Source organism: Eucalyptus grandis, chromosome 3 (assembly GCF_016545825.1).
Source record: "Eucalyptus grandis isolate ANBG69807.140 chromosome 3, ASM1654582v1, whole genome shotgun sequence".
NCBI classification, from domain to species: Eukaryota; Viridiplantae; Streptophyta; class Magnoliopsida; order Myrtales; family Myrtaceae; genus Eucalyptus; species Eucalyptus grandis.
This window is the reverse complement of record NC_052614.1, coordinates 39630300-39771343: the sequence shown is the minus strand read 5'-3', so window position 1 is coordinate 39771343 and position 141044 is coordinate 39630300. Positions and strand designations below refer to the sequence as shown.

The 141044-nt window shown below is 40.6% G+C and overlaps 13 protein-coding genes and 1 pseudogene across 18 annotated transcripts; 7 read left to right on the top strand and 7 right to left on the bottom strand.

The window, feature by feature from the left end:
- The first annotated feature begins 1548 nt into the window (after positions 1-1548).
- LOC104415293 (probable sugar phosphate/phosphate translocator At3g17430) lies at positions 1549-6290 on the top strand. Of its 2 annotated transcripts, none has more exons than XM_010026567.3 (10): positions 1549-1845; positions 2221-2535; positions 2920-3027; positions 3165-3196; positions 3304-3354; positions 3765-3826; positions 3917-4178; positions 4538-4803; positions 4891-4985; positions 5727-6290. In XM_010026567.3, the coding sequence occupies exons 2-10, from the start codon at positions 2443-2445 to the stop codon at positions 5907-5909; spliced, it is 1152 nt and encodes a 383-aa protein (XP_010024869.1). In that variant the 5' UTR covers positions 1549-1845; positions 2221-2442; the 3' UTR covers positions 5910-6290. The 2 variants fall into 2 exon arrangements, with proteins under 2 accessions (XP_010024869.1, XP_010024868.1); XM_010026566.3 differs by having other exon boundaries at positions 2216-2535.
- A 276-nt stretch (positions 6291-6566) lies between these two features.
- On the bottom strand, positions 6567-11466 carry LOC104415294 (novel plant SNARE 13). The gene is made up of 10 exons (XM_010026568.3): positions 11041-11466; positions 9351-9443; positions 8872-8965; positions 8663-8700; positions 8351-8448; positions 7623-7702; positions 7489-7545; positions 7297-7389; positions 7131-7205; positions 6567-7032 (listed from the first exon to the last, which is right to left on the bottom strand). Exons 1-10 carry the CDS (start codon positions 11115-11117, stop codon positions 6928-6930), a joined length of 810 nt encoding a protein of 269 aa, XP_010024870.1. The 5' UTR covers positions 11118-11466; the 3' UTR covers positions 6567-6927.
- A 27441-nt stretch (positions 11467-38907) lies between these two features.
- Positions 38908-44212, top strand: LOC104415295 (pyruvate dehydrogenase (acetyl-transferring) kinase, mitochondrial). 5 transcript variants are annotated; one of them, XR_005549844.1, is made up of 7 exons: positions 39199-39447; positions 40073-40331; positions 40529-40709; positions 40975-41122; positions 41309-41522; positions 42298-42417; positions 43622-44212. XR_005549844.1 is itself a non-coding variant. In XM_010026569.3 (6 exons), exons 1-6 carry the CDS (start codon positions 39199-39201, stop codon positions 42354-42356), a joined length of 1110 nt encoding a protein of 369 aa, XP_010024871.1. In that variant the 5' UTR covers positions 38908-39198; the 3' UTR covers positions 42357-42642. The 5 variants fall into 5 exon arrangements, 2 of the variants coding, with proteins under 2 accessions (XP_010024871.1, XP_039166093.1); XR_005549843.1 differs by having other exon boundaries at positions 43595-44212; XR_005549842.1 differs by having other exon boundaries at positions 42298-42469; positions 43595-44096.
- A 1057-nt stretch (positions 44213-45269) lies between these two features.
- LOC104417569 (pectinesterase-like) lies at positions 45270-47049 on the top strand. Its single transcript, XM_018860781.2, has 2 exons — positions 45270-46266; positions 46349-47049. The coding sequence occupies exons 1-2, from the start codon at positions 45270-45272 to the stop codon at positions 47047-47049; spliced, it is 1698 nt and encodes a 565-aa protein (XP_018716326.2).
- Positions 47050-47759: 710 nt separating this feature from the next.
- Positions 47760-51668, bottom strand: LOC104415296 (50S ribosomal protein L3-2, mitochondrial). The gene is made up of 5 exons (XM_010026570.3): positions 51212-51668; positions 50255-50464; positions 49662-49766; positions 48509-48622; positions 47760-48399 (listed from the first exon to the last, which is right to left on the bottom strand). Exons 1-5 carry the CDS (start codon positions 51542-51544, stop codon positions 48226-48228), a joined length of 936 nt encoding a protein of 311 aa, XP_010024872.1. The 5' UTR covers positions 51545-51668; the 3' UTR covers positions 47760-48225.
- On the top strand, positions 51580-55704 carry LOC104415297 (probable GTP diphosphokinase CRSH, chloroplastic). The gene is made up of 5 exons (XM_039309599.1): positions 51580-51599; positions 52276-52873; positions 53668-54600; positions 54707-54991; positions 55412-55704. The coding sequence occupies exons 1-5, from the start codon at positions 51580-51582 to the stop codon at positions 55532-55534; spliced, it is 1959 nt and encodes a 652-aa protein (XP_039165533.1). The 3' UTR covers positions 55535-55704.
- A 139-nt stretch (positions 55705-55843) lies between these two features.
- Positions 55844-57610, bottom strand: LOC104415298 (late embryogenesis abundant protein D-29). Its single transcript, XM_010026572.3, has 2 exons — positions 56788-57610; positions 55844-56690 (listed from the first exon to the last, which is right to left on the bottom strand). Exons 1-2 carry the CDS (start codon positions 57371-57373, stop codon positions 55996-55998), a joined length of 1281 nt encoding a protein of 426 aa, XP_010024874.2. The 5' UTR covers positions 57374-57610; the 3' UTR covers positions 55844-55995.
- Positions 57611-58154: 544 nt separating this feature from the next.
- On the bottom strand, positions 58155-61559 carry LOC104415299. Its single transcript, XM_010026573.3, has 3 exons — positions 60955-61559; positions 58818-60733; positions 58155-58700 (listed from the first exon to the last, which is right to left on the bottom strand). Exons 1-2 carry the CDS (start codon positions 61299-61301, stop codon positions 58837-58839), a joined length of 2244 nt encoding a protein of 747 aa, XP_010024875.2. The 5' UTR covers positions 61302-61559; the 3' UTR covers positions 58155-58700; positions 58818-58836.
- A 7276-nt stretch (positions 61560-68835) lies between these two features.
- LOC104415300 (cytosolic purine 5'-nucleotidase) lies at positions 68836-75438 on the bottom strand. Its single transcript, XM_010026574.3, has 17 exons — positions 74800-75438; positions 74504-74601; positions 73573-73692; positions 73185-73274; positions 72984-73099; positions 72528-72627; positions 72064-72135; positions 71938-71985; positions 71742-71819; positions 71544-71663; positions 71139-71244; positions 70339-70502; positions 69905-70039; positions 69573-69703; positions 69372-69434; positions 69187-69265; positions 68836-69095 (listed from the first exon to the last, which is right to left on the bottom strand). Exons 1-17 carry the CDS (start codon positions 75428-75430, stop codon positions 69030-69032), a joined length of 2217 nt encoding a protein of 738 aa, XP_010024876.2. The 5' UTR covers positions 75431-75438; the 3' UTR covers positions 68836-69029.
- Positions 75439-76283: 845 nt separating this feature from the next.
- LOC104417571 lies at positions 76284-79399 on the top strand (annotated as a pseudogene).
- Positions 79400-81094: 1695 nt separating this feature from the next.
- Positions 81095-89539, top strand: LOC104415301 (protein CHUP1, chloroplastic). Its single transcript, XM_010026575.2, has 9 exons — positions 81095-81187; positions 81302-81359; positions 85633-86288; positions 86665-87081; positions 87183-87314; positions 88038-88219; positions 88321-88432; positions 88762-88905; positions 89084-89539. Exons 3-9 carry the CDS (start codon positions 85668-85670, stop codon positions 89195-89197), a joined length of 1722 nt encoding a protein of 573 aa, XP_010024877.2. The 5' UTR covers positions 81095-81187; positions 81302-81359; positions 85633-85667; the 3' UTR covers positions 89198-89539.
- Positions 89540-90452: 913 nt separating this feature from the next.
- Positions 90453-92252, top strand: LOC104415303 (diacylglycerol O-acyltransferase 3). Its single transcript, XM_010026576.3, has 2 exons — positions 90453-90924; positions 91327-92252. Exons 1-2 carry the CDS (start codon positions 90538-90540, stop codon positions 91963-91965), a joined length of 1026 nt encoding a protein of 341 aa, XP_010024878.2. The 5' UTR covers positions 90453-90537; the 3' UTR covers positions 91966-92252.
- Positions 92253-92595: 343 nt separating this feature from the next.
- On the bottom strand, positions 92596-102959 carry LOC120291844 (SWI/SNF-related matrix-associated actin-dependent regulator of chromatin subfamily A-like protein 1). The gene is given in 27 exon segments (XM_039309598.1): positions 92596-93590; positions 93817-94073; positions 94281-94317; positions 94464-94522; positions 94865-94990; positions 95141-95245; positions 95310-95378; positions 96170-96235; positions 96417-96437; positions 96439-96507; positions 97908-97964; positions 98487-98615; positions 98701-98738; positions 98741-98765; positions 98863-98931; positions 99623-99700; positions 100029-100184; positions 100428-100469; positions 100557-100640; positions 101115-101181; positions 101312-101378; positions 101659-101725; positions 102021-102096; positions 102220-102275; positions 102384-102475; positions 102615-102728; positions 102791-102959. Coding segments are annotated over 26 exon segments (2175 nt in total). The 3' UTR covers positions 92596-93590; positions 93817-93836.
- A 16942-nt stretch (positions 102960-119901) lies between these two features.
- On the bottom strand, positions 119902-121847 carry LOC104437377 (AAA-ATPase At5g57480). Its single transcript, XM_010050317.3, is given in 2 exon segments — positions 119902-121092; positions 121095-121847. Coding segments are annotated over 2 exon segments (1524 nt in total). The 5' UTR covers positions 121657-121847; the 3' UTR covers positions 119902-120130.
- Positions 121848-141044: the final 19197 nt, after the last annotated feature.

The window sequence follows — 141044 nt, the reverse complement described above, 5'->3', positions numbered from 1 at the left end:
GATAGTAGTGTGATATATCTTACGAAAGGATCAGTGTTTGTGGTTGTAACTTATCTTGGTGAATACCAGTGCAATCCTAACCCAACTTGTGGCCGCTAATTTGGACAATGGATGCAGCCTTGGTGATTAAGCCAAACCACTATATATTACTTTGTGTTATCTTAACTTCCGCTCTTATCAGATTATTTTCACATTAACATCACCTAATATTCTCAATATCGACTTTTCTTGATTTCCAAGTATGGGCTGCTAATTACCGCAAAATCTTCAAAACAACCTATTCACCCTCTCTAGGTTGCATAGTTAATTTCAACACATTCACAAAAAAAAATGAATCATACAATAGAAATATGGACACCGACCCAGTCTGAAGATTAATTTAGGAGTTGATTTGGCAAAATCTGATCTACCATGGAACGCTCTTTCTCCGTCAAGCCTCGTGAATTGATATCTGAAAAGACATTCAGATAGACACCACAAAAGGCAACCGAAACATCAGAACAAAAAGAAAAGAAATGGGCTTTGCTTTGGACTAGGGTGATGGTGATGAAGATGATGGTGACGGGAGGATCTTGAGTATTTGACAACTTTTATCGTTTGCAGTTAGAACGTCGCTATACGCATAATGTGAACTAGCAAAATCCACGTAAATGCCGGGGATTTTGTCAATCCACGATTGCATCACTTGACTCCTTGAAGGGGTGACCAGCTTTGTGCCACTCAATCCTTCAAGAAGACAGCTAAAACAGCATTATCACATTGAAACATCATATCCATCGATAGCCAAAGAACTTTGTGTAAAATAGCATCTACATAGATTAAATGCATTTAAATGTCAGAGGGTCCCAGTCTGGGGCAACTCAAGAGCATGTGTGGTTTCTGTCTATGTTATTATGGCAGTTGATGATCTGAGATGGTGTTTTGAGCGTATTCTCGCTTATGGTATTAGATCCACATTTACGATCCAGAGAAAAACAAACTATCATGTATGATCTTGCGACTTTACAATTCGTTTCTCATAAAAGAGATTGATTTCCGGTGGTTCTTGGTCTAGTCCCACCTCAAAACCGGGAACCGGAGCCAAACCAAAGGCCCTTGAAATAGGACCGATCTAATCCAATTTCTAAGCGATCTAGTGAAACACATCGGTTCAAACAAAAGAATGTCTCAAATTCCATGAAAAGTGAAGGAGACTTTAAAAAAAAGAAAAGACTGAAAGATGAGAGTAAGTGTAAGAATCATGAGATAAAAAAGAAAAATCGAGAGAGGAGAAAAGACATACATAAAATAAATAAATAAATAAATAAATAACAATCAATTTGGATGGTCCGGTTTTTGATTCCAATGATGGAACTATGAATCCGATTGTTTGAATACTGATTTCATTTTTAGAAATTAGACCAATACTCTCATGAATCGGATCGGATCGATCAATTTGGTCCGACCGAGTTCAATCGGCAGGCTTACTCAGCCTTAGGATCTCTGTCCACTTGAACTCGATAGGATTTATTTTTTGCTGTTCCTGCCAGCGCAGCAGCAAGCACGTGGTACGGTCAGCCAGGTTAATGGTTCTTGCTTGGTCTGCGCTTTCTCTTGCAGCTTTGGGTAACCCAACCTCTTGATCCATCGACTCCCACCACCAAAACCTCCTCTGATCTATCGGCCCAACCCACCCTCTGATCTGACCAATCTCAAGAGCCTTCGCTTCCTACTCCCAGCTCAAAGACCCCCTTCCCAAACAAAAGGCTCTTCCTTTCCTGCTCACTTCGGATTGGATCTCTTCGCTACTAATACAAATCTGGCGGTCAATCTTGGCCAGCAACGAAAGGATCGATTTTGATTGAGGTAATGCGTCTGTTCGTGCATGTCTGAACGTGGGTCGATCTTGTCCTGCTGGGTTTTTGGCTGCTCTGCTTTGCAGATCTAGTTAGTGTTGTTTATGTCTCTTTCTTGTTAGGTGGGCGTGGCTTTTCTTTGCCTTTGAGGTTTGATTTTATTTAGTTAAAATGTGGGGTTGTCGGTGTCGTTGTTTGGGTATGGTGAATGATTCCCCTCTTTCTGCTCCTCCTTGTTGTGTGCTAACGTTCAATGGTGCTTGTTTCGGATCGGACTTGTGGGCGCCCCATTTCGTGGAAGTGGTTTTTTTGGGTACTTTGTTTTAAGTTGAATGTCCTGACAATACGACGTTGAATTTTTCATGCCATTTCTTTGGCAGCTCAGAGATTTTGGGAACTTCAAGCATAGCTCCATTTGACCGAAATCCGATTTCATTTGGGTTTTCCAGTTCCAAGTGGTTGGGGAGATCAATTTCCATCTGGGTTTTTATATCTGCTGCTGGAATATTGTTTTCCTTTTCTCTGGGGTCGTGATCGGTTTATGAGTGGGACAGTCATATTCTAGAAGATGTTGTAGAAGCTGGATTAGCTGGGCTGAAAGATAAGAATGGGAAAGATGATCAACAAACCGCTGGTCCTGACGTACCTTTACCTATTTATCTACATTTTACTTTCATCTGGAGTTATACTTTACAACAAGGTAATGCGCGTTCACTGCTTAAGTTCCTTGCATTTGTATCACATTGCAACTGGTTATGTCCATTTTCAAAAGCCGAGACTGGATCTTCAGATACTGTTATGTCCAAATTTTCATTAAGCTGTCTTTGGAGGTTGCTCTGTCAATCTCATTTATTGTGCCATTTGCCTTGAGACTGTCTTATGATCTAGGTCATATCTTTGCCTGCCACTCCTTATGATCTCATGGAATATTGCATAGCTCTGTGAAATGTTGCAAGGTCAAACCATCAGCAGCCTGGATCAGCTGTTCTTTGTCATTGATTTAACTTGTACCTCTATTGGGACGTAAGACTAATGTAGATTGACAAAACTTCTTTAGTGACTCTAACTTTGAAAATTTTTGCAGTGGGTACTCTCTCCTAAGTACTTCAATTTCCCATTTCCAATTACACTGACCATGATTCATATGGGATTTTCTGGAGCAGTAGCCTTTCTTCTTATTCGTGTTTTCAAGGTAAGCATTCTTGTACAACACTTCAACCTTTACTTTCGACCTTATCTTTGGAGTCTTTTGAATTAACACACCTCTTTCTTGTAGTTTGCTTCTTAGTCTGTCTATGCTAATGTGCGTGTAAACAATCTAAATTGCAGGTTGTAGCTCCAGTTAAGATGACCTTTGAAATGTAAGTGGTTCATATGATCATCTTTTTCTTGTCTCTGGAGTTTCAACGGTGAAGACCATTGCACTTTCCTAACTCCTATATCCTTAATAACACTTCTATTTGTGCAGATATGCAACATGTGTCGTACCAATCAGTGCATTCTTTGCTTCTAGTCTCTGGTGAGCACTCATTTAATATTTCAAGGGCAGTAATATTAGATCCCATTGTGGATAACTTGATCCTCTCATGTAAATATATCTACCTGGCTCATCATTTTTGTGTAGATCTGTTTATTTCATAGATCTAGCTATCCGCATTGATTGGATAATGTCGGGTACACGGTTTCCTGGGTTCTGATACATCACTCATGAGTTCCACAATATCAGTACCAACTGTCTTTTCCTTATGACATTTTCTACAACATTACATACACCTCCGTGGTCAATTGCCATAACTATGCAGAGAAGGGATTTTATTGTTATGGGTAGATCATTTCAATGTCAAAAGAGTTGTCACGTGTCATGCCCAAATTAGGTTCGTTGACATTTAAACCAATCCTTACATGGTCCATACAATATATGTTCTACAGGTTTGGCAACACTGCTTATTTGCACATTTCTGTGGCCTTCATCCAGATGCTGAAAGCTCTAAGTATGTTGAAGAAATCCTTGTTCTTTTGTGTATCTTCAACTGCTCATTGTATTGAATCATCTCTTAATCGTTAAATGTTGGATATTGCAGTGCCAGTGGCAACCTTTATCACGGCAGTTATGTGTGGCACTGATAAATTAAGGTGTGATGTATTCTCGAACATGCTCGTGGTGAGCATCGGGGTTGTGATTTCCTCGTATGGGGAAATCCATTTTAATATTGTTGGTACAGCTTACCAGGTCACAGGAATATTTGCTGAGGCTCTTAGGCTGGTTTTGACCCAAGTCCTGCTGCAAAAGAAGGGGTTAACTCTAAATCCCATCACTAGCCTGTATTATATTGCTCCATGCAGGTACTGGTTACTTTGAATGCGTTTATAATTAAGCCTCTAGGTTGGATTTTAATTTAGTGAAAGAAAAGGCGAAAGATGGATAATTCTTTTAGTAGTTGCTGTCCCTTGTAAAGCGAATGCCAAATGTTTGAGAAGAACGTGCTTTACTAGATTGTAGAATCTTGTCATTGAGAGTTCTGTTTCCTGAATTTGCAGCATCAGTATTATGACTTGACAGCATAGATCCCGTGATATGTGAAGCAATAGAGCATGCTTGATAATGTCATCTTATTTCGGTGCATTTAGAGTATCGTTGACGAAAGAGTCCTGTTTTCATCAGTTCATACCAAGAGTGCTAACTTTTTCCCTATTTTATGCAGTTTTGTGTTTCTGTTTGTGCCTTGGTATTTACTCGAGATGCAAGAGATGGAAGTTTCACAGATCCAGTTCAACTTTTGGATCTTTTTCTCTAACGCCATCTGTGCTTTGGCTCTCAACTTTTCCATTTTCCTGGTTATCGGTCGAACTGGTGCGGTTACCATGCGCGTAGCTGGCGTATTGAAAGACTGGATACTGATAGCACTTTCCTCTGTTATATTTCCTGAGTCGACAATAACTGGGCTCAATATAATAGGCTATGCAATAGGTGATCTGTCTTTCTAACTTGAATTTTCTAATGCTTCTTTTATGTCATATTCTACAATTAATGGAAGTGTTCCCTTTTCCTTTGCAGCTCTTTGTGGTGTTGTTATGTATAATTACATTAAGATTAAAGATGTTCGTGCATCTCAAACTCAACCAGATAGTATTCCAGAAAGAATTACAAAGGTCAGTTTCTTGCACAGGGATATTATCTGATGTATCTCTTGGAAGAATATGCCGGAAGCACTGTATATATTTGGTTCAAAGTAAAAGATTGAAATGAAAATTGTTGATCTTGAAACCACAAGGAGTAGGAAGATGCACTATTATCATTAGGCTCTCTGTTTCATGGCTTTTGAACTTATGTGCTCAAATCTTCGCACTTTGTACTTAAGCACTCTGAAGTTCTTTTTCACCCTTCTTCACCCCCGGCCCCACTGCCCATCTTGGTATGGAGAAATATAAGTTCCTAATATGCCACTATAGCAACATTGGAATCGATATGTTTGTTGGTGGGTGTCTTTCGATATACTCGGCGAATGGCAGCAATCTGTTATTTCGATACACTACTTTGAGGTTTACACAATGGATGTTCAGTAGAAACTTCTTATGATCCTGATAAATCTATGATAGCCAGCTCTACAATCATCTGATCAGTGGGCAAGTACTCCACTCTAGCCTTTAGATGCCAAGGAACTAGCATGCTACACTGGCAAACACTCATCCAATTCCAGACTATAGTTGTGAATTTGTGAGCGCTGTGCTTTTCTAAATGCACTCTGAGGTCCTCGTTCGTTGTACAATCCACAAAGTTCAGGGATGATTGATATATTCTTTTTAGCATTAAGCTTTTTGTATTGCAAGACCGTTTATTTCTGGCCATTATTGTTCTCACTTGTACGGGTCTAATTCATTTTATCGATTCAGGAGTGGAAGCTCGAGAAGAAGTCATCTGACCCTTTTCTGCCTAGCAAGGGGAGTGACAACAATGGTGGAAGGAACGGAGGCAATAGTCCCACAGCTGACCCTACCGTTGATGAAGAAGCGCCTCTTGTCCCAACGTCAAGATTTTATTACGCAGGACGGACACAATTTAAACAGCCATTCTAACTGAGTTGGCATCCTCATAATTAAGAAGCTTTATATTCATCCTAAGAAACGAGAAGATCAAGATGGTGCGGCCAGATGCATCCCACATCGGGCTTCCTACGGACAGGCTTTCAGAAACCACTGTGGAAGGCTGGCGCATCAATTCAAATTGCAGATCGGACACCTCCTCGAGGCACAATGCATAGGAGCAAAGGAACTGCAGTTGTACGCCAATGATAGGCTGACCATATTGTCCCTGCCCTTGAATCAATTGGCTCATATCCCTTTGCTAAAGGTGATTACGTACTGTAGTTTTGATTCCAGATTATATTGAACCGGTGGTTCTTCGGCAATGTCAAGTTATTTCAATGCGATAACCAAATGCAGGAATGGTTTCTCATCCTTTTTATGGTACTCACATGCCACTCACAGTATGATTCATGCAGAGAGGGAGGGAAGGAGGGCTTTGTTACAATTTCATCTAGAGGTTTAGACCACTCCACCCTGGAAGATTAGTATCATTTAGTTAGCCAACAGAACCTTGGATAAAAGCAACAGTTGCGCTAAATTGGAATATAGCTCGGTGGAGCTGTTTAATTATCCGGGCGTCAAACAGGAAATCCGTAAATTGTATGCTATTTTTACACTGGTCGACCAGGGTCCGACCAAATCCAGAAGGAAAAGGAAATTTTAAACACACATGCATTATATTCTCAAAAGGGCATTTAGCCGAATACATGTACATGGCAATGATGGTGTAATGTGTAATTTCCGCCGGTCTACAATGGTCTCAGGACATAAGCAAAAGAACCATGCCATACAAACTCTGCAAAGAAAACCGAAAAAAAAAGCGGCAACGATAGAGAAAGGCCTCGCAAATGATTTACACATACAAAGAGAATCGCAGGCAAAATAACGCATGTTAGGCAAGAATGGAAATTTAGAAGGAAAAACAATATACATGCCCACAAACAGCTTCGGCAGATTCCTTTCACCGTGACGGGATTTGCAGCAACTTTTACCCTCCAATATGAGGAATTTACTGAGCATCTCCGAAATCCCCGAGAGACAACAACCTTCTTGCCGGAGCAGGTGGTGCCAGTCCAGGAATGTCCCTGATGTTCTTGTTGCTTGGGTTCACAACCTATATATTGAAAATTACCGAAACAAAGTTAAACCTCCACAGACTTCATTAAGATGTTAATCTGATCAAGTGATGAATGGATTAACTGAACAATATACCTTCACCACAATAATTGCTATCACGCCGATGACAATAAGTAAAAGGAAAAGCATAATACATTTGTCTGTCGCCACCTGTAGAAAAGAAGATAGAACTCAACAAAAGTCCCAACAGAAAGGAGACAAGTAACTTACAAGCAAATAAAGGAAAGAAAAACAAACGAACCTGTCTGCCGATTTCCTTCACAAGTTGGGAAGCCTTTTTAATAGAAAACTGGATTGTGTCAAGCTCATTTACAATTCTGCCCATTTGCTCGGTCTGGAGAAAGTTAGATCATCATGTAAATGACCCAAAATATGATAACAAAATAATTCAGACGCTTTTCTTCCCAATTATAAGTTCGAAAAGAAGACCTACTTGGCCCTTTAGGGTGACAGCAGTCTGTGTTCCCACTTCGACAGTTTGCTCAACAACCTAGGAATCAATTCTTTATGAGAATAATGATATTTATATAAGAAAAGGAACAAAAACTCATCAAGATAATTACTCACCTTTTTTGAGCGCTCAATGACCTGATCAGTCTCATCCATTTGCTTCGTTCCAGCATCCATAAGTTGTTGGTTTGACATGGCTGCATGGCATAAAAAGTTGATCAGGAAAAAAATAATAATAAGACAAAGTTACACATAATAAATCCAAGAAAGAATTATCAAGAGAACATATTGATTCAAATAAGTGTTCCATCATCTAACTCCACTGATATCTAAACAAAAACGCCAACAGGAAAAATTCGTAAATGCCATTTTCTGACAACTGTGAAACAATCTTCCAGTTCAAAAAACTGAGTAGAAGTGTTGCAACCTACTAGTTTTAAGTGTCTATGTCTGACAAGGAGAAAGCAGACGTCAACACTGAACTTTGCTTATATAAGGTTAGATGCTGTGATGTCTAACTCTATTGATGGTCATTATACTGTTGGACTGCTAGATGATATAAAGTCACCTATCTGACAGGTTTGTCGCATCCCTGAGGTGACAGGAAACTAACAGGAACCATTATCAGCTCGTAAGAAAACAATACTGAAAACAAAGAAAATGGACATTGATATAACATAAAACATCAAGGCCCAAACCTTTCATTGAGACTTAATTTTACAAGAAAGTGGATAAAAGAACTGCATGAAATAAAATTTTATTGCTCGCTGAAAGATGGCATATGGAAATATTGCCCAGAGCTACTACCAACAGCAGTAATCATTTGGAAAGAAGTCCAAACTGACCTGATGCCACTTGGACATTTTCATCAGCAGTTGGTTCACTTACTCCAGCTCCCATATCGAAAAGTTCAAGTTTCTTATTACCAAGAGTACTCATATACCTGAAATTACACGACAGAGATTCAATTCACCAAGAAGAACAACATAAAGTAAGAACCCATATATAAATTTATAACGCCGAAAAATGCTCAACAAACAAGTTGTGCATTTTATCAATTGACTGGGGCCGTCGAAGTTACAAAAGAATAGCTATTCACCTAATGGCACCAAATATATAAATCACAAGCCAAAAGAATAAGAAAACAGAAAACTTACGTTTTTCTCAATGCTACATATGAGTTTAGCTCTTTGATCTGTAAAAGGGGGAAAAGCACAGTGAAAAAAAGTTCGACAGAATTAAGAAAATAGGAAGAAGAATATATGACACAAATATTACCATGGAGAAATGCCGATGTGCATGAACATCTAGATGGTACAGCTTAAAATTTCACTTGTAAGTTTTAGAAAAGGAATTGGGAACTGACCAAAGATTGCTTCTCATCATTGAGTTGCCTATTTACTTCTGGTGGATTTCTGCCCTCCTCATCCTTAATTTCTCGATCGAACTCTTTGATTAATCTGTATAAATATCCAAGATGTTAAACTTTACGATCTGCAATACTGGATATTGATGGATATAATGCATGGCAGATCCAAAAAAAAAAAATAGAGATTGAAGACTCTCGTCTCTCTCTTTTTTCCCCCTTTCCTGAATGATTCTTTTACACACTCCTCTCCCTCGAAAATATGACACATGAGATAGGAAACCGTATCTATAGCATAGATTCAAAACGCGTGCTAATCTCGTGTAATTAATATGGATTTAATTAATTCGCCTTATTTATTTTAGAGCCAATTGTGAAAACAAAACTCTTTAATGAAGCAAATGGTCTAAAGCTTACACTTCTTTTGATGGCTACACTGTACATGATAACCAAACAAAGGTATTGAAGCAGTCTCATACCTTTTACACTCCCTCATCTTCCCAGTGAGTTCCTCCAATTGTTTGCTTTGTCGGTTGGAATCTTTGACCTTATCAATCTTCTGGAAGCCATTTCTGCATACACCCAAAAAAAAAAAAAAAAACAGAAAAAAAAGAAAAGAGAATTGATGTATTTATCAAGTGTTTGCAATAATCACAAATCTCATCTTCGAAAGACAGAGTTAAAAAGGCAACTGACTCTCCAAATTATGATTACCCAGAAACCACAACTGCGCTAGATAGATAACAAAATAGCAGTTATGAAAGAAGAGCCCTCAATAATGGTTATGAAACACATGTATTGCAAGATAACCAATAGGTTCAAGGCAGAAAACTGCAGTAGCTCCATTAATATCCATTTTGACCTTTTTCTTTGGCCCAAAGGCCCATTTTAACTTGAAAAAGACGAACTTATATCAATGAGACTGCTGAATGCATCAATGCAATTTACATCATGCAGTCATTTTCTTCATCATCTAATCGAGAGAAGTACATGGTCATTGTTTTGTTCCTCGTGTTTGACAAGAAAATGGCTATATCAGCCGCCCACATTCCTCTTCCCTCCATTCACCCCTCCATTCATGTGCATTGCCAAAAGCAAAGAATCATTCTTTAAATTGTGGTATATATTTCTCTTGTAAGAAAAAACAATTCATAACTTCAGACTTGTTGAGGTACTTTTATCAAATCCTTCACTAAAAAGAGAAAATGTTACCCCCTCTATTTCCTATACAATAAATTTTCTCCTTTTTCTCCACCAACCAAATCAACAAGTATTGAATGACACTGCTTCCCTAAAAACTGATTTTTCCCTTGATGATTGATAAATTTGAAACGTCACATATATTTCCTCAACTTAGAAAAAGATCTCGAGTCCTGACACCATATCATATGCACCAAAGAGAAATTATGACCAAATGATACTGCTTTTTGTCTCTCTTTATCCTCCATATTGCCAACATCCTAATTGAAGAAATCCATCACTTTTCCCTGAAGCACCTCCTAGCATTCTTCCACACTCCAAATCTTTATTTGCCTAACAGATATTTAAAATGCGGATTGACATTCATTTACAACCACTAAACTGATCACCATCTCCACTGCTCCAAAGGCAGTAACAATCATACAACATCGCCCTTCATTGTCGCATAACACACCGTCCATGCCTCTAGTAATATGAAAGATAAGCACAGTTGGCATCCACTGTTCCTTTTGTATCAGTGATGGGCAATAACCTACTAAAGGATAATTCATCACTCGTAGTCACACCGAAGAATGCGCAATAGTCCAATGCAGCTCCAGATACATTTCATCACCGCATTACCAAGGCCCCATCTACAAGCTCAATTCCTGATCCTTTACTTCCCCAGAGCGACGATAGAAATTTTCACCAGCCCACACGAATTCCGCCCCTTATAAAATCCACCCACACGCATGCAACTCGTCTCCATTCATTCGCGCGCCTACACCACCGCACTCCGCACCCATCGATGGAAAAAAAAAAGACGCCTAATCCCACTCCCAAAAATCCACAGATCCGCCCAGTCAGGCACCAACACACGCCTGACCAACAGGCACGAATCAATTCCCCGATTCCACGCCACCGCGCGAGCAAAAAATGCAGCTGGGAAAAGCGGGGGGAGGAGGAAAGAGAAAAAGAGAAGACACTCACGCGAGGGCCCGGAAGTTGTCCTTGATCTCGCCATGGATCTGCTCCATCTGAGGGCTCATCTGCAACTCGCCCGCCATCTCCGTCGCCGACGAAGCCCCGAGAAAACCCTAGGTTCCCGAATCCGCCGCGCAATAGCCTCACCGCATCCAAACGAAAAATCCGGCCGCCCCGCCGCCGCCGCGCACCAACTGGAACGGGAAAAGCACCGACGGGAAACCCTAAATGCGCGGCGCCCCGCAGCTCTCGCGGATTTGAATTCGCGCGAGGGGGAGAGGAGAAAAATCGAGTCTTTGAGGAGAGGAAGATTGGGAGGAAGGCGTTGGAAATGGCGGAATTCGATTTGGGATTTTTTTTTTTTTTTTTACAGGTCAGGAAGAAGGAGAAAGGGTTGGAGAGAGAGAAAGAGAAAGACAGCAGATGGAATTTCCTTGTTCTTTTTTTTTTTCCTTTTTTTTTGAATTTTATTCGGGGAAGTTCTTGTTGAAATTAAACAAACAATATCGTCGTAACTGAGTAGGCTCCCCCAACAGCTCTTTTGTCTTGGCGTGAGCTGCCTAGGAGGCAACCCAACCAAATTGGGAAAATGTGGATCGTGCTTTCCCGTGGCTAGCCAGCCTAGCCGGCCCGGGCCGGGCCGAACCGAGCCACCCTAGGATCGGGGCCCAACCCGACATCCCCACGAGGCGGCATGACATAGGCACCAACTTGGGCATGGGATGGGCATGACATGGCACCATGCACCACTATTAAAGTTGCGAGCTAACTCAAATCTAGACAATTATCTTAATTTGTCCTCAATGATAACATGCCACGGTAGTCACCTCGTCCTCAAGCAAAATAATCAATTGAGTAGGGCCCTAAAAAGTAAAGCTCTCATGTAATATTTTATGCAATGACTATGATGTTAGATCTTAACTAGCTCTGTTAATCAATCGTTGTCTTACGACACTGAACAAAATAATTATTAACACGCATCATCTCGACGCCGCAATAATTCCTTAAGTCAAATTTCCAAACATCAGATTGACGTGAACCTCTACCTTCAATCAAAGTCAGGTCATTAGCATAAGAGATTAGAATACTCACGAGATTTGAATCCAAGCCATTTGAATACAAAATCTATACAACAGTACCAAAAGTAGTAGGTGGAACACAAATGGAAAAATAATTTGTTGGTGGTGAGTGAGAGGAGACGAAGATGGGCTTTGAGTGAGTAAAGCCCATCAATCAAATGGAAATGTATTTATTTTATTTTGATTTTTTTTTTGCCATTTTTCGAACTTATAAAAGAAGGCAAGGAATGAGGTGGCATGCGCTGGCGTGGGGCAGGGGCGGGACATTCCCAAAAAGGCGAGGAGAGAGCGCCAACCAGCGAATTTGTGCGTTTCCGCTGTCGGAATCCCAGGACCCTCCAAGTCAAATGATTATCTTCGTTCGAAGCCCACTCCATTTCCCCCTCGTTTCCGCTCCGAATTCTTTCTTTTGGATGAAATTAGACGTCATCGTGGATTCGATTTCTTACCAGAAAGTTATTGACTTTTAACCAACTTTCTTAACCGGAGGACGTGAATAAACTGGAGAAAGAAACGATGCTATAAATTTCATGGCTTCTTGGACGGCATAATATTATTTTTCTTTTCTACATCGATGAGAAGATGATTACTAAGTGTTTCTGGCAAGGAGTTCTCGTGATTTGTCCCTTGTGACCTTTTATTCTTTCTCTAAATGAAATTTAATTTATACACAATTGATAAATTTATAAAATTAGAGTTATTTTACCTATTTTATATAACAAATAATACAATATTTGTAAGAAAATATTTGGATTTTCTTCTATTTATTCAAGTTTTCCTTATTTATGATGCATGGAGAAAATAATGAAAAAAATGGCAAAAAGAATGAAAAAATTTAATCAAATTTAGAAGTTGGATGCAAATTATGAATTATGTGATTTGTTCCCTAATTTTATGCTAAAGTGTTAGGAGGTGGAAACCAAATCAAGGATTTTATGATTTATTTTCTAATTTTATGCGAAAAATAAGCAATTGCCTTGTGATAGGAGTCTTGGATTTCCTTGTTTATGCTGCATAACAAGACATTGAGAAAATAAGGAAAAATGGCAAAAGGAAGAAAATGAAGAAAAGGAAGAATTCCATGATTTAGGAATCCAAATTAAGAAGCGTTAGAAATTGGATGCAAATTAGGAATTTTGTGATTTATTCCCTAATTTTATGTGAAAGTGTTAGAAGATGGATACCAAATCAAATCATGGATTCTATAATTTATTCCCTAATTTTACACACACACACAAAAAAGCAATTGCCTTTTGATTTATGCAGCATAACGAGACATGGGGAAAATAAGGAAAAATGGAAAAAAATAAGGAAATGAAAGAAGCATTAAATAAGATGTAAATTAGGAATTTTTTGATTTATTCCCTAATTTAATGTGAAAGTATTATATGTGGATACCAAATTAGGGATTTTATAATTTATTCCCTAATTTTATGCAAAAAATAAGCAATTGTCTTGTAACAAAAGTGTTGGATGTATCCTATAAATAGGATAACATTGAGAGCTTGGAGAGACAACTAGGTTCTTATTTTAGATCATTTTTCATTGTTCTAGGAGTTTTTACTAGTATTTTGAAGAGAAAACAAAAAGTGGTGACAGAGTTCTTATTATCTTATTAAAGATGTTTGGTTTCATTTATATTTTTGTTTCTTCTTCTATTATGTTCTAATTTTTTTTGTCTAGGCATAAATTTCTTTTGTTAGGGCTACGATGTAGCTTGATCATGATTATATGAATTTCGTGCTTTTTATGTTTTGTAGGTGATTTCATTTATATGAGTTATATATTATTGTGCTTTATGTTTTTAAGTAACTACCTACCATATGAATGATCTGATGTGCATATTTAAGATTGGGAAGTGACAATATGCAATTGTTCCTTATAATATATAACAATGAATTAAATGTCAAAAAAATAGATAATGTTATTTGTATAGCTTTCGGTGATAAGATGGTCCAAAGTATTTATTATAAACCGGAAATGTTCACAAATTTTAATGTACTTATGTTTATGTAAATTTACATAGAGATTTGGTAGATTGATAAACTGCATAAGTTCGCTATACTTAAAAAAATGATAGTAAATAGATTAGGAGATTCCCTTATCACATATTTGATATCATTTTTGCATACGTAATGATCTAAAATTCATATCTAGTGATTATGGTAAAATAAAATACTTAAACATATCTATTTGATTGATAAATTGCGTTTAGTTCCGAAATTTTGCTTCTAAGATTGTGAATTTTAATATTTCTCAATTCTATTTTGATATGTCAGATAAAGTTTAAAATTAGTCTGCTTTTAATATTTAATTGGTTTATTAATTATCAATCTATGTGGGGTAGTATTTTTTTTCATTATTATATTACTTGTTCAATATGTTCATTTGCATTTAAAATTTTACGAACAAGTTTTTGGCATTGTTGCCAGGGATTATTTATTTAATACAAATTAATATCAATACAAGATAATTCTAATTTTAATCTAGCTTTTATTTTGTTTTCTCAAGAGTGTAAATTGGTGCATGACACATAGCCAACAAGGGAAATTTGCTGAGTTCGATCGAGAAATCCAACTTACATTTAAAAGGCAACTAAAAGAATGGAGAAATCACGCTAAAAAGACAGAGCAAGTTCGTGAGGATAAAAATCCATGTAGACTTGTGAAAGATTATGCCACGCCAACAATTTAGGGCATCACATTTGTTGACACCCGAAATTTTTGTCGATATTTTAAACATTCATTTTGCAAGAAAAATATATAAAAAAAAAAAAAGAAAGAGAAAAAGAATAAAGAGCCAAATTTTTTTTTTAAAAAAATGAATGAACAAAAACATAAAAAAAAAAAATGAATGAAAATGAAAAGAAAACAAAAAAAAAAAAAGAAGAAGAAAAAAAGAAAAAGAAAGAAAATAAAATAAAACAATGTAAAGAAAACAAGAAAAAAAAAAGAAGAAAAATATAAAAGGGGCACTCGTGAAGTAAAGAAGGGGGAGGCCATTTTTTGACCATAGATTCTCTCTTTCCCACTCGCCCGCGGTCTCATTCTCTCTCTCTCTTCCGGGAAATTTTTGCCCGCAAATTCTCTCTTGGGGGGTTCTGTTCCCGCCGCTCTCTCTCTCTCTCCTGGGCCGTAACTACCTCCTCTCTCTCAGCTCTTCCTCCATCGGGACTCCTCCGATCTCTCTAACCTCTCCTCCTTTGCACACAAAAAACCCTAGATCGAACGTCCTCTTTGGGATCGTATACACTTCTTATCATTATTTCATCTCAAGAAAATATAAAATTGACTAGGATTTGTACTTTAATGGTTTATTTTGATTGTACTAATTAGAGTCATTTTCTTTTACAAGAGGTTTTGAAAAACGGCTGAAGAAAGAATTGTTATACGAACTCGCTGCCAAACAAAGATGGAAAACGAAGATACCCGAGCCCGTGTCACTAATTTGGAGAATCAAATGGCGCATATGATGGCGTTGTTGGTTGACCTATCCAACCAAGTCAAGAACTTAACGTCTATAGTTTTTGCTTCTCCTACCATGAATTTTCCTACCGCTCATACATCTGCCATGGAGATAGGGGGTTCTTCTCGAAACTTTGAGCGCAAAAGAAAAGCTCCTCAAAGGCAATTCACTCCATTGCCTAGACCAATGTCCCAACTACTTCAAATGCTGATCGAAAATCATCTTGTGGCAAAAGAGATCCCGAGAGATAATCCGCCAAAGTTTGTCGGGTTCAACCTTAATAAGACGTGTGATTATCATATGGGAGAGAGAGGTCATCATGTGGACAATTGTCTGGTGTTTCGTTCTAAGGTCCAGAATTTGCTAGATAAAAAGATGCTCACCTTTAAAGACTCAGCGCCGAATGTCCAACAAAATCCCCTTCCAAAGCATTCTAAAAAGGTCAACATGATTTATGGGGATGACGACAAAGATATACCCCTGATGGAAATCTAAAAGATGGAGCAAATCACACCATTTGTTGATTGCCAGTTGAAAGACGACATCACTCGTAATAAAGAAGACATTACTTCAATTTTGCCGAAAGATAAAGAGGTCTACTCCTATGACGGGGATGAGGATGAATACAAAACTTCTCATTTGGATAGTGAGTTCATAAAGAAAGCTTACGAAAGAGGTGAATTGGTGGACACCTGGGGACAACCAAGAGGGAAATACGACTTTATGATCAAGTATATTCCTCCTCCAAGTTATTTTCAAAATCCCAAAGACATTGTCCCTAGTGGATGGGGAAATGAATTCGAGGATGAATTCACGGCTATGATTGAGCCTGTTGTGATTGATTTGACCAAAGAGAAAATCCCATGTGGGAGTGATACAACTGATAAAGGCGTCATTGAAATCGGCTCATCGATTGACAATTTTGGAACCATAAAGATCTCAAGCTCGGGTTTTGGACCTGTTGTGATTGAATTGCCACCAGAAGTTGGTGAGTGTTCCAACACTAAGATGATTCCCACTTATGACACTAAGGCGGTCCCTTGGAATTATAATACAAATAAAATCGACGTTATCACCCGATCAGGTCGAATCTACTCACCATGTGAAGATGAGGAAAAGAAGGTCGTAACTGATGGGGAAGCTGAACAACTTCTCAAAACACTCAAGACAAGTGAAGCTGAAGTGATTGACCAATTGCGCAAGATGCCTACGCATATTTCTCTATTGGAGCTTTTCAAGACCTCTGAAAAACATAGAAATGCTTTCCTAAAAATTTTAAATGAAGTTCATGTACATGAGGCCATTGGAGAAGTACAATTGGAGGAGTTTGTGGGTGCAATACTTCTAAGAGATCAAATTACTTTCTCTGAGGGAGACCTCCCTCCTGAGGGCCAAGCACACACTAAAGCGTTATATGTGTCCGCTCAACATTTTGAGACAAAGATTTCAAAGGTCCTGATCGATAATGGCTCTGCCTTGAACATTTGCCCTTTATCCACCCTTCGTAAATTGGGGATAGGAATGGAAAATGTCTCTTCTCCAACAATTCCTGTTCGAGCCTTTGATGGGATGAAGAGAGAAACAATAGGAGAAATCGATTTACCACTGGGGATTGGCCCTATTACCATGACTCAAAAATTTCAAGTATTGGATATCCCAAGCAATTTTAGCTTGCTATTGGGACGACCTTGGATCCATGCTGCAGGGATCATTCCTTCTAGTCTTCATCAGATGATGAAACTGCCCATCGATGGAAAGATTGTGACCATCCGACGTGAAAGAGATGTGTAGACTTTCCATAACACGACCATACCTTTCATTGAGCCTGAGGTCAAGGGAGAATCGAGCTATCACTCATTTGAGATGGTGTCTGTCACTCATGTGCCTGTTGGGTCGATTATTAGGAAGCCTTGATTCTTAGAAACCTCCCTAATGGCAAGTAGAGAATTGCTCAAGAACGGTTTTGCTATGGGGAAAGGTTTGGGTAAGTTCGCCCAAGGCATTATAGATCCTATTAAGGTAGTCAAAATCAATAAGCGTGAAGGCCTGGGTTATAAAGGCGACTGTAAGGGTCAAGGTAATCGCAAATGCCCAAACATCAAAGGTAAAAGCTACCAACGTCTCTTGCCTCCACCTTTGAAAGATTTCTTTCCTGGATCACCAAAGCTCTTGCAAGAAGAAGAGGCCAATATTTATCACATTGCTGATTTGTTTGAAGATGGTCTGATTGGCACTATTAGTAAAGATGAAGAGCCTACAATTCCCACCGTGTAAGGGATGTTTCTAGTTCTTGCATTTAATTTTTAGTTGTATTCCATTCATTTCTCCCATGTGAGGGAATTCTATTCGTTTCTCCCCTGCGAGGGAATTCCATTCATTTCATTCATTTGTGCTTGTAATAATCTAAATCATAAACTTTCTAGATCCAAGATAATATACGTTGTAATGCAATTTTCGCATATCAATAAAACTCATGTTTTGTTAATAGACGTGTGAGGCCTAAATCAGTCCTATGATGATGCTTTGAGGCCTGAGCCTCCACATGATCTATAATTTCAAAATGTTTTAGTAGAACGATGACGTCCAATGACATGAGGGCTAGTTCCCAATAAATTTTTCAAAAAAACAACTTGAATTTGAAAACATTTTTTTCATGTCATTTACATTCATCCATATGTATATATACTAACCATTTTCGATTTCATCCCAAGCATGCATTTCACATCATGATAGTCATTTGCATGGCTCAGATTCACATTCAAAAGACTTTGACGAACCCGATTATTCCGACTCAGAGAATGAAGATGATCCTCGAGTTATTAAAAAGGAATGGCTCAGACATGAAAAGTCTAAGCCTCTTACCACCAAACAGCCAGTCACATTAAATTTATGAGATTCAAATAACCCTAAAGAAACCAAGATTGGGGCAGGTCTCTCTCAAGCGGATGCCAATGGATTAATTGGGCTCCTGAAAGAAATATATGAAGGAGAGTGTGGTCCACATATGAATGGTCATCTCTTGGCTAGAAAAATCATGAGGCTCGGTTACTAGTGGTTGACTATGGAAGTCGATTGTATTCAGCATGTGAGGTGTTGTCATCAATGCCAAGTCTATGGAGACAAAATCAATGCTCCTCCTAATGAGCTACATCAAATGTCTAAGTCTTAGCATTTTTCAATGTGGGGTATCGACATCATCGGACCAATTAATCCTAAAGCATCGAATGGACATCGTTTTATCTTGGTAGCCATTGATTACTTCACCAAACGGATTGAAGCCAATTCTTAAGCCCATGTTACTGCAAAGAGTGTGGCAAAATTCATCCGTTGTGATATTATCGCTCGATATGGAGTTCCTGAAGCGATCATCATAGATAATGGATCAAACTTGAGCAATAGAGTGGTAGATGAATTGCTTGGAGAATTCCACATTCGCCATTTGAATTCTTCACCGTACTGCCCACAAATGAATGGAGTTGTGGAAGCGGTAAATAAGAACATCAAGAAGATTTTAGCCAAAATGGTGGAAAATTATCGTGATTGGCATGATCGGTTGCCATATGCTTTGTTTGCCTATCGAACTTCAATTTGTACTTCGACTGGGGCAACATCGTTCTCATTGGTTTATGGGATAGAAGCTGTATTACCCATGGAAGTGGGAATTCCTTCATTGAGGGTACTTTCTCAAATCAAGCTCTCTGAAGCTGAATGGGTTCAACAAAGATTTGAACAACTTAATATGATTGATGAAAAGAGGGTGAAAGCCTTATGCCATGGACAAAGCTATTAGAAGAGAGTAGCTAGGTTAGACCAAGGCATTTTGAGATTAACGATCTTGTCTTGAGAAAAGTTTTACCTATCATTCTAGATCCTCGTGGGAAGTTTACCTCCAAACTACGAAGGTTCATATATTGTAAAGAAAGTGCTACCTGGTGGATCATTAATCCTTGTAGAAATGGATGGTCAAGAATTGCCAAGCCTTATAAATGCTGATGCTGTCAAGAAGTATTATCCTTGAATAAAGTGAAAGGCCTTTGAGCCATTTTTTGATTGAATCCGAGCCACTTTAGGATGTTTGCATCATGTATTGCATCTGCATATTTGTTCATTTTACAGGATCTTTGATGAAGAATTCTACCTATCCACCAAGAGGCTCATCTCAGAAATACAAAAATTGCCCATTTTCTTTAGAACTTAGAGGTGACCCTGTCCTTTAGAATGCCAAAAGAGTCAATTAAAACTCTAGAAGTACAGTTAGAACTCTAGAAATGAACTCATGTGCTAAGCAAAGCCTGTTCTGTCTACAAATTCTTATCAAACCTTACTTTCAAAAATCTCCCCAGTAGGGTCAAGCAAACATGTCCTTTCAAGCAAAATCTCATTATATTTTCATTCCCTAGAGAGTTGAATTTAACCAAAGTGTGCTTTGGAAAACCTGAAAATGATTGTTAAATATGCCAAGTGGTAGTGCCTAAAATGATGAGAGGCAACCCCTTTACCAAACATGTCCTCATACATTCTTTGAGAGAATTGAGTGGAAAGAACCATGTCTTAGGGCATAGAATTCATTCATGGTGAATACATGATTTGAAATGATAAAGGTATTTCATTTCTCAATCCCAAACACTATTGATATCCCTTGCAAGCCACTTTGAGCCAAATAGGGAGCATTTCCAAAATAACCTTGTCAAGAACAACCCCACATTGGGGCAAAATAAGAGGTCTTGGTTGGAAATTATGGGGCAAAAGGTCAAGAAAGATTTTATTGCTTTCACTTACATCAATCTTCTTGTGTTAGCTTCAGGTGATTTCTTGTTGAAACTCGAAGCATCCCGAAGTGACGAAGAGCATTCCGTTCACTACCACAAACACAATTATCCTTTGCTTAGCCACTTTGAGCCTTATACAATTCTTTCATAACCCCAGGTGATGATTATCTCCCAACACTAGGGCAAGGAACATGATTTACCAACAAAATTGAGAATATTGGTAAATGCCACTCGAGAGTCCTAGATGCTCAAAAGATAATGAAAGCTAGGGGGCATGAAAAAGCAGTGTGCCTAGTAAAAGCAATGCCAATGCCCATGAAAAAAAATGCAAAGAAAAGCAAAAATGCAAAGAAGAGTGAAATCCGTGATCATGCAAAAGATCATTCATTGAAAAAACAAAAGAAATGTCTTGCAAGAAAAAACATATATTGCAAACAATATCATTAGAACAACAAGTGAAGCTCTCATGTCTCAAGGCAAATTACCAAATGGACTCTTGAGATAGGTTAAATTTCAAGAGTTGAATTTTTGAAAAGTCGTGTGATGGTAATGATGCCAAGATAATCACTCACTTTTAACCCTTTGATATTTGAAAGTCTTTCAAGTCTTTCTAAGCCTCACTCGAACCAACACTACAATCCTTATCCGAAGTCTCTTCCGATTGGGATGGTTCGAGTTGAAATGAGAATATCACATAGGAGCTACTGCTAGAAGGAGTGGAAGCAATCATATCTTATCTTATCTTCAAGGTTCTTGACTTATAAGCCTAACGAAGATATTGATTGAATATTCATTTCTTGGCATCAAAGTGCATACCCTTTGTGTAAACCCATGACCAAGCCATCATTACGGTCCCTTTAAAATACCTTTTGATCAATGGATTGTATTCACTGTGAACGTTTCCGAAAACCTTAGACATAGGTTGAGTGAGACTTTTCCAGTGAGATTTAAACAGTTTTCCCATATCAATGGTTGGGAACAAAAGCCATTTTTGAGAGCTAGTGTGAAAGACCTCTTTTGATTAGGATATTTCCACTTGGCATATTTGATTTAACCCTTAGATGGTTAATCAAATCTCATTTTGTTAAAATCTTCTCTGAGAGAATTTGGCAATCAATGTTATTGTGCAAGATTGGTTCTCCAGCAATTTCGAAACTCATACCTGGTCGAAACCCGTTAGTATACGGTGAGACCTATCTTACAGTCGAAACCCGTTAATATACGGTGAGACTATTATACCCAGTCGAAACCCGTTCATATACGGTGATACCTTTCTCTCAGTCGAAACCCGTTAGTATACGGTGAGACTATCATACCCGGTCGAAACCTGTTCGTATACGGTGAGACATTTCTCTTAGTCGAAACCCGTTAGTATACGGTGAGACTATCATACCTGGTCAAAAAGACCTTTCTCTCGGTCGAAGCCCGTTATAATACGATAAGACCCTTTTCTTGGTCAAAGCCCATTATTACACGGTAAGACCATTTTTCCCGGTCGAAGCCCATTATAACACAGTAAGACCATTTTCCCGGTCAAAGCCTGTTATTACACGGTGAGACCATTTTTCTTAGTCAAAGCCCGTTATTACACGGTAAAAAGACCCTTCTCCCAATTTAAACCTTGTTTCCAAGTTCTAGGTCAATTTAAAACCTTGTTTCCAAGTTCTAGGTCAACTTAAAACCTTGTCCCCAAGTTCTAGGTCAAAACCTTTTTCCCAAGTTCTAGGTCAACTTAAAACCTTGTCTTCAAGTTTTAGGTCATCTTAAAACCTTGTCCCCAAGTTCTAGGTTATCTTAAAATCTTGTCTTTAGGTTAGTGGTTATCCTTAAACCATTCCTTTTTCATTTAGTGATTTCATTGTCTTCATTCCATTCCACGAGAGAGAGAAACAGAGACAGAGTGAATAAACCCCAATAAGAGTTCAGATACCCTCATGAGCAAAGGTAAGTATCAGGTATGTCTCTAACCAAGTATCATTGCTCGTTATTTCCCTATTTCCGAAGTTGGGTCGACTAAAAATTGCAGGTATCAATTTTGTCTTTTAGTGGAACCTCTTCGAACTCCCACTCAAAGAGAGGCAGCTGTTAACACCCTAAATTTTTGTCAACGTTTTAAACATTTATTTTGCAAGAAAAATATATAAAAAAAAAGAAAGAGAAAAAGAATAAAGAGCCAAAAAAGATTTAAAAAAATGAATGAACAAAAACATAAAAAAAATGAATGAAAATGAAAAGAAAACAAAAAAATTAGAAGAAGAAAAAAAGAAAAAGAAAGAAAAGAAAAGAAAACAAGAAAAAAAAAAGAATAAAAATATAAAAGGGGCACTCATGAAGTAAAGAAGGGGGGCCATTTTTTGACCATAGATTCTCTCTTTCCCCTTCGCCTGCGGTCTCGCTCTCCCTCTCTTGGGCCATAACTACCTCCTCTCTCTCAGCTCTTCCTCCATTAGGACTCCTCTGATCTCTCTAACCTCTCCTCCTCTGCACACAAAAAACCCTAGATTGAACGTCCTCGTTGCCGCAATCCGGTCGCCGACCGTAGCATCCTCCGTCTCCACCATTGCTTTGGCCTGCCGTCTCCGGCACTGAGATCCAGAGCTAATCTCCGTTTATAATCGGTTTTTCCTATATTCCATCGAGAGTTCCGCCGATCGGAGGTTCTGGTCCTCAATCGGACTTGTTCTTTCAAGGTTCTCTTGGATCTCCGATGAAAACCAAAGAACCGGCCTCTCACTCTCAATCGCTTTATCACGCACCGGATTTGATTCTCTAGAACGGCCGGTCGAATGACCTCGGGGTGCAAGGGTCAGATTTGTTTTGATAGCACCGGCGACGACGGAAGGCTTAGCATGATCCGCTTGGTTTGCAAATTAGATGACTCCCTTGTGACAGCAGGGAAAGCAACGGTGGCAGCAACGGTGGCGTCGACAACGGTTTCCGATCATTTCTTTGTTCCATTTGCCCGATTACTCACCGCGGTTCAGTGATCTCCTCTTCCCGGCGGTACGGACTGGTGAGTGAATTGATCACCCCCTCTAGCTCTACGTGAATCGACGTTCTCAACATGCTTGATCTGTCCCTTTTCGTTTTCGCTGTTAGTTGTCTTTTGTGGTGTATCAAGTTACGTATGTCAAGATATATGCAACTTGTGAAACGATCTGTTGAGAAGTGCTCTGCTGATAAGTGACAAAAAAAAGTCTGGAGGTTCTGTTTTGAGTATAATTTTGCTCTATTGTAGTTTAATTTCTTTTTCTCTCTATTTCTCTCTCTTGGATTGTTCTCTGTGGCTCGATCGCTTTATCTTGTCATGATCTGTCGCATTTTTTTTTCTCTCGGCCCTGTCTTTGGTTCGATTGGATAACATCTTCGCTATTGGCCTATTTGTATCTCCTATACCAACATTTAGAAGAATCATCAGAAATCAGTCAATAGAACAATTCTCTAGGCTGCCTCATATATATGCTCTCTTGAACTGTTTGCTTTGCACATGGTACGACACGTCGCTAATATCGAGTAATAACATTCTGATCATGATGGTGAACTCCACGAGTATATTTTTTTAGTTAGCAATACATAGTTCTCTATGTGACATACATAGGTAAACAGAAAAATGTTGTTGGCCCTTTCGCATCTGACCTTTCCTGATGTAGATACTCTGGCAACAGATTTTAATGGTCATAACTTTTGATTTAGTCTTCCATTTATATCGTGTTTGAATGTTTTTTTAAGCAAATGATGATGTTGGGATTGCCCTCGGCTGTTCTTGGCAATTTTGCAATTGTAGTAGTTATGAGCGTAAATATACCAGATGCTGACCATGTCTTGATATCCCATGATTGGGTGTGCATTTGATTCCAACTTGAGGTTAGTTTGATTATGGATTGATGTCATATTGATCAAGTAAACTCATACGTGTTTGTGAGAATATATGGCTTCAATTTCATGGCAATTTGTCATCAAACAATCATAATTTGCAATCTCGTGTGCTCTGTTACAATTCTGATTACATGCTGAAATCATGGATTAAAGATGTCGCAATGGATAATAGATGATCAAATATGTTGATTGTGATCATTGGCATTCTTTGGAAATTTGGAGCTACAATTTGTAAATGATTAAGTGTTCTGTTTTCATGCTCTATTTTAATGACCTGTGTTGTTTGCCATTTTCACATGATTTTTTGTGATTAGATTCTAAAGTTGATGCCTAAATGAAAATTGTTCATTAGGTTCTAATCTATATCAAATAAAAATTTTGTGATAATTGAAGATCATTTACCCAAGTCGAGTATGTCTAGAATATCTCTGAACTTGTTTGAAATTTTGATGTTCTGATTGATTCTCTATTTCGGATGACCTTTTGTGCAAATGACCTGATACGAGCTGGTTGCTGTGGTTTTCTGTGTTTGATGCCTTCATGAGAGCTGAAGATGATTCGACTAGCTTTCCAATGAGCTATAATACACCCTGATCCGATATCATTGGAAACATGAAATTTTCTTTAAAAGTTAGGAAGTAATTCTGGAAAATTGTTGTGTTCTGCTCTGATGTGGAAATTTGTATGCCTGTTTTGACTGATATGCTTCGATCCTTGGAACGAGCTGGTAGATGATGTTATTAGGACTTAATGCCTTCTAGAGATTTGTAATAGACTTCTCAAGCTTTCCATAGACATATTATATGCACGATTTGACTATCGTTTGCCCTGCCTAATGAATGTTACCATATCAATGTTTGATTCTAGAAATTCAGAGGATAGATTAGATTGATTTTCACTCGTGCTATAATTTCTATGATGATTTTTTGACGAAGTTGTCTGCATGAAACTTGTGCCTCATTGTCTTCTTGACATTTGAAATACATGTTATAAGTTTCGCATTAATGCATGGCATATCATATTTAGATCTCGTTTGATGTAAATATCATGCATCAATTTGGCTAATTGCAATTAAAATTTGTCACGTATGACATTCTTAGTTCTAAGTCACTTTGCAATGTTAATGACTTGTGTGGTTTCTTTGCATTCTGATTTAGGGTTAAATGTTTACCCAAACTTTTTTTCGCATTCAACCTTATGTCATGTGCAAGTTTGACATTTTTGTGCATTGTCTAGGTAGTCTTACGAACCATTAAACATGCATTGTATTTTGTTTTGTTTGTGGTTGACATGCGCGATTTCACAAATATCGATTTTTGACCATCAATTAGATCTTGATTGGACTTGAACCTTATTAGGAAGTCTTAAGATTTATCTTAATCTTTTATATGATGTTAATTTTGCATCATTTACATATAATTTGATTTAGAAATTTGTTTCTTTCATTTATATGCACCTATTCATATGTTTCTTAGATTATGATTAGATTAGACCCTATAGATGGAGAGGATGTAAAGATGGTGGAGGTCGATGTCCATTTCGACCATTGTCATGTACTATTTGTTTTCCCAACATATGTCTCGGGTTCCATGCATTGTATAAAACCCGACGAGTTGCGGGTTTTCTTTCTTTCCCAATTGTTTTTATTTTATTTTTAGAATTGCATAATTAGGTTTAACTGTTTTCCTTGATTGTCTACTTAATGTCTTGCACTTTCAATTTTATTGATTGTTTTCCTTTTTTTTTTTTAGAAATAAAATAGAATGAAAGTAATCCACCACGCATGATCATTTAGTATAGAATTGACGATCCTGAAAATATAAAAAGAAATGCATTGACATATTAGGAAAAAAACACAACATACTGTTTATGTACTAAAAGAGTGCTAATAGCAATATTAGCGTAACTCAAGTCCCCGAACCTAGATATCTGGTTACATAGGAATCGAGGGAACACTCCCGACCCTCGATTGGGTTTCTAGCCGACCCCCAAGATAAGGTTAGTGGCGACTCCTGTATATTTTTTAGGTTGTTAAATACTTAGATCATATAAATAAATCCGCTGTCACGCGGGGTACGAGCTTGGGAGAGCTCGTGATCTCGTGATCAAGTACTCCTAAACCCGACTTTTCCCACCTTGGACATTTCGAAGGGCGGCGAGATCGGGTCACGACAACATCAAACATAGGGAGACCTACAATTCAAGCAGCCAAATTTGAGATAAAATCATCACTCATTCAAGTGTTTTAACAAATCAGTGCAATTAAGTGGGCTTTCAAGCGATGATTTAAATATAATAAAGTTACTAATGATGCTATTAGATTAAATGAATTTCCCTTTTCCCTTAAAGACAATGACAAGGTTTGGCTCTATTATCTTCTTGCATGATTGATTATTATATGGAATGATATGGTTCAAAAATTTATTAGTAAGTTCTTTCAACTTGTAAAGTTTGCAAAAATGTGTAATGATATTACTAATTTTATGCAAATAGATACTATATCATTGTATGAAGCATATGAAATATTCAAGGAGTTTCTTAGGAGATGCTTACATCATAGATTACCCATATGGATGCAAATAAAAAAAATTAGAATGAGTTTAATACAAATCTCCATACTATGATCGATGTAATGCGAGAGGGAACTTTTAATAATAAAACACTAGGAAAATGCTAGAACCTATCAGAGAAAATGATATCCAATAATTATCAGTGGTCTATTGAGAGGCTACTAGCGCAAAAAGCTAGTGAAGTTCATAAAGTAGATGCAATTGTCGCATAAGTGGTGTAGATGTTTTTGTTGCAATTGTCACATAAGTTGGACCACTCAACAAAAAGCTAGATAACATGAGTGTTTGGCCATTAAAATTTAGAATATGACATGCAATTTTTATGGTGGTGGACATGTTAGCACAAAATATCAGGTAGGTAATACTTTTTCACAATCTAGTAAAAATGTTAATTTTGTTGGAAATTTTAATGGACCATAAAATAATCCTTACGCAAACACATATAATCTGAGATAACATAATCATCCAATTTTTTTACATAATAATCAAAATATGACAAAATCACCACTGGGATTCAAATAATCAAAAGAAACAAAATCCCATCTCCTAGATATGGTCATCAAACTTGCTAACACCACTCAGGACTTTATTAAGAGCACAGATGTGAGATTTTAGAGCCAAGAGACTTCAAAAAAAAAAAAAAAAAAAAATCTAAAGATGCAAGTGGGTAAATTAGCAAACATGATATTAGGGAGACAACAAAGTTCTTCGCCTAACAACACAGAGAAAAACCCCATTGAAAAGGTAAAAGTTATAACCTTGAGAAGTGCTAAACAAGTGAGAGAAGAAGATGACAAAAAGGAGATTTCCAAAGATAAATAAGATTAGGTCAATAAACAACCAAATGAGGCAAGCAAGATCAAACTTTTTTCAAATAATCTCAAGTCATATGTGCCACAAATTCCATTCCCTTAGCGACTCTAGTAGCATTAAATAGATAGGCAATTCTCTAAATTTATTAATGTAATTTAAAAAAATTGTACATTAACATTTCTTTTGCAGATGCCTTAGCACAGGTGTCTAGTTATGCAAAAATTTTTAAAGAAATTTTAACAAAGAAAAGGAAGTTGAAGGATTATGAAACTATATAGTTGAATAAGGAGTGCTAAGCCATTGTACAAAACAAATTACCTTCAAAGTTGAAAGATCTAGGGAGTTTACAATTCCTTGCACTATTAGAGATTTTTACTTTGAAAATGCATTGTGTGATTTAGGTGCAAGTATTAATTTGATGTCTTTTTCAATTTTCAAGAAATTAGGAATAGGTGAGATAAAAGCAACCATAATGTTGCTTTAAGTGGCTGATCGATCAATTAAATATCCAAGAGATATTATGGAAAATGTATTGGTAAAGGTTGATGAGTTTATTTTTATTGCATATTTCGTAGTTCTTGACATGGAAGAAGATTTTGAAACACCACTTATTTTATGTCAACCTTTTCTACCAACAAGAAGAGCTCTTATTGATACACAATATTTTTAAAGTAATGAAATATCCCTCTGATGATAATTTTTATTTTAGAGTTGAGACAATTGACAAGTTGGTAAATAAGGTTTTTCAAGAAAATATTTTTAAAGACCCACTTGAAGTATGCTTGATTCGACTAATGGACAAAGAAATTGAGAATGGGGAGATAAATGAGTACGCAAATTTCGTAGAAGCAAATCTACCATTTTCAAGGCAAAATACAACAAAAATATGAGGAGTTGGTATAACACACAACAAAGGCTAAACCATCAATTGAAGAGCCTCTAATTCCTGAATACAAACCCTTACTCTCTCATTTAAAATATGCTTGTTTAGATGGATTTCTTCTTTGCCAATAATTATATCTTCTTTTTGATAGATTTGATGGATGAGAAATTACTCAAGACGTTGAGAGAGCATAAGGACGGAATTGGATGGAAAATAGCTAACATCAAGGAAATTAGCCATTAACTTTACATGTACAAAAATTTGATGGAGGAACAATACAAACTCATTATCCGAAAATGCGAGAAGTAGTGAAAGCTGAGGTAATTAAGCGACTTGATAAATAGATCATCTATCTTATCTCTAATAGTTCCTAAGTAAGTCCTCTCCAAGTTGTGCTAAAGAAATGAGATATGACTACTCAAAAAAATGATAACAATGAATTGATTCCAACTGGGATAGTTATTGGGTGGTGTGTATATATGGATTGCAGAAAATTGAGTGATGCCACTAGAAAAGATTATTTTCCTTTACTATTTCCTTTACCATTTATTGATCAAATATTGGAAAGGCTTGTAAAATATGAGTTTTATTGCTTTCTTAGTTGACATTCAGGGTGTTATCAAATTCCTATTGCACCTAAAGATTAAGAGAAAACTAATTTTGCTTGTTCTCGTGGTATCTTTGCTTTTAGAAAAATGCCTTTTAGTCTTTATAATGCATCATCTACTTTTCAAATATGCATGATGGCCTTCTTCTTCTTCTATTTTTTTTTTTTTTTTTTTGGTTGATTGAGATTTTCATGAATGATTTTTCCATTTTTCTTATTTAAATAATTTGGCTTTGGTTTTACAAACATGTAAGGAGACTAACCTTATTTTAGATTGAGAGAAGTGTCATTTTATGGTGCAAAAATGAATTGTGTTTGGGCATAAAATCTCTAGAAATGGAATAGAATTCGATTGAGCAACAATGGAGGTCATTGCAAAATTGCCTCAATCAACATCTATGAAACTTGCCTGAAGATTTTGGGGCATGTGGGATTCTACAAGCAATTTAGAAAAGATTTTTCAAAAATTGCTAAACCCCTTTCTAATTTTTTTTATAAAAGATGCTCCATTTCATTTTTTTGATGAATGTGTGTTGGCTTTTAACACTTTAAAGAAAAATATAGTGTTAGCACTAGAATGGGACTTACCTTTTAAGCTGGTGTGTGATACTAGTGATTCTATAGTGGGAGTTGTTTTAGGATGAAGGAAGAATGGAGTTTTTCAAATTATTTACTATGTCGGTTGAACATTGTCAAGTGTACAATTAAATTATTCCATAAGAAAAGGAATTTTTGGTGGTAATTTTTGCTTTTGATAAATTTCATTCTTATTTAATTGACTCAAAAGTTAAAGTTTATTCCGATCACTTTACTCTTAAGTATCTCCTTGAAAAAAAAAAGAATCAAAACCCCGTTTAATCAAGTGTATTTTATTGGTGCAAGAGTTTGATTTGGAAATCAAAGATAAAAAGGGGATTGCAAATCTAGTTGTAGATCATTTGTCAAGAAAGGAAGACATAAGACCTATTTTGGAAGAGTTCCTTGGTGAGAAATTTTTTTCCATCAAATCCATAAAAATTTCCTAGTACAACGACTTTGCGAATTTTTTGGTAAGCAATATTCTTCCTCTTGAATTATCATATCAACAAAAGAAGAAAATTCTTTTCTTACAATAAAATTTACTTTTGGGAATAACCTTTTTTATTTAAAGTATGTGCAAAATTAGTCATAAATAGATGTATTCTAGACAAAGATTGTCATTGCTTCTTCTCTTGGAAAAGAAGTTCACGACCCGTGGGCCTTCTACCTCCATGCGGCATTGCTCTGTCAGGCTTTCGCCCATTGCAGAAAATTAGAGGGAAAATATTTTTTATCATTGTCATGACGGAGAGGCAAGTGATCATTTTTGTGTTACCAAAACTGTAGCTAAGATTTTACAATCTGAATTTTATTAACCTGCACTTTTTAAAGATGCATACTCCTATGTAGGTTCATGTGATTGGTATCAAAGAACTAGAAATATTTCTAGGAAAAATGAAATGCATTGAAACAACATTATTGTACATAAATTATTTGATGTTTGGGGTATTAATATCGTGGGACCCTTTACACATTTTTATGAGAATGGTCATAGATTTTTATGCACTTATGTTTATTTAAATTCTCATAGATATGGTGGATGATAAACTAAGTACGTTTGTTATGCTTAGAGATAAGATTGTAAATAGATTAAGAAAATTTGTTATCATATGTTTGATATCGTTCTTGTATGCATAACAATTTAAAATTCAAATCTAGTGGTTATAGTGAAATCGGATACTCTAATATATTTATTTGATTGATAAATTGTGTTTAGTTTCGAAATTTTGCTTCTAAGATTATCAATTTTAATTTATTCTCAATTTTATTTCGATCAGTTAGATAAATTTCACAATTAGTCCATTTTTAATATTTAATCAGTTTATTAATCATCAATTTCTGTGAGATGATATCTTTTCACATCATTATATTACTTGTTCAACATGATCGTTTGCATTTAAATTTCTTTTAATAGCAACTTTCTCGACAAAAATTGAACTTGACAAAAATGATCTCTCTCTCTTTCATTCTTCTTGCTTTATTGAATGAAACGAAAGAGCAAATCAAAAACTTCAAGCTTGTGAAGAATATATAAGCCATGCAAGCACAAACACAAGTTAAGCCCACCCCAAGATGGACTAGCTTGATTTTTAGTCATGCATGTTCATGTGTAGGTACATGAAAGTGAGACTGGGCACAAGTTGCTTGACAAGCTCGTCGAGCCAGGACTCGGTGATCGGAGGGATGGTTGCGAAGAGGGCGGCCTCCTCATGGACCATTTCCTCTACCATGTGTGCCTAGCCCACCGTCTCTTGACCATGGCGAATGGAGTGAGGCCTCTTTCGACCCCTTTCTTCAAAAGCATCGTGGGCAGGTGGAGCGTGCGAGCATGCTCGGGCAAAACGTCATGGTCATTACATTCACCTTCATCTTAGCTTTGTTGATAAGATCTTGAGCCGCTTGTCCTTCTACTAGTCTCCATCACAAATTTCGGCACCTAATTTTGCCCTAATTTCTAGGTTGAAGAACACAACAATTTTAGCCCCAATTCACTTTAATTCATTAATTCGGGGGCAAAAAACATGCATAAATGACATTGTTTATCATTAATATTGTTGGTTTTACTTTGCTAGTGAGTCACATTGAATAATGTTCATTAAAATAATGTTGCATTAAATTTTTTAATCACACAAATTGCCGATGATATTAAAGTGATTGACCTTTTACGAACATAGCTCTCAAAGTAATCAAGAAAAAAAAATACCATTAAAATGAGTGTCATATGAAAATTATGACATTTGCGGTTTCCCTTCATCATAAATAAGCGAATGATGCCACAAACTTAAGTTCACTCATTTTAGTTACAGAGGAAGAAGGTGACGTTGAAGTAGAATGTGTCCATCGAAACGATAGAAATCTTAAATTCAACTTTCGCTTTGTAAATGGTACCCATTGCTTAATAGAGGGAGATGGAGAAATATTAATATTTACTAATTTCTTTTCTCAATATATATATGGAGAAATAACTAATTTTAACTTACATTTTTTTCAATTTTTCAAAATATATATTATTAAGGCTCCTGAAGTCTTTTGTTTAACGCAAAATACCTGAAATAATTCAAAATATATATATAGATATTGATATGTAGATATAGAATTTTTTGATATCCATCTTTTGAAATTTGAACTACATTTTCTTTTCATTCGCAAAAATTTAGGACGAAATAATAAATATGTTATATCCGTAAAAATAGGCTATAAGATGCTATTTCCACTAGTCTTTGAAATTACTACTAATTATTAAGAGAACAAGGGATGTTCGCAATCTTTCTCATAACATCTTGGTTTCACTGTTTGTCTCCTTTCATCCACAATGAGTTTTCATTTCATTGCAATATCACTGTAGATACCGATTCCTTTCTAGAACACATGATTAAAACCCTAGACACTTTGTACAGAATATATTCTATCCTTTTGCATCAACGTGCTCCTTAATTGTAAATATTCAATATCATGTTGGGAAAATATGGATTCGAATTGGGTAGAATAATGAAGTCGGATCTTTAGAGTGATCAAATCGGAATTTGAGGGGTAATAGCACTTTCTTTTAAAGATTTATTTTCCCCACAACATTGGTAATAGTCACCAGCAAATATCCTCAAAGATACAACAAAATCTAAAAAATGAAAATATTATATAGCAATTATAGTATTTCTCTAGAGTCTCTCTAGGAAACAATTGAAAAAATGGCTGTAGTTTTCATAAAAAATGCTCGAAAAGATAAAAAATGTTCCCTCTTGTTCTTCTGAAAACTAACATGTATATATATAAAACACTCTTAAAACATAGGCAACTCTTCGTGAAAAATTGCAAAAATGAACAAACGTGTCCTTTCGAAAATTGCCCAATTGAACAAAGGCGTCAATTCATAAGAAGTTGAAAAAAATTCGAACAAATGCAACCTTCGGGAAAATTTGCAAATTGAAAGATTATATTTTCCAAAGTCTTGAAAAGACACAAACAAAAATTCGGAATAATAATAATAATTTTTTAAAAATTAAATTTCATTTTTAAAATAATTTCTGAAAATTCTCAAAACAAAACGACCTTTGAATTGATTAAAATTAATAACATAACCATAAGAAAAAAAAAATAAATAACAAAGGGGTTAGGGCTAATTAAATAGCGCAATTATTCGCGCACCCGCACACAGGTATGGTGGGGTCTAACCCACGCCCAATTATCTCTTTAGGTACACTAAAGAAACTCCGCACTTATTAATTAGTTTACTTCTTCCCACTTTTCCTATGAGGGATAAGAAAACATGCACTTAGTTTGTTTTATGAACAAACTTCCAACATATCATACTCTGCAAAGTGTCTATTCACATCTCATTGATACTTTATTCTAGAGCAATAATCTTTTTCTAGAGCAGACAGACTTTACACTTCATTCAAACTGCTTTAAACAAACTTAATGCGCCCGACTCATCCTTAATTGAGCAATCTCTTCATTCAAACTGCTTTAAAAAAACTTAATGCGCCCGACTCATCCTTAATCGAGCAATCTTTCTTCTAGAGAAGACAAACTGACTTTACTCTTCGTTCAAACTGCTTTAAACAAACTTAATGCGCCTGGCTCATCCTTAATCAAGCAATCTCTTCATTCAAAATGCTTTAAAAAAACTTAATGCGCCCGACTCATCCTTAATTGAGCAATCTTTCTTCTAGATAAGACAAACTGACTTTACTCTTCATTCAAACTGCTTTAAACAAACTTAATGTGCTCGACTCATCCTTAATCGAGCAATCTTTCTTCTAAAGAAGACCGATCGACTCATCCTTAATCGAGCAACCGCTTTAAACAAATTTAATGCGCCCGACTCATCCTTAATCGAGCAATCTTTCTTCTAAAGAAGAAAGACTTTACTCTTCATTGGATGCAACTGCTTTAAACAAATTTAATGCGCCCGACTCATCCTTAATTGAGCAATCTTTCTTCTAAAGAAGAAAGACTTTACTCTTCATTGGATGCAATCTTGCTTTAAACAAACTTAATGCGCCCGACTCATCCTTAATTGAGCATGGATGCAATCTTTCTGCTTTAAACAAACTTAATGCGCCCGACTCATCCTTAATTGAGCATGGATGCAATCTTTCTGCTTTAAACAAACTTAATGCGCTCGACTCATCCTTAATTGAGCAATCTTTCTTCTAAAGAAGAAAGACTTTACTCTTCATTGGATTGCGCCAAAATCGCGCACCCACATGTGGGTATGGTGGGGTCTAGCCCACACCCAATTATCTCTTTATGTAGACTGAAGAAACCCCACACTTATTAATTAACTCACTTCCTCCCACTTTTCTTATGTGGGACAAGAAAACATGCACTTAGTTTGTTTTACGAACAAACTTCCAACATATCATACTCTGCAAAGTGTCTATTCACATCTCATTGATACTTTATTCCCCTTTTTAATCAATTTCTAACTATAGAAGAGACTTATGTCTACCTAAAAAAGATTGTCTACCTATAAAAAGAAACCTACTTCCACACTTGACATACTCTAGAACGTCGCTTCACGCATTCAAACTACTTCAAACAAACTTATTGCGCCCAACTCATCCTTAATCAAGGGGAGCAATCTTTCTTCTAGAGCACACAGACTTTACTCTTCACTGCATTATGCCATCTCCAAAACCTAAAGAAACATTCTTGTGTCCGCCACACTTCCTCAAGATAACAGCCCTCGAGATCGTTCTTGTGATCTTTTGCTTTTCTTTAAGAAAACGGGATTTTCCAACCAAAAATAAGAATGAGATGGGTCATTCTTTCAAAAGTTTCATTCATTTCACGTCTCATTAGTATCTTTTTCCACCCCTTTTAACCCTTTATCTCTCTATAATAGAAACGTATATGCACCCTTTTACTTGCTCAAGAATATTGCTTCACGCATGGAGTCACTCTAAACAAACTTTTCTTGCCCACCTCATCCTCAATCGAGGCGAGCCATCTTTTTTCTCGTTCGCAAGTAAGCATATTCCTCATTAAAAAAAAAAAAAACTGCAACCATTAACACCTTAAGGCAATATTCGTTTTTCGGTTACGCTTCCTCAAAGATCATTTTCCATGATCTTTTGCTCTTCTTTCAAGAAAACAGGATTATCCGACCAAGAAAAGGAAAGAAAAAGATGGGATTCCGAAATTCGAATGCAAATTCCTCATGGAAACACCCCAACCTGTCGCTAACAGTAAGCACTCCAGCATTGCAATTGGCCCGAGTGTCTTAAGCTTCGTGGGAGAAGAATAAGAGAAGGTGACTGCCGGGAATCAGTGGCCACACAAAAGCTTGGGGAGGAATGTTAGGTGGAGCTTTAGTTGGGAATCCCTCTCGGAATCCTGTGAGTATCTCAGCCACAGAGCAGAAAAGCCATGGGACCACTCGTGGCTCAAGTTGACGCTTGCGTTGGTCACAGGGTGGGGTTCCATCTTAGAATCGGAAATCGCCTAGTAAGAGTTGGTTCAATTAATGGGGACCAGGAGTTGTCCCGTTGATTTTATGGACTCACTCAAAAATTGGACCAATGAGTACCGGACTCACCGGATCCAAGTGCTGAGGGTCCTCCCTTCCATGACCAAAGCATCTCACATCTTAACCCTAGCAAAACCAAAGGGTTTGCCACTTTCTTAGGAAATGGCTGATTCCAAGCCCTTTTAATACCCGTTTGGTGGATGCACGAAAGTGAATGCTCAATGAATCTTTCCCTTTGTCAAGTCAATAAGATAGCCTCCGAATTGGGGCCATGGTCTTATGATTCAAATTTTCAGTTTGACGCAATATTTTTTATCTTGGTAATTTCATTATCTTAGATGATCAGGGAACGATTTTTTGTGATCTTGTCATAGTTTCCGACATGGATGGTTTAATGTACTCGACGACATATGATCAATCAATCATAGCTCTAGATCAAAGAGGTCCAAAGAAAAGGGAGAAATGTGAGCATATAGACTCACTAATGAAAATCAATCTGGGTGAAATGGTTGCCACGGGATATAATGTCTGTACTCTCAGGATCACAAAGGATTGATACTACTTTACGCAATGTGGTTGATTTCATCCGTTCGGGTAACCATGTATTAAGAAAAGATACTTCATTGACTTAGCAGCTCGGAAGACGTCCGCCCAAGGGCTTCCTCATGTGATTCATAACTCCCATGAAGTGTCATGTGATTCACAAACCCCCTGAAAGGAAACGAGAAGCACACGTCCATCTTCAAAACCAAGGAAACACCCTGGAGACCCTCGTCATAAATGGACAAAAGGATGGTGTCTTCATCCTTGACTTTCGTTCCCTTTTTTCTCTTCTCTTGTATGGAATGAACTAGGGAATTGCCGCGATTCGAGCACGCATCGGGAAATATGCATGATGCTCTTGGAGAACTCGGATGTACTCGTGATAAACATTGCCAGGACTCTACTTAGGTTGTCCTCTTCGGCCCCGGAAAAACTGCCAGCCGTTGCTGTCCACGAATTGCGCATAAGAAAGATAAGGTAATCGCTAGCGACAGCACAACCTCGTCGGTCATTGCTAGGACGTCCTAGATTACGCGGCCAAATGGACCCAAAGCTACCTAACGTAATTGGCACCATTAGGGACGGCTCGGTACGTAGGGAAAATTTCCACCTTGGACATGGGTTATTCCATGCGTGAATAGACTGCCTATTGATGGACACTTGAACCAAGAAGATAAGAAGATAATTGTATTAATGTCAACTGGCACGGGAAGATTATTTTATGAGACGGTTATGCAATGCAATGACGACATGTGGTAGAACGATCTTAATCTAATACGAGACGCATGACCTACTTGACAAAAGTAAAATAACATTCATAACAGGGCATGTCAATTAAAGCATTATTATTGGGTAATGTAATCGTGACGTGAAATAACTTTTGCTATTGACACAAGGGGTTGAAAATAGACTTAAGGCCTATGATGAAGCCTCGAGATTACCCCCAAAGAAAATAGGATGTGAAGACAAATTAGACGACTTAACACATTGTCGTATTGATGGAAAAAAATGATGAATATATGGAGGATTAAAAGAGATCCGAAGCAGTGCCTTTTTAAACCTGCTCCACCGACCGGATGGATATCCCAGGGTGTCTCCTCCCCCCCACAAGCCATTTACAGGTAAGTGAGGAGGAGAAACACGGGATAAGATCCCTAAGGAAAACCCTGGCCAACTCGAAAGAGGGGGGACCCCCTCTGATCCCCACATGCCAATTAAAGTCTTATCATCGGGTAATGTAATCATCACGTAAAATAACTTTTCCTATTGACACGAGGGGTTGAAAATAGGCTCAAGGCCTATGATGAAGCCTCGAGATTACCCCCAAAGAAAATAGGATGCGAAGACAAATTAGACGACTTAACACATTGTCGTATTGATGGAAAAAAAATGATGAATATATGGAGGATTGAAAGCGCTGCTCTAAAGTAGGGAAGGGTATTGGGGGATCATAAGGAGACAAAATTTTACCATAGCATGCGAATGGTGGTCGATTTCAGGCTTTTTAACTCGAACAAGTTGCTCTTTACCTAGACATTAAAGAACGAAATGGCATCGTCCAATATAAAAAAGAAAATGGCATGGTCTAATGTAATAGAAGATCCAATCGATCTTCTCGAGCCAAGCATCTTCTAATTATTTGTTTAAGCAAAAATGGGATTCCGACTTTGGATCTTTCCATTCGTTCTGTCCTTTGTTTCCAAATGCGTGGGGCTCTCTCTCTCTCTCTCTCCAGCCAAGGCAAAGCTGTGGGCGGCAGCACGAAAGCACCTTGGTTTTCTTCAGCTTGAAAAGTCTCATTTATCGAATTTTATATTGTTATTGTTCCGATAACATCGCCATAGCAGCTCATTGACCAAAACCCAGTTCATTAAGGCAGATTTACTTGTAAGAAATGAATGATTTTAAATATATCTTTTTAAAAATGATCATTTATACCACACATAAAAATTAATGAACGAAAAATATTTTTATTTATCCATAAAGCTTAAATTGTTCACCGACCTATTACTTTAAGCGATATAAGTGGCCATCTTTGTTGGAAGATATGATGTTGATTCTAGTGAATATGTTTGAGAGATATCGAAAATTTATTTTGATTGTAATTATTTATTTGAATTAATCTAAAATTGGATTCAATACTCATAGATTAGAGAAATATAATCATTCTTTTTTTATTGCTTGTTATCTGTATTATATAGTGATTCCTCTGTATATTAAACAATAGATCAACGAATACAAAAAAATTTCCCATGTCTCCTTTCGTTTCTTATTGCTTCACCTCCAAATTTTGTCCATCTTTAAGAAAATAATTTTCTAAATTATTTATTTTTCTATAAAACAAACGAAATTTAAAAATCGAATTTATTCGTGATTTGAAATGAAAATTAGTAAATCGCCTTAAGTCGAATGGATAAATACATTGAAAATGTTAAAACTTATCATAAAAACGTAATTGAGTTTTAAAATTTTAGAAATGGATAATAAAATCTTAAAATTTATCAAATTGTTCTAATCAAATCTCTTTCTCAATTGTACTTTTTTGAGAATTGACTAACTTTAGAATTTTAAGTAATGCTTATCCAGGAAAAAAGGGCGACGAGGTGCATTTTGGTGTGGAAGGGAGGAGGGAAAGACGAAGTTGCCCCCACACGTGCCGAGCCCTCCCAGCCACATCATCATCAAATCCTCTCTCTCTTCCCCTCCCTTCAAAAAGCCTCAAAAACAGGAAGACGAAAGAAAGACGAAGAAGACGAAGAAGCAAAGAAGAAGAGGAAACCCGCACAACATCGTTAGCTTCTCCGAGACGGAAAAAGCTCGCGCCTTTCCTCTCCATTTCCATCCATTCCTCTGTTCGGCTCCTACCCATTTTTTCCTCCCCCCTATAAATGCCTCGGAAGTGCTATCTTTTTCTCGTGGGGCCTCGTTCTTGATCCCTCTTTCTATGTCAGTTTCGCCCTGCCCGGTTCCCCCCGCCGCTTCTCGCCTCTGCTCGGTCTTGGTGGGGCCATGGCGGCCAAGAAGCTGTGCGAGGCCTACTCCAAGAGCCTGCTCGACGAGGCGCACCGGTGGGGCGGCCTGAAGCAGACCGGGGTCAGCCTCAAGTACATGATGGAGTTCGGGTCCCGGCCCAGCGAGCGCAACCTGCTCATCTCCGCCCAGTTCCTCCACAAGGAGCTCCCCATCAGGATCGCCCGCCGGGCCATAGAGCTCGAGAACCTGCCGTACGGATTGTCTGAGAAACCCGCCGTCTTGAAGGTAAGAAAGAGAGCCGGAGAAGAGAGGGGGGTGGGGTTCGTGTCTTTTTCGGGGGAAATGAGGTCGTGGTTGCGTTTATTGTTTGTTTAGTGGTGATGGGTCGGAGAGTTCTTGGCTCGATTCTTTGTGATTTGACCGTATCCGCTTATATATATATTTTTAGAGATGGGATTTGGTTTTTCTGGTTAAAAAGGGGTGAAGGGTGTTCTAATGATGGATGCGTTTTTTGTTATTATTTTAATGGGGGTTGACTGAAATCTGTGAACTTTCGCTTATTTACCACTTGAAAATATCGAGTGGCGATTCGCTGACACGGGCCTTTGAGGTTTGCTTTATCAGTTTGGCGACGGAATTGGTAATTTGCAGCACAGAATGTGTTCATACTGGATGCTGTATTGGCTTCTGAGGGTGAATCTTGCTTATTTGGGTATCACGGGGACTTCTTGGTTTTGTAGGACAGCTTTCCCTTTCTTCCCTTTTTTACCTTCTTGTGCTGCAATTGTCATTCCATGTCTAAGCTAGACTTTTGAACGAGTATTGCTGGTCTGGTAGTCCAATCGGCTAGGCCTATGAAAGCTATATGGAGTGGTATATCATCTATTCACGCTTCTATTTCACTCTTCAGGTTCGGGATTGGTACTTGGATTCTTTCCGCGACGTCAGGGCCTTCCCTGATATCAAGGATGCGACTGACGAGAGGGATTTCACGCAAATGATAAAGGCAGTAAAGGTTAGACATAATAATGTCGTCCCAATGATGGCATTAGGAGTTCAACAGCTGAAGAAAGACATGAAACAGAAGGTTGTTACTGAGGATCTGGATGAGATCCATCAATTTCTTGACCGTTTTTACATGTCAAGAATTGGCATTCGAATGCTTATTGGTGAGACTTAGTTTTCTTCTATTTTGCGCTTTATCGACTGATGTGATGAAACACTTTGTAGTTCTTATTTTTTATGGCCGTCTTAATGTTTTCTGCAATTGATATTAAATGATGATGCTCTTAGGTGGTGGCCAAAGAACATTTAATTAAAAGGAATGATGATGCACTTATGCACTTAAATTGTGAATGAATTTCAGGTCAGCATGTGGAGTTGCATAATCCCAATCCTCCTCCTCATTGCGTGGGATATATCCACACGAGAATGTCCCCAGTTGAGGTTGCACGTAATGCTATTGAGGATGCTCGTGCTATTTGTTTGCGCGAGTATGGCAGTGCTCCGGATATTAATATATATGGGGATCCCAGCTTTACATTCCCGTAAGTCACAATCTAACCATGTCAATTTCATTTCTCTCTCTCTACGCATGCGCCCGGGCATGTACCTCCCCCTCCCTCCCGAAATCTTTATTTCCCCATGTATGTTATAGTGCAGGTGCTTGTGTGTGCTGAGAGCCTGGTACATTTTTCTATTTTCTTGATCGATGATGTAGTCTCACCATTGATTCTAAGCATCTGAGTGGATGCATCTACATATCTTGCTTCCATGTGCTATTCTTTAGCTATTCTTGTTGCTTTTTTGCAGGTATGTTCCAACACACTTGCATCTAATGGTATTTGAGTTGGTTAAGAACTCTTTGCGTGCTGTCCAAGAACGATTCATGGATTCAGATAAAGTTGCACCTCCTATTCGAATTATTGTTGCTGATGGAGACGAAGACGTTACAATCAAGGTGCAATCCTATTATTTGAATTCGATTCGTACAAGTTTCTCTAGTTCGCGAAATTTCATGTTATGAGTGAAAGTGTGCCCCTCAACACTTATGTCATGAGAAAATGTAGAAGCATAACAAAGCTTTTTCTGCAGACAGGCATTTGATATTGATAGGCCATTGACTTATTTTTGTATATGACTATAGGTCTCAGATGAGGGGGGTGGCATCCCAAGAAGTGGTCTTCCCAAAATCTTCACGTATCTGTATAGCACTGCGAAAAACCCCCTGGATGAGAACTCAGATCTTGGAATAGCTGATAATGTGACTATGGCCGGTTATGGGTATGGGCTTCCAATCAGCCGTCTGTATGCTCGGTACTTCGGTGGTGACCTGCAAATTATTTCTATGGAAGGATATGGTGAGATTATCTTTTTTTATTCTCCACTCCTCTGTCATTTCTATCTTTACACGAATGGTTCCACAAGTTATATGGAAGCATGTAGACCTTCAGGTCTCCAAAGGATGATTTGTGCCTTTTGTCATTACATTCCATTCACTGCACTTGCATTGGTCAATTTTTTGGCCATAATCAGTTGCATTCTTTGGGTGTATTGCTCGGTAATTATTAGCATAGGTAATTATTAGCATAAGTTCGTACATTTGTTGGCACACGAACGTGTTAAGTTCTCACCTGTTTCATTTAAGAGGGGGCAAAAAGAGTATATAGGTGCACATTGCAACTCTGTAGAGATGAAGTCTATTTGCATTCACTTTGCTGAAGATTTTGCAGCAGAATTTTCTAATGAGAATGCATGTTCCGGACTTAAGCTGGTCGAGATCAGCTCTCTAGGCTTGTAACTGTTAAGTAAATTTTATATAAAGTTTCTCCAAATTTGTAAGCCCAGACGCATTATTTGGATGAAGCAATTGAAAGTCAGGGGAATTAACGCTGATGAGCCCTGAGGACGTTGGATTGGATGTCCTTACGAACTAACTAGCTTTATGGGAACTGTAAACTGCCAAAATATTGATTTCACATGGTATGAAACAGTATGCTTTTCATAATATGATCGAATTTGAATGTTTTACGGCTGCTTTTACATGGATAAAATTCCAGCCGTGGTATCATTTTGCACAATCGGCAAAGTTTTACCTACACTTCTCCACTCAACTCTGTAAATTTGTCTCTGCAGGGACTGATGCATACCTCCATTTATCTCGCCTCGCAGATTCGCAAGAACCGCTTCCGTGAGAAAAACTAAAGCATGAACTCCTGGTTCATGAGAACAGACTTCTGGGAAATGCCCACGGAGGTTCGTCTTAAAAAGCAAGAAGCAGCTGCAATTTTCCATTTACAAATAACGGGTAGCTTTCCTGTATATTCTTCCGCATTTCAACGTGTCAATGCCGGCATTAACCTGTAATCCAGTGTTCGCCGTTTTAGGCCATTCCATGCAGATTCTGATTTTACTCTGAATGTTGAGCATTCACATAAACGTGCAGCACAAGGGGAAAAAGTGGAAATTAGTAGTCGATCATGTGGCTCTAACCTGCGTGTTCCATTATTAAAGTCATCTCACTCATGATATTGACTCGAATCTTTCAAGAGAAGTCAACAGTGTTGCACTGTGTCTTGAGTAAGGGCTGGAAAATCACTTGAGTCTAGAGGGATTTCAGGGTTAAAAGAATTTGTGAGATGACGGCGACCTTTTGCTTTATATCTTCAAATGGGCAAAGAATATTTTTATTCGTCGAATTCACTTATACTGGCTAATGCATACTTTTTTTTTTTTTGGTCGTAGCTAATGCTTACATTCAGTCCCCTGTATTTGTCACGAAGGTTGGCATGACCATGACCATGTCAATTATGTCTAGGGGTGTGCTAGGGGTGTGCAAAAGAACCGAATCCGCCCGGACCGTCGGTTCCGGAACCGCCTGGAACCGGTGGTTCTTGAGAGAACCGGTCCGGTTCCCGGTTCCATGGGTGGATTCATTCACCCGCCCACCTGGATTAGACTGATTTATTTTTAATATTAAAAAAATTGAAATTACTAATTAACAAACCCAGCATCAAAAGTGGCAAGCAGTGCACGAACCAAAATTAGTCCCGATCTTTGAGCGCAGAAGAAAGTCCCGACCCGACTCCCATTTTTGGACTGTTCTTGAAACAATTGATGAGGTGACATATCTTATTTAGTGAAATCATTGTCCTCTGCATGGAAGAGATCACAGCAAGCTGAATCTGCACATCGTCGCAGCTCTGCATCACTAGTGCCTGCAAGTTGCTCTTGCTGTTGATATGAACATAATAGAGTGGAAGTAGTTTATCTTAGCCTCTGCCAAATGTGCATTATTGAGGAGTTATCTGAGTATCGAGGAAGTTGTAATTCTACAAAAAGTAAAGATCCTGTCATGTTGTTGGTTATAGACTTGGAAAATCTTATCAATGGTTATTGTGCAGATGTAGTAATTTTGAATGATGTTCTGCAGGAAAAGAACTCATGCTTCGTGTTGCAGAGTTGGTTCCGAGGCATCCTGGACAGACCAAGAAGCAAGAGCCTGTGTTCACCGCGAGTACTGGAGCTTCGAAATCTGGCAAGGGCGGGAAAAAGAAGAGATAGTCGAACATAGTTGCAAATGCATCACCGCAGTTACATTATTATTTTGTGAGACCGGTTCCATGGATCCACCCGGGAACCGGACCGGACGGCGGTGGGTTCCGGGTGGATCTATCGCAACAAATGGGTGGATCCGGTTCCAATTTTTGGAACTGGTTCTTAGCGGGTGGTTCCCGGTTCTAGGTCGGGAACCGCCCGCTTGGACCATGCACACCCCTATGTCAACTTCTGCACACGTGATGCATGCCTGTTTCTTTCCATCCATGACCATGTGCAATCTTTACAAGAGCACTTGCTGGAGCAAAGAGTGGTCGGATTTGGTTTCTGGATTCAGATTCGGTTTCTATTTCCCACGACGATTACGCCATAAAAAACGTTTGAGTCGAACTTAGTTATGCATTGAATAGTCTTCTGCATATTTGGGAATTCTCAGAGATGCGGATGTCTATAATCGGTTTTGGTCTTAAACCTGATGAGATTTTCTTGTGGATTCTGCAAGCCCCAACGAATGCACCAGGCCCTTCAACATCTGGACTGGCGAGTATCTCATCTGCATCTTCCATGCTTGCTTCCATGTTTACGAAAACTGTTGATCAATGGCTGAATGTCATATATACATTGAGCAAGTACACACCCTTCGCTCTCTGCTGTTTCTTTAACAGAGTTCGAGTGATGACGCCGACGCTGTGTGATAAGCTGAGCAATCTTCACAAGTTGATCTCGCGTTTTTAAAGGCATAAATCAAGATCATCCTCGAAAGATCAAAGCATACACATTTAACTAGTTGATTCTCTAATGGATGTCAAGCCTAACAAGTGGCTTATCGGTTTGAGAAATTCTTAATTATGTTTATAGATTCGATGCATCGCATTTTCCAAACCACATATTCCACAACAAAGATATTCAATACCCATTCTTTATAATCGTTGCGATCAACTTAAATCTACGATGTTGATAACATATATAATGTATATGCAATAATCTTCCCGCCCATTTTTTAAACTTTCGATTGAAGATCAGGATGAGTTTGCATGATTTATCATCTCACCCTCAAGACTTTGCAGATGCCCATAATTTTGCAGATGACTTGACGTTCAAAAGAATTTGTAGGGAACTTCATGGTTCTTGAAAACCCCTCACACACAGCAATTTGGTGCGTGGGAATGCCAATTTCTCTTTGAATTCTATAATTAGCCAAGGCAAAAATGTGCTTCGGAAGATATTGGAAAGGAGAGAAAATGACGGAACTCCCTTCTCCCTCCATTGAAACTTGCCTCAGTTTGGACATCTTTTGCCCAAACCGCAAGAAGCAGTATCTAAACTTAAACATTCCAATGTCAACCACTGAAACCAAAAGCCACTCAAATCTCTAGTTTTTCGATGACACCATATATAAAACATCATCAATTATCTCTTAACCTCTTAGTCCCTCTCCTTCTGTTCTATATCCTGAGAAAACAAAGAAAAAGAAAACCAAGAGGACAAAAAATCTTTCACATGCAACATTCCTAATACAAAGAACAGAAACAGATAAAGGAATAGTCAAAATGAAAGCAACCAAGATAGTTGCGACAACAGTCTCTGTCCTGCTCGTCGTGGGCGTGTGCATCGGCGTGCTAGTCAGCGTGAAAGGTAAAGGCGGGTCGGGAAATGGGGACCAGGTTTCGTCGACTTCCAAGTCCGTGGCCGCCATTTGCGCACCAGCGGATTATAAGCAGGCCTGTGTCAATAGCCTCAGTGCGGTGGCCAAGAACGAAAGTGCCTCGCCGAAGGAGCTGATTCAGGCTGCCATTGCAGCCACTCTCGAGGAGGTTAAAGCAGCACTTAATAAGTCGGGATCGATCGGGAAATCGGCCACAAACTCCTCTCAGAAGATGGCTGTCGAAGATTGCCAGGACTTGCTGAAATTCGCTGTCGACGAGCTCCAATCCTCGTTCTCCATGGTGGGAGACAGCGACTTGCACACCGTGAATGATCGGGTCTCGGAGCTTCAAAACTGGTTGAGCGCCGTGATATCGTATCAGCAGACATGTTTGGACGGTGTCACGGAACCGGATTTGCAGAAGCAGATGTCCAATGGAATGCTAAATGCCACAGAGCTAACAAGCAATGCCTTGGCAATTGTTTCGGCGATTTCCGGGATCTTGACCTCCTTCAAAATTCCTTTTAATAACACTGCAAGCTCACGCCGACTTCTAGAGGAGGCCGATGCTGAGGACGCCGACGGACACCCTTCTTGGTGGTCTCGTGAAGATCGGAAGCTAATGGCAAGGCAGGCAAAGGGCCAAGTGACACCCAATGCGGTGGTGGCAAAGGATGGGAGCGGACATTATAGTACTATCGCCGCTGCACTTGCGGCATATCCCAAGAACAACAAAGGCAGATATGTCATATATGTGAAGGCCGGTGTATACAACGAGTATATCACGGTTACTAAGGATCAGGTCAATATTCTCATGTATGGAGACGGGCCGAGGAAGACGATGGTCACCGGGAAGAAATGCAATCGCGACGGCGTGTCCACCTTCAGAAGTGCTTCTTTCTGTAAGTTCCTGACCTCCGTATTGAACATACTTGCTGGAAACAATCGCGACCATGTGTACTGATGAGGACTCCTATCTTGCAGCCGTAATCGGAAACGGGTTCATAGGTAAGTCGATGGGGTTCCAGAACACGGCCGGCCCTGAGGGCCACCAGGCTGTGGCGCTCCGAGTCCAATCGGACATGGCGGCCTTCTTCAACTGCAGAATGGACGGGTACCAAGACACCTTATACGTGCAAGCGCACCGCCAGTTTTACCGCAATTGCGTGGTATCCGGCACTGTGGACTTCATATTTGGAGATGCAGCGGCGGTAATCCAAAACAGCCTGATCGTCGTGAGGAAGCCCATGGACAACCAGCAGAACACGGTGACGGCACACGGAAGGACGGACAAGCACGAGACCACCGGCCTCGTGATCCAGAACTGCCGCATTGTGCCCGAACAGAAGCTCTACCCTGTGAGGTTACAGATTCCGTCTTACTTGGGTAGGCCTTGGAAGCAGTACTCGCGGACGGTCATCATGGAGTCAACAATAGGGGACCTGATCCAGCCAGCGGGGTACATGCCCTGGAGCGGGAACTTCGCGCTCGACACTCTGTACTATGCCGAGTACGCAAACCGGGGCCCTGGTGCGGCGACCGACAAGAGAGTGAAATGGAAGGGCTTCCACGTGATAAAGAACCGGAACGAGGCCTTGCAGTTCACGGCCTCACCGTTCATACAAGGGAACCAGTGGCTCAAGCCGACCGGCATGCCTTATCTGCTCGGATTCAAAGGAAACTAAAGGGCATTTGTCACAGCAAGCGATGCAGCAGAAGCAATTGCACAAGAGATAGATTTAGGAATTGGAGGAGACTCGTATCTATCCAAAACTACAGGGACGAGAGGCTGGTTTCGACTGCCATCCCATCGTTGCCCAGATTTTGTGCATCTCTAAGTTATAAGCCTAGTTCCACTCTGTTTTGTGTCCCTTTTCCTATGAAAGCTGAGTCAAATTGGTGAAGCTGAATATAGTTTTACAGTGGTCTTTTTCATTTTGATCTTAATGATAGCAACAGATAAAACATTGCTTTGTCCCTACCGTTCTCAGTTAAGCTACCTGGCATTTTTATCTAATCAAATATCACCGATTCAACTCTAACTGAAAGAAGACACCAATGGATTCCTTTGGATGGCGAGACATCATAAGACCAGATGGTCACGCATCTAAAGAGATTCAAAATGCACACCCGGAGAAACACCTCCGTCGAGCAGATGAAAATGCATTTCTCAAATTGAACGATTCAGCCTGATGGATTGAGTACTATGAAGCAAACCTCATCTGACATGAAACATTGAGATTGAACTAGCCAGGCGGTTGAATTAACTCCCAGCACAAAATTTGGAAGCCATACTAGACTACCATCAACCCAGGGTAAGAAAATCAAGCAATCATTAATAAGACTCTCAAAGCAGAATTAGATTTCCCAAGAACAGTACAGAAGAAACATCGACTTTAGCCGAGAAGCTGAATTGCACTCATTTGCTACATATTCAACAAGACTTTCGTTCAGCCAGACCGTCTACAAGTACACAATCGATTGCTTTGTTTTCTCCTAACACAAAAAAAGAAGTTAATTTCACCATCTGAATATCCACGTAATAAGTCAGCAGCCGCAAAAAAAAAAAAAAAGACCTGGTGAAAGCCATAATTCCTCATTTTTTCACTCCTTTATTTCGAAATGAGAAGACCAGTGCTAAATATAGACACAATAATCCCAGCAATAAAAAGAAGAAAAACCTCACATTCTCTGAAGCTGCCCTTCCAGGGATGAACGGGATATAATCGATTTGCAAGAACGATTCTATTACCAGAAAGTGATGCCTGGTACCACTGACCTAAACAGCTCAGGTACAAGAGTTGTCTATCCTGACAAAAATGCTGATCCATCCGTTAGAGGATATAAAAATCGCAATTGAATCAATCTGCCACCATGAATGGGTCGACTTCTCCAAGATCGGCAATCAGAGGTTCCAAGCTTGTTGTGTCTTCATCCTCTGGGGTAAAATATGTTGGGAAAGGAAGGGTCGATATGTCTGGTTTCTTGTACACAGCATCCTTTATAAACACAAAATTTCCCTCTGCACCTGGGACCTGTTAAAGGAATGCAAGACAACCTAATTTACCACAAACCTACAAAGGAAAATCCATATGACAATTTTGCCGAACTAAGATTGGGAAAGAGAGATGAAAGGGAACATACTTGGCCTCTCACCCACATCAAGTTCCTTGCGGGATCTACTCTGTAGACAAACACGTTTTTTACAGTTCGTCGCTTTCCACCCATTCGACCAGCCATTTTCTTGCCTTTGAAAACCTGTTAAAGATGCAAAAAAGCTTTACACCAAGCAAAAAATGACCAGCAAATGCTTAAAATAAAGAGATTGATCAACCAAACCACTGGTGAAACAGAACAACAAAATCCTAATACATACCCACAGGCAAGCGAGACAAAGGATTTAGTTGGTTTAATTCTTCAAATAACTAAAGTAGCAAGAAGTCAAGATGTTGAAACAATTCCACTGGTAAAGACCTCATATCCTGTAAAGACTCACAACTTGCTGCATTCCAAAATTTGCATCATCCTTTCATTAAACCCATGTCTTTATCAGTTTCAACCAGCAACAAGCACTAGAAAAGCAACTATATAGCCTTTTAAGTTGATGAATGTATTGTAATTGATTCAAGTTATCGTTATTGCAAGAGTAGATACTACATTCTCCATGCTATTCAGTTCTAACCTCTCCATAGGAAGATTGAAAAGAAAAAAAAAAGGTTGTGGCTACACGGTATATGCCTCTCAAGCCTGAAGTTTCTTGTCCCCACAGAAAAGGTTGGCACACTGGAATTTCTTAGATTTAGAAACCACAAATCTGCAAAACTTTCCACTTAGTTGGCAAATCATTAATTGACTGATGGATCTGGGGCAAATGGTGGGCAAAACCAAGGTCCACCATGGCCTTGATCACGTGAGCCCCCCGTGATCAACAGCTGTGATCATTTTGGGTTGATGGACCAGGGTCCAGGCAAGAAAAAATGTCTTAACATGCAACTTCTAGTTTCCCATTCCCATTCACAGTACAACTGTTCCAGATCATGCATCTGTTCTCTACATGCCATTTTAAGCAACTTATACCAGGACCAATAGAAACCTAAAGGAACTTATAATTCTGCAATTGATAGTGTATAGCCCATTAGTGGATCTTAAAACCCATTAGAAATTAATGCAATAACCAAAGAATAAGCAAGTGAACACTGCTGTAAAGATAGTCCATGCCCAAAGGGGTGAAAGAGGAACGGCAACAAGGCTTCCAGCATAAAACACAATAGAATCTTTAAAATTCTGCTAGAGATACCTTCCCGGGAGCATCTCTCTGACCAGTAGAACCAAGACTTCGATGTGACAGTGATGCACCATGAGAAGCTGGCATTCCTTTAAATCCCCATCTTTTCATCCCACCCTGGATTTACAACATTAGGAACAATAATACGAGAGCTGTTAACAGTGGATCTCATTCCCATGATGGAACTCACAAGAATTTCAAAACAGTTTTGTTAACATATGGCAAGTAGGGGGAAAAACACAATGATATGTTGTACCATGGAGAAAATCATTCTCCTTTTCAACAGTCCTCATCTCATGTCAATAGACAGAAAAATATTGGAATTCATATATGAACTCCAGCCAATCTAAATACACATGTCTCCCTTTTTACAAATTTTAGTCTAACTCTTAACAATATAAAAATAAAGAGGTTCGACAACTACAGACAGAAAATCTAACATTAATGGTTCAGATTTGGTAAATAGAAATGAACAATCGTCAAAACTCTATGGAGAAAAAGAGCTATAAGCCAATGACTAAGTTTTCCTAGGTAGCCTAATAAAGAAACAAGAAATCAATGAAAATCTGAGCTAACGAGATGAAAATGAGAGCCAAAGGCCTTACCTGAAATCCTTTGCCCATCGTAATTCCTTGGATATCCACATGTTGTCCTGGGACAAAATGGCGAACACCAAGTGATGTACCAACAGGTAGGAGTGCATCTTCTGTCACTGGAAACTCTCTCAATTTCCTCTTCATTGGAACTCCTTGAGATCTAAAATGACCCACTTCTGGTTTCGTCAAATGCTTTTCTTTCTTCTGCCCGCAACCAATCTGACTAACACAGGAAGAATACACCACTTTACAATTAGTAAACAAACTATGAAAGCTCTATGGGCAAGCATCAGCTTCAGCCACAATTTTTAGCTGCTAATCACTATTTGAAACAAAGGACAGCAAATATATACACAGTGCCATTTTGGCTACCAGTTTAAACACCAGCAAAACAAGTAAAAGGAAGAGTAGCTGGAAATGCAAGAATAGTTGTTCCCCTCAGTCATCCTCCTTTTTTGCCAGGTCAAAAAATTGTTTCCACTGTCAATAAGACAATCAATTCTACTCTCCAGTAAAACCTACGGCTTTCACCAGCACCAGTTTTAATAAGACACTAATTGATTCAGACATCGCAAATCCACGAGAATACTGTCACTAGGGAGGCCAGGACATTAGGACATGGTATCCATTATGAAATTTCCATCGCTTCACCACCATAATCGAGCTTAAAATGAATATCTCTCCAATTAAAATCATCAGAAGAGCACACTTTTCTGACCAAGTCACGAAATTTTCAACAGAAGCATACAGAAGAACAACACTCACGGATCAACCGAAGTGTTCTCAATGAAGAACTCAACCAATGAGAGACCCACGAAAGCTCTGACCTTTCCAAGAGTATCCCACTACCCACATTTCTTCTCAAGCTCTCCATGTTAATACCGCACACTCACCCCCGTAGCATCACGTCAAATTCACGAAAACCAATCAAATCCCGAATAAGCCTTTTCACGAGAGAACTCGCACCTGTAGAGAAAAGAAGCCTTCTTTCTCGACAGTCTTCACCTGGCAGACGATGTTGTCGTCGACCCAGAGCACGGACAAGGGGACCCTCGCGCCCCATTTGTTCCACTGCGCCGTCATCCCGCACTTCACCGCTATGATCCCCGTCCGCCTCGAGGTGGGACCCATCACGCCCGGGGCCGCCTCGATCACGCGGGCCGAATCCGGGGTGAGCAGGGCCGCCTCCGCGCTGAACCTCCTGACCCAGTGCTCAGCGCAAGACGACGAGGTGGGGTTGAGGATGGAGAGAGCTCGGAAGCGAGAAATGAGGCCTCTCGAGAGGGCCGACATGGCCATGGGAGTTACTCCGACTGCGAAGGCGCCGAGAAGTTATGGGCGTCGACTGCGAGCGGTGAGTGCCGACATGGAAGGGCTTGCGTACACTAGAGAGAGAGAGAGAGTAATGGGGAAGCAGAAGAAGAAGAAGAAGAAGGAGAAGAAGGAAAAGGTGAGATTTTTGCAGTAGGGTTTTAGGTGGGAGAGATGTCTGAGCTGTCTGGGCTGGGCTTTTGGCCTGTTTGGACCCTTTTGGCAAGAACACAACCCAACAACAGCCACGAGTGAGCATGATAATCTTGAATCTGATAAGCACACTGTTGGAAATTTATTGAGTTCATGCAAATTAAATTTCAGAATCCAAAAATTGAGAAACTTACTTTGACATAATAGATTTCAATTTTTAGATTGATAGAGCCTATAAACTAGAATTTGAAATAAGTTTTTGTGTATTTATTGATTTGTGCTTTCATACGATCTTACGATATTTCATAACGTTTAATGGTGAATGTATAATTTAGAATTATTAGTCGAATTTTCATTTTGTTATTGAGGCTTTTACTCTAAATTGAGTAGTTGATAATATACTGTAATCGTTCAATTGATAATACAGTTAGAACCTTATAGGATCCGGAATCGACATTAGAATTAGGGCAGAATATAGATTTCAAGTTGAAAAAATGAAGAGACTATTTCAAAGAATAAATTCTAAATTCCAAATGCAATCTATATGGAATCTGAACTGCTCACAGTCACCGCTCACTCCTAGTTCCTGTTTCGTTCTTAATTCTTGCGCACTCGACATTCATCGAAGATTTAGTGGGAAAAAGATCAGAACTTGATAATAAAAAAGTCACCTTTAAAAAACGAGCAAAGCACAGCCGCAAAAGCCTGCTGCGCCATGGAGATCCACTGCCTTCCTCCCCACGACCTCCGCCTCGCCAAGCTCGCTCCTCCGTCCCCCCGCCCGACACCCATCTCCCCCTCGTCCCCGGAAGGCCCGCCCTCCTCCTCCGCCGCCGCCGTCGTCCTCCCGCCGCCGTGGGCAACGACGCCCCGGCTGCCGCGGGAGGAGCTCGCGCCGTCTCGCCGGCGCCGGCGGAGAACGCGGCGGCCGCCGTGGCGCTGGAGCACGCCGGGGGAAAGATGGTGGTGGAGCTGGTGGGGGCGTTCAACGAGCTGACGGAGCGGATGAGGAGCGGGGTGTCGCTCTCCACGAGGTCCTCCCGCATTCTGTTCAAGGCGCTCAAGCTCGCCATCCCCATGCTGCAGAGCTCCCCGCCCGGCGCCGACGGCCGGCCTCCCCTCTCCAGGGCCCTCAGCGTCGCCGTCATTCTCGCCGATCTTCAGGTTCTTGGGAAATTTCTCCTCGTGGGTTTGTGTTCCGATGGGCGTGATTCAGCCTGGTGTCCTTTACTGTTAGCTTCCGTCGGTGCATTTGTGATAGTTCATTGATTCATAGTTATCGAGATTATGCATTGCGACTGCACGCGCGCAATCTATGCAGCATTGCAGCGGTGGGCGATGCAGAAATTTGATTCGTTTGAGGGGTGGGGGGTTTTGGTTTATAAGTAATGAAGGAGAAATTGTGCAGCAGCCTAGTTCCGGGGAAGCGAAATGTGGAAGTTCTACACGTGATCTTATAAACTCAGTAGACATTCTTTCAAATTGCACCAAAGCTGAGTGGCCGAGGGGGCGACCGGCCATGCAGTGAAGTTGAGTGAGCCTCATTTTCAAGTCGGCGTGTGGGTTTTGCACACTCAATCATGCCGGCGACTTATCTAGTTCTCTTCAGGTGTAGTCTCCTTGTTGGAGGTTTTTCTGGCCTCATAGAGGCCTAGAGAGCTTTTCGGTATCTCAACTTTTGTAGTGTTAGATTGCCCTGTCAGGACTCACGTTTGAGAAAAGATAAGAGTTCTGCTGCAAGCCAGTAAATCTGCGCTGTGACGATACATCAAATGACTACTTCATATCAATACCTTGCTATATTTGAATGCCATCCATTCAAATTTGTATTTTTTTACTTCTTGTCTCAGAATGTTTCGCTTGGCTTTCAACCTTCCTTCTGCATATTCTTTCCGACATGAAATTTTAAAGCAGCTTTGTTTTTTCTACTCCCTATCATGTACGATGTTCAATGATAGATGGATGCGGAGGTAATATCAGCTGGCATCCTCAGAGAAGTTCTCGAGACAGGAGCAGTGTCCATCCATGAAGTGAGAGACCGGATTGGCAGGGGGACGGCTCATCTGCTCCACGAGAGCTTGCGAGTCAAGAGCTTCCCCTCGAAAGTTGATGTGTTGGACGACGAAAGTGCCGCTGCCTTGAGGAAATTCTGCCTCACATTCTACGACACAAGAGCCGTGGTTCTCGACCTGGCTCTGAAACTCGATATGATGAGGCATTTAAATTACCTGCCCAGATATCAACAGCAAATAGTCTCTCTCGAGGTTATGAAAGTGCACGCGCCATTAGCACATGCGTTGAGGACGGAATTCTTATCTCTGGAGTTAGAGGATCTTTCGTTCCGGTATCTGTTCCCTTACTCGTACCTCTATGTCGACAGGTGGTTAAGAAGCCACGAAACTGGAAGCAAGCCCTTGATAGAAATATACAAAGAGGAGCTGCTTCAGTCTTTACAGGATGATTCCGTTCTGGCTGATATGGTGGACGACATTTTGGTTCTAGGTCGATATAAGAGCCGCTACAGCACTATGAAGAAGCTCCTGCGAGATGGGAGGAAGCCAGAGGAAGTGAATGATATTCTGGGTTTGCGAATCATACTGAAGCCAAAGTCAGGACCAGATACGACTGAGATAGGCGAAAAAGCGTGCTATAGAACACGAGAAATTGTCCAGATTTTGTGGAAAGAGATGCCGCACAGATCGAAAGACTACATTTCGAGGCCCAAACTGAATGGCTATCGAAGCTTACATATGGCTGTCGATGTGAGCAAGAATGGCCAAGCTCGACCATTGATGGAGATACAGATACGAACTACGGAGATGGACATGTTGGCAGCTGGTGGAACAGCATCTCACTCTTTGTATAAAAGCGGACTCACCGATCCTGAGGAGGTTGTATTCTACTCTCGTGTGCATTTCTGGTTCTTCATGTTGGTAAACAATGTCATGAGAAGTGCCTCGACTCAAAAATGAGTCTCTCTCTCTCTTTGATGCTCAGGCAAAACGGCTAAAGGCGATAATGTTGGCCGCGGCGGAGCTTGCCGCTCTGCGTCTTCAGGACCTCCCATCCTCAAATCACAAGGAAATGGAGATCGACCGAAGAGATCGCGTCTTCCGCCTTCTTGACAAGAATGGAGATGGTAGGATCAGCATAGAAGAGCTCATGGAAGTGATGGAAGAGCTCGGGGCCCCAGGGGATGATGCGCGAGAGATGATGCAGCTCCTCGATGCCAACAGCGATGGCTCCCTGAGCTCCGACGAGTTTGACTCCTTCCAAAAGCAGGTACCACCATTTTTCTTCTCCTTTCCACGGCTTCACTTGCGCTTTCTACTCTAAGCACACGCCTCAGTAACTAAACAGCAAGCATATCAAGGTGGGATTCTTTGTTTTCTCATTATACGATTCACCAATGACTGATCATATCGACTACACTGCGACTATGCGATTCGCCAAATCTAATGACTATGATCATGTCTCAAAAGATCTTTCAATCCGTTCTCTATACCTGGATACTTCATTCTTGCAGCCAGACGCAACCGGCCCGCTTTCTGACTTCCTTTGACCCCTCTTTCCATTCTTTCATGCATGCTAATCATTCTCGCTTGCGGTGCATTCTCGTCTTAGAATGTCAAGGCTCAGCAGATCAAGACGTTGTAGTTTTACACCCCGGGTCCTTGGTTTGATGTCTCTGTGCGTGGACAGGTTGAACTAATGAGGAATCTGGAGGACAGGGACGACGAATACAAGGCAATGTTGAACGAGAAGCTTCACTTGGACGTCATTGCCGGACTGATCCCAGCCACCACTGAAGAACCCCGGCAATAGTTCAAAGCTGGTAACCACTCCTCTTGTAGATAGATACTAGAATTACGTACTTGTAGTTGTCCACAACCACATACCACAAAAGGGCGTGCTTCTGTATATATGATTGACATCTGCGGATGTAGATTGTCAACCCATTTGTACAACCATTCTAATTCACATTGATTATATAAGCATGTGGCTGATTTACCACCATCTTCATTCCTCGTTTTGTTCAGGCATGATTCATGCATTTTGAGAATTGCACTAAACCAGAAGGTCAAGCATTTTAGGAAGACATTCTGTTCTACCAAAATCATTGCCTTTTGAAGAGGTTCTCGTATTATTGAACATCAGAAAGTATACAAGAAAACAGAGACATCCTTGGTAAACACATCAACCTGCACAAAACTCAAGGAGCCCTTAAAACTCTTAATAGAAAAGAACCCAAAATATCATCACAGAAGCTGCCTGATCCATCTCTCTCAAAGCTCCTCCGCGTCGCGGCCTTTGCCGGCCAAATTGTCCTTGATTTCCTGGGACTTGTGCTTCGCAGCTTCGAGCGTCTCGCCGGCTTTGGCCTTGACTGCTTCATAGCCTTCCTTGGCCTTCTCTTTGCCCCAGCTCAAGTGCTCCTCGGCCTCCTCTTGCTTCCTCTTCCCCTCCTCCGATGCCCTTTTCCCAGTCTCTGCAGCCTTCTCCCTCGCTTGTTCTGCTGTTTCAGACGCCTTCTGCTTCGCTTGCTCTGTTGTCTCGGCTGCCTTCTGCTTTGCCTGCGATGCCTTCTGCTTCGCTTGCTCTGTTGTCTCAGCTGCCTTCTGCGTTGCCTGCTCACTTTTCTGTGCCGCCTTCTGCTTCGACTCTTCTGCCTTGCCTGCCGCCTTCTCCTTCGACTCTTTTGCCTTCTCTGCCGCTGTTTTGGCAGCAGACTCAGCCTTTTCCTTTGCTTCTTGGGCTGTGGTAGTTGCCGTGTTCTTAATGTTCTCAGCCTTTTCCTTGGCCGCATCCTTAACTTGATCAGCCTTCTCGGCAGCTGCGTCCTTGACTTGCTCAGCCTTCTTGGCAGCCGCGTCCTTCAGCTCGCTTGACTTCTCAGCCGTGGCTCTCTTGGCTTCCTCGGCTTTCTCGGATGCTGTGTTCTTCACGTTGCTGGCCTTCTCTGCTGCATAGCGACCAGCTCCTATTCATCATAAAGGCGACATCAACACCGTTAAACAACGATTTGCATGAATTCGGAAAGTAAAGTTCACGAACGCAACAACAATCATCGTACTAACCAGAGGCCATGTCCTGGACCTTGTCTTTGGCGGTCTTAGCAGTATCAGCAGCCTTATCGGAGGTTCTTCTCGCAGTGCTCTCTGTGGCCTCGTCCTGCTTGAACCCTAGTCCTTCTGAGATCTTCTCCTTCGCCCACTCGGCCCACGACTCCGAGGCCTCCTTCGCCTCTTTCCCAGCATCTGCCGCCTTCTCGCCTGCTTGCCCCGTCTTCACCTTGAATTCCTCAAAGTCCTCGCCTTCTTCCTTCTTTGAGGGCATGTGCCCAACCCCGGAGCCACCACACCCGGGGGCGAGAACCGCCAATGCCATCGCAACGGCCATCACAAAGAGCCAAAAGGGTCTCCTTGAAGCCATGAATGTACGCCACAAAACCACCACCGAGTTCACAGGTTTATGCAAGTTTTCTTCTAGTTTTGGAGACGTTTGCCGAGGAAGAGAATTTTGGGTGCAGGGGGATTTTAAAGCGTGCACAAAAGGCGGTAAAATATAGTGGGGACATGGCACGCGACGGGTGTCTAGCCACGTGGCGAGTGGGGGGATGCTGTAGGATGCCACGTGTCGGCAGTTTCCAAGTGTCAGCTCCATGTTCTAGTTTGCTGTCTCGGTTGGTCAAACGAGGGACAGAGTGAAGCAGTTTCTAGTGCTTCCCCGCAGGGTGCATAATCCTAGGCACAAAAAGTTGCTGTATAGACAAGATTATTATTAAGAATTCATCGTTATATTCGCTTTCGGTGCCGACATTACACTTCTTTGATTTCACCTTTTCGCGTCGTTATACGTTCGTCTGTAATTCATTCGTTAAATACTGGGTATTCCCACGTTTGTAGATACGTTTATACAAAGGGAAGTTGAAATCTCTATGGTTATGTTCCTAGTAACCTTGCTAATCGAATTCTATCGCCAGATGGAAAGGTCAAATGGGATGCTTTGGATAGTACACCAAGTTGAGCGATCATCTCATAATAATCGTATTATCACATCGTATTAAGAGATTCGATTATAATTACTTACTTTTAAAAAGGAAAATTATACTAATAATCCTTAAATTTTAGTATGATCAATGGACTTTGGTTCAATGCATGACGTCCTGCCTGAACTTTTAACTTATTTCAATATGTATGTGTTTGATTTAGTCCATGAGATAATTCAGTAACTAAAATTGAATATTTACAAAAAATTTAAATACTATATCAAACAAATTAAAAACTCCAGGACATCATAGCACATAGGCCAATGTCCAGGATCATTTATGTAGTTATTCCCCCTCAAAACTATGCTCAACTTAGCCCATAAGTTCAAAGATCAAGAGAGGCTTCAAGGACTCCAACTCTCTCCCTTAACCAATCTCTAGGTAGTCTCCAAATCAAAATATGAACCGATTTTGATAGGTTCAGTTTCATCAATAACATTACAAACTTGTTGCCTGACCTCAAGATTAAAGTCAAGGGACCCAAACTTATGAACCCAGAAAAAAATAACAATGACCACAGTGAAGAGGCAGCAAAGAGGAGAAACAAGAATGGAATCAGTTGATCCTTCTTTCCGACATGAATCTTAATACCGCCATGGAAAAAAAAGAGATCCTTCAAAGCAAATGCATGTCTTAGACAGGCATGAGCAAGCTTAAGTTATTTCTGAGTGCAGTGAAAACAATGGGTCGAATTCAATAAGATAATAAGCTATTTCTCTGCCTACCTGCAAGAAGAACTGTCAAAAAACCTGTAACCGACAAGAAGCTCCAAGGACTCCTAGATTCGTAAGTGTTGAGCTATCTAATAATCAAAAGCAAAATTCAGATACAGCATTTACATCTTTCTTTCTTGAAATGTGGTTCACCAGCCACCAAGTATCGCGACTTCGTGCTTCCCATCTCCTCATCAATAAGTCCTATGTTCAGTGGATAACCCCGATCCTGTTTCAGACCACATGTAAAGCTCATTTAGCATTAAAAGAATTCTTCACATTGGAGTTGGAAACAGGATTAAAGAGTAACCACAGAGTAACCCTCCAGAGGAAAACATTTTCTTACTTTTTTCTTGCATTATGGACTAGGAAAAGGCCCTGCACGTCTTTTTATTGTGGCCAAGACCTTTGCACTTGCTGCACTGGAGTTGGCGTTTAACCAAGTCTACTGATTCAAACTGCTTCATCTTTGGTCGGCCAGGTGGCCGTTTCGTAGGAGGTGGAGTCACGGTGACAACTGCCTCAGCTGATTCACTCAAACTCGGCTTATCTACATTCGGGACGGGATTAATTGACTCAGCATAGGTAAGGTGGTAAGTTTCGGCCATGAAGTATCTGGAGCAGTAGTCATAAGGGCTTCTTTCGATGCAGTTAAAGACGGCAATAGCATGGCAACAGGGCAAACCTGTAAGTTGCCATCCTTTACAGCTGCAGTCCCAATGATCGATATCGACAATATCAACAGAATCTCCACGAACTTCGAAGACACTACCTTCCGTGAGTAACACCTCAAGTGAATGCGTTAATGAAGCTTCCATTTGGAGCTTCTCCTCCATAGATGGGGTTAACTTTGACCCCCACTGACTGGATTCAACTCGGCGAGCATATATGGATTCCATCATCCTTCCTCGCAAAGTATCAATCATTTGTGTGATCGGCAGTTCGTGTGCCTCTGATACCCAGCTATAGAACTCTTGCCCGAAGTTTGAAGTCATCTGGTTATACCTTGCTCCTGCGAAGAATGCATTCGCCCAATGCTCTGGCTCACTCTGTACAACCCAATCGTAAGCATCGGGAGAAATACCCCTTATGTTCTCAACTGCACGCTGAAAACCATCAAGCCTTGGCGCATGAGCCGCAGCATAAAAATCGTTAATCATGAATCGCCTTGCTTCATGAGAAAACTGCCCCTTCAAATCCTTGTTAAGTTTTTCAATGAGATGGCGCAGGCAGTAGCTGTGGTAACAGTTGTCAAATATCTCAGCCAGAGATTTCTTTAATCCATTCTGAAAATCTGCAACAAAAGTGATCTGCTGAGAGGTGGAAATTGCCGATTTCAGCTCTTGCAAAAACCAATGCCAGTTATCCTCAGTTTCATCATCTACCACGGCAATAGCTACAGGAAAAATCCCATCATCCCCATCAATAGACGTAGCAGACAAGAGCATTCCCTGGTACTTTGAGTTAAGAACTGTGCTATCAAGAAACAGGAGAGGGCGACAACCCTGTTGGAAGCCAGATATCGAGGCATGAAATGAGACAAATAGACGGTGAAAGCTCGAGTCCTCCTTGGTCGTAAAGGTAGCGAAGCTGCCTGGATTCGTTTCCTTTATCTTATCACAGAAAAAAGGCAAAAGTTTATAAGCCTCTTTATAGGAGCCTTGAAGCTGCTCCCTCGCAATTTCTTTTGCACGCCATGCTTGAGAATAATTCAATTGAATACCATACTCCCTCCGGATATCATCAGCAATGTCTTTTGGCCTATAATTTGGAGAAACTTTCAACTTCTCCTTTATAATGCTCCCAACCCAACCTCTTGTTGCCCGATACCCAGCTTTAACAATGGCTCCTTCACATGTATGCTCTGCATTCATTTTCTTGATGCAAACCAACTGAGTTGTAGCTAGCCTAGATGCGTATATCCGCCATGGACAACCCTCAGACTTGCACTTTACACTAACACGATGACTGTCATTCTTCTTATATCTGTAAGCAAAGCCGTGCGCGATCGAGTATTTATGCAAGGCTTCTCTGAACTCACTGAAGCTATTAAACCTTTGATCCACGCCCGTGATGGTATTCTCCCACTGCATCGCCGCTCTGCGATGCTTTTCATCGCTGGAACTCGCGGGAATGCTGCACAAAGGGTGCCCATCGCACAAGTCCAAGTCGAGCCGGTCGCTCGTGTTGGTCGTATCGTAGGCTGCATCGATGGGCACGACCAGAGGAACCACCTGTTCCAACACCGTGGTCCTGCTCGACCTGCATAGTCAAGTGCCCCGAGCATCTCAGCACAAGAGCTTTCAACACATACAGCAATCATTCTCATCGCGGGCTTCAATTCACACAAGGGCAATACGACAATGTTCAGTTCGATCGCCACAACTCATTCGGAAAAATTAAGATTGCCGGACCGATAACAACCCGGCCGGCCGAACAGATATCGAGCAAAAACAAAACAGGACCCCAGTAATCATCACTACCTACTAGCGGGCATGTTGGACAGGTTCCGAGCCGCGTCGTCCTCCGACATGACGAACACGTCGACGGTGCCGGAATCGCCGAGGAAGCTCACCATCCGCTGCAAGTCCTTGTCTTTCGAGATCGTGATCAGCGTCTTCTTGTTGCCCGGGAGGAAGTACTTGATCGCCATCGCCTCGGCGCCGCAGCCGAACATCTCGGCGACCTCCGCCCGGAAGTCGTCCAGCCGCGTCTCCTGGTCGATGTCGATAGCGTACGCCTCGCCCCCGGTGTAGGTCAGCGCCCCGTCCCTGTCGGCCACGAACTCGCCGCCGGACTGGCATATCGCGATCACCTTCTTCGCCGCCATGGCCGGCCGCGAGGCGCGCCAATCCAACAACGGCAGGGGCGGGAGGGGAATCGGGAAAAACCGGGGGCGCGGGGCGGGGGTTCGCCGGAGCCGCTCGTCAGCCGGCGGTTTCCGGCGATTCTTCCGGGCAGCCGTAGGCGAAGTTGTCCATCGGCGATCGAGCTGAAGGAGGAGGCGAAGGCGATTCCGAAACCCTAGAGCGGAAGAAGCCGAAAGGGCGAGGAAGGCGGAGAACGCACGTCACGGTTTTGGACTGGTTTGTCGTTTGGAAGATGCATTATGGGTAAATAACATAAATAGCAAAGAAGTTTTGGCCCAAAACGTAATGTGAACTATAAATTTTAAATTTGTTTAATATGACCCTTAAACCTTAGTCTTGTACTTTTAATATATGTTCAGTTTAGTCCTTAAACTCTAAAAAGATATCATCTTTAAACTTTATATATAAAGATAACTCTGAACATTTTTCATTAGCGGTATGCGACCAAACCGGTTATATCCAGAAATCGGATTGGACCGTGTGAAAAATAGGTCAGGAATCGGTACCAAGGAATCGATCTGATAACAAGTTCCAAATTTATGGAATTGACTGTAACGGGGTGTTCAGTAGCATTTTTGCTTTGGAAAATAATTTCTTTTCGAAATGGTGTTTTTTAGTTCTATATTCTGGAACAATTTCTAGGTCCGTTTGGTAACGTTTTTATTCGAAAACAATTTCTTTTCATAATTTTCTATTTTTATTTCTTGAAATAATTTCTAAATAAAAGAACTTGTTTGATAACTATATAAAAATTTATTTTCAAAATGAAAAAAAAAAAAGGAATATGTTTGGTAGGTTTCGCAAAATTTATAGTTCTTTTAATTTTTTAAGATTTTTTCTTTTTTTTTTCCTTTTCTTATTCTTCCTTATCGGACACCAGTGACTACCGCCCGCCACCGCCTACCATCTATGGTGGTTGGTGGTGGAAAGTGATCGGTGGCCGGACAAGGGGGCAGTGGCACAAGTCAAGGGTAGCAATGAAGAAGAAAAGAAAAAGCAACTTATTTTTAGAAATTATTTTCAAGAACAATAATTTACTCTTTTTTACTTCTTATTTTTGTTTCAAATCTATTCTCTAGCTACTTTTTTTATTCTAGAGAATAGAAAAATCAATTAACATTATTAAATAGATTTCTATTTTTTAAAAGAACGGAAATTTGGAGAAATAAAAATGTTACTAAACACAGCCTTAATAAATATACAAAAGTTCTATTCTCGGAATAGAAAAATAATAAGAACATATTTGGTATGATCCAAAATTTCTTTTGTAACGTGGAATTTAATTTAATTTTTTTAACAATTAATAGGTTTTTATTTGATGGACGAAGCTAGACGCGTCCACCATAAGGTAAGGGTTCATAAGAGGAAGGGACAGTTATTTTTAAGTGAAAATAACTGCAATATATAAATGAAAAATGAGGAACGTTGAAATGTCAATACGTTCTTGTTCTTTTTTTTTTTTTTTTTGAGATAATAGTGTACTTACATAATATTTTTAGATTTTCTTTTTCTCTCTCTTCTTCTTCTTGATTGCTCCTCCTCTAGCAGGCATGGGGGGGGACGAAAATGACTTAGTCATAGAAATTGTTTCGAGAATAAAAATTACTTTTTATTACTTCTTGTTTCTACTTTAAATCTATTTCTCGGTTACGTTTTTATTCCGGGGAATAAAAAAAAATTATTTTACGCTATAAAACGAATTTATGTTCTTTTTATATTTCGGGAAACAAAAAAATCAAGGAGTAGAAATGTTACCATGCATGCCCTAAGTGGTTCAGAAATAGGTTCTAAGTGAATACCTATCAGAGAACCAGATCGGACTACCAAGCTAAAAAGCCAAAACTCTAATTTCTTTTTCCCATAAATCCTAACCTGAGCACTCCTTCGTCTTTTGTCTATTCTCGAAAATCCTTGCTAGTTTTTCTTCTTCCCTAATGGATGAATTACGAATAGAATTTTATAACTTATAGTTTATATTACATGTTTAAACCTTTTTCATCATTTATAATTGTATGTGACCACATATTCATCTTATAGATTGTTGTTTTTGATGAATTATGATTTGTATCATTTTGTGACTCATAGCTTTAAAAAAAAAGGTAACAAAAAAATGAAACAGGTTCTCTAGTAGACCTTGGAACTGAATTGGAAAAACAATGTAGGCTCGAAAATCTGTTTCAGGCAAATAAGGTAGGTTTCAGGGTAAAAAAAATTGAGAACCGATTATAATATGATAGGTTCTAAGTTCTTGTCGTGGAATCTATCCACCTTGGAATTGATCATCCCTGATTTTCATACTATCTAGAGCTAAATTGAACATATATCGAAAGTTTGGAGACTGCATTGTACGTTAGATTAAAGTTCGTGGACCACATTAAATAAATTTAAAAATTAATGGATCACATTATATGGTAGGCTATAATTTAAAGATTATTCGTTAAGCGTGGCCAAGCTTTTCTTTGATTTTTGACTCAATGGTCCAAGAATTGTCTTTTATCAAGGGAAACATACTAATATAATATGATAAAAATGGTATAGATAAATAAAAAGTTTGTGTAATTTTTTACCAACAAATTTATATCGTTCAACAATGTGGCAAAGATTCTATGAATAACAAGCATTGATCTTTTTCATTATTAATATTATTCCATCTTTGATTATATTTTCTAATTTGAATGTCCCTGTTTTATAAATATTTGTTGTAAAAATTGAACAACGATCTCAACGAGTGGAAAAACCCTTTCTAGCAGGGTGACATTTACTCCTTGTTTTCGCCAAATAATTCCATCGGAAGGGGAAAAATACGAAAAGGCTAATTTCTCACGTAATAATTGACCAATTTTGGAAAAAGGTGAGGAATGTTTTCCTCAAATTTCTTGAATACAACTTAGTGGGATTAACTTAAAAAGGGTCGTGTTTTTCACACTCAATTTAAGAAAACCGAACCATCAATTCCTGCGCACAAAACCAAACTGAATCGCATGATTCCCAATCAACACCCGCCTTCTGAAGCACCATTACCAGACAACAACCGCAAGACGAAACACAAAAGCAAGAATCGGGAAAAAAAAAGGAGGAGCAAGAACGGAGAATCGCAATACACAAAACCCTCCCATACGACCATCAGCTCAATATCGTGTTGAGAAAGATTAGAAAAAAATTATGCGTGCATTCTATTCTATTCCGATGTTTAATAAAGAGCAAAGTTCTCACCTGTTCAAATCAATGTAATGGTTCTCGCTCCAAAAAAAAAAAAAAAAATCAATGTAATGGTTAAATAGAATCACATCAAGATGGACTCTCGAGGCCAATGCCAAAGAATTCAAGAATTTTTTAAAATAGTTGATAGTGATGTTCAGATGATCACCAGCTCCAAAACCCTTGAAATATTTTTGAGCCTAATGAGCCTTTCATTTCTTAATGCAAACACCAAGCCAATTTTATATCCATTAATCAAGTCTTTTCATATTTGGATTGTCTGAGCTAACATGTGGGTTTTACATCAAAATTTACCACTCGAGAAAATAGGGGCAAGGTTGCCCTGTATCATCTTAAGGTTCCTTGAGTGATCCATTTCCATTAGGTTTGAGAATGAAACCTCGGAATCTATTTCAAGACAGTAAGTTTAGGGAAAAGTATAAAAAAAGTCCTAAACTTATGGCATTGATACTAATTCAGTTCTAAACCTTTTAATTTGACCAATTTAGTCTTAAACTTTTTTATATTTGTACTAATTTAGTTATTCCGGCCAATATTGGGTGGCTGACGTTGACATGAATGTCAGTCAATGCTGGCCATTCAGCCAATGCTGATGTGGACGCCAATCGGTGCCGACCGTCTAGTCACTAGGTGAGGCCTAAGTAATGTGGGTGAGGCAAATCTAGGTGAAGACACCTCACTCGCAGCCCTAGGCGAGGTTGAGTGAGAGCTGCGACCCTTGCCGGCCACTGGAGGGAGAAGAAGCCCAAGGAGGAAGAAGAGAAAAAAAAGTAAAAAAGATAAAATTTTATTTAAAAATTGCCACATCAACATTGGCTGGATGGCTAATACTGGCTAGCGTTCATGTCAGCCTCGGCAAGCTAAAATTGGCTAAAATAACTAAATCAATATCGATATGAAAATATTTAGAATTAAACTGATCTTATTAAAATGTTTAAAATTGAACCGATACCAATGTCATAAGCTTACGGCCTTTTTAGTACATTTTCTAGTGAGTTTATATCATGGTCGCCGCAAAATGATTGCAAGTTGTAATCTCGGAGTCACACCCTGACCTGCAGCATCGGAGTACTCTCTTCCACACAATAAACTTCTGTAGCCTGTAACATCTTTGACATGGCGAGCTCTTGTAGCTCGTAATGACCTCCTTCCTTAAGGTTTGCAAACGCAACGTTGGAAATTTTCATGCATAGTGAGCTTTTTCAGCCCAAGCATTTCTTTGGTAAACCAGAAGATCTTCAGTTTTTCTTTTCTTTCTCTTTTTCTCTTCATCGTCGGACTGCCTCCATCTTTGCCGGCGGTTGCCCTTTCACTGTTTACAAAGAGCCTCTGTTTCGACGTTCCCGCGTCTGAGAAGCTCAAGTCATCGTTCAAACTCTGTTCGGTATAAATCACCGTAGAAGTAGTCCTCGAGGTTACGGTTTCCAGCTCGTGTGCACAGATTCACGTTCTCGAGGTGGGTTTTCCATACCCTGTTTTTTTTATGCATAGTCCTGCGGTTGATGCCTTTGGAGTGTGGTTTACGTGGGGACTATCCAATAACGAGGTTTCTCTAGAAGTGAGCACCCTCTTTGATGATGCAGTTGCTGTTTGAGAATGGGTCGTGGTTTCATCGATGCACTCAGCCCTCTCCCTCTGCGTTGAAATGCTCTTCAGATGTTTGTAAAAATGCTTCAATGAAGTTGCAAAAGTGTGTAACAGGAATTTTCTTAAATCCCTGCATTGGACACTCATCACATACGCAGATCCCCAACATAACACCGAGAATAACACTCGTGTTGCCTCCGTGCTTTGTTTGGTGTTTTGTAATTGATCGACAGTGACGGACGGCAATGAAGAATGATGGAGAGTTGTCTATTGGTGATTCGATTGGTGGCATTTCACTTCCTTATCCGATTGGTGGCATCTCAGTTGCTCATCCAGGTGCCATGAGTTTCTTCAAGTTTGTGATAGTGTAACTTGGATGGAGATGTTGATTAAGTGGCGGTCTCCAATTGGGTAAGATTTTCCTATCGTCTTACAAAAGTTTATGCTTTTAATGATCCCTCCAAAATCTCATATGATATTAAAACAAGGATTATAAGTTTCAATCTGTCTAAGCTCTATTTGCCTCTCCAATTAAATATGCCCACCTTAGTATTTAAGCAAAAAAAGACCAGATTAAGCGTTAGGAGGAGTGATAGAATAGTTAAATATCAAATCATAATTTCTTCTAATAGGCTTAAGCTTTTAGTGACATTAATTTTCAGTTGAAATTGTTTAGCCCTGTCAAGAAGATGAAAGGAAAAAAAAAGTTACGAATGTGATAATAAGAAAATATAATAAGAGTGCGTTTGATAACGATTCTTTTTTGAGAAATAATTTTTGATGAGAAATGATTTTTTTTCTATTTTTGTTATCGGGAACAATTTTTAAGCAAAAAATGCGTTTGGTAATTTCTCAAAATTTATATTCTCAGTTTGGTAAGATTCTTAAATTTTTATTTTTTTATTTTTTTATTTTTCTCTTTGGTTGGTCGCTGGAGGCCGGCCCTAGCTCAGCCGAGGCTTGGCCTCAAGCCCAACCTCGCACTAGCTAAGGAGGCCAAGCCTTGCCCAGCCCAAGCAAGGCCGAGCCTCGCCGTGCCTTGCCCAACCATGGCAAGGCTCGGGCTGACGAGCCTCGCCGTGGCTTGGTGTCTCTAGGGTCAGCGATACTCTAGCAAAGTCATTAGCCCTCATTTGGCCAATCGCCAATGTTGGCCATGGCCAAGGTTGATGACCAGGCGCGGACAATCGACCAAAAGGAAGAATAAGAAGAAGAAAAGAAGATAGAGAAAAATTGATTCTAGAAATTGTTCCTGAAAACAAGAAACTATTTTTTTCTATTTCTTATTTCCGTTCCAAATCTATTCCTGGAAACAAAAAAAAAGAAACAAAATTTTTACCAAATACATTTCTATTCTTTATTAGTTTCCTGGAACAAAAGAATAGAAATTTTTGTCTCGAAGAACATAATTTTTTTTTTTTGACAAATAAGCCTTAAATGGCTAAAGGATAATGCCCAATTTGTGTTCATGGCGCAGACCCGAGAGTCCACAACAGCCCATATTTTGGCTCGGCCCAACTCCCTCTTTACCAGAATTAGAACTTTATTTTAAAATTACATAGCTTAGAAGCTAGTATCGATTAGGTTGTTAAATTTTAGCACTAGATTTAATTTAGTTTCATTTTAGTTAGTACATTATAGTTTAGACATTTTAGTAAATTCCTTTCATATTTATTAATTTTTGGTAGGTCAAACTTTTAAGCAAGAAATTGAACTCAATTTGAACATAACACTTGGGGATTATGTAATGTGGCTGAATAATAAGGTCGTGTAAATTTCTTGTTTGACACTACATATAATTTACTTTCATAAGCTTTATTTTTATCACACCGGTTGTTGTTATCTACTTTTTTTTTTCTTTTTAATTGCACACTCATGCATGAATATCATTTAGCCGCATAGGGTCATAAAATGAATAAGGACAAAATGAAGTTAGTTAGCAAATTAATCAAGTTAAGATACCTAAACAGCACCATCTAGACAATTCGTCTAATCAAATCCCTAAATAACCGGAATAAATTAATGACGACTCTTCTTCCAATAGACTTTTTTTTAGGATCAATCGAATTAAATTGAATCTATTAACATGCATCGGGTAAGGAATTGAGAGAACCCAAATTGATTGTGGACCATCCCAACTCTATATTATCTTAAGGCCCATTTTCCCTAGACCCCTTTGGAGAGTTGCATCAAGGTGACATTTACCTTTTGTTTTCACCGAATAATTGGAAAATGAAAAAGCTGCATCAATTTGAAAACTATCACGAGATTATGATGGAGAAGTCGTCAACAATTCTATTTTTCGGGAACAACGAAAAAAAAGAAAAAAAAGAATAAGATTGTCATGAGATATGAATAAAAAGTTAGGTAACTTATATTATAATTGATTGAATAAAAGTTCAAACTAGATACAAGCACTTGTTGTTTATTATAGATCTTACTTTCTTTAGCCCCCTAATTTTTTTCTTCTTCTTTTTTTTTTCTATACAAATCTTACTTTCAACTCACTCGTAGACTTTTATCCCATCTCTTTATAGAGCGTGAAAATCGAACCCCGCCTGAAATTAAACGTCCTCACAGCTGAGGGGAGGGGAATCAAACCCCTTACATCTCTCTTCTCATGTAAAAAGAGTGGCCACTAGGACAACCCCGATGGGTTTTTTTTTCCCTAATCGAAACGGTCAAAAATTGCACAACAGGAGGCAATTTTCATTCATTGGCAGTATCGTACAAGGCAATTCACTCCGATTACTATCAATTCTCAAGCACACACACACCTCTGCGCCAGTCAGTCTCCCGACTTTGAGAGGGTACTTCGGCTGCTAATGATAAGGTTATCACGAATCCGACTTCTTCAAAATGCTACAATGACATGTTCGATCTTAGTTATCGACCGAGAGACCATTGATCGGCCAATGTTTTTGAAAATAAGAGTCATGTGCGAGCGACTGCATCAAAAAAAACGTGAGCGCGAACCGTGTCAGCACAAAGTCCGAGCAGAAAAAAAGGGAAATGAGAGAGCCAAGGCAATAATGGTACCTGTTCCTGCGACCGGAAGTACATGAAGGGCGTGTAGTGTAGAAAATTCGAAACTCTTGATGTGTATATATCAGCATACCTGCATTCGTTAATGTTGAGCCAAACGAAAATTCATGAGACTCTTGATTGCTCCTATATATCATTGTGGGTTTGGAATGCATTTGAAAGGGGCAAAAAGAAGGTACTTCTCAATTTGTCTCATCAAGTGGCTCTTATCCCATAGACCTGCTCGCGACAGATAGCCCCACCTAATGACAAGAAAGAGCGAATTACTTCTGTAACGTATCAAATTTGATGGGAGAGCACAAACAAAAGAGTTCACTACTTAAACATATATAATGGTTAAATCAGAGTTTCTGCAACTTAAGTTCATCAAGCGTCGGCACCTTTTATTGAAAAGCTCGCCATCCGTCTCTAGTAATGGTGCTATTTTATTGTCTAGTCTTTGCATGACAATCAGTAACTTCTGCATGCTTTCAGTGAGTTCCTGATCGTCCATGCTTGTTGCAGCTATTGTCTGGATATTCAGAGAAAAGGAGATCAACGATGTGCAACAATGCAAGATGTCGCCCAAATGACTTCCAGATACTTAGCCATAAACAAGAAGATAGAGATGTCAAATGGAACACTTACAGAGGTTATAAGAAAATAGCATTTAAGGGCTTAATAGTTGCTTATAAAAAAAATAAAAAAAATAAAGGCTTAATAGCTTACTTACCTGCGCTGGACGCCCTTTATTGCGCCTCTGCGAAGCAAGCCGAAGCTGGTTAAAGAGATCCCCGACGACCTCTTTTTGGTTTATGAGATCTATCAACGTGGCTCTGTGATCTTGGCTTCGAATTAAAGCACTATACTGTAGTGTCAAAAGCTTTGTTAGAGAAAACAAAAGTTGAGAATATGCAAGCATTGCACCATAGCCATGGAAAACTCCTATACAAGACCGAAAACATTTCCAAATATTATGATTTATGACTACTATATGAGACTATAAAATCCCCATTAGCTGAATTTTCTTTGACCCTAAGGAATGTTGCTGCCTTTCTATGCCTGACTGCAAAGGAACGATCAATAAGGAAAAATCATGAATTCCTACAAATATCTATGTTTGGTCATATGTGCATATTCTGTAAAATAAAGTAGACTGTTACCAACCTCCTCCTCCAATTCTCGACAGATTAATGCTGTTCTCCATCGTAAATGAACTTTGGACTGACTGACATCTGTGTATATATGGTCACCCACATATAATATTTCATCGCCATGTATATTGAGAGAATTCTCTACCATTTGAGCACTTCCCCCAGAATACAAGCCCCCTGAATCAGTGGACCATATAAGATGAGAGAACTCAAGCTGTCACATGTCAAATAGAATACTAAACCATCCTCAGATAAGAGGTCAAAATAGCTTTCTCTGGCTGACTTCTGACAAAATAGCACTCTTCACAAAAAGCATTCCTTATACTTGATGCACGTTTGAAAAAAAAAAAAAAAGACCCAACTGAAGAAACAGTCATTCAGGTGAAATTTTACCTTTGTAACTGCATCAGATGGGATAAACTTCAAAATTAACTAGCAATGCAGTAAATTTGCCCGACTTCTTGAAGATGATCAAGGCATCCTACCTATTGTCTGCTACTAGGAAAGAAACTTAACCCTCTTAAAAACGTTCTCTGTTAACAATGCCCTCCATGCTAGGAAACATTTGCCATCTCGATTCTGGCAAGGGTCACTTATGCTGGACTTCTTATAAGCAACAGCATGAAATGACCTCATTTATTTCAACTTACATCTGTCCCCAAACCTTTCTAGATTTCTTTTTTCTAGCATATACAAGCACTTTTTGTGGTAACTGAAGACAACAAGGGTAGTAATGAAAGACGCCTCACTGCTGAACATGGGCATTTCATTGACAACACATGGCATGAGTCGAAAAGGATGGAGATAGATCACCTGTACAAGCCTTGAAACAAGGACGCATCAGACCCTCACCAGTGACCACTTCGTACATTGGATGTGACATCTGGAAAAACTCAGGCTTCCTCGCTGATACAATAACCTGCAATATGAGAGAAAGATGTTGCATAGTGTACACTTGATTGTGTGGAGGTTGTTCTGAAAAGTCGGCATATTTCATTTAATCACTAGATGCGAACTATATCCAGGAATGAGGGAGAGCTGCTGGGTTACTTTAAGAATGCTTTGAATGGTAAAATTTTCAAAATCACCACAAATGAACTTTCACTCTCCATTATGTGCATTTAAAACAAACTCTTGACCAGAGCTTATTTCTTGAGAGCCTTAATGATGTAATGCAGCCAGAGCAAATAGTAAGTAATCAGAAATGGATCCACTTACAATGTCGAATAGATCACGCCAGTCCATATTATTAGGGAGAAATCTGTTAAAGGAATGCTTCATCATTTTGTCTGTGTAATGATAATCTGAGTTGGTGATAAGCAGAAGTTTTTTACCCGCCTGATGCAAGAAAGATGACAGTAAAATGAGAGTATATTATCTCCACCTACTTTATTGGGGCCCAGTAACAAGCCATACCTCCTTTTGATCCAACAGGGCTAGAGGTAGCTCTGGATCAGGCTCCACAAACAGTTCAGGCTTAGACATGATCTCACTCTGCATAAATGCTAGTTATAGTCAGTTACTGTAACACCATAAGAAGTACATCGATAGCTTTGTGCGTATATAGAAACATAAACACACACCCCCATGTGCACACACATGTAGTCATTACCTTCAGCTGACCTTCCACATGAGCCCTGAAGAGAGCCTTTCCAACAGCCTGAGGACAATATCACGAGTCATTAAGAGATGTGATGAAAATTCACCATTGTTTGAGAACTACACAGAGGGACATTGCCTTGAAAAGCCCTTTATAGTCAAGCAGACCAACTTCTGCTGCTACAGATCCATCATCCAATCTGTCAACCATCTGGTAGCACCCAAAGATATGTTAACAAGTGTTTCGTATTGGGAAAGAAGTCTGCCTCTTAAATTAGGCAAGGAATCAAGAATTATTCAGTACTATAATACTGAAAAGGTGGAGGAGGGGGCCAGAAGCGAAGTATTGAAAATGGACAAGCTATCAAGAGTTCAACATAATGAAAGAAGCAGAAACAGTGAGATCAATGGGAATATGCTCCGACCAGAAAAAAAGGGAAAATGCAGTTCAGCCAACAACACAAATTCTACCCAAAGAAAGGACAAATACAAAGGAAATAGGACAATCAGTGCGCTGAAGAAGTTTTCTGGCTGACGATAGATGGCTTTTTTGTAAGATTCAAACACAAGAATAGACAATATGATGATTATTGCAGACATTACTTGCATATAAGCCACAGCTTCAGAGACGGAGAAAAGCGTATTGAGGAACTCCCATTGACTTTCTTTCCGCAAATCCACCAGTTCCCTCCCGTAAATCTCACTTCAATGAGTCAATGTGAATAGATGTCAGAAGTACTATTCAAGTTACAGCAGAAGAGAGATTCAGAACTTATGGAGCCAACTTGAAATCCAAGTTAGGAAGATTGCCATTTGTGACATAATCATAAGGCACACCTATAGCTGAATAGATAATCTGCTTTAACGAGCCATGTTTAGTTTCGTTAGTTCCCTGCAGTTCTCAATAGATTTTGGAGACATAATAGCTCGTTGACTTTCCTCATATGGCAGATATGATCATTTGACTCGTATTCTCCAAGATAAGTTGTCACTTGACAAAGAAAGGTAACCATCCTGCTGATTTTAAAATGTCAATGGATTTTATAGTGTAAATCCTACCTCATAGCTCGAGTAGATAACATCTGTGTGCCGTGCATGGCCCTCTTCACGTGACCAAACCGATCAGCCTTAACCAAATTACCACGTTCTTTGTCTATGACCAGACCTCTGATTACCTGATGACGGGAGTTCATAAAAAAAACTTAGTTTCAGCAGATGGCTGTGAACTGAAGATCTAACATCACCAAGGAAGATCCTCACCAAGTCCGGGTCGAATGAAAGTCCATCAACAGGAAAACCCATGTTCTTCAAATTCTCCATGCAGTAATCGTAAGCACGCCCTTCCCATGCCTGTCAGAACATGATGTAATAAAAAACTATCCAACAGGTAAAACTTGAGAAATAGAATAATAGACTTATGTATAAGGATTCAACACTTGCAAAAACTTTCATGGCAGACAACTAATTACAAAAGTCAAATTAAGTGATTAGTATGTTCTATATTATAAGTTGGCTTAAGGATCTCTACGACTAGTAACATCATTAGATAAGACTACTTTCAGGACATGCTTCTGTTAAATCACATAGACTACAGATTTTAACAATCTCTCCCAGTCACTTTCGATATGTATAGGGGAATAGAAATTACCATCACGTTGTAGTGCATCAAAGTATAGTCCATGTCGTAGCCAATGGCACTTATAGATCGAAGATTCAATGTACGGGTACAGAATATGCCACGAGGAGAATATCTACATGCAAAAGGACTCTGCACATTACAAGAATTTGTAGCATAAGCCTCAGCAATAACTATCCCCCAGGCCACAGGCCTATGGAACATCCTTTGCAATAAATCAAGCCCACAGAAACAGATCCATGTGAGGCAGATCACAATTCACACCACATTGTTTGATATAGATAGAAAGCCAGAAATCAAATTAGAACACAATTGCAATAAGTGGCAGGAAAACAACATCTCAGATGTCATAATGAGGAAATCCACTTTAGCCAGGGTTGGCAATTGTTTCCATGTCACGAGCATAACATGTCAAGATACACAACTCTGCACATTTGTCATGAATATAGCACATTTACCCAATGTCAAACAATGGAAATTCAAACACCAATATGAAATATTCACTGGACATGTTAAAAATAAAACACCATGGTGCAAAAGGTGTAACAATTTTCATATTTGGATTCTGCATGAGAGGCTGATAGGCTTTTGTGTCAGATGATTGCTTGCTCTTAGAATTGAAACCACTCTCCATTTTTTTAAACACCCCTGTATCGCTTATGCAGGACCTTACATTATGCTAGAAACATAGGAAGTGGACTCATGTCAAACATAAAATCTGAGACCACGAGCCAACGAGAGAGACATAGGCATATGGTCCAAATGGGTCGTGTCACATGTTCCGGCATTAACTTCAAGTAGATAAAGAAGTGAATTTTTTTTTTTTTTTTTTTTTTTTTTGGTGAAGGATAAAGAAGTGAAATTGATACTTGATAAAGACAAGAACTTGACATGAAGAGAGAGAGAGAGAGAGAGAGAGAGAGAGCGACAGAGGTCAACTAACAGGAATGCCCAAATTTCTTAAAAGATCCTCAGCTTCATCAGCTTCCATCTTGGCCACTTCCTCAATCGGGCCTTCTAACGTGACCTGACCATCGATTCCTGCACCCAAAACCCAACTGAAATCACACGATCCCCAATCAACACCCACCTTCTGAAGCACCATCACTAGGCAACAGTCCCAAGATAAAGCACAAAAGCAAGAACCCAGAATTCCACTCCCCAAAACACCCCCACACGACCACACCAGTTCCATCATCGTCCCCAAGCAAGCCCCATAAGCCAACCAAGAAAACCCACCGAAAGCCTCGAGGTGCTCCATCTTCACGTTCAAATCGCCCTTGGTGCTCATCCCGAGGTAATCCACGTCGCTCTTGCTCGACGGCGTCGCGTAGAACACCTCCCCCCGCCGCCGCCGCCGCCGCCGGCGGGCTTCTCGCTCACGCTCCTGCTGCACCGAGACCTGAGCAGGTTCACGCCGCCGCCAACGCCGCCCCGAGCGAAGCCGGGACTCGGCGCGAGGAGGGCGCCACGGTTCTTGATGAAGCAAGAAGCAGGGGCCATGGAGGCCGGGTTCTCTCGCCACAGAGAGAACCCGAGGGAGAGCTCGGACGGGGGTGACGCGGCTTGCATTTTCTTGAAGATGGGTCGCGGCGAAAAGCCAGGAGGAAGCGAGCAGAGGGAGAGCGAGGCAAGAAGGAGCGCGACGACCGGACAGTGCGTGCGTGCGGGAGATGGAGAATCTTGGATAAATATCTGAGCTTTCGGATGTCGTTCTTGGGGATGACTTTAGTTTAATTGTCGTGCACTTACCCACGCGCCCGTGATCCAAAAGTTGAGATCTTTGCCTCTCATCTCCTTCAAGATTCTCGGACCCAAAAATCACGAAAGAATCTTGATCATTATCTGAAGATGAAAAAAGATAAAACATATAGAAAATTGAATGTTTCTTCTCTTTTTCACGTGTCAAAGATAATAACACAAATTTCAATGGAGAATGAATAGATTTGTTACCAGAATTCTTAGCTCCGGCACATTCACGGGCTTGCGATAGTTGACTTATTCATTTTGGAAGTTGACTTCACAGAAGAAAGGACGTGACAACTGATATAACTTTTGTACCACACTCAGTCGAATGTTATATTAGTCAAATCTTTCATCTGAATGCCTTTGGCGGAATTCTTTACTGAAAAATTTTCACGTGACGTCAGTGTATCATAAATTAATTGACGTGGATTGTTAAAGAGGTGAAATTTTAAAATCCATACAAGAAAGACATTGACCCTTGTTTTTTTTTTTTTTTTTTTGGTCTTTGGGGGAACAGGTTTGCAGTAAATGCCCCGCGCTACCAGTAAACCCCAGGAGTGACACTTAAGCGGAGGGGACCTATCACCCCGAGTCACACTTAATACACTTAGCGCATCCTCTGGATTTTGAACCCTTCACTTTTGGACTGAGGATCTGCCTTATCCAGCGGAGCCACCGTGGCCGGTGGTGACATTGACCCTTGTTCTTGCCTCCAAATTTGTGAAACGGCCCTAAAATAAGGCCAGGAAGCAAACCCTCCACTGAATTTACTTTTGTAAGACTGATGGTAATTATTGTATAAAAGTGAGATAGAGCCTTAGAAGAAGCTGAGTCTAGATCATCGAAGTCCATCTTCAAATCCGAGTCACTATTGTCTTTCATCTTCGAATTCGAGTCACGGCGTGGGCGATGTCAATGAATCAATCAGTTGGGCTCGGTGGTTCTATCGAGGGTCGCCGTTAATTCCCCTCTCGACAATGGCGACCGACACCACCGCCATCACCTCCTCCGGTCTTGCAACTCCCCGAGTCATTTTGTCTGAACAAGGTACTGTGTGTGCTGTGTGTGCTGTGTGTGCAGTGCACAGAAGCTGTTTTTAAATGTGATATGGATGAAATGGGTGTCTCCCGAGGAGAAAATATGAGGTCCCTCCACCTTTTCACTCGTTTATTACCAATTCTGAATGCCTTTGTTCGTCCTTAACTTTATAAAGTGAAAAACAGTCAGTGATACGGTTTTTACTCTTAAGTAACTTCTCCAAACAGACACCATGGTTGGAGAGCATGGAATACATCTTTCTGGGGGCCAGAAGCAGAGAATTGCCATTGCTAGAGCAGTCTTGAACGATCCGAAAATTCTACTTCTAGATGAAGCCACGAGCACACTCGATGTAGAATCTGAACAAATAGTGCAAGAGGCATTGGACAGAGTTATGAAGAATCGCACTACTGTGGTAATAGCCCATCGCTTGAGTACAGTTAGGAACACGGATTTCATCTGTGTGATTGATCAAGGGAAAGTTATTGAAAAAGGTAGAGGTTCCTTATTTTTTGTTTTTTAACATCTCCAATGCCAGAATTTGCAGAGTATATTGTAATGAATCTTGTCGCAAATTGCATTTGCATGATCAGGTTCACATGATGAGCTACTCAAGAGCTCGGATGGTGCATACAGCCAATTGTTTCGGCTTCAAGAAGCTGCAAAAGAGCCAGAAAGGACACCTGTGAAATATTCAGACCAGAGTCATCTCTTGTTCTCGATTTCATCTTGTCAGTCGCCTGAATTCAGTTTTACATACACTGGCACAACACCTGAAAGAGGCCTCGGTACCAGCGATGCGGAAGTATCATCACCAGCACCCCAAGTATCTCTCACCCATTTGGTGTATCTTAATAGCCCGGAGATTCCGGTGTTGCTGTTAGGTGCGATAGCTGCAGCTTGCAATGGCATCATATATCCAATTTTCGGCTCGATGCTTGCTAGCGTGATCAAAACTTTCTATGAACCAGCGGAGGAACTCCAAAAAGATTCAAAGTATTGATCACTGATGTTTCTGATTCTGGGCATGGCATCTTTAGTGGCAACGCCACTGAGCATGTATTTCTTCGCCATGGTGGGGTGTAAGTTGATCAGAAGAATGCGGTCATGAGTTTCGAGAAGGTGGTGCACATGGACATTAGCTGGTCCAACGAAACTGAGCACTCCAGTGGTATAATTGGTGCGAGGCTTTTGACAGATGCGACGTTGGTGCATTTATTGGTCGGTGACACTCTTGCTTTGCTCATGCAGAATGCTGCGACGATGATTGCTGGCTTGCTCATCGCTTTTGAAACAAACTGGGAATTGGCTCTCGTGATTCTCACGTTGCTTCCTTTAGTTGGTGTCATTGGATATGTTCAAATGCAGTCCAGGAAAGGCTTCAACACAAATGCAGAGGTCTGTCTCCGACCTTGTTGAGTACAGCTTAGAGCTGACATACTGAGCAAAAATTGCGAAAATTCGACGGATGAACAACATCGAACAGACTATTTGTATGTGCATATAGTATAGCAATTTGCATAATAAGTGGCTAGTCTAATCAGTCCGACTATATATCTGCAGAAATTGTATGGGGAAGCAAGTGAAGTTGCAAGCGATGTGGTTGCCAACATGAGGACAGTCGCATCTTTCTGTGCTGAAGAAAAGATGGTAGAACTTTATCGGACGAAATCTCGAGGCCGTCTAAAGGAAGGAGTTAGGCAGGGAATCATAAGTGCATCGGCTTCAGATTATCATTCTTCTTTCTCTTTTTCGTCTATGCTGTAAGCTTTCATGTCAGAGCTGAGCTCGTCAACACAGGAAGACTACTTTTCCTAAGGTTTTTCGAGTAAGTTCCGCATTCCGCTCATGCATCTGTCTAGGCTGGCATCTTTCTCCTAGGCTTTTATGTCCCTCACTTTGGTCCAATCACTTGTATTGCAGGTCTTCTTCGCATTGTGTATGACGGGACTCGGAATTTCGCAGTCGAACTCCCTCGCACCCAATGTCAGTCAAGCCAAGAGTTCAGTTGCTTCCGTGTTCGAAATCTTAGACCTAAAGTCTAAGATCGATGCTAGCAACAACCGTGGAATTCCCCTAGTGAATGTGAAAGGAGACATCAAATTTCATCACCTGAAATTCAAGTCTCCAACTAGACCTGAACTCCTAGTATTCAAAGACTTCTGCTTGTTCATCCATTCTGGTCAGGTACAGCAAATACAAGTTAGGTCATTTTTCTCTGTTTTTTTCACTATAGATACGCTTCATCTGATGCAGAGGCTCGTAAGCTCAAACACTCGCTAAGAAATAATTTCATGTGTCTCATCTCATGTACTAGACAGTTGCTTTGGTTGGAGAAAGCGGGAGTGGAAAATCGACAGTAATATCTCTGCTTCAGAGATTTTATGACCCTGATTCTGGTCGAATAACCTTGGATGAAGCCAATATATGCGAGCTAAACTTGGAGTCGTTAAGGGGTCAGATGGGTCTGGTGAGCCAAGAGCCTGTCCTGTTTAATGACACCATCTGTGCTAACGTCGCATATGGTAAAAGGGGCAATGCAACGGAGGCGGCGATTGTAGCGGCGGCAGAGTTAGCCAATGCTCATAAAGGCTTGAATCTGTCAACATCCTTCTAAGATTTCAAGAGTCTTCATTTGGGTTGTTAGTTATTACTGACCATGACATTGTAAACATACACAGGGTTACGGTACAACAGTGGGCGAAAGAGGCATTCAGTTGTCTGGCGGGCAAAAGCAATGGGTGGCGATCGCGAGAGCCATAGTGAAAGACCCGAGAATCTTACTCCTCGATGAGGCCATGAGTGCTCTCGACGTCGAATCCAAGCAGGTGGTCTAGGACACGTTGGATAGTCATGGCGAGCCGGACCACATTGGTGGTGGCTCATCGGTTATCAACGATCCGCCGTGCAAATGTCATCGCGATGCTGAGAGACAATGCAATTGTCGAGAAAGGTGCATTGTCGAGAAAGGGACCATGAGACCCTGATCAACATGAGAAATGGAATCTATGCTACCATGATAGCACTACAGGATACAGTTGCTTCAGTCAAATGAGGCTAGTGACTCAATTTGGCCGTCTTTTTCATTACAACTGAAGTCTTGATCTTGTATATAACCCCCAGTCACTGATGAACATCAGCGTCTGATGAAGATGTTAAGAAAGTCTCTGAGAAAAAAGTTTCTGGTCCTCAAGTTCGATGCTGTTGGAGAAGTGTGAACAAGATGGAGACTAAAGTTGGGCCTTTAACATCAGAAAATGCCCCCTCACCAACCGAGACCGTGTCCTTCAATTGAATGCATTTGTTTGGAACAAGAAATTGGTAATTTTAGCTTCACTCCTTGACAATTTATAGTCAACCCAAACTTGCTTTTCTTGCAAGCCCAATTCAAGCTTCCACTTTTTCTTTTTCTTGGCTTCCCCGTAATTTACTCAAAGCTCTCAACAACATTTTATTGATGGGTGACTCCTCTATTTGGTTTGTATTTAATCGATGGGGACTTCCACATGCCCTCAAACATGTTATTTGCTTATACGGTCCACTCATGACGTGTCCCTGCCAACTGTCGCCGGTGGCAAATTGGTTTTTTTTAGGGCAATTCAAGAATCCATCTTTTTCTTTCTCCAGTTTATTTTTCCAGTAGGTTTCTTCACTTCTTGCGTAAAGCAAGAAGCCTAAACCCACTTTTTATGATGAGCATTATTCATAGCGAAACCTTCCCACTGAGAGAGAAGCATGACAAAGATAGAAACAAAGGAATTGCAGGTGGGATAAAATATGATTAACAATGCATGCCTATGGTTTAACTCTTTAAAATGGGCTGGACTTTCACCTTTGATTTCGGTTTAAGGACCAAATTAAGAGTGGGATTCTAATAGATTCACGTGAGATCTAGTGACAAATTTCTCATTCCCGTAAGATTTAAGTCAAAATTAAGCTGATTCGGCTTAGATTAGGGAGTAACTTGAGAGATTTGAAAGTATTTGTGGGGGCCGAAAGGAACTTTGACACTTGAAAGAATAGAAGTTTGACTTCACAGATCGTTTTGCCTTTCGGATGCCATAAGGATCTAGCTTTAAGATTATGTCTGCTGGTTCAAAGGAGTGTGGTTAACGCTCTAATTTGTGTAATCATAGATTGATTGCGGGGGTTACATCCCAAATCACATCATCCATAAGTTCATGAAAATTGTATAATTGAGTGGACCCTTTGGATGGATCAATTGATGTATAAGAGAAGTATATCATCTCTAATTTACCGAAGACTGATTATTTCTTTTTCATCTTTCAATTCGGTAATTCAAAAAGACTAGTTCATTCAAGCAACAAAGCAAAGGATGCAAAAGTGATGTGTTCATCGAACCGTTTCAATACATTCTGTTCTTATTTTCAAAAGAATTGTACGGTCTAAATTAGATATTCCCTTGACTGAAGAAGTTTCGGTGTCCCCCATCAACCGTTTAGTGAGTTGTCACATCCTCTACAGATGGCAAGAGCTGGAACAAGATTAATTACACTATAATCACGTGGGCTCATTCCATTAGAACCCAAATGGTCCTAAGTACCATGAAATTAACGCAAAATCTGGAAACGAAAGTTGCCCAAATGAGGGCCATTCTTTTCTCCATCTTAAATCACAATCACCTCAACGAACTTCGCTTCGTTTGATGTGAAACCACAACCAACAAGAAGAAACCAACCAATTCCACTATGCACAAAACCTCCGGGGTTATATTCATCAAGGGTTGTAATCCTACAGCTCCATTGTCCCACTTCTTCCCCCCACCTTTTCAGCTCATATATATGTAGATCCAAAACTTTTAGTCCATTTCAAGAACTCCAAGGTAATCACTCCTTGATTGCTTTGTTGATACCGAATATCGATATCGATATAGATACGCATCTAACGTGGGCGTGAAACTATGTATGCACGCATCGCGATCTGCTACCTATTGCAGGTTCTTCTTTGGGTGAAGGAGAGGATAAGAGTTCAGCACAGACTCCGTTCGATTGCCGGTATGTATTTTTCAGAGCAAGGTTCTAAGCATCTTTCATTCTGATACAGTTGTTCTTTTAGATAAATTAAAAGCAGACAAAAGTTAGTAGAAAAGATAAACCAAAGTTTTATCTTGTTGCTTCTATTTAGCTCGTCCTGGTTCCTCTCCTTTCCTCTGTGATGAGACTTTAGTAGGGTTCTGTTATCTTACTAAAAAGAGAAGTAACTGTTGAAGCGATATATTGAGATAATTACTTTAAATGCAGAAGATGGTAGAGTTGATCATTGGATGGATCTGGGACTCGAGTAGAACTAGGCTTGCTCATCAACTAACAAACTTTAACATCTTTCTGCTTTAAGTGGGCCATCTAGCTTGGGCCCTGCTAGACCGAGCTAGACTTGTAACTAGAAGATCGTCGAGGAATGTCTTTAGGTCCTTGTAACGTGGGGAGATCTTAAGTCGCCAAATTTGTACATGCGGATTGGACGCATGACACAAATTCGATTCCTCATATCATAAAATATAATAACTTGCACGTTTGTGCTCCCAATTTAGTGTCAATCCACAACGAGCCATGGAAATTCTCTCATTCCACTCCACTGTAGCCAGGCGAATCATATGGTAAGCGGTTCCGAGAGTCTTGCCAAGTGAGTTGTCTTTATTGCAAATCGAACTCGTGACCATGTTTTCAGAAGGAATTAGCACCCGGCATTTTACCAGTCGCCAGAATTGGTAAAGTAAGCGGCTGAATGAGGTATCAAAAACTCTTCGATCATTTCGATTGAACCTCGGCTCGACTTGACAAACCCTTCTTCCAAGTATACCGTGCAATTATCGGAGCGCCACCTTCCGAGCTACCTTTTCAAAAGTTTGTTCACGAGGCATGGTACTACAGTGCCTGGAGACACCCTATTTTACCACAGAAGAAGGACGCACTTGGAGTTTCTCATTTGTCATTCTCGAACGTAGTAGGATCCCTGCACGAATTGCAGTCGTAAAGGGCAGTAAAGAAAAATGGGTTTAGACTATAAAGTAAGTACTCCTGATGTACCGTAGAATTTGTCCCTTAGAATTTGTCAGCTCCTGCCAGTTTTTCAAGAACCAATTCTCTAGGGCAAACTCTTGCAGTCACATGCAGCTTCCTTCCCCCACGCTCCTGATAGTACCTAAGCAATGAGTTCCTGCTCCGTTCACGGGTCATTCCTCTCTCTCTCTCTCTCTCTCTCTCTCATGAATGCTCCTTTGATCAGTCAACATCATCCTCATCAACAATGGAGACGACAGGGTTGTCGCCTCGTACTATTCTTTATCAAGCAAAGAACCAATCAATCTTTCCCCTCACACGTTACAAAACGTTTGGAGCGCAAAAGAAAATTGACGTGCACGGAGACGCTGATCCCATCGCTCGAATGATGTCCCGAGCAAGCATGCCCGCATGCGACGAAGGGGGACACCTGCGATGCTGCAACATCACGCATCAGCTCTTGCAATTTCCTATAAGAGATGGGGGTTTTGCTTGTAGGAGTGACCTAACTAAATTGAGATTCCGAATGAGGGGGGCTTTCATATGTGCACTGAAATGTGAGTTCACGTTCTGGGCATCAATTAGGTGTTCTATGAAAGTGGTGGTGGATCGAGTCTCAATGTGCTATGGATTTTATGTTGGTTAAGTCAATTTGTGAGTAATTTATTTGCACGCGTTGGTTGCCAAAATATAGGCTCAGCAGTCGGTCCTTCCTCCTTTTTATTTTATTTTTATTTTATACTATTAGACTTCGAATTTTTCCAAGAAGATTTCATGTATAACCCAAGCATATGTTTTAAATATTCTACATGCAACTACAAATGGAAAAAAAAATCAGAATATACTATAAAAAAAAATTGCCAATTAATCAACCAATCTCGAACCTTATAAATTCGAGTTTTAAATCATTTTCAAGTATTTCATAAATCTCTTGCCTTTTCTTTTTACGACAATGAAAGCTGTATTCTCATGCTATTTATTATTTACTCAATTTTTTTTTATACTATATATCTTTATAAGTAAGCGTGCGCTGTTTTTTCAGTGGAAAAGAAAATGAATATTTTTTGGGATTGGCAGTTATAGTGAACTTCTTGGCAAGATATTCTAGCAGAATCTCTTGAGATTGGGAACAAGAAAAGGTATTTTTTACTACAAAGCATCTCCAGTTTGTTGCGAGGTTTTCTATGTATGTGAAAGAGAATTTATTTATTTATTTTGAATTCGAATCTTTGTGTGAACAAGGTTGAGGGACAAGACAAAATTCTCCTAATCCCATCACTATTCTGTTTTTGTTGATCATTATTTAATAGTTTTCACATTCCAAAAGTTTCCTACAAGTGCTTCTTTTCTACCATATAAGTTGGTCTAATAATTAGCGTGGACGATAAGACAAATAAAACATTATGTTAAGAAGTTTAAACCTAAAGTTCATGGGACATTACAGAAAATTATGAATGTGAAATGATTCACTAGGGACCCTCATGTTTTTTCTTCATCAATTGCCATTCTTTATATGGTGATGCTTTTCTTAATTCCTAATTATCGCAAAAAAATTATCCATTCCTTGGTTTATACATAAAATGATGTCATTATTCTCTTCTAACGCATGGGTTTGGTATGTGTGCAAAATTTAATCAAGGGCTCACCCTAATGTCATCCTTATAGATAACCAATGTAGAAAAAATGGAAACCATTCAATCACATGTTTCTTGCATGGCAGGTCCTTGATTAAATCCACCAAATGGCACTATTATAAATGTTCCATAACTTATAATCAAGTGAAATTAAAAAAGTTTATTCCGATGTAAATTGGCCCTTTCTCACCAACCCCATTATATATAAAGTAGACTTAAATGAGAATGAGTGGAGTTCCTACTACATCCATTAAATTCCAATTTACTTGACTTAGAACCAACTACATGTTTTTGGAGTAATCATCAATCAATCAAACACCATAAGGAATACCCTCTTTAGTGGAAATTATACTGTTGCAATGATTAGACCACACGCCATAAAAATAAAGAACATTTTCTTTACCTAATTTAAGGCCCGCAGATTTTTTTTAGCGGGCCTCGTACTGTCGACTTAAATTAGCAAAAAGGACAAAAAAAAAAAAAAAAAAACAAAGAAACTTGGTCTCATTGTACTGCGCTTTGTCTGCTTTGTATTAAGGGCCCATCTCAATCATTTGCCGTCCGACCGCCTCATGATGGGCAATGGATTAGTTTAAATTTCTCAGTGAATTCTCTAATGCTGCAGAAAGTAAAGGAATAGGTTATAGATTGCTTCCAAATTAATGGTCCAAGATGATAACTATATTTGAATTCTAAATGACATACTCATTATTCTGCTTGTGGTAGTATAGTAATCACATTCGACAATTAGCATGACACATTGGACTAATAATATTTAAATGAATTATGTCATGTGAAGTCTCTTGGAGGTGTCAATTAGAAAAATAGATGGACTTGAAATTTTATTAATTGTATGAATCATATTAGGAGTAGTCTCATTATATAAAATTTCAAAACAGTATATTTGTATCGTATTTATTTTGAACTAATTTTCTTATAATAAAAAATTCCATATCAAGGTACGCCTGGTTAGGGATTTTTTTGTGGTACTTGACATTGTTTAATTGCAAATACCCACCTTTTTTTTTGGGGGGGGTGTTCAAAGTAAATACCTACTACAGAAGACCATTATTGTGGGATATAGGGAGACACCAACCAAAGAAAAAAAATGAAAAAACATCAACAGTTAGCACAGCAAAACTCAGGTTTTTGTACTTCCTGTCTCCATATATTCATTCATTGAAGTGCTGAAAAAGCTGATCTGCACAAAATTTCCCCATCACAACTCTAGGGGATCTTCCCCTTTCTAGGTATCCCCCAAAGGCTCAGTAGCTTGGGTTCAAATACAGCTACTTTGCCCACCACCCGTTTGCTACATTGCTTGCTTCTCTGGGAGGTGACCACCAAGAAAAGATTTAGCAATAATGGCTTCCCGTTGTCTGGACGTGGAGGGTCAATGAGCAGGGGAGAGAAGGAACAAATTGGGTCTTTTGTTCTCTTGTGGGTTTCTTCTGTGGATATTTCTTGTGGGTTATTTCCTGAATCATTATGAGCGAGATAGTCAATCGAGAACACTGACCCCGTGAAGCAAGGCTGACCCATCTCCCCGCGGGTCTCACATAATCCTGTTCCCATTAAACTTCCATCCACGACAACCAAAAGAGCTTGTCCCTCTGTTTTTTTGCTTTTTGCAGGTTTTTTCTTGGGTCAAGTTGCGAGCTTGGGAGCCATGAAGCAAGAAACACCGCCAAGAACGACGCCAGCAGCGAGAGCTGAAGGCAGAATTGGCGGCAATTACTCGACTTCGCATTCCACCACACCTTCGCGTTTCAGAGCCACCCCGAAGGTTAAGGAGCCGTTGAAGCTGGCGGGTGATGTTCTGAGAGACAGAGCAAGGTCAGTGCCTCCAGATGTGAAGAACGATTCGAAGGCCCAGAGGTCTCTTTTGCTCAGAACCCCCAAATCTGGAGACATTGCTGCGGGATCTCAACAGGGTAGGGAGCTCGAGGAGGCGAAGACCGGGGGTCGACCCGGGCTGGCCCGCGCGGTTGTCGAGCAGTTCGCTCGGCCACGGCGGCTGCGGCTGGGTGCGAGTTCTGTCACTAGCACTAGCAGGAGAAACGAGGATGGAGTGATGGATGGGAATAAGAAGAAGTGCGAGGAATTGCAAGAGAAGTTCGAGTTAACTGAGAATTTGGTCAAGAGTTTGCAGAGTGAGGTGTTGGCTTTAAAGGCAGAACTGGAAAAAGCACTGAGCTTGAATGTGGAGTTGGACTCAAAGAACAGGAAGCTTACGGAGAAACTCGCTGTTGCTGAGGACAAAGTAGCAACTCTCAGCAGCTTTGATCAGGTGAGAGTCTAAGACCAAATTTTGGCATGATATTGTGGTTTGGTTTATAGTTTGAAGTAAAAACATGCTCGAATCACCTACTCTCTCTCTCTCTCTCTCTCTCTCTCTCTCTCTCTCTGCGCCCTTCTTATCATTTCAATCTGGAGTACATGCTCCAATTCTGTTGTGGAAATAAGATAATCCTTTGATGGTTGCATGATATAATTCAGTCTCTGTAGGCAAAACCACCGCTTCATAAATTTAAGAATCGAAAGTTTTTCCAAACTTGAAACATGAGCTTGTGTTCCTTCTGGTTACAGACTGGTGGTTGTTTGTAAGTTCTTCATTTCCCAGCTTTGTTGAATGGCGTTTGTTTGTTCCATGTCTTGTTGTTCAGAGGGAGTCAACTAAGGATTTCCAGAGTCCCAAATTCAAAGACATTCAGAAACTGATTGCCAATAAGTTGGATAATTCAAAAGAAAAGAAGGAAGCATTCGGTGAGGCTATCTTTAAGACAACGCTACCTACAGTGCCAGCGAGTTCAATACCAAGAGGCACCAACAATAATGTAAAGCCTCCCCCTTGCCCATCCCTGCCACCTCCGCCTCCGCCACCTCTTCCCTCATCTCGGCCCCGGGCCAGAGGATCTGCAACCCCTAAAACTCCTGCAGTCGTAGAATTTTATCGCTTACTGACGAAGCCAGAAGAGAAGAAGGATGAACCAAGATCAAAGGATTCCAATAAACCAGCGGTTACCAGTGCACATAGTAGTATAGTTGGAGAAATTCAAAACCGTTCCGCTCATCTTTTAGCTGTAAGCTTCCAGATCATTTTGAATTGAGATTTGTGAAATAACTTTGTGATCTTATCCTCTGAATGTAGTTAGAATGGTATTGACTCAACTTGATTTTACAGATCAAAGCAGATATTGAAACCAAAGGGGAGTTAGTTAATGGTCTTATCCAAAAAATTCAAGCTGCTGCTTTCTCAGATATTGAAGAGGTCCTAAACTTTGTGGCTTGGCTTGATAATGAACTTTCTTCCCTGGTGAGTTTAGGTGCATATTTAAACTCTTTTCTGAAACCTCAATTTAGATGGGGCTTGACAGAGACTTACATCATAAATGTTTCGACCACAAAGTCTCATGTAGATAGGTAGGATATACTCCCATTTTTGCTAGGCTTCTCCTCAGAATTGAGTTTTTTTTTTTTTGGGCTGTCTATCACCCGATTTGATGAATGAATCCTCTTGCTTAAATGATGAGATCATGAGAATGGACGACCCCATGTTTGAGAGAGATTTTAATGGCATGGAGTTGCATGAGTTGAAGGTGAGAATTAGTTACCTGAGTTGTAGGAGAGGAAAATATCTTGAACTTGGACAGCTTTTGCATGTCAATGATAGAACAAATAAAATTTATATGTAGCAATACTAGCAATACCATGTATCCCTCAGATAGTAGAGAGCCACTGCTTTTGAGCTTGATTAGCATTGTTAGCCAGCTGCCAGAGCTGAATATCCTTCTTGGTCTCCCATGCATCATGTGCTGTTTATGGTGGAAAAATTTACAGTCAAATGTGTTGAAGGTGCCTTTCTTGCTGATTTGTGTCGCGGTCCACATTGAATGGACTGTAGTGGAAATTGATGACCTTACACCTAGCTCTACCTATGTGATATCTTTGATGCTGTAACATTACCATCTTTAAAGCTGACGAACTAAGACCAATCTTGTGTAATCTGCCAGCTTTAATGTTGTCGTTTGATTGACAGGCTGATGAGCGGGCTGTGTTGAAACATTTCAACTGGCCCGAGAAGAAAGCTGATGCCATGAGAGAAGCTGCAGTTGAATACCGAACTCTTAAGTTGCTCGAGAGTGAGATTTCGTCATACGAGGATGATATGGATGTTCCTTGTGCAAGTGCGTTGAAGAAGATGGCTGGCTTATTAGACAAGTGAGTTTACACTTCATGTTCGTCATGCATTAGTGGTCCAAGGTGGGAGCAGGATCAATTATCCAGAGTTCTGTTTCACCCCTTTCATGTCATTGTGCCAGGTCCGAGAGAGGGATTCAGAAGCTCGTCAAACTGCGAAGTTCAGCTGTGAGGTCATATCAGAATTGGAAAATTCCAACTGATTGGATGCTCGATTCGGGAATGGTGTCCAAAGTACGGTACATTTGTCCTCTTTTTAAGTTCACCATGGATTCTAATGAAATGTCATGATGCTGACGGCCCTCGACTGACTCAAATGTCGAAGTTGAGAGAAGAAACATTTAGAACTAGCATGTTATAGCCGAAAAGCCAAGAGCCCAACTTTTTGTGGATGTTGTGTGGTGACAGACTTCACTTAGACATGTATCAATTTCTTTCTGCTGCTGCGAATGTCCCAAAAGTTATAAATTTGCAGTTCTTCCCCACTGGTGCTTAAGTTCTGCTTGGTTTAGTTCTACAATTTACACTGGTTATTGATCTTCGGTTTGGTGTTTGTTCTGCAGATAAAACAGGTTTCAATGAGGCTGGCCACCATGTACATGAAGAGAGTGACAATGGAGTTCGAATCCATGCGGAACTCGGACAGGGAATCGAGCCAAGAAGCTCTATTGCTCCAGGGTGTTCATTTCGCATATAGGGCCCATCAGGTAACCGAAATGAACTTCTCAGATGGCTCGACTCTTAAATCATCTCTTCTTTTATACTTTAATTCGCGGCTTTGGAACCCGATCATATCAGAAAACCTCGAACTGCATAGTTACTGTTTATAGTTTGTGTCATGAGCAGCACCAGTCTGTTAATTGCTCGCATATGCTGCTGGTACAGTTTGCAGGAGGGCTCGATTCGGAGACATTGTGTGCTTTCGAAGAGATTAGACACCGCATCCCCGGACACTTCCAAGGGTCTCAACATCTGCTGCCTGGCATAACCTCATCCTGAGGACCCGCGTGGTGTCGAGCGGTTTGATTTTCGCGTCGCATCGTGGGCATCCGAGCGAACCGGCGGCGCAAGATTCATTTTCGGCATGTCCCCTGTAGATACTCGGGAAGATCGACGGAACATCTCAGTCCAAAACATCGTCTCTGTAGAAGCCGTCAAGGCCTCGGTAGTTCTTATGAAAAGGTGTAGTTCATCTGCGCAACGGAGGGCAGCGCGAGTTAGGAGCTCCATATAAATGTAATCCTTTTTTTCTTCTTCTTCTTCTTGTTCGAGCTTGATAAATGTAATGGAGACACTAAATTCCTGCGGTTTTTTCTCGTGAGATGCGTCGGCGATTACTCGTGAAAATCCAGTAGCGATGCGCTTCCAATGTCGATTCCTGAAAACAACTTATGTACATACGAAATGCTCGGTGGACTGTAGAGAAAGATGCCTTCTAGCAAGTCGGAAGATCTTTCGAATCGATCTAGAGATCATTTCGATTTCATAGTAACGAGTACACAAAACATCACACATTGATCAATCAAAGAGAAATTCGATAGCTAAAAGGGAAGATCGATTGTCTTGAGATTCTCTCTTTAATCGGTTCCTGAATCGCTTTCCGAATATTCCTCGTGTTGCCATTTATGGAACGTGAGAAGAAGATGAAGGGTCATCCACTTCCCAAAGAAGTCAAAAGAATTTCTGGGTGATCGTGTAAGACCCTTTTTTTTTTTCCTCCATATGGACAGAACTTGGGTAGTTTCTTCTGTCCTTTCAAAACAGTTAATATATTCAAGGTAAATTATTAACTTAATTGAATAAATCGTCAACCTAAAGATCCACGTGGGAACCGCACCGCATTGATCAGGTTCACACGTGCCAGCGAGGAAACCGGCAGTTGCCAACTTGCCATCCATCGGACAGTCAAACCCGTTGACTCGGGGTTCCGACCGAGCTTCGCTCACCTCCTCACCGAGACTTCCAAGGGCGTAATGGTAATACCACACCTTGCTGGAGAGACGTACGGAAATGTTGGCACCGACGTGGCCCTACTCGGGCCGTCCGATCTCCCGCCCGATCCATATCGACCGTCGCCTCCCCCGGAAGAGCGCGCGGAAAACCGAAAACAGACACGTTGCCGTTCCCCCCCCCCGCGTCCACGTCATCGGCTTCCCCTCTCCACCACTCAAAGCGCGCCACGTGGAGAGCAGGAAATTCTCGCTCACCTCGTCCGCGTCGTCCTCGTCCTCGTCTCTTCATGTCGATTTCGTGACTCGTCCTTGATTTCATCGACAGCGTTTCTGTGTTTTTTTTTTTTTTCCAGCGTGTCGGCGTCGGAAGCTGAAACCAGCGTTCTAATGGAGTCGCTCTCCTCCGCCGCCGCCTCGCGGCGGTTCCCTCGCTTCTCCGGCGCCGGGATCGATCCCCGCCGCGGGAATCCGATCGGCCAGGTTAGGGTTTGCGGCGGCACGGGTCGCGAGGGGTGCGCCGGATCGAGGGCGCCTCGCGGCGATTTGAGGTCCGAGTTTGGGGACGATGGACACGTGCGGTATTACGGCGGGGAGCCGAGGATTGGTTGGAACGGGGAGGGGAGGAAGGAAGGCGGGAAGGCGGAGATCAAGAAGAGGCTGAGGATGTCGAGGGGATTGAGGAAGGAGGAGGATTTTTCCGAGTTTTGTCGGATGGAGCGTCGCGGCGGCGGCGGCGGCGGCGAGGTTGTCGAAGGTCGGGAGAAGCCGATCTCGGTAGGTTCGTTTGGTTTTAAAGTCTTATATTTTGGGGAATTTTGCTTCAATTGATTGGTAATTTAACTGTGTTGTGAGGTGATTTGTAGTTTGATTTTATGGTTGATCTTATTGGAGATGGAAAGATCCTTGTTTTAGTGATCTGCTCTCACTTAATCCGATTCAGGGTTGATATTTGTGCATTAAATCTGCCATATCCTGATCTTTCTATTGCCTGTATGAATTCATGGTCTTCCCTTGCAAATTGGCTTTCCAAGAAGAAAAATTTTGAGTAAGCTTTCGTTAGTTCAAGGGTGTTTAATCCTGAAATCTGTGCTTTGAATCAAATTGGAGTGTTTCTCGCTTGGATTTTCTCGGTGTTGGTGGATTTTCTATCGAATCATGGTGGTCATCGTCATGCAGGAAGCAGCGGAGGTTTTGCTGAAACAACTTGAAGAGCTGAAGTCAGAGGAGAAGGAGCTGAAGAGAAAGATAAAAGAACAGAAGGCCAAGCTTAAGGCGGAGCGAAAGAAAGTTATGATGGATTCGGAGTCGTCGTCCTGCTCCTCCTCCTCGGAATCCAGTGACAGTGAGTGCGGGGAGGTGATTGACATGGGCCGCCTGAGGACAGAAGTTCTTGCGAAAGAAGAGGATAACAATGCCGGAACTCTCAAGTTGCCAAATGGGGTTCTGTACCGCAAGGCAACAACTAGCAGTCCTAGCAATGTTGCAGCCAGTGGTGTGGTGGTGACGAAAAGGATTGAAGTGTGCATGGGTAAGAAGTGCGGGAACTCAGGAGGACCGGCGTTGTTGGAGGCATTCAAGAATGCGGTTGGTGTCGTTGAAGGTGCTGTTGTTGAATGCAAGTGCCTGGGCAAGTGCAGGGACGGCCCTAATGTGAGGGTCTCGAATAGCTTGGGTGAGAATCCAGCTCCTGAAGCAGATGATTCCGTCAGGATTCCGGTGAATCCTTTACTTATCGGGGTCAGCTTGGAAGATGTTGATGCTATAGTGGCTAAATATTTAGGGAAGGATGGAGATCTGGGGTTGAACGCGGCATAGTCGCTGTGCTGGATGATCTGCTATATATGCACTGGCATCCCAGGTACAATTCAGTAAATATGTATTCCATCTCAAGCATAGTCTCTGTTTCTGTTGTTAAGGTCTCTCGCTCTGTTCTTTAGGCATCCACCGAGTGCTGTAGTCCCTCTATAATCTTTTCTTTGGAAGGATTTGTACCAGTCCTAATTTCCTTCATTTGACATATATAAAATGGTGGACAACATTCATATGGATTACTGAGGAAAATATGATCACTCTATCGAGATCTGTAGTTTCTTTGCCCGGAATTATTTCAGCTTATATCCTACTTTTAATTTTTGGGAATGATATTTAACAGTGACGCCTGGAAAGAAAAGTTGATGTTTTGGTCGCCTGAAGATTTTTGGTATCCACAAGTGATCTTTAAATTCATTATAATTGCGCGATCAAATGGTAGGTCTTCTGGCGATATCTGGAATCGTACTTCGTTCTCAATGCCAGTCCTAGTTGCATACACGATTCCCAAGTAAAAGATTGGGCAACTCATGTCTCACAATGCGTGAAAATCTTGAAAGTGCTAGCATCTTGAAGTAGGAATGACACTGCTAATGGAAGAGATATTCGACTTGGCTTATGAGAAAACACAGCTGATGCAGTCATAAAAGCGTTAGCTACTCAAATCTTTACCAGGATCTCAACAAAGTCTGACTGGAATACAGTATGTTAATTGATCCTCCACAGTACAATAATATGGTATGCGTGGAGATTCAATACTTACACAATCTGTTAAAACCTTAATACCAATTCTTGTCACCCAACAACAATCTCAATGGATGCTAAAAGCTTTCGGGAACTGCCCGACATGCAGAAGTACAGTTAAATCAGAACAACATCAACTTGCTGAAAATGGCCAGTACAAAAAGATATTGGCCAGCTGACCTCGTACTCCAACTTGACATTTGTGAGGGTAGCTGCCACTTCCACGGCAGCAAATACCCAGAAGGATTTGTATCTGATCTTCCTCTTAATGACTCACCTCCTTCACAGAAAGGTGAGATCGAAAACAGCTTAGCTTGGAAGACTCTTTGGACGCCGGCAGCTCCGCCTGAAACATCAGCAAACTTTTCCTGAATTATGCTCCACCATTTGACTCAGCGACAGGCTGCTCCTGTTATGATGGGCTAACCCGACCTTATTTGCTTATCCATATCCTTGATCGGTACCACTGAAATTTTGAGCCGCTGGATCTTATGCTCCTAAAATGTTCTTTTACTGGCCAAAATTAAACCTGGCATGGAACTTCATTTTAACGACCAATATGAGAGGGATAGAAGATTGCATGGTACCAACCCTGAGGCTTCAACTCTATCTTTGTGATACGCCAGCAGCTCATGACCGAACCTGTCGAGCATTCTTCTTACATCACAAATCAAAGGCATGATGCCTCCTTTGCTCCAAGGACGCCTCTCTAGAGCCCTTTAGCATTCATTCATCCTCTTGAAGCAGCCATGGTCACCTCTGACACACAAGCATAGTACAGTTCATTCTCTAATTCTCGCTCACGCATCTAAACCCTTCCATATGCTAGTACATCCACTATTTTCGCCTTCCAATGAACAGGTTGTCGAGCCTAAGCATGGTTATAGCTGCACAAAAGAGGCAGCTCAGATCTAGCAATTTTCCAGTTAGTAAAAATTCGATAACGAACTTAAGTGCTTCCATCCTAAAAATAAGGCAAGACAGAGAAAAAGATAGAAAATATGAATATCCAGCAAATTGTTGCTCTTCTAGTGCAAACTCCTTGCACACACAATTTGCTAATGGGTTGTTTTGTGTTATCCATTTCTGCAAAGCACGCATGTCCGGTCATACCTTTAAGGGGGCATTAGCTTTCAATGCCTGGGAAATTTCAGGTTGGGCTGATGTTCAGAGGGGTCACCACTATTGCAACGCTTCATGAACGAGTCGAGTGTTGTCTGCTTGCCAGGGCTATTAAATTTTTGCTGCTTCCCAGGGCTATTAAATGTATGCTGTTTGCCAGGGCTATTAAAGGTTTTTTGCTTTGCAGGGCTGTTTCTAGTTGGTTGGCTGGCTGAGACTTCCAATGTATTTTCATGGCCATCAAGCACCTAATTCAGAAAGCAGAGTAAGGGATGAAACTCTTCCTATAGCATCAGTCTCACCCAAAGAAAGAGAGAAATACTATCAGTAGCACTAAAAAAGAGAGGGCATAGATGTGAGCAGTTGTTTCGGGAGGATAGGTAGGAAGCATTAATAACAGCAATAAAAAATAAAGAAGCGTGATAATGTACAGCCGACTAGTGATGGCAATTTACCTGACCCAAATTTTCCAACTTGCTCTGGACAACATCCCTGAAAAGAAAGTTTTGACAAAGATGATCATTTAAAAGTATCACAAAATTGGCCGGAGTCAATGTGCTCACAATTTCTCCACACTCAATACTCTACATTACCATAGAAGCCTCGATGATACTAACAATAAAGGGAATAGCACCTACCATATTATGTCATCAACAGTGTCATTTGCCAGCAGGTAATATATATTAACTGAAGATACCTGAAACAAAACAAACAAGCTTGTCATGAAACCCATAAGGACAGTTTTAGCAATTTAAAAGACGATGACTCAAACATAATACTTGTGAACTGGACAAAACTAAACACGAGTATTGATGACCAATTAAGAAGATGCTACAAGCCATAGCAGGAGTGAATACTCTTTCATGAGCAACTGGTGGTTTTTTAACTACAAAGCCGAATCAAATGTGGTTTACTGATTGAATTTTAGGGCTATAGAGCAAGCTTTCAGTCAACATAAATAGAAAGCGATGAACTAGTATTGCTGACAGCTGCAGACTTTGCACGAGTTTGGTCTTCCACCTTAATTACAGTGCTTTACCTGACCAATCCTGTGAGCACGATCTTCAGCTTGGATCAGATCACCCGGCGTCCACGATAGCTCTGCAAATATGACAGTGCTTGCAGCTGTTAAGGTCAGACCAACACCTCCAGCTCTGATTGATAGCTGCAAAATGAATCAAACTTCAGGCTTCATCAATTAAATGAAATATAGAGGAGAATCAGGAGGAAACAAGGGTAACAGTTTACACATCTGACGTGAAAGAACTTCTCATGGAAAATTATGAAATTGAACAAGATAAAGTAACTGTCATACCACTGCTGCCTTTATTGCATCTTTCTCTTGGAAATCAGTAACCAAAGCTTGCCTTGCCACTGCGGGTGTACTGCCATCAATCCGTATGGAACCAACCTTCTTCTTCTGTAAAATTATCAAAACTTGTAAATGAAAGATCAATCTATTAAATACTAAAAGTCAGTCTTACAAGAAGAAATTCATGTATCGCGTCCATCATTGGCTGGTGATGCGCAAAAATGAGAAACTTGCAGCCCGCCTGCCGAGAATAAGCAGGTTAGTATGTTCTGCGTCCAAAATGCAAAATGCAATTGCAGCTTGCAAGAATCTTCAGCACTACTAGAGCAAGGAGGTAAAGCTATCTATAACCTCATGTAAATCAACTAGCACTTAATGTAGAGCATGCCTAATAGCAGCACTACTGTAGAAAACTTCCACCCAGAATAAGAAAGTTCATCAGCTAAAGAATCAAATCATTCGTTTGAAAATAATTGAAGCCATTGAAGGCAGAGATTCACTTCATCAGACTACCACATCAATTGAATTGTTAAGAAAAAAATCATGATCATTCCTATTAAAGCAAGAGACCTTTAGAAAGAAAGTGACGTCTTGGCATTTCTTTTTATTTGAAGTCCTAAAATGGTGATATATAATGGTCACAGGCGTTCAAATAGTGGAAAACAATATCAAACAATGCCAAGGGAAATTCTTTTCCTTCTCTAAGAGTCAAAGAAATGCTAGTGCTAGTCTAGATCACACCAAAATTGAGAAGATAATAATTTCCAACATGTTAAGCCTAGGTAAGTATACATGATATTAAATTCAGACATGACGTGCTAAGATTTTCAAAGTAAAAGAAATGTAGCATTGAAGGACATACAAGTATGGATAGTCTAAGTATGATCACTACATTGCAATTCAAACAGCAAGTGATTATGACACTAATCAACGAGATAAAACAAAAGCTTAACTGTCACAAATTCTTAAATCCAAAATACTTATGGTTGCTTATTGGAATTCAAATGGACTAGAAATAGGTCAGTCAATTACCTCAACAACTGTTTCTAAGTAGTCTAGAACAGCTGGGATTTTGGCTTCAGCAGAATCGGTGTATATCTGCAGACAATCAGTGCATTAGAGAGTAATATTCTCTTTTCCTCCATATTCATCCTGGGTCAGGGTGCGGGGTTGGTGTTCATAAAAACTTCTAATAAGCTGAGAAGGATAACCTTGATGGAAATGACTTCACCACAAAATATACTCAGTTTTTACATCTCATGCATATGGACCTGTATACCTTGTTAATCAGGTTCTTCTCAGAAAAATTTGAGCGATTCGGCCTCTTCTTTTGATGTGCAGGCCTTGATTCTTTCTTTTATCCCCTTTAACTACAAAACATAAATCAATTGGCTACTGTCTTTCGTCACACTAGAATGTCATTAGCATCTTGCAAGAAACAATGGACATAACATAATAGTAATTAGCCGGAAACGTGATATGAACAACAACTGTCACCAACCATATACTGCAACCGTTCACAAGTCCAAAAAGAGCCAAAGCCAGAAATATTCATTTTGGGTAGTTAAGCTAATGAGGCTCTATCTCTAAGTCCATGGAAGAAAAAAAATGTAAAAACTGATTACATAGCTTGACAAAATCATAAAGTTCATATATTGTATACTAAAAGCACACATGAAGTGCAAATGGATTCCTCATGCCATGCAACACTTCTCAATAATTGAAGAAGTGACCAGATGAAGGCCATGTTCTCAAAAACAAATAGTGCCAGCTTTTCCTCTTTAAAAATTGGGATCATCTTAACAGCACTTTTGCTCATTCCATTATGTGAACAACAGCAAGCACAACAAACTAGACCTTATCCCACTAAGTGCGTGCCAACGTGCTGTGCATGAATATTTTTTCTTATTGACTCCACGTTCTTCAAAGTCTTCCCCCACCCTTTCTAACCTGCTTCACTATCCCTTGATCATATGTCCTCATTGGACCTGAAGGTCTTAGTTTTAACATGACCAAACCATCTCGAACAAGCTTCTCTCATCTCATGCTCATCTGGAGCAACAACTAATTTTTACCGAACTGATTCATTTCTAATTGTGTCTTTTCTTGTGCACCACCACATTCCTCACAGCATCCTCATATCTATCACATTCATTTGGTGCAAACGTTGATGTTCAATTGCTCAACTCCATGCTTTAAATAATTGTTGGTCTGAAAGCTTCAGAAGCTTATAAATATTGAAAGCACACAAACTAGTTTACTCCATGAAACAATGGCATTAATACATGGAAGTACTTCATGCAGAAAGCTCCTCCCAAGTCCAATCAAATTATCAAATGCATAGACTCAGATGATTGTCAGGGATATGAAATGAAACTCCCAAGGTAATAAAAATATTTATTTGTGTAAACAAGATACAAGCTCAAGCTCCAAAACTACAATTCAACTTACATCGTAGCCACAGATTTTCTCATTATTTTCGTTAATAAATTTAGATGGCCTGATTTATCAAATGAGAACCACAGTTCTCATAGAAATAATTCATGACCAGAAATTTTGAGAGAGAAACTCATAATCCACCCTGAAAACCTAAAATTCCACTTCAAAATATCACCACCTCACACTACAATTGTAATTGACGTCGCTGGATTAAGTTTCTTATGCTTAGGCACACAAAGAAATTAACTAAGGTAATTCAACACATTTATTCAAAATTTATGCCATAAAGTAAAGAAAACATTCTCATGTCCTCTCAAATCAATATCATTACCTCACGAAACAAAGCATTGATCCTTTTCATGTCCTTATCAGCCAAATCAAGGAAAACCTGAAACAAAGGCCGAATATGAAGAGTGTACTGGAGATTGATATTATCAGGATTAAGCAAAAGCTTTCCCACTGACGAAAGATAAAAGCAAATAAAGCCATATGGATTACAAATAGCATGGCTTTCATTCTCAGATGGGTCTTCACACTCATCTGACTTAGTCAAATTTTGCCCCCAGAAGTATCTAAATGGACGACTCAGTGAGTGTAGATTGCCCATTACAAGTTGAAGAAATTGCTCAAATTTGAAGGCCACTGACCTGACTGGCTACATCAGAGCAATAACTCAATTGCTACTTGGAGTTTTCAGAAAGCTAATCATTAAGGAGATAAGACTTTTCTTTAGGCATAAGACTTTTCTTTAGGCTTTGTTTAAAAAGGTTCTCATTCCCCACACTGATAGAAATGAAGAACTTAATCCTAGAACATAACAAACATTGATTAATATGTATGTTACTAAAATAATGCATGTAGGAGATCTGATATACAGGAATGAATAAGAGTGGAGGATATAAAAAGTTACCTGTTGCCTGCGTTTAACTGGGAGCTGCGTAAGGACTTCCCTTTTAAGCCTTCGGATCATAACAGTTGCCTTCATCAGATTGTGCAATTCTTCATGGTTACTGGCACCTTGATAAACACCAAAAAATCCCTGAAAAGATTCTCTTTGTTAAAAGTAATCTCCAACAATTATAACTTCAAAGCAAAATTATTGGGCAATTTCAAACATCACATACACCCTTGCAATATCTTTGACCATATTCATGAACATTTTGTAAACATCTGGATAGAGGGCCTCCAGCTGCAACACATAAACAGGTTAAGTAGACACATACCATTGATACATAACTCTAGTTCGTAAAAACTTTACCAGCTACAACTTTAAACACTTCAAGTACCTGTTTGTGAAGCTCAATTGGTCTAGACAAGGCAGGAGTTCCACTTAGCAACATTGCATATTGAGCCTTCTCGAAGTTATTATTGAAGTTGTGAGAGAGAGAGAGAGAGAGAGAGAGAGAGAGTATGTTTGCTGTATTCACATTATAAATTGTCAATCAAAAAATAATCAAGGAGAAAACACGGTGCTACAAAACATTGTGCACTTCTAATAAACCAGTATTCCACAAATTAGCTGGAAAAAGATGAGGCAACCTTTTGAACAACAAGCAAGCATCAAGCTAACGTGCGTGCCATTTCCAATACAATAATTGCCAGAGGAAAACAATAAAACCTAACAAACTACTTTACCCTTGAAAACTGAAAATGAAGTCAGATGATTCCATGTCCAAGTTGTCAAAAGAAAGTAAATTTTGTGCAATTAATTTTTATGAATGATGGAGGTCTTCCAGAAGCTTCCTTGATGAAAAATATGCATTAGATGGGCAAACCAGCCTATAAATAGCATATGGGCATTTGAACTCACCGATGACATACTAATATAGAATATAACTGCTTTGTAGAGCACTGGAGTCTGGACAGGCGGACACCATCCGATGTAGCATGAAAAGCAAAATGAATGTATACTAACATGCACCTTGTCTGCCTTGTGAAATGCACATCTAAACTTTCGTCCAGCAAGCAAATAGTGCAGATGGTAAAGTAATTGATCTAAATTTGAAATATGCCTCAAGCAGGCTCAGTTATTGAAATTGATAAAACCTTTATGACAGGAAGGGTAGCAGTCGTCCTCTTAGCTTGTGCATTTTTCAGGAAATGTGATTCATCTGCAATCACAAGCTGTATGAAAACATCAACTTTAAAGCATGCACAGAGATGCCAAAGAAAAGGCTGAATATTAGAGCCAAAAAGAATTAACTAACAGAGGCAGAAAATCAAGGATCAGCTTGAAAACTCTACATTAACCTAATAGGATGGCCATCCTCATCCGATTTACCAGTTTCCATATGTCTAAACAAAAGGCAGAACATGAAGCATCAGCTTAAAGACTCCCACACAGCCATGCTCGTTCACTATGACTTATTTATTCTGATTAAGACAAATTATGAAACTATCTAAGGTATATTAAACAGATGGTCAGAAAGTAAGACTGATATGTGAGCATTACCTTGAAATCTGATGACATTAGCACATTCTGTAGCTTTGGGACAACATCATAAGAAATTATGTTAAAAAGGCCATCAAGATGTACACTGCTCTTGGTGTTTGAGGCCACTATCCTAAATCCGCTTCTGTTTGACCCTTTACATTGAGATAAAAGAACCTAACAGATAATCACCATTAGCAATGAAAGAAGAGACAAGGAAGGATATATAGATTAAAGATGACAACCATCAGATGAAAGTCCTAGAAACCAAGGTCATAGGCATTATTCAATAAATCACCATTTCTCATATTTAAAATTATATATCTTGTTAACATATCCAGCAATGGTAGCATCAGAGACATAAGGTCAAAGAGGGCGGCACCGAAGTAAGTAATATAGACAAATAATATAATAACATACAAGTATGTCTGACGAAGGTATATTTAGCCATTGCTGAATCATCTGTCCAAGGAAAAGAGTAAAAACATTCAGGCCTAAACTGCCATCTTTGTAAAATAATAGTTAAAAAGATTGAAAGCAAACACTCACTGTAGCCCAATGCAAACGCAAGGAAGATGGTGTGAGCACAAGAACAGGCCATGAATCACGAACGCACGTAGCAACAGCAATTGCCTGCACAAACAAAAGGATAAAATGTGCAAACTCAAACAAGACAAGTCATTAATCTATGGCTTTGTTAAGAATTGTACTTCCAAATTTGAGAATTCAGACAGTAGATCCAAAACATCTGTAAAAGTCACATTAATTTCTTCTCTCTTTGTTGCAAAAGAGATCCATGCAAAGAATACAGTTGCAAGACAGATTCTAACATAAATAGATTGTATACACCAAACTTAGAGATTCTTCAGTACAGAAAACAAAGAGTAGGAAAAACAAAACAAACTCCTCATGATTTATGAAATACTAGTGTTGTTTTAAAATAGCATCAAGCATTTAAATGCAGAAACCAAACATGACGCATCCAAAGAACTGACAATTTATTATCTTTCCCAAATGAACTACTAAGAAAACAATTCTGCTGGAAAGAGAGACAGCCACGGTTTTAAACTACAGATAAATAATTTAAAGAGATAAAAAATGTATCACTTGTAAAGTCTTTCCCAGTCCCATTTCATCGGCTATCAGTACGCGAATTCCATGCTGCAAGACAAACCTGACAAAAAAATTTACACTAGGCAATATTAGATAAATAACCAAATTGAAAACTCGATATTGAATGTTTTAAGTTACAGAACATGTCATAACATTTTCTAACAAAATAAAACACCATAGTATGTACGTACCTAACGCCATCCCGCTGAAATGGAAGAAGCTTTGATTCAACATCACTAGGCATACTGCCATATCGGTCTGGGAACATAAAAATTATCAATGACTTCATACAACAAAGATGGGAATTAACAACCCCCCCCAAAAAAATGTATAATAATTAAGACTTCAAATAAAGCCCAAAGTACACTCTTCCATTAATCTCACTATCCAACTTTGACACTTATGCATTTGTTTCAATGATAGTAATGCACTCAACTAACAATCACTTCAAAATATAGTTAGATCACGCATTTTAATACAAAGAAGTCGAGTTCAATCGTTGAATATAGTAGACATTTCAGATGCATCAACTCTTCACCTTGTAGATCCGGAGAGCAGATGCAGCAGCAATAGCTCGGCATACCAAAGGGATCCAAGTTCACCATCTGCCAAAATAAGGAGATGCATTGTCAGTTGAAAGGTAACATGAACTGAATGATGGCCATATAAATCAATATTCATAAGTTGCGGTATAGGGCATTTCCATTGACAACTTGTATAGTCAACACCAACCATTGCCAGTTATGATGTGTAAATTTAGCAGCACGTCCATACCTTAAAAGACCTCGCAAAGATGATAAACTCAACATGCATTTCTATATATCTTAAGCATGCATATACTCATACAGCACATAATAAACTTATTTTAGAGAAGAACGATGGAAAGTTATGAGTTACTACCTCAATTCTACAGCCACGTTCTTCAGCAAGGACTTTTTCGGCTGATGGCAAAGAAGACAGTGGGAACATCCAAATTCTGCAGTTTGATAACACCACCTGTGAGTATGCTATGTGGCTGGAAACTAAAAGCAAGTACACAAGCCACGCAAACATGTTGAATGTTTCACCCACGCGCGTGCTTTTAGAGGGAGAGAGATACCTTTCTTTTGCATTCCAACTGGCTTTAGGGATCTTGCGGAAAGCGGCAACAATAACCTGGTGGCAGCCAAATTAAAATGGAGAAACAACATAAAAAACTCTCTTTCAGTGCTCAAATGAAAAAGACTCTTTCCCTGCAAACGATGTCGGAAAACACCAACAAACCTGGTCATATTGGAACTTTGCAGCCACATTCCCACTGGAATGAAGATAAAACTTAACAGACGACTTCGGCAGCAGCTCCTTCCCGAGTTCATCTAAACAAACAGTTCACAGCGAAGTCGGAAAATCAACATCAGACCACTGCTTCCTCCAAAACCAGACAAACCATCTTAGCCAAAACAGAATAAAACAAAAATCAGGCCTCATCCCCACAACTCAGGAGCAACAATTTACCAGCACATGCTCTAGACGGGGCCGGCAAGTCTTCACCCTGCACAACGACGAGCGAGTCAAACCGCTGCTTCCAGGGCAATCGTACCCAAGAAAACGTCACGACAAACAAATCCACTCGCGGAAAAAAAAAAAAAAAAAAAACACGAAGCCAGCGAGCGGGAAAACCTTTGTATGGCCAAGAATCGGGAACGACCCGGGTGCTGTTCCAGCCGGCGCTGCTCGGGGCGGGAACGGGGGATCGGGGCTGGCTCCCAGGGAAGTCGCGGGGGGCGGGAGAGCTGCTGGAGCGCGTCGCGTTCGAGGAATCAAGTCCTCGGCGCTCAAATCCCAATCGTCGTCGTCCATCCCCGGGGCTCAAATTTCGCGCCTTTTTCCTCGCTTCCGGCCTTGCCCAGGTAAACCCTTCGATGGAGTCTGCAGAGATGGCTCTTCTCGCTTCTGGGTTCTTGGAAGAGGAACGATCCTGCGGAAAAGTAAAGTGCTTTGCAGTCGCTGTTTGGCACTGGACTAGCCGTTTCAGTAACAGAGAGAGAGAGGTGCTGTCAAACCAAGGAATCAAGAATGAGTAAAGAAACCCATCAAGGAAGTCAAGAACTCCTAAACCAGAAAACAAGAATGCCACGGTGTTTACTCGATCGATGGATCAATATACTCAGCCAATGTATTATTGTCTTGGCAACTTTTGGGGAGATGACGTGATCTTTGATTATGAATTGGAGAGAAGTGATCTGGATAGTCGGTGCTTAAAAAAAAGTTACCATTCACTTTATCATGGTGTATGATTTCAATATGTCCATCTTATCTCCACAATCTTTTGTTAGTTTAAAGAGATCATTTTGAATGGATCCCTTTTCTTTTCTTTTTGGTGATCCAGGAACCCGTATAGGCGAGCAAATCCTTTGGATGACACGAGAATTAAAGATAGGATGTTTTGGATTCGAACTTCTTCCCTTCGTAAGGGGAGAGCCGAAACCAACGCCGCCACCGGGCAGTGGTTGGGTGAATCCTTTTTGTGCTGGCTAGTGGCCTAATTCCCTTAAAAGTACTAAGCCTAATTGGTCTCAATTCGATCCAAATTTCTTTTTTTGTCTCATAAATAAAATATAAAATTTTGGGCGTGCCTCAATTCTAGCCCATGAAAAAGTACCAACATTAGGTCGAATCCCAATTTTGGCCAACTTTATTTGTCTCTAAAAAACATTAATACCCAAATTTGACCTCTATCAAGCTTTCGTCCAATGATGCCTCGGTAAGATTCAATGTGTCATTCCACATGTGCAGTAGATTCTTGACGGAAACTCAACAAGATTTTGGGCTCTTAAAAGTTGGCGTATTTTCACAAGATTTTTTGGGCTGCCAACTAAAAGTTGGCGTATTTTTTCATAAGACAAAAATAAAGTCCGAGAAATAAATGCTGTCGTTTTGGAGACATGAGCTATAGTTGGTATTCTTTTATAGTATTCTTTGAAAAAGGAAAAAGAGTTTGGGTTAGGATTAAGACTCTCAGATAACTTATTCTTTAGGCTTTATAATTTAAAAAGAAAGATTTAGGATTAAGACTCTAGATAAATTTGGCGATTTTTTTTAATGAGACAAAAAAAATTCGAGCCAGAATTAAAACTTGAGCTAAAGTGCCTTTCAGAGGGTTTCAGCAGCTGGTCCGTATTAATTCAATGCATGGACAAGGAGGAACCTTCTGGTGACGTTCCTCAGAAAAAGGCAAAACAAAAAACTTGACCGCTTAGCACCCGCTTAGCAGATGTATTCCAGGGTTCAAGAATTTATGGGGATCCTTTTTACATATAAGCAGTGCATACTGTCATCGCTTGCTTCTGCTTCTGTAACGCCCAAGAAAGTTCTCGGCTTGTTTTCTGAAGTACCGTCTGATTCTGAATCTCTACTCATCCTGCTCCGGCATCGAACATCAAGCCTGATCAGGTACACTTCCTAAGCATGCTAGACGTTTCGTAGAATTTAGTTTCGTTAAGCACATTAGGTGTCCTTCGCGGTTGTAGAGCGAGAGGGTTTGTAGAATTCTGATCGCCAATGGCTGTTGAGTATGCCGGGTGAGTTGCTAAAGCCTATGGTTACATCTTGTTCATTGGAATTTGGAGTTCAGTGAAATCTATCTGTTCTAGGTTGGACTCCGGGAACATGGCGGCAAAGTTACTGTTCCTAGTCCTCTGTCTCTGGTGCCCGGGAATGATTTCTTCGAGCGGCTTAGTAAAATAGCCTTGAAGAAGCAACCGCGATCTCTTCGAGTAGTGGTGCAGCTAGCAATAACGGCAGAGCCGGAAAATACGTCAAAGCGCATCAGAGGGTCATGCGGCTTCAGATGATTTTCCTTTAAAGACTTCCTTAGATGCTCGATATTTTGGAGAGGTGGAATAGGCTCGCCTCCTCAAAGCTTTCGCGTCATCTTCGACACCGGCAGTTCCAACCTTTGGATACCTTCATCAGACTGTATCTTCTTCTCTGTGAGTATTAACTTCTTGTAAGGAATTTCTTTTCGCTATCCCTTCACTGTGGTTGCTTAAAAGGATAATTTTTCAATGCAGATGGCTGGCTTTCTGCATTCTAGATACAACGGTAGCCAGTCCAGTACATATAGACCAAATGGTAATGATCTCGAACAAACAGTTCTAATAATTTCCATAGCTGGTCGTTTATTGTTGGTCGCATATGCTTCTCGATTGAGACGCTTATCTTGCATCTCTCGCTTTGATTTTCATCTTTAGGGAAAACATCGCAAGATCCCGTATGGATCTGGATTCATTTGGGGGAGTATTTCAGTGAAGATATCGTGCGCATTGGAAACTTCAAGTGAAGAATCAAGTATGAGTTTGTCTGAACAAAACTATTGAACTTTTCTTGGTGAATCTCTGCATCAAATTGTAATTTTTCACGAGTCTGCCATTATTCAGGTCTTCATTGAAGCTGTGACCGAATGGAGTCTTACTCCTCACATTGGCGAAATTCGACGGGATACTCGGGCTTGGCTTTCGAAAATATCAGCCGCAAACGCTTTTGCCAATTTGGTAGACACCAAGTTCGCTATGTCCACTATGATATTTTAATATAAGATAAAAATTGCAGGATTTTGTTCTCTGGAGGCGCATTCTCATCTTTTTTGATGCTCTGGATTTTGGACTTAGGTACAACATGGTGCAGCAAGGTTTAGTTAGCCAAAGGTCTTCTCTTTCTGGCTGAATCGAGGTTCGAAGTCTGATAAGGGCGGAGAAATTGTTTTCGGAGGTGTCGATCCAAAAACACTTCAAGGGCAATCACACTTATGTTCAGAGTCCTCAAAGGGGTTACTGGCAGGTGACACTCTCTTTCATTCCCATCAAACTCCATCTTGATGCCGATGTTACTGCTCGCTTTTGAAGCATAACAGTGTACTCTCTTTTACTGTTTCCAGATTTCACTTGAAAGATTTTCTCATTGGAAACCCAGTCTACAGGTAATAATCCACTGTCAATTGGACACCAGTTCATCATACTGACGTGTGTAAAGTCCAATTTTTCTCAATATCTAAAGTACATGAGGAAAGATTCGACTGAATTGCGAGTTCAAGTTTCAGGGGTCTGCAGTGGTGGTTGCGCTGCCATCGTGGATTCAGGCACATCGTTCATTTGCTGGACCGACGGTACCAGAGCCTCTGTCCCCTAAGAATATCACTAGTTCTTCCGGGCGATGTTAGCTGAAAAAGATTTGAAAATCCTGTGGAACAACTGTTACAACCAAAATTTGATCCTCCCTCCCAGGCAATTCTGGCCAAAATCAATGAAGCAATCGGTGCGAGAAGGACTCGTAAGCATGGAGTGCAAAAACAGAAGTGGTGTTCGAGTACGGGGATCCAGATGTAGCATCTACTGATATCCGGTGTATGTCTCGATTCAGTCTCTCCATACAAATAGTTATAGCATATAGGCAAGTTACATTTGCCATAAATCTGATTTCCATCTCCGGCAGCTGGAACCCGAGAAGGTCTGCTCGAGCATTTGGTCTCTGTTCTAATAACCACTCGTGGCACGGCAGGTATGGATCTTTCTTTCCTTCTATCCCGAGCGACATTTTTCTTTCCGTGCTGAAATGCAAACTCGGGCTAATTGCAGCAAAATGATTGAAGGTAGTCGAAAGCGAAAGTGCCGGCAAATCAAAGACGGTGAGAACTTCTTCTGCTCAGCTTGCAAGACGGCAGTTCTGGATCCATACCAAGCTGCTGCAAGAACGGCACTAAAAGAAGCGATATTGAATACATCGACAAGGTGCGAACAAGTTCCTCACTAGGCTACCCATATCGACTTTCTCGGTCTTGTATAAAGCTAATCGATCGCTAACAAGTTTGCTCGTGTTCAAGTTGTGCGAGCGCTTGCCAAATCTGAAGGGACAAGTTGCTGTGTTCGCCCATACAATCGGGATCTCGGTTTCCAAGAATAGAATAATCCAAGATTATTTCGTCGACCATCGGATCTTCAATCGATCTTAGATAAGAGTCAAAGAATCCGAAATGATTATCCAACCAAAGAATCTATTCCAGAGGATAGGATCAAATCCTCAACCATAAACCTTGGCTTTGGATTTCCTTCAACACTGGATTAAAAAGACTGTCAGTGAGAATAAGTTTGAGTCTTGAGTCTTGAGTCTTGAGTCTTGAGATTACAAAGTCTTGAGACTATAAAGTCTTGAGACTTTAACTATCGATATCCAGACTTAGACTGATAGAAATGTTTTGTCATCTTCAAAATATTCTGGAAAGATTTCTCCAACACCAAGCGCGAACACAAAACAATTTTTACGTGAAAAACCTCATCAATATGAGGAAATCAAAAACTACAGGATCGAAGTCCACCCGAAATTCTTCACTATCAACAAAATTGGTTAAACAATGTTCTTCTCTAGCAAATACTAGAGGTGCATAGTGGCAAAGACCTCAAGAACATAATTATTGGCAATACACATGAATTTCACAAGAGATCAAGGATAAATCTGACCAAAACCGCAGATTTTGATCAATCCATAAAAAACCTGATGTATGGAGCTTCAAATGAAAATAAAATCATTCAGATTCGAGAAAATTGCGTCACAAACATGCTGACAAAATTTCAGCTCAATCGGACCATGAATCGACCTCCAATGCTAGCTTGATGTAAATTCGATATTATCTCAAACCCCAGATTTTCTGTTTTCTGTTTTTCTCTTGTTCTAATCTTTTTTGCAGAAACCTCTTTATATAGATAATGAGAAATCATATTTCTCTATATAGCTTATCATATGGGCTCAAGCCCTTTTTAGGCTTACAACTCATTGGACGTACTCCACATAGGAGTAAACCTAGCTAACAAATTCTGGAGTAGGATCTTAAGTGCCAGGTACGAGCAGCAACTCATGTCCATCCAGCCACTCCGGAGCAATGATGAGTCGAGCTTGTCGATGTGGTCGGTGGTGAGCACGAAGATCCTCTCGCTCCCGCAGCTCGACCACAGGCCGTCGGTGAGTTGAACAATCCTGATATGGTCATCGTGCTGTTGTTCCCGTCTTCCCGTCAAACGCAGTGTGGGGGGCGCCAGGGTCAGAGAAGCTCCGTGGGAAATTCTCCGAGGAAGGAACTAGCAAGATTCCGGCCGCGGGTTCCGATGTTTTCAATCAAGAGACGTGCTGGCTCACGGGGCCATCCGGAACCGGATGAGAGAAAAACACGTGTTGAAACCAATTTCGACCGACCCTCTTGACCCCAGGATTCGTGAGAAAAGGCAATCACCACCCAGCATGGGGCCCTACTAACAAATGGATATGGGGAGAGGGATGGATCCGTTCAATACCACCTCCGGAGTTCGATCTCTGTGAATACTGTACATACATATATATTGACAAACACGATGATTACAATCATTAAAAGCCCTTTTTTTTCCCCGTAAAAACCTAAAATGTTGATCAAATTTCAATAAATCATAACAAAAAAAAAAACATAATACATGAATCTAGGGAAAATTATCCAAAAGTCCTATACCTATTAAATGGATTAAAGTGTGCCCCTGGTATATTCGTTAAGTAACCAAACTACAAAATTCAACAATAAGGTATAAAATCTGGATTAAAGGAAATCGATGGTTTGAAAATAGCTATTTCAACGTGGATTTTATAAGATTTCGATTTTTTTCACCCCGCGGTCCGTGTAACATCTACTTTTCCATGTCGGTCTTATAGTGAGAAGTTCGAGGGCACATCAAGTTCACGTAAGCTCGACCCATCAATTTTGTGACGGTCTTACATAAAACTCTCTGAGGACGTGAAGTCGGTCCTCTCGGAGATGGACGCCTCTACAATGGATTTGTTTAATAAGAACAAAATAACGAGGAAGGGTGGGGTGAGGCTGGGTGATTGGCCCCTCTCAAGAGAAATGGAATAGTTGACTGTGACAGTGACTCTTCCTTTCGTCCCGCTCCTCCGGCCAAAATCCATCCAATCATTCTGATGTTTCAAAAGGAAAAAGCATTTGAAAGGGAACTCAGTGGGCGATGAGAGGAAGCGACACGGATCAAAACTCAGTTCCACCCACCCCCCTGGCTTCCTTCAGCTTTTGTCTTGTTTCTCTATAGGGAGAAGCAGTGAATGTTTAGATCGGCCTAACATAAATAATTGGACGAATACGTAGATATCTCGAACATGGTATTGCTATTAGGTGCGACGTACGTTTCCATGTCACGTCCTTTTGCATGTTGACGAGCTCTCCCAGCCCTACTTAAGCCTCAAGGCTAGTAAGAAAAGCTGGATCAGACAGCAGAAAGAGGGACAAAATTTTCTCCAATCACCGTATTCTCTCTTTATTAAATAAGTCTCGTATTTCCTTTTAAATATAAATTTGATCTGAAACCACCTAATCGAAAGTACGTCTTTTGCGAAGCGTGAAACCATTCTTACAATATAAGCCCGAAAAGCAATAAGTATGTGAAGCCAGTTTGTAAATAATTTATTTCTTTAAAACGAATATAAGTTTATTATTTGATTAGTTGAAAAATCGCCGCAACCCCGTGCGAGGCTTTGAGAAAAAAGTTAGAAGGCAAAGATTCTAAGGTTTCCAAGCCCCTAAAAGTCTCTGTCTTTTTTTATCATGGTTATGTTTGCATATCAACCCGAATATTTTGTATAGATGCATGGAAGTAATGATGTTCATACAGCTGTTGGTCCATTTGCATCTAGGATTCAAGTTGATGTTGGAAACACTGGACGTAGTGCACGCCAAGTACGTATTAACTCGGGAGTCTACCAACGCTTCTGCACCACCATGAAGACAAAAGCATTGGATTGCATATGATGTTGAGAGTCTGTTTTAGCACATGAAAGCTGGATTTTAGTCCATGAACCTTGCCTCATTTGCTGTCGATGTATCTGGCTCTGGATGAAGACAAGCAACTTCGGGAAAGACTTGATGTATTTGTGTTGTCTTAGCATCTCATATGCTAAGACATGGGCAGTTAACGCATAACAGTTATATGCTAACGTCATAGGATAGTTAATGCATAAAACAAGCAAACCCTAAGTCTCTTCCACACATGTTCAGCTGATCAAAACTTTCCAAGTAGTCGTAAAACAAAGTCAAAGCACACCAATTGACCCATTAGTTCACAACATTCTTTCCAAGAAAGACCATTGTGCATCATTGCACAAAATATACGAATACAAACCAGCCTAAGAAAATGAAAGTTGTACCCTCCTATCAGCCCTTCGACGTCATTGTCCCTAGAGGTGAACCATCAAGGAAAAGCTGATGGATTACCAAGTAAACACTTAGTATAGATTCTTCTAAGCCCATATCAATCGCAATTTGTAAATCAATTCGTTCAAGAGTTGTCACTAATTAATTACAAGTCAATTAGAAACCCCTTTTGCAAACTAGATTTTTCAAAGATATAGGGCTTTAGTTATGCTATATAAATATAACATACTTTTGGTACCTTAACTCTTTATTTAAAAAAAAAAAAATGCTTGGTTGAATTTTAACCCTAAGCCACTAATAAATTATTGATGATCATGAGGGTGCGCAAGTAAGAATTTAACACTTGAAAAATCAAAGCAATAATAATTGCTTAAGGATTGCAAAACCTTGATGCATTGAGCGACTCAATAGCAAAGCTTTATTATTGTCTCACACACCGTGTTCTACAAAACATTAACTAAAGACAAAACAATGATGTGATGCTTCCATGACCTAGGCTAGTGTTATTAATTCTTTGTTGTTATGTTTGGTCATCTGAATTTCTAATTAGAGCATGACCAAATAGTATAAGATATAAAATTCAGAGATTTTGTTATATCTAGCCACTAGTTGATGAATCACAGTAATAAAACAGAATATTTTTCACATATTATCATGTTCACTGTTTGGTATGAACAACATATAAGTAAAAATGAATACAAATAGAAATAATACGAATTTCTTATGACACCATTGCCTGCTTCATTTTTATTTGCATATTTTTATTAATTTTCCCTCTCTCTTTTTAAGTTCTTTTCCTTTTCTTATATTTCTCTATCCATCATTCTCTAATAAAAATTTATTAAATAGTAAACTATACCTATATACCTTCAACACTTAACTAATATGTGCAATAAATATAAATACTAAATATATTTTATATATTGAATTTATATTTTAAGGTAAAAAGAAATTTGAATATATAGATAAAAATAGGAATGAATAAAATGATTTTTTTATTTTGAATTTCTTATATTATATTCAAATATTATTTTATTTTATTTTTAATTTAAGTAGTTTGGTATTCAAGAAAAAAATTATATTATGGATATTATAATTCCTTACCACTTTTATCATATCTCTCCAATAAGATAATTTCATCCGGACCACATCCCTCTTATAGCCAACTTTATCCTATCTTGGGTAGGCACTAAACATAGGATATGATAATAGTTATCCTATTTTAAATTTTATCCTAAGTACAAAACGAAGCCTTTGGGTTTTTCTTTGAAATAAGCATGAATTAATTAAAATGCTATGTCTATATGAGTTCTAAATTAACATACATTCATGAACTAACATGAAATCTAAATAATATTTATACTGTGTTAGTTAAATTATATGCAACCTAGATGCAACTCTAATAACATGAAATATGTTGAAGTATGAAACGGTCAAGATTTTGTATTTTCTTATAGAAAGAAAGACAACATTCTAGGACACCAAATGACGTCTATTAAAAATGACCCAACAATGCAATGCTAATTATTTTTGGTATTTTCTTTTCATGATTTAAAATAGGGAATTGCCTATAAGGACTTTAACCAATTAAGAAATAATATACACTGATCAGTGACTATGCTTAAACATGAAGAATGAATATTTCTTTTGATTTCTAATGAGAAAACAACAAGCAATTTCCCAATGCAAGATATGACATGAGATTCTTTTTAGTATCTAAAAATGTCCCAAAAAAAAAAAAATACAATGCTATGTCACGAACGTGCCTAAAGATGTTTTCACCGCAAGCAAGACAAGTTTCTAAAATAAAAGCCCATTGAATAATATATAAAGTCAACCTAACGTTATCCAATCGCTGATGCATTGTAGAGAATCGTTCATGCATTGTAGAGAAACACAGATCGATGATTACCGCACCGGACAACCAGACTAGAGCAACGGAAAGTCTAGAAGAATGGCGACTGGATAGCGCGAAGCAATTTGACAAATACATTTTGTTACTTCCACTTGTACTTTTTCCATATAGCAGAATCCTTTTACTAACAAGATAATTGACCCAAAAATCATACTACGCACATTGCAACATCTCCGAAAGGGGGCGCCTAACGCAAACATGAATGTGGCCGGCCATCCCAAAAGAGAAAAACAAGACATACCGACAAAAGTGGACAAACTCAATACGTCGTATGAGCTTTATTCCTATTTCTTACGATTTTGCTGAGTCATAGGAGCTTTGATCCATATAATAAGACACGAATTCGGAGGGTTGACAAAGAAAATCTAATAAGTTGAGATAGAATATTTCTTAATTAGTCTAATATAAGGCTAACTAGTATGGGCCAAGTTGAGCCCGGTCTATAATGAGAGGACCTAGCTGAAAACTCTATAAATAATACTCAAGTTTTTCCTCTAATCCTAACACACACAATTATCCTCACATAAAGAACATTTACTAAATGCTAAAGGTGAGAGGCCGTCTTATTAAGCCAATGATACAGAGGACAATAGAGGAAAAACACTTCTGATTTTGGTCGTCACTTTTCCACATAAAAAACAATGGATTCCAAACAGTGTGTGAATCTCTTTGCTCAATTATATGTGTTCTTGTTTATAACTATGAAGATCGTAGGATTGCGCTTTTGTGTTTAACATGTGCTCCTACTAGACTATAACAACATCAAAGACATTGGCGATAGAGTCGTCGTTGGAGAGTCCAAAGGTGGTGACACTAGAGTTGCAAGCGCGGGTAAGGGAGATACGATTGTTGAAGGCAGAGATGGAGGCGAAGAAGCTTGAGGTAAAGTTGGACAGCATTGTAAAGCTCGTTGGTGTTGACGCTGTCGGTCTCAGCGATTTCAAAGTAATAGTAGGAGTAGTAGCAGCCGAGAGGGCACACTTTAGGAACTTAAGGGGGGCAAAGCAGAGGTGTGGCAGGAGCATTGCCCAGAGGAATGTCTAGCAAAAGGCCAGTGTGCTTGAGAGGGAGACCAAAGAGGTCCAAGACTGCTTCATATCTGCCATTCGGTGCGTTATGAAAGTGGAGGTTCTCATGGAGATCATCTTTCTCTGGGTTACGGTGGAAGAAGGAGACGATCAAGAAGAGTGAGTGAGGATGGGGGCTTTGTGCTACTACGATTAGGGGTGAACACGGTTCCGGGTAGAACCGAGAACCAAAGAACCAGATCAATGGGTCCGGTTTGGTTCCCGATTCTAGGGAGGGAGGCTCCAGCTTCCGATTCCTCTTTTTTTCAGAATCGGCGATTCCTAGTTAGGTTCCTAGTTCTTATAGGAACTGAAATCGAAACTAGACCAAGATTTCTAAACCTAAAACCCCTAATATCTTCAATCTTCATTCTTCATGTCTTCTCTCTTCTCGACATTCTCTTTCTTCGTGTTTTCCTTTTTGGGAGAGGAATAATTGGAAACATAGAATGCTTGGTACTATGGTGGTTTTTAGTTGAGGCCATGAGCTCGTTGGTTCTTTTGCTTTTTGCTTTTCTTTTTGCCTTTTACCAATGCATTTTGGTTCTTATGGGATTTCCATCATCGAATTCATGGAACATAATGCTAATGGACTCTATCCATTTGTTTAATTGAGTCGTGCACATTTGTGGGTCAATTTAGTGAGCTCTTTGCAAAGACAAACAATAGAAGAATTCAAGTTCATTTCCCATGATTTGTTATGTAATTTAGTCAGACATTCATCAGGTTAAGAAATAAAATTTGTTTTGTCTTCCCATTGCTTTATCATTCTTCCCCAAGCAAGTATTTTCTAAAGAAGACATTTGGATAGTCTACAAAGACCTAGATTCTTCTTTGTTCCCTTTCCTTTGCTTTTTTCATGATTGTGGCTGCAACATACTTATGGTTTCTCTCAAAAGAATATGGGATGACCATAGAGAACTCATAGATGAATGATTAATTAAATGCTAAACAAATTTGAAGTTGATGAGTCAACGGGATTTCTATATGTTTCTTTTAAGAAGTTCATATGCTGCTCTTCCATCATTTTTAAGAGGCCAAATATGTCTAGACTTGGTCATTATTGTTGCATTCATTTTCGTTAATGAAACAAAAAAAATAAAAAAATGAATTTATTAGACCTTGGAACCAACCCTAGAACCTATGACAAAATAAATTCCAGGTTCCAAATTTCTACATACCAGGTTTCGGATTTCAAAAAATAAGGAATCTATATCCGATGGTAGGTTCCAAATTTCAAATAGAACCGTAAAGGATTTAGAATCACTCACCCCTAATTGTGGTGTGAGTTTTTCTCAGGGGGATTGGGTATTTATAAGAGGAGGAGGGGTGGAAGACAATTGATGGAGAGTCCTTGGATGTCCCAAGGGTTCGACAAGAGTAACACCATTTTCCTTCAGCCCCTTAAACTGGGATTTGATTGCTACTTATATCTTTGTTTACAATTTCTTCTCCTTTGTATCTTTGTTCTTTTTGGGTTCAACAAGGGTGAATCCTCAGAGAGAGAGAGAGAATGCGTGCCCATTCCGTGCACAACATGGATTGGAAGAAGAGGCCATGCCGGTCCAGCCATGCCGGTCCATTTCAAAGCCGGCGGCAGACCACCACCATGTGTCGGGATTTGAGAGAGAAGAGACACCAACTGGACTCAATAAGTGTGTGTTTCTCTCTCCTTTTTTCCATTTTTTTTTTTTTTGGAAGTTTCCAAGAGCATGGCTGGTCCGTTGATTTTGTGATGGTCCACGTAGACTCAATCCACTCGGGAACGACCCCTTTTATGATGGATTTATTTAATGAGAACAAAATAGGGGGAAAGGAAGGGATGAGGGTTGGCTGATTGGCCCCTCTCGAAAGAAATGGAATCTAGTTGACTGCGACAGCGGCTCTTTACCTTCATCCCTCGCCTCCGGCCGAAATCCTGTCTGCATCACCAGGATCCTATCATTTCTGATGTTTCAATGGAAGGCGAGGAGAAGAGGTTGAAGAGAACGAGACTCTAATTTTCAAAAGGAAAAAGCTTTTGAAAGGGAACTCTCAGTGGCGGTGAGAGGAGGTGATACGGATCAAAACTCAGTTCCACCCGCCCACCTGGCTTCCTTCTGCTTTTGTCTTGTTTCTCTTGGGGAGAAGCGGTGAATGTCCAGATCGGCCAAACATAAATCATTCGAAGAATACGTAGATATCTCGAACATGGTGTTGTCATTTGGCACGACGCACGTTTCCATGTCAAGTCCTTTTGCATGTTGACAAGCTCTCCCAGCCCCACTTAAGCCCTAACGTTCGTAAGAAAAGTTGAATCAGTCAGCAGGTAGGGACAAAATTTCTCCACTCACCGACTTCTCTCTTTATAAAATAAGTCTCGTATTTCCCTCTTATATAGAAATTTGATCTGAAAACATCTGATTGAAGTACGTCTTTCGCGAAGGGTAAAACCATTATTCCAACATAAGACCGAAAAGAAATAATAAGTATATGAAGCCAGTTTGTAAAAAATTAATTTCTTCAAAACGAATATAAGTTTATTATTCGATAAGATGAAAAATCGTCACAACCGCATCATCCATGTGCGAGACTTAATAAAAAAAATAAAAATTCAAAGAAGGCATAAATATTCCAAGGTTTGCACGCCCCCGAAAGTAACTGGTTGTCTTTTTTTATCAACAAAAAATATGTTGTCTATAGACGCCTGGAAGTGACAATGTTCATGCAGTTATCGGTCCATCTGCATCTAGGATTCAAGTTGATGTAGGAAGCATGTGCACGCCAAGGGCGTGCAAGGGATGTGTTGGGGCTAGACTCAAGAGTCTACAAACGCTTCTGCACCACCATGAAGACAAAAGCATTGTATTGCATATGATGTTGAGAGAGTCTGTTTCAGCGCATGAAAGCTGGATTTTAGTCCATGAAAATTTCCTCATTTGCTGTCGATGTATCGAGCTCTAAATGAAGACAAGCAACTTTGGGAATGACTTGATGTATTTGTGTTGACTTAGGGCTTGTTTGTTTATTTTTGTTTCTGTTCTCGGAACAAAAATTTCTGTCCTTTTATTCCAGGGAACAAAAAAAGAATAGAAACGCATTTGGTAAAAAATTTATTTTCAGGAACAAAAAATCTATTTTTGTTCTCGGGAACAAATTTGGAACAGAAACAAAAAGAAAAAAAAACTTGTTCTTGTTCTCGGAACAATTCCAAGAAATAATTTTTCTCTCTCCTCTTTTTTCTTCTCTTTCTTTTCTTCTTCTTTTCTTATTCTTCTTCCTTTTGCCGATCACCGGCCTTGGCCATGGCTATCGCTGGCAACTGGCCAAACGAGGGCCGGCGACCTTGCTAGAGCGTCGCCGGCCCTCGAAGACGCCAAGCCACGGCGAGGCTCGTTGGGCCGAGCCTCGCCGTGGGTTGCACGAGCTCGGCCTCACCGGATCCGGGCGAGCTCAAGCTCGCACAACCCAAGCAAGACCGACCTCATGCCACCGAGCAAGGTCAAGCCTCGCCGGCGGCCTCGGTGGCCGGGCGAGCCTCGCGGTGGCCTAGCAAGGCTTCGGCAAGCTCGTCGGAGCTCGCCCGCCCTATCGCCAGCCCACGGCGGTGGTTAGCGACCGGCCACAAAAAGAAAGAAGGAAAAAAAGAAAAAGAAAGAGGAAAAAAAGAAAAATATAATAAAAAATATTAAAAAACTAAAAGAAACAACAAAATTATACAAGTTTACCAAATGCATTTTTATTTCTAGAGTAGAAATTTTTTTCCAATTACCAAACACTTTCTTATACTCAGAAATTGTTCCCGGGAATAGAAAAAAAAAAAACTATTTATGTTCAAAAATTGTTCTCTGGAACAAAAACTTTACCAAACGCACCCTTAGTATCTCATATGCTGAGACATGGGCAGTTAACGCATAAAAGGTTTTATGCTAACATCATAGGATAGTTACGCATAAAACAAGCAAACCCTAAGTTTCTTCCACGCATGTTCAGCTGATATCAAATCAAAACTTCCCAAATAGTCGTAAAGCAAAGTCAATGCACACCAATTCACCCATTAGTCCACTAAATTTTTTCCAAGAAAGACCCTTGTACATCATTGCACCAAATATACGAATACAGACGAACCTAAGAAAATGAAAATTGTAGCCTCCTATCAACCTTCGACATCATTGTCCCTAGAGGTAAACCATCAAGGAAAAGCTAATGGAATTCCAAGTAAACACGTAGCATAGATTCTTCTAAACCCATATTAATCGCAACTTTAAGGTTTTAATTTAATTAGTTAAACACGTAGATCAATTCGTTTGAGTTGTCACTAAACTATTATAGGTCAATTAGAAACCCCTTCTGCAAACGAGATTTTTCATGAATATAGGGCTTTGATTATGCTATATAAATATAATGCTCTTTGGGTACATTTACTCTTTATTTAAAGAATTGTTAATATCTTGAAAAACCCCTAACTGTTATCCCTATGATAAATTTACTCAAAACTAATTTTTTAACCATCAAAAACTCAAAACTTATTTACTTGTGACAAATTTACTCCAAATGACTACAAAAAATCTCAAACCATTACACTTGTGATAAATTTACCACAAATTAATTCATTCGATTGCCAAAAACCCCAAATTGATACATTTGGGATAAATGTATTGTCCATTAAATTAGATTAATACCACAAAAAAAAAAAACCACAAAGATGTTACAACTATGACAAACAGATAATAATAAAATCCCAAACCAGTACACTAGTCAATTGTCAGATGTCATCCAATTCAACAATTTGATAATAAAATTTAACAGAAATTAATAAAGGGTAATTTTATTACAAGTATACAAATTTGGGTAATTTGTCAAAAGTATACAATTTTGGGATTTTTAGTGGTCAAAAAATTAGTTTTAAATAAATTTATTGCAAGTGTATCAATTTAGAGTTTTTCAGGATATTAACCCTTCAAAAAAAAGGCTTGGTTGAATTTTAATTCTAAGCCACTAATTTATGATTGATGATCATGCGAGTGCACATGTAAGAATTTAACACTTGATAAATCAAAGCAATAATAATTGCTTAAGGATTGCAATACCTCAATGCGTTGAGTGACTCAATAGTAAAGCTTTATTATTGTCTCACATATCGTGTTCTACAATATGACCAACATATTAGAGATCGTAAGAATTTCTCACAACACCCCTGCCTACTTCATTTTTATTTGCATATTTTTCTCTCTCTTTTTTAAATTCTCTTCTTTTTTGCTTGTTTCCCCTTCCATCATTCTCTAATAAAAATTTATTAAATAGTAAACTATACTCGTATACCTAAAATGCTAAAATAACTAAAATGCGCAATAAATATAAATACTAAATATACATTTATATATATTAAATTTATACTTTGAGATAAAGAGAAATTTGAATATATAAATAAAATAAGATGAATAAAAATGAAATTGTTGTTTTTCTGTTACTTTGAATTTTTTTCTATTACATTCAAACATTATTTTAGTTTCATTAATTTAATAAGTTTGTTATTCAAAAAAAAATTATATTATGGATATTAGAAATCCTATCCACTTTTATCATACTTCCCTTATGGGATAATTTCATTCGAGCTACATCTATCTTATAACCGACTTTATCTTATCTTGAGTAGGCACAAAACATTTATGTTGTGTTAATTAAATTACATAGGATACATAAAGTTTATCCTATTTTATTTTATCCCAATTACAAACGTAGCCTTTGGGTTTTTCTTTGAAATAAGCGTGAATTAATTAAAATGCTATATCTATATGAGTCCTAAATTAACATGCATTCTGGAACTAATGTAGAATCTAAATAACAATTATGTTGTGCTAATTAAATTGCACGCAACCTAGATGCAACTCTAATAACACGAAATATGATTAATTATGAAATGATCCTCTTATTAAAACTCGGTGAGAGATTTTGTATTTTCTTTTCTTATAGAAATGAAGATTAAATTCTAGGACACCCAATGACTTCTATAAAAAAAAAAAAAAAAAATGACCCAACAATGCAATGCTAATTATTTTTGGTATTTTCTTTTTATGATTTGAAATAGGGAACTGCCCATAATAATTTTAACCAATTAAGAAATAATCGACACTAATCAATGACTATGCTTAAACATGAAGAATGAAAAATTCTTTTGATTTCTAATGAGAAAAGAATGAGCAATTTCCTAATGCAAGATATGACATGAGATTTTTAATTATTTAAAAATGTGAAAAAAAAAAAAATGCAAAATACAATGCTATGCCATGACCGTGCCTAAAGATGTTTTCACTGCAAGCAAGACAAGTTTCTAAAATAAAACCCCATTAATATATAAACTCAACCCAACATTACCCAATCTCCAACAGCCAATGCATTGCAGAGAAACTCATATCAACAATTACCATGATGGATGACAGAACTAGAGCGATGCAAAGTCTAGATGAATGGCGATTGAAAAGCGTGGCGATCCAATAGTGTGAACCAATTTGACAAACACATAGCAGAATTCTTTCACATTAACAAAGATACTTGACCCAAAATCACACTATGCACATTGCAACATCTCTAAAGGGGGTGGGGTGGGGTGGGTGGCCTAATGCAAGCATGAATGTGGCCGGCCATCCCAAGAAGAACAAAACAAGACATACCGACAAAAGTGGGTAGACTCAATATGTCGTACGAGCTTTATTCCTATTTCTTACAATTTTGCTGAGTTATTGGTGATTTAAAAGACATAATAAGACACGAATGCGGAGGGTCGACAAAGGAAAGGACAAATTAGTTTTCCCGCTCATTTTGCTTTCTTCTTCTCTTATTGGTCCTCCACTTTCTTGCCAGAATTGTCCTCACGGTCTCTGACTTCTTCGGGGCTCTCCAGAGCCCTCTTCTCTTGCTCCTCTTCTTCCACCCTGTTCGACTTGCACTCCTCTCTCAACCCTCCGTACTTCTCGTTCCTATCTGCTCTCGCCTTCAACACCTCCAGCAATTCGCTCACTGCTTTCTCCTTGTTCCTCCGGTTCTTGATCAGGACTTCGCTTATGTCCGCCGGTGTCATCTTGGCCTTCTCGACCGCCTCTTGGAGCTCGCTCGCCGCCACCTCGCCGAGGTCCTCGCCCTTGCTACCCAGGTAGTTATCGAGCAGGATCTCGAGCGCTGGGTACGAGCAGTGGCTCATGCAGATGTGCATGTCCATCCGGCCGCTCCGGAGCAATGCCGGGTCGAGCTTCTCGATGTGGTTGGTGGTGAACACAAAGATCCGCTCGCTCCCACAGCACGACCACAGGCCGTCGGTGAAGTTGAGCAGTCCCGATAGGGTCATAGTGTTATTGTTCCAGTCCTTGCCACCAGACGCAGCATCGGGGGCGTCAGGGTCAGAGTAGCTCTGAGGAGCGGGGGCTTTGGGCGCCTTGGACCTGTTCGACAGATTGACTGAGCAGTCGATGTCCTCAATGACAATGATGGACTTTGAGCTAGTCTTCATGAGGAGCTTCCGGAGCTCGGAGTTGGAGGGCACCTCGGTCAGCTCGAGGTCGTAGATGTCATAGCCGAGGAAATTGGCCATGGCTGCAATCATGCTCGATTTCCCCGTCCCAGGAGGGCCGTAGAGCAGGTAGCCCCGCTTCCAGGCCCGGCCCGTCCTCTGGTAGAAGGCCTGCCCAGCCGCGAAGTCGCGGAGGTCCTCCATGATGTCCCTCTTCTTCTCCGGGTCCATGGCCAACGTGTCGAAGGTGCTCGGGTGTTTGAACGGCACCGCTTCCCAAGGGCGGCCCGGGATTCGTTGCTGCGCGAATTAGTATAAATGAGGCGTTCTTGGTTGTTGCGGCGGATGTCGCTGGCCTTGCCCATGATGTAGTCCAGGTAGGAGTTGAGGATGAGGTCCTTGTCGCGCTTTCTAATCCGGAGCTTGAAGCTGCGCTTCTCGTCGGGGAGGGCCCGCCACGGGGATGGCTGGGACTGGCGCTGCGTCACCGCGTGCTCCCACTGGACGGCGACGCCGTCAAAGACGTCGGCGATGGAGTCGTTGCTGGAGAGGCCGAAGGTGGTGACGCTGGAGTTGCGGGCGCGGGTGAGGGAGAGGCGGCTGGCGGAGGCGGAGGTGGAGGCGAAGGAGCTGAGGTAGAGCTGGACGGCGTTGTAGAGCTCGTTGGTGTTGACGCCGTCCATCTCGGTGACGTCGAAGTAGCAGTAGGAGGAGAAGCAGCGGAGGGCCCGGTTGAGTAACTTGAGGGAAACGTGCCGGAGCTCCGGCAGGAGCACCAGCTGGAGGAAGGTCTGGCAGAAGGCCAGGGTGCCCAGGAGGGAGGCCAGGGATGTCCAAGACTCCTTCCTTTCTGCCATCTCTGTGCGATCCGTGTCAAAGTTGAGATTATTACCGGAGAAGAAGGAAGATTATGAAGAGGAAAGGGGTGTGGAAGGTGTGAAAGAATTGGGGAGTGACAGGGTTCTTCTGGTGTTTTAACGAGGACACGTGTGGCTCGACTGTTTAATGATTGTTTTTCCCTTTCTCCCCTTTTAGGCGGGGCCCCGAGGAAAGATATGGTATTTATATGCATGTACTCTATGTCGCGACCACTGCTGTACTGCTGTACTGCAAACGTCAAAGATTGTTTTTCTTGTTACTCCTTCGGTCTTAAACTTTAGTTTGTTTATGTTTTTCGGCAATTTTATAATTCGACTCCCGTTTAATTCCGAACGCCTCGACATCGGAGTACATAAAATATCGACAAATACAGTAATACTACCCATCAGAACCCTTTTTTTTTTTTTTTTGCTTTCTCGTGAAATTCTAAAATGTTATTCAAATTTCAGTATGTTAAAAAAAAAAAAAAATAGGACATGATGTTCGATATTTCTAAGTTTTAAAGAAGAAAATCAACAAGGTGTACTCACCGTTTCGTGGATTTAATAGGTAGGAAATGTCAAACCGAGCCACCCTAGGCTTGAGGAGAAAAGCACGTACAGTTAATAGAAGAGATCAGACAAAACGAGACTAATATATAAAAGATGGGATAGACTGTAAGCATAAAAACTCGTTCACCACCCACCTCCAGCTACCCACGGCATGCTTTTGTCTTGTTTCTCTGGGAGAAGTGAATGTATAGATAGGCGAGTATAATTTATTCAATGAATATATAAATATCTCGATATGGTGTATGACATTGTATTTTCACCACGTCTTTCATACGATTTAAAAATATGACAACAACGTTTAAACGCGCAAGAAAAAATTAATAATTAATTGAGAACCAATGTTTCCCACACCATAGTGATGGTTCTATTATTAAAGATTATGGTACTTTTCTTTTATTATAAAATGAAAGAACTGGGAGAGGGCCGAATACTCTTATACACGTGGTTGGAATGAGTCAATTCCATTTAAGAATCATGGTAATATCACAAAAGCGCTTGAGGCGCGTTACTATCGTGAACAGGTTTGATCGCCTAAACTTTGGGACTATTGACATTAAAGATGAAAATTTAATGAAATTAGGTATGTATATATATTATATATACATATATAAAATAGCACTACGTCGCTAAAATTGTGTAATTCAATAGACCTACACCTAATTTCATTAAATTTTCATTCAAGACCTCCTACGCCTAATTTCAATATATATAAATATAATAATACATAATAGGGGAAGAGAGATCCTCAATATGCAATACGGAGATTCTGTTATCATTAAACAAAGTTCAGTCACAACATCATCGCCTTACCTGCATGCTGACAAGCCTTCCCAACCCCACTTAGGGTGCGTTTGGGAGTAGCCTTGAGAAGCTACTTTGAAGCTCCAAAGATCCTTGAGCCAAGGCAAGGGTGTTTGGCAAAAAAATTTCAAAACCCATTTGCAAATGTCAGCCTTCACAAGGTTGAAAGCCAAAGGCAGGTTGGGGGCTGCCTTGGGATTTCAGCCTTCTCGGCATGCTGAGGAGGGGCTAAATAAAAACTTTTCTTCTCAAATTATCCTCGTTGGTTTTTCGTTTTCCGGTTTTGCCCTCACTATTCATCATCTTCTTTTTTCTTCTTCCGCGAGCGATCACGACGAAGGGCAAGCGATCGCCGCCGGGGCAACCGTCACCTGACGACCATCGCCGGGGTGAAGCGACCGACACCGGGAGTGTTGACACATAATTTTTATCTTTTTAAAAATATATATAAATAAATAAAAACAAATCAATCAAAATCAAAATCAAAAATTTTAATTATTAATTTTCCTTTAAAAAAGAGAAGAGTCTTGTAGGTCCGGGTCGGGTCGGATCCGGCCTTGGCCCGACCCAACCCTTTTTCCCTTTATTCCTCCCCCCCGCATGATCCGGGCCCAATCCCTCTCCTCTCCTATTTTCTTTTTCCTTTCCCTCACGCGGCCCAGCCCCCTTTTTTCCCTCCGGCCCGGCCCGGCCCACCCTGTTGTCTTCTCCCTCAACCGTCTACTGCGTGGGGAATCAGCGAAGAGGAAAGCGGAAAGTAGCCGTTCGCGTGGGGAAATGGCGAAGCCGAAAGCAGGGGCAGAGGGCAGAGGAGACAGCATCATCTTGCGGGGCAGGCGAACGTTGGAAGCAGCAAGAGAGGTCGAGCCGATTCACACGCACGCGCAAGCCGAATGATCGACAAAGGGAGAGATCTCGGAGAGAGGCCGGGGGAAGACACCGAAAAGAGGAAAATGGAGGACGAAAGAAAAAATCGAGAGAAAACAAGAGGCGAAACAGAGAGAGAAACAGGGGGAAAGCGAGAGAAACAGGGAGCCAAAGGAGGAGGAACTCACCGAAGCCGCCGCCGTCGACGCATCTCCCGACAGCTACAACCGCCGCCGACGCATCTCCGGACTGCAATCATCGCCGCCACCGCCGCAGACGCGTCTTCCAAGCTGCCATTCCCGTCGAAACTCAGGTTGGCATTTCATCGAATACCTAGCGTGCATTTTGAGCTTGAGTTGGCCGGAGTTCGTTCCTTCCCTTTCGGGCGAGCTCCAACCTCCGTAAGTCCCCCTTAGGTTCCTGTCTGTTGTTGTTTGCTTGCTGGTTACCGCCGTTCTTTGCCTCGGGTCCGGTTTAGGTCAAAAGCCTCCTGGTTCGCCCATGCCATCTACCTGTTCGCCATAATGCCCAAGTGGGCTCTCTCCCTCCGAAGCTCCTCCACACGGAGCCCTAGGACCCCTGACTGCCGGAGGGACGCCATTGTAGCCAGGGAAGCCGCGCCACTCACCCTGCCTGGCCACGGCGGTCGGCCGTCACCGACATGCGTCTTCTCGGCACCCCTAGTCGTGACTACCCGGTCACAACCAAGGGAGGTCATCGAGTGGGCCAGATCCCAGATCTGGCCCACTCGACTCCTGTTTTCACTTGGGCCCAACTCTCAGGCTCAAGTTGAGTTAAGTTAGGCCCGACCGGGGACGGTCGAGCCTAACTCGGTCAAGCCGAGCCCGGTTGAGTCGAACCCAGTTAGACTCGACCCAACCCGATCTGGTCCCAAAAAAAAAAAATCTAAAATAAAAAAAGAAAACAATTTCGAAAAAAATATATATAAATTTTTTTAAAAAAAAATTAAAAAAATTAATTAAAAATTAATTAAAAAATTTTAAGAAATTTTGAAAATTAAAAAATGATAGGGTTTGGTTAGGAATTGCTATGTTTTTCATTTTTGGTGTAATTAGGCATTTAATTGATTGTGTTTTGATTATATGTTGCATGTTTAATTTGCATATCTAATTATGTTTAATTGCACGTATTTAATTTTACTACAATTAGGATCTTGATAACTATGATTGTTATTTCAATGTTTGTGCACCTGCATGATCACTTCGTATGTTAGTGGATAGGTATAAAATCAATCCAAATTGCTTGCCAAAAATCATTTGGTTAAAATGAACGAGATTAAGTACCGAAAGGGCATTAATTGATCAATTAATGTAATCAAGTCCCCGACCCTAGATTCTCTGGTTGTGTAGGAAGTGAAGTACACTCCCATACCTCACGTGGTTTCTAGCCGACCCCAATAGGCTAGTGGCGACTCCTTTTGTGCAAAATTCTAAAGAATATCCCAATGTCACGCGAGGTATGGGCTTGGGAGAGCCTGCACCTAATCATAGGCCTTAGACCCCTCTTGAGGCAATACCTCTAAACCTGTTTCCTCTCCTCGAGGGTAGGTCGTGACAGCTTGGCGACTCCGCTGGGGATTTGGTTTTAAACCTTAGAGGACTTAGGCCAATATTAATCTTGTTCATAAATATTTTTGTTTGACAGCGAGGATTTCAAGTACGTCCCTAACATTAAAGGTGTTAAATGTTTTTGTAGAATGTGAGGTATAAGGGGAAGTGTTTGCTCACCTTTGTCTTGTAGGGAGGTGAAGAAATGTATGGTTTATTGTTCATGTATAAAGTGTTGATTGCTTATAAATTATCATGCCTGCATCCCTTGCATTGCACTACACCATAGCACACACAACTTGCTGCCGGACCTAGGCCACTTAGGATCACTTAGGATGGTGTTGAGGTGGATACCACTCCGACTACAACCGTGTAGTACGAGTCGCCCACCTTAACCCCGAAATTTCTTTCTTCATGTCGAAGACACCCACCCCGGTCTGCAACTGCGTGACACGGGTCGGTTCTTTGACAAAGCCGGAGTCATGGGTAACCCGACCTAGCCGCGACCTTGTTGGTTCAATCCGGTGATCCCATGGCTCCATTTTGAGCCGTCTAGAGTAGAAATCGAACCACCACCCATGCGCATGTCTATGGCATTGCTACTTAATGAATAGGGTAAGTTTTTCAAAATTCTTTTCTGCGCAATTTATTTATCCATTTTCTTTTTGGTCGGTCCATGACAAATTAGGTTTATCGTAACTTTGGTTGGCATACAATGGGGGTACCCGAGCTTCACATCTTTTCCGCCCCGAAGGCCGAGCTCCGCACATGATGGGATGGACTGGATCTAACTGGTCGTGATTGGGTGCGATCTTATGTCGGACGTTTACTCCCCTTATTGGAGATGGAGACTCATTATGGTGTTGTTCGAGCGTTAGCACATGTTTGGTGCCCCGCAACTTGCACGTTCATATTCGGTGATCACGAGCTCACTCCAACCTTGGAGGAATACAGTATTGCCATTGAAAAGCCCTTAGTGTCGGAGTTGGTTAGCCCACCTATAGGAATTGAGCATGCATCAACCTTATCTGAGTTCCTTAAAGTTAAGGAATATAATGTGAGAAAAGTTTTGAAAGCCAATCGCAAAACCTGCCCATTTTCATTTCTAAATGAGCTTTTTCAAAATGTCCCATCTTTCCAAAAGAATAAGATATTCCTATTAGCTTTCTTCAGGTTTGTGATATTCCCACATTGTAGAAATGCTATTAACCCTTCCGTAGCGTGGGTAGTTCATGAAGTATGTATGGGAAAGAGTTTTGTTAATGCTATCTTGACTGAAACTTTTCTTTCCCTTACTCGTTTTAAAGAAAATAAAGACAAAGTTTTCCATGCTTCTCTTGCACTCTTGCAAATTTGGTTTTTCTCTCACATTAAGGGGTTCGGTAGCTTGATGACTGTGAGCGACATTTCTGACTCTAGCCACCCTATCCTAAAGTTTAGAGATAAGAAAAAGTTTGCCCATGATTATCATTATTCTGAGTGGTTAGTTTTCATGACCAACCCTAGACCTGAGGATTTCCAATGGCATGCCAAATGGCTTCGAGTTCAAGAAGCGTGGTTCGTGTGTGGGCTTACTAGACCTATTCCTTTGTTGGGAATCACTAGAGTCATCGAATATTACCCAACTCGAGTCACCCGTCAGTTTCAAGAAATTCAACAGCTTCCGCCAGCGATCCAGGAGGACCCGCTCAAAATAAACTTCCCTGACGGATGCCAAGACCACGAAGACTCCATCGCGTCGGTCAAGTCGATGTGGGATATGTGCCACCCCCGGAAGTTGATATGGCCTGAAGAAGAGTTGGAGGGGCAAGAGAAGACCTATTATGCCTTGAAGGAGTACATCTTTAGACACAAGATTCCCGAAGTGCCATTGAAGATTACCCACCGAGCCGAGATCAAGCGCCTCAAGAGGGAGCTCGAGGAAGCCGAGGAGTGTGCTTTGAAGTTAACTCGAGTTAATGGAGCTGCCACAAGCGGAAGTCGTCCTCATCAGTTAGATTGAGTCAAGCGCAATATGTAGCAGGACCTTATTCGCATACGTTGCAATATTAAGGAGTTTGTCTCAAGTCTCGATGTTGAAAATTGGGAGTTAGGAGAATGTCTTTTCGTCTTTGAAATAGCTTCGTTGTCTAAGGGTTTTCTTTTGCATTTTTTCTTGTATTATGTAGCAACCTGGCTTTTAATGAAACGAGCAAATTGGGGCGATTAGATCTTTGTCGTGGACTAACTGCCTAATTATTACTTGTACTTATATATGCTTATCTACCTTTGCTTCAGGTACTAACCGATCGATTGTCTTCTACTAATCGTCGACACGGCCAAGCAGAGATCTCCAATTCGCACGTGCGCAAAAGTCAGAATGGAGAACGATGACACCAACGTACGCATAGCCAAGATGGAGGACCAGCTAGCCCAACTCACCGCAATGATGCTTGAAATAAGCCAGAAGCTTAAGGAGCCCCTCCGCTGTAGCTATCACTGGAACATCCATTCCTACGCTATCAGGACACGCTTCCCTGTCGACAGGAGGCACGCACGTTGCTGATCTCCCTGGGAAAGAAATTGCCGAAGAAGCTCCTTCTGTCACGCCAATCATCGTTAATCTGGATTCTCCTCCGAAGGAAAACCCAACACCCCGCCTAAGTGAAGAGAGTGAAAAACGTTTGGCAAAGATGGAAGATCGATTTGTGTGTCTTGCAAGGTTACAAGCTGAAAGGAACTGATAGGCTATCTCCATACACCAAGACAAGCTTTCCTGAGAATTTCCAGAAGCCTGAGTTCACAAGAAAGTATGACGGAACGGGATGCCCAAGGACCCACCTTAGGTATTACATGAGGAAAATGGCTCACTATGCGGACAACGTGCCATTCCTCATACACACATTCCAAGATAGTTTGGAAGGCATTGCCCTGACGTGGTTCATTACGCTGGACATTGAAGAATTCATTAGTTGGGACGACTTAACCAATGAGTTCTTGTAGCAATATCGGTTTAACACCGAGCTTGCCCCCACAAGGGAAGAATTGACTCGTGTTGAGAAGAAGATGAATGAGTCATTCAAGGCCTTTGCACAAAGGTGGATGACCATGGCCTCACAAGTGAAACCGGCCTTGAATGAGAGGGAGATGAAGCAGTTGTTCCTCAAGACATTGCCCTCTGAATACTTCCAAGGGTTAGTATTCTCGGGTTGCCAAACATTTTCACAGCTAGTTGAGGTAGGTGAAGGAGTTGAATGGGCAATGGTTAAGGGAAAGATTTCAACCGGAGGCACGAAGAAATTCCCAGCAATAAAAGATAAGGAGGCCGCAATTGAAGTAGCACTTGTGCAAGAGCCACATTTCCCTCGACCAGCCACAACACTCGCGCACAAGCCTATGATGGTTCCAAGTAGTTCATCACAAGCATACGATAATGGCAAGAGACCCTTTCGAAAGGGGTTTTCTCCACTACCACGCCCGTTGTCAAAGTTATTACCCATGCTTCTCGAAAAAAGGATGGTCGCAAAGAAGGTACCTAGAGATAACCCCCCGAGGTCCGTCGGGCTCCATATGACCAAGACCTGCAAATACCACATGGGAGAAAGGGGGCATGATGTAGATAACTGCCACATGCTGAGATACAAAGTTCAATAGCTTCTAGACAAGAACATCTTGACTTTCAGGGAGGCTCAGCCCAACGTGCAACAGAACCCTCTACCAAATCATGCAGGGGGAGTGAACTCAATTTCCGAGGACACGCGGGCGAGTCAACAGCCTCTAGTGTTGGATGCTTCCGAGTTGTATGAATCCCTAGTGCTAGCGGGATACTATGAAGGCCAGGAGGATGTGACCCTAGAAGAGAAATTGCATCGCGTCTGTAGGATGGTAGCCATGGGAGTAATTAGACGCTAAGAAGAGGAAGAGAGGGTCGTATCCGTGACAATGCCATCGTCATTCCGCTCATCTTTCTGCAACTTTGCTGGTATGTCTCGGGCGAGGAAGGTTATGCGTGGAATTTCGAAGACCACAGCTTTGTACGATGAAGGGGTGATAGCTATGATAACCTCGATGGTGATTGAACTATCCGATGAGGAGCTCGCCGGCGATATCGAGGTGGAAATCGCTAAATCCACAGTGATCGACCTTATGGTCGAAGAGATGTCGACAATCGAAGTCACAGGAGGAAACACAATGCTGGTCATGATTGAATTGCCTCCCCAAGAGGAAGATGGAATGATACTGCTGGAGTATCCTCCCAAATTCGATCCCAAAGCTGTACCTTGGGGTTACGGAACAAATGAGGTAGATGATGTCACGTGATCAGGCCGCTGTTACGCACCTGATAAGGGAATAGAAAAGAAGACCGTGACCAAGGAGGAGGCAAAGTAATTTTTGGCTATAGTAAAGTCCAATGAGTTCAACGTGGTGGATCAACTGCGGAAGTTGCCGGCTCAAATCTCCCTCCTGGAATTATTCAAATCTTCTGAGAAGCATAGGGACATCTTGCTAAAAGTCCTTAATGAGGTGCACGTGCCAGAGTCAATTGATGAAGTCCAATTGGAGGAGTTCATTGGGGCCATTCTATTGAAAGACCAAATTTCCTTTACTGATGAAGATCTTCCCCCCGATGGTCCTAATCATACCAAAGTGCTACACATCTCGGTGAAGCGTGAAAACACTCTTGTTTGCAGAGTATTGATCGATAACGGTTCGATGCTCAATATATGCCCGTTGGCTACTCTCCACCGTCTTGGCATTGATCTTAGGAGAATCCATACTGGCAAGTTGACCGTGCGGGCTTTTGACGGGATGAAGAAGGAGGTGATAGGGGAAATTGAGCTTGAGCTGCTAATTGATCATGTACTTTTCCAAACCGTGTTCCAAGTGTTAGATATACCAAGCGCTTTTAATTTTCTGCTAGGGAGGCCATGGATCCACACAGCATGTGCTGTTGCCTCCAGCCTCCATCAAATGGTACGATTTGTGGTGGACAACAGGCTTATCACGGTCCATGGAGAATCCGACTTCAAGATCTACCACGAGACAGCCATCCCCTATGTGGAGCCTGAGTGTACCGAGGAATCCAGCTTTCAAACCCTCGAGCTGGTATCCATGGTCCATGTGCCTGTAGGGTCCTTCACAAAGGCTCCTGAATTGTCTAAGCCGGCCATAACTGCGGGAAAGATTATGCTGGAAAGCGGGTATAATCCTGGAGAGGGCCTTGGATCACACGATTAAAGTGTGCAAAGGCCCATTGAAGCTCATAAAAACTTGAAGAGAAGAGACATAGGATATGTTGATGGGCGAGAAGGTCATAGCGAGCAGTGTGGTCGTGGCAACCGAGGGGGCCGTGAAAGGCAAAGAGGCCGAAATGCCCGAGGAGGCTGAGGTGGGTATAAAGATTGGAGTGAACGCATTGCCCAAACTTAGGAGGGTGAGGGCGATCAAGGCCCATTTCATCCGTTGTTGGAAAAAACGTTTCCAGGACCTCCAAGGATGTTATTCGAGGAAGAGGGGGACATTTATGGTGTGACCGAGCTATTCGAGGAAGACGTCATATGCACCATCTTGTCATGCGAGGAAGCTGAGTCCTCTGAAGTCATGGATGTCCCTCCAAAGTAGGGCGGTTCTCGTTTAGCCTAGTCTTTCATTCTATGTTTTCTCCCCTGCGTGGGATCTCAAAGTTTTTCTTTCTTTATTTCCTATTTATGTCATTTGTAATGTGAACTATGGTCAACCCCGATCTTAAGCCGTTGGTCGAGGGTGGTGTGTGTTAAAATACGGCCTTTTCTTTCCTCATTCAATAAAATAGACACGTGTTTTATTAAGAACATGTGGAGGCAAATCGAACTAGTCCTATGATGGTCGCTGAGGCCTAGGTCTCCACATGCTCCCTTCTTTGACTGTCTTAGAAGGACGAGGAAATCCGAAGATATGAGGATGAGTTCTTGAAAATTTTACAAAAATACTTCAAAAATTCTTCGAAAAACGACATGCATCATCTTTATTGTTGGCATTGCTCTAACTCATCTCATCACATCTCAAGCATTACATTATGCATAATCATCATAAGGACGCATATGACTCGGACGTGCATGAAGAAAGTCTCTCAGGTTCCGATGACACCGACGATGACGATCAGAAGGGGATTGAACGCGAATGGGATCAATATGAAGGATCGAAACCGTTGACCAAAGAGCGAACAATCACCATAAATTTACGCGATGTAGAGAATGTCAGGGAAGTAAGGATCAAGGCATGTCTCTCAGAGTCAAAGGCGAAAAAGACAACTAATCTTTTGAAAGAATATCAAGATGTGTTCGCCTGGACATATGCCGACATGCCGGGATTGAACCCCAAAATTGTGGAACATGCTCTACCAACAGATCCTGATATGCCACCCAAGAAGCAAAGACTCAGGAGAACTAAACCAGAGTTGTCCAAGAAGATCGAAAAAGAAGTAATGAAGCTGCTGAAAGTAGATTTTATCGAAGTGACACGTTATCCTGATTGGGTAGCAAATATCGTGCTTGTAATGAAGAAAGATGGGCGAATCAGGGTATGTGTTGACTATTGTGATCTAAATCGAGCAAGCCCTAAAGACGATTTTCCACTCCCGCATATCGATTCTTGGTTGACAACACGGCAGGATTTGAGTTATTCTCCTTCATGGACGGTTTTTCTGGATATAATCAAATCCGTATGAAGAAGGAGGATAGGAGCAAAACATCATTCATAACTCCTTAGGGAACTTTTTGCTACAAAGTGATGCCTTTCGATCTAAAGAATGCTGGAGCAACGTATCAAAGGGCCATAGTCACGTTGTTTCATGACATGATGCACAAGGAGATCGAGGTATACGTGGATGATATGATTGCAAAGTCAAGACGGGGTGAGGACTATGTTGGAGTCTTGCAAAAACTGTTCAAACGTCTTCGGAAATTCAAGCTATGCCTCAATCCCACAAAATGCGTTTTTGGGATGAGATCGGGGAAGTTGTTAGGGTTCATGGTTAGTAACAAGGGCATAGAGATTGATCCGTCAAAGGTTAAAACTATCTGTAATTTACGATCCCCGACCACCACCAGGGAAGTCCACAGCTTGATGGGGCGGCTCAATTATGTGGCGAGGTTCATCCGTCGGTTGTCCGAAATGGGGCGTGGGCCATTCTTCAAGCTCCTGAAAAAGAACGCAAAGATTGTGGGATATCGAGTGCCGGGGTGCCTTCGAGAAGATAAAACACTATCTCACTCACGCACCAGTCTTAGTACCCCTTATCCCTAAAATTCCCTTAAATTTTGTACTTGACCATACATGATGAATCATTAAGAGCCATGTAAGCACAGAAAAGACCAAATGACGGGAGAGAATGCGCGATATACTACTTGAGCAAGAAGTTTACTGTTTCCGAGATGAACTACACAGAAGTTGAGAGAACTTGCGTGGCCTTGATTTGGATTTTGCACAAACTGCGGCAATACACACTTCATCACCGAATCCTGTTGGTGACTGAAAATGATCCCATCAGGTACCTCCTGGAGAAGCTGGCACTAGTTGGCAAGTTGGCCAAGTGGTAAATCTTAATTTCAAAGTTTGACATTGAGTTCAGGGCGAAGTCCGTTAAAGGTTGCGCCATAGACATGTTGCGAAAGTCCCGAGAGGTTCGGGACATCTGATGAGGATAGTGATGCAGAGGAGCAAATTTTACTTGTATCAAGCGACAAATGGACGATGTACTTTGATGGTGCAGTTAATTTAGCTGGGTCGAATACTGGGGCAGTTCTTATCTCCCCAAACGGTCAACACTACCCTGTTGCCGCTAAATTGACGTTCCCTTGCACAAATAATACTGCCGAATATGAAGCATGCATTCTCGGCCTCCAAGCTGCTATTGACATGAAGATCCAAAAGATGCAAGTTTATGGTGATTCGGCCCTTATCATCTTACAGACTAAAGGCGAATGGCGAACACAGGATTCTAAATTGATTCCGTATCATGAGTTCCTGGGGAAGTTGACGAAAGAATTCTAAGAAATAGCATTTGAATATTTGACAAGGTCTCAAAATCAGTTCGCTGATGCCCTAGCTCCTTTGTCTTCAATGTTACAAGTAGCTGGAGGCTTGGACATTGAACCATTAAGAATTGAAATCTTTAGGCGCTAGCTTATTGCATGACGATTGAAGAAGAACTGGACGGACAGCCTTGGTATCACGACATCTTGAAGTATCTGCAGAAGGGTGAATTCCCCGAAGGAAGTGAAGCAGCAGACAGAAAGCATTTAATAAAGTTAGCATCGAAATTCTTTGCCAGTGGAGATGCCCTCTACAAAAGGTCCTTCAACTCGACATTGCTAAGGTGTGTCGACGTTAAAGAAGCTGACCGTTTGATGAAAGAGATACATGAAGGGGAGTGTGGCCCCCATATGAATGGACACTTCTTGGTGAGAAAAATCACGCGACTCAGTTATTATTGGCTGACCATGGAGTTCGACTGCATTCAGCACGTACGACGGTGTCACTAGTGTCAGATTTATGGAGACAGGATAAATGCCCCTCCAAACGAACTTCACCAAATGTCTCAGCCCTGGCCTTTTTCAATGTGGGGAATTGACGTGATCAGGCCCATTAACCCCAAAGCTTCAAATGGACACCGTTTTATCTTGGTGGCGATAGACTATTTTACCAAGTGGATCGAGGCCAATTCATATGTTAATGTTATTGCCAGGAATGTGGCGAAGTTCATTCGTCGTGACATTGTCGCTCATTACGGGGTGCCGGAGGCAATTATTACCGACAACAACACTAATTTGAACAACAAAGTTGTGGATGGTTTGCTTAACGAGTTTCGAATTAAACATTTGAACTTGTCACCGTACCATCCTCAGATGAATGGAGCAGTGGAGGCGGCAAACAAGAACATAAAGAAAATCTTGTCAAAGACCGCTGAAAATTATCGTGATTGGCATGATAGGCTCCCTTACACGCTAATGGCATACCGAACTTCTATCCGCACCTCCACAGGGGCAACTCCTTTTTCACTCATGTACGGGATGGAGGCGGTCTTTCCTGTTGAAGTTGAAGTCCCTTCTCTAAGGGTCATTTCCCAATCTATGCTCGATGAGACTGAGTGGATGCAACAGAGGCATGAGTAGTTAAACTTGATTGATGAGAAGAGATTGCAAGTTGTGTGTCATGGCCAATGCTATCAGAGACAAGTTGCAAAAGCCTTCAATCGAAGGGTGCGTCCTAGATACTTTGAAGTCAATGACCCTGGTGCCGAGGAAAGTGCTTCCGATTATACTGACTCGTGGCAAATTCACCCCGAACTATGAAGGGCCGTATGTCATTAAGAAGATTATGCATGGCGGTGCTATGATTTTAGTTGAAATGGATGGCAATGAATTGCCTAGACCTGTAAACTCAGATGCAGTCAAGAAATATTTTCCATGATTGAAATCAAGGTCGAGGAACCACTTCATGCGCAATTTGAGTCACATGGCATCATGCATAGCATCATAGATATCATACATATATCACATACATGCATATCTATTTGCGTTTCAGGCACTTTACCGTTCGATGAGGAAATGGCGGAGGGAAAAGTCAATTCAAAAGATCCATCAAGTCTCCGCACAAATGGTTGAATATCTCTTTTTCTTAAATGAGAGGTAAAAAGGGGGGCATGGCGTCATTCATACAACCTATTTTCTGGTGTCACTATACGTGCTTCATGTCGGTAATCCTAGAAGAGGGGAGCTCGTAAAAAGATTTTATTTGGATAAAAAGGTGAAACATTAATCATGCCAAACAAGGAGTGCTTAGGATGAAGAAAGGTAAGTCATTTCCAAACACATCCTTTGAACACTTTCAAGAGTTGAGTGAAAAACAACCTTCTCTTAGGACGAAGGATCCATTCGCATTGAGTGTGAAGATCGAAATGATAAAGGCATTTCCTTCATCAATACCAAGCGCCAAGCTGACATATTGCTAGCCCTTCGGGCCAAATAGAGATGATCTTCCAAAGTACCCCTGTCGAGAACGACCCAACATTGGGGCGGCATAGGAGGTTACAGTCGTGTTGTAGAGCGAATGATTGGGAAAGATCCTATTACTTTCACTTGCATCAATCTTCTGGTGATAACTTCAAAGGAATTCTCATTAGATCTTGACTCATCCCAATGTGAAGAAGAGCATTTCATTCTCCACCCAAACACTGATACACATTGCTTTAACCAATTTGGGCCTGATTATTCATTTTTGAACCCCGAGTGGTGATCATCTCCCTTCACTGGGGCAAAGCATAAGAACTGATCAAATACAATTGACAGTTACGAGAACAATGTGAAAAGTATCTTGAAAGTCATAAAAGCTCCGAAAGTTCAAAAAGCGAAAATTTCGACAAACTAGGGGGCATGAAAAAGCAAGTGTGCCTGGTAAAAGTAAGACCAATGCCCGTGAAAAAGAAGAAGCCAAAAGGCTGCATCTTATGTGAAAAAAAAAAAATTATTATCAAAGTCCAAGTGCCTGCGTAAAGAATCATCGCGAGTGCAAAGGAAATTAGAGAAAAGAGTGATTAATCAAGGGACTTTCGAGATGCGTTGTATTTCAAAAGCCAAATGATTTGGAAAGATCAAGTGACCTGGTCATGATGCCATGATGATCACCGACTCTTAAAGACCCTATTGAAAGTTTTAAGCCTTTCGAGCCTTTCCCGAGCCAACATTATAACCCTTTTTCCGAAGCCTCTTCTAATTGGGATAATTTGAGTGAAAATGAGAATACCACAAAGAAGTTATTGCTTGAAGGAGTGGAAGTAATTCTATATTGTCTTATCTTCCAATCTCTCGCTTGTAAACCCAATGAAGATAATGACAAATGTTCATTTATTGGCCTCGAAGCAACAATTCCTTTGTGTAAGCCCTAATCGAGCCTATATTGCGGTTCTTTCAAAAGACTTTTTTGATCGATCAGATTGTGCTCATTGTGAATGTTTCCGGAAGCCTTCGACGTAGGTTATGTGAGATACCTTCAGCAGCCAATTATCTCCCACATGAATGGATGGGATCAAGTAGCCATTTTATTGAGAGTGCGTGAGAAACCATTTCTGACTAAGAAGCTCTAGTTTGGCATGCTTAATGAACATTTTTCTCGAGTCGTAGCCGTTCTAATGAGAGTTTGCCTCCTAGAGAATTTGATGATTAATGATATATCCACGAGCAAGATGACAGTTTTGCACCACATGAGGCTGATGGACATCGAATGTTTTTCTAGAGCAATCGGACTTAGCTTGATTATTTTGTTCAATTATTGCTGTGATATTGCCAATATGCCTCTTGATGACGTCTCTAACGATATTTGCTTAAGTTGAGTTTGACAGGATTCATCAATGAAGCCATGCGGTTTTCTAAGGGGTTAGCAGGTGCTTCCCTAAAAAAAAATAACCAAAGGTTCATGGTTAGCCTTAAACCATGTCATCTCCGAAGGTTTATGGTTAGCCTTAAACCATGTCATCTCCGAAGGTTTATGGTTAACCTTAAACCATGTCTTTTCCAAGATTGGTGGGTTCATCCGTAAACCACGCTTGTCCGCCTCCCAGTTGAAACCCTTCGTACACGGTGAGACTATCATATCCGGTCAAAACTCGTTCTTACACGATGAGACCTCAGTCTTCCTCCCTTCTTATGACCCAGAGAGCTTTGTATCCTAGAGTCTTCCTCCCTTCTTATGACTCGGAGAGCTTTGTATCCTGGAGTCTTCCTCACTTCTTATGACCCGAAGAGCTTTGTATCCTGGAGTTTTCCTCACTTCTTATGACCCGGAGAGCTTTGTATCCTGGAGTCGTCCTCACTTCTTATGACCCGAAGAGCCTTGTATCCCGGAGTCTTCATCACTTCTTATGACCCGGAGAGCCTTGTATCATGGGGTCCTCATCACTTCTTATGACCCGGAGAGCTTTGTATCCCGGGGGTCTTCCTCATTTCTTATGACCCGGAGAGCTTTGTATCCTAGGGTCTTCCTCCCTTCTTATGACCCGAAGAGCCTTGTATCTTGGAGTCTTCCTCACTTTTATGACTCGGTGGGCCTCTGTAGCCTGAAGTCTTTCTTCATCTTATTGACAAGACGCATTTCCATAGTTATGAGTCATTTTCGTCGACCTAATACGTGCATATGCACCTAGGGTCTTTCTATCACCGAAATAATTTATGTGTCTTCTATATTTGATTGCAACCTCTTCGAGGCTACATTCAAAGAGGGGCAGCTATTGACACATAATTTTTATCTTTTTTAAAATATAAATAAATAAATAATCAATCAAAATCAAAATCAAAAATTTTAATTATTAATTTTCCTTTAAAAAAAAAAAAAGAAGAGTCGTGCGGGTCGGGTCGGGTCGGATCCATCCTTGGCCCGACCCAGCCCTTTTTCCCTTTATTTTCCCTCGCATGAGCACGGGGCCCAATCCCTCTCCTCCTTTTTTTCTTTTTCTTTTCCCTCACGCAGCCCAGCCCTCTTTTTTCCCTCCAGCCCGGCCCGCCCCGTTGTCTTCTCCCTCAGCCGTCTACTGTGCAGGGAATCAGCGAAGAGGAAAGCGGAAAATAGCCGTTCGCGTGGGGAAATGGCGAAGCCGAAAGCAGGGGCAGAGGGCAGAGGAGACAGCATCATCTCGCGGGGCAGGTGAGCGTTGGAAGCGGCAAGAGAGGTCAAAGCCGATTCACACGCGCGCGCAAGCCGAAGGATCGACAAAAGGGAGAGATCTGGAGAGAGGCCAGGGGGGAAGACACAGAAAAGAGGAAAAACGAAGGACGAAAGAAAAAATCGAGAGAAAACAGGAGGCGAAACAGAGAGAGAAACAAGGGGAAAACGAGAGAAACAGGGAGCCAAAGGACGAGGAACTCACCGAAGCTGCCACCGTCGACGCGTCTCCCAACCGCTGCAACCGCCGCCGACGCATCTCCGGACCACAATCGCCGCCGCCGCCGCCACGTACGCGTCTTCCAAGCTACCATTCCCGTCGGAACTCAGGTTGGCATTTCATCGAATACCTAGCGTGCATTTTGAGCTTGAGTTGGCTGGAGTTCATTCCGTTCGTTTCGGGCGAGCTCCGACCTCCGTAGGTCCCCCTTAGGTTCCTATCTGTTGTTGTTTGCTTGCTGGTTACTGCTGTTGCCGCCTCAGGTCCGGTTTAGGTCAGAAGCCTCCTGGTTCGCCCATGCCATCTACCTGTTCACCATAATGCCCAAGTGGGCTCTCTCCCTCCGAAGCTCCTCCACATGGAGCCCTAGGACCCTTGACTGCCGAAGGGACGCCATTGTAGCCAGGGAAGCCACGCTGCTCACCCTACCTGGCCACGGCAGTGCCGTCACCGGCGTGCGTCTTCTCGGCGCCTCGGGTCGCGACTACCTAGTCACAACCAAGGGGAGGTCGCCGAGTGGGCCAGATCCCAGATCCGGCCCACTCAACTCCTGTTTTCACTTGGGCCCAACTCTCAGGCCCAAGTTGAGTTAAGTTAGGCCCGACCGTGGACGATCAAACCTAACTCGGTCGGGCCGGGCCCGGTTGAGTCGGATCAGTTAGACTCGACCCGACTTGGTCTAGTCCCAAAAAAAAAAAAAAAAAAAAAAAAAAAAGAGAAAACAATTTCGAAAAAATATATATACAATTTTTTTTTTTTAAAAATTAAAATTTTAAAAATAAAAAATTAATTAAAAAAATTTAAGAAATTTGAAAATTAAAAAATGATAGGGTTTGGTTAGGAATTGCTATGTTTTGCATTTTTGGTGTAATTAGGCATTTAATTGCTTGTGTTTTGATTATATGTTGCATGTTTAATTTGTATATCTAATTATGTTTAATTGCACATATTTAATTTTACTTGCAATTAGGATCTTGATAGCTATGATTGTTATTTCAATGTTTGTGCACCTCGCATGATCACTTCGTATGTTAGTGGATAGGTATAAAATCAATCCAAATTGCTTGCCAAAAGGTATCGAAAGGGCATTAATTGATCAATTAATGTAATCAAGTCCCCGACCCTAGATTCTCTGGTTGCGTAGGAAGTGAAGTACACTCCCATACCTCACTTGGTTTCTAGCCGACCCCAATAGGCTAGTGGCGACTCCTTTTGTGCAAAATTCTAAAGAATATCCCAATGTCACGCGGGGTATGGGCTTGGGAGAGCCCGCACCTAATCATGGGCCTTAGACCCGTCCTGAGGCAATACCCCTAAATCTGTTCCCTCCCCCCGAGGGTAGGTCGCGATAGGGGGGTAACGCAACTGCCACGCCATCTGGGTCACGGCGAGGTATCTAGGGCGGTAGGGTCGCGGGAGGACCTTGCCGCCCCCGATCTGGGTCGCAAGACCTCGCCGCCCCCCAAATCTGGGTCGCGCGACCTCGCCACCCCGGATCTAAGTCACAGCGAGGTCGCCGAAGGTCGAGGCGATGTCACGCGACCTCGCCGCCCCAGATCCGGGGTCACCAAAGGTTGCCCGACCCCATGCGGCCTTTGCTAGTGGTCTTCGGGGTCGCTCGACCCCGCGCAGCCCTCCCCAATCGTCTCCGGGGTTGCTTGAGTTAGATGTTGGCCGTTGACGACAAATTTCGATCACCGGCAGCCACCGCCTTGCCGGTCAATTTTTTTATTTTTCTTTTAATAATTTTTTTTATCACAAAAGTCCTTTGTAAATGTAATTCCCCCAAACACCATTTTGCTCAAAGATATTTCACAATGGACTTTTAAATTATAATTTACCAAACACAATTTGTATTCTGAAAAGTCCCTTCAACCTAAAGTCATTTGCATTTTCCCAATGGCTTTTTCCAAAAGTCCAACCAAACGCACCCTTAAGCTCCTCGTTCATTGGAAAAGTTCAATCAGAAAGCAAAAGGGAACATACCTTTCTCCACTCACCCACTTCTCTCTTTATAAAACAAGTCTCAATAGAAATTTGATCTAAAACCTGTCCGATTGAAAGTATGTCTTTTTGCGAAAGTGAAATCATTCTTACAAAATAAAACCAAAAAAAAAAAGTATATGAAACCAGTTTGTAAGTAATTTATTTCTTTTAATATGCATGTATTATAGAACAGATGAAGTATAGCAACTTAGGGGCATCCCCAGCATTGCAAATAGAATTAATAATTCAAAAAAAATGGAGATAGAAAGTCTCCATATATTAGCCAATACAACATTTGTCTAGGAATGTTTAATTTTTTGATAAAGTGAAGTTATACTTTTTATATTTTTACGCACCTTGGCCAAAATAATATGGATGTCCATTGACTTATTTGGAAACCGTCTAGGGTTACACTCCATCCAAATGGAATATATGGTTGCTAGAAAAAATGCCTTGAAGAGTCTCGCCACCAAATCTTTGCTTTTATTTCGCTAATCATTTATTGAAATTTCTCATTCCATCCTCTCCTAAAGAATACTTCATCCCATGCTGCGCTAAGATATATAGCAGATTCTACCTGTCAATTCACATTGAAAAAATAGATGAGCTCTATCTTCTATACTAGCGGACTTAATTTGAATATAAGTGTTTTATTTGACAAGTTGAAAAATCATCACAACCCCATCATCCATGTGCTAGAC

Bases quoted from the DNA above. Each gene is read 5' to 3' on its own strand.
- LOC104415293 (XM_010026567.3), top strand. From the start codon at position 2,443: ATGGGAAAGATGATCAACAAACCGCTGGTCCTGACGTACCTTTACCTA. The intron at 4,804-4,890 runs GTGATCTGTCTT...TTTCCTTTGCAG, and splicing joins TATAATAGGCTATGCAATAG to CTCTTTGTGGTGTTGTTATG. The intron at 4,986-5,726 runs GTCAGTTTCTTG...TTATCGATTCAG, and splicing joins TTCCAGAAAGAATTACAAAG to GAGTGGAAGCTCGAGAAGAA.
- LOC104415294 (XM_010026568.3), bottom strand. From the start codon at position 11,117: ATGGCGGGCGAGTTGCAGATGAGCCCTCAGATGGAGCAGATCCATGGC. The intron at 9,444-11,040 runs GTGAGTGTCTTC...GGGTGTATGCAG, and splicing joins GACAACTTCCGGGCCCTCGC to AAATGGCTTCCAGAAGATTG. The intron at 8,966-9,350 runs GTATGAGACTGC...ATATTTATACAG, and splicing joins AAGATGAGGGAGTGTAAAAG to ATTAATCAAAGAGTTCGATC.
- LOC104415295 (XM_010026569.3), top strand. From the start codon at position 39,199: ATGGCGGCCAAGAAGCTGTGCGAGGCCTACTCCAAGAGCCTGCTCGAC. The intron at 40,710-40,974 runs GTAAGTCACAAT...GCTTTTTTGCAG, and splicing joins GATCCCAGCTTTACATTCCC to GTATGTTCCAACACACTTGC. The intron at 41,123-41,308 runs GTGCAATCCTAT...ATATGACTATAG, and splicing joins ACGAAGACGTTACAATCAAG to GTCTCAGATGAGGGGGGTGG.
- LOC104417569 (XM_018860781.2), top strand. From the start codon at position 45,270: ATGAAAGCAACCAAGATAGTTGCGACAACAGTCTCTGTCCTGCTCGTC. The intron at 46,267-46,348 runs GTAAGTTCCTGA...CCTATCTTGCAG, and splicing joins CTTCAGAAGTGCTTCTTTCT to CCGTAATCGGAAACGGGTTC.
- LOC104415296 (XM_010026570.3), bottom strand. From the start codon at position 51,544: ATGGCCATGTCGGCCCTCTCGAGAGGCCTCATTTCTCGCTTCCGAGCT. The intron at 49,767-50,254 runs GTAAGGCCTTTG...TTGTAAATCCAG, and splicing joins CGATGGGCAAAGGATTTCAG to GGTGGGATGAAAAGATGGGG. The intron at 48,400-48,508 runs GTATGTTCCCTT...TTCCTTTAACAG, and splicing joins TGATGTGGGTGAGAGGCCAA to GTCCCAGGTGCAGAGGGAAA.
- LOC104415297 (XM_039309599.1), top strand. From the start codon at position 51,580: ATGGGCGTCGACTGCGAGCG. The intron at 51,600-52,275 runs GTGAGTGCCGAC...AACTGCTCACAG, and splicing joins ATGGGCGTCGACTGCGAGCG to TCACCGCTCACTCCTAGTTC. The intron at 52,874-53,667 runs GTTCTTGGGAAA...GTTCAATGATAG, and splicing joins TCATTCTCGCCGATCTTCAG to ATGGATGCGGAGGTAATATC.
- LOC104415298 (XM_010026572.3), bottom strand. From the start codon at position 57,373: ATGGAGCTGACACTTGGAAACTGCCGACACGTGGCATCCTACAGCATC. The intron at 56,691-56,787 runs GTTAGTACGATG...TATGATGAATAG, and splicing joins GGTCCAGGACATGGCCTCTG to GAGCTGGTCGCTATGCAGCA.
- LOC104415299 (XM_010026573.3), bottom strand. From the start codon at position 61,301: ATGGCGGCGAAGAAGGTGATCGCGATATGCCAGTCCGGCGGCGAGTTC. The intron at 60,734-60,954 runs GTAGTGATGATT...TTGACTATGCAG, and splicing joins TCCAACATGCCCGCTAGTAG to GTCGAGCAGGACCACGGTGT.
- LOC104415300 (XM_010026574.3), bottom strand. From the start codon at position 75,430: ATGTTTTATCTTTTTTCATCTTCAGATAATGATCAAGATTCTTTCGTG. The intron at 70,040-70,338 runs GTTGGTAACAGT...TTGACACTACAG, and splicing joins GTCGAGAATTGGAGGAGGAG to TATAGTGCTTTAATTCGAAG. The intron at 69,266-69,371 runs GTACCTTCTTTT...TAACGAATGCAG, and splicing joins TTGATGAGACAAATTGAGAA to GTATGCTGATATATACACAT.
- LOC104415301 (XM_010026575.2), top strand. From the start codon at position 85,668: ATGAAGCAAGAAACACCGCCAAGAACGACGCCAGCAGCGAGAGCTGAA. The intron at 86,289-86,664 runs GTGAGAGTCTAA...CTTGTTGTTCAG, and splicing joins CTCTCAGCAGCTTTGATCAG to AGGGAGTCAACTAAGGATTT. The intron at 88,220-88,320 runs GTGAGTTTACAC...TCATTGTGCCAG, and splicing joins ATGGCTGGCTTATTAGACAA to GTCCGAGAGAGGGATTCAGA.
- LOC104415303 (XM_010026576.3), top strand. From the start codon at position 90,538: ATGGAGTCGCTCTCCTCCGCCGCCGCCTCGCGGCGGTTCCCTCGCTTC. The intron at 90,925-91,326 runs GTAGGTTCGTTT...ATCGTCATGCAG, and splicing joins GTCGGGAGAAGCCGATCTCG to GAAGCAGCGGAGGTTTTGCT.